Below are 144,179 nucleotides of genomic sequence, written 5' to 3' on the forward strand. Positions count from 1 at the left end.
ATGAACACTCAAAAAAAAGATAAAATAAAAAACACTAAAAAAGAAACCTGTTTTTTTTTTTTTTGCGGTGGAGGGGGCTGAAGAGGAAGAGGAAGGGGCGTTGGCTCCAGCGGTGGAGGCGGCTGAAGGGCTTCTTACCACTAGCAGGTGTTTCTGCTTTGTCCTTTTGGAGGACTCTGCTGCGGGGGGCTGCGACTGCGGCTGCGACTGCGACGGCTGCTGCTCTCCTAGATAGAAATAACAATTACTCATAGTAGAGTTGTCATCACCATGGTGAATGAAATTAAAGATTAAATACATTAAAACAAATCAGGTAATGCAGCAACCAGCCACCGAACTGGTGTCCATCATAGACTGTAAAAAGAATGGACGTAGCACCCGTGACGTCACCCATTGGTCTTGGGGAGTCGTTTTTGTGACTCCAATATGGCGGCCTGAACAGCGCCATGTTGGATTGGCCGGCCGAGAACCCGCCCACTGGCCTCGAAGCAGCTGTCCACGGAGCTGCTCGGACCTGTCACTCAACGTTTCCGTGCCCTAATTGGCCAGAGTTTTAACCTAATAACAGTAAAACGGTAGAGTTAAAAAAAAATTCACCCCCCTAAACCCAAAAAACGTTCTGACACCAGGCTTTGATCATGTTTATTGAGGATGTAAAGTCGGTGATTTTAACATGGGGGTCTATGGAGAATGCTGCTTTCTGACACCAGCCCCCAGAGGAAGCCGGGGGGATTGCAGTTTGTTGAACGCGGAAGTGAGCTTCACTTCTCAGACCGACAACTGCCCCCTTGGTGTCCATCTGCAGAATGAATAGAAACAATATTGTAGAATGCTGTAATCAATGGAAACCACTTCTCACCACAGGGCGACTCTGTCTAGGTGTCTCCTCCTCCGACGAGCTCAAGCACAGCTGGGGCGGCGATGGTGTGGGCGCCTCTGAGGAGGAGGAGGAGGAAGTGGAGAAGGAGATGGAGGAGGAGGAGGAGGAAGTGGAGAAGGAGATGGAGGAGGAGGAGGAGGAGGAAGTGGAGAAGGAGATGGAGGAGGAGGAGGAGGAGGAGGAGGAACTCTCCTCCTCTGAGGAGCTCGTGGCCTGCGGCTGGGGTGGCGCCTGCTCCTCCTCCAATGAGCTGTTGCTGTCCTAGATTGTTGGAAATGACAATTACATGTAGCAGAGTTAATTAGAATTGGAATTAGAATGAAGGTAAATCAGGTAATACTCACCAAAACAGCAACAGTGCTGGGCCTGGGCCTGGGCCTGGGCCTGGGCCTGGGCCTGGGCATTTGGGTCCCAGACCCTCCAGCCTGGGGCTTTGCTCCTGTTGCCTGGGCCAGCCTCTGCTGCTTAGTCAGAAGGCAAGGCAAGGCAATTTTATTTGTATAGCCCGTTTTTACAAACAGTTTGTCTCAAAGGGCTTTACATGGCATCGTAACAACATCCTCTGTCCTTAAACCCTCACATCGACTGAGGAAAAACTCCATGGAAACCCTTTTAACAGGGAAAAACAGGAGAAACCTCAGGGTGAGCAACAGAGGAGGGATCCCTCACCCAGGACGGACAGACGTGCAATAGATGTTGTTACAGACAAGAAAACAGTTTACAGTTTATGTCACAGAAGGAGAAAAGACAACAGCAACAACCAGCAAGAGGAAACAGGACTGCAAAGTGATGATGAATTAATAATTTCGTAATAACTCACAGAGAGATCTTGGACTTGGTGCCGAACCTCCGCCAGCTCCCTCTCCAGCTTACAGACTTTTGTCCTGCTGGCCTTACACGAGGTACGCTGGCAGAGGTTCGGGCCTTTCTCTGCCTGCTCCTCCTCCTCGCTGCTGTTTTCCAGGTCCAGTCTGCTGACCATCGGGGGCACAGGGTTACTGGCCCTCAGTGTGGCCAGCAGACGGACAGCAGCGGCCCTTTTGAGGGCTGCGATCTCCTTCTCTGCCCTCTTTGTGGTGATGTCTTTGTGGCCCCTCACATGCTTCTCAATGCGAAGCAGGTGAGGGGCACACAAAGGGATGGGGCAGGGGCCTGGGGGGATGGCCGTGCGACCTGTGACAAGCTGATTTAGGATGGTCCGCTCCCGGACATTCATTAAATTGTGGATCTCCCGCAGGTGCTTAGAAAGCAGCTGCAGGAGTTTACCACAAATAGGGCAGAAGCCCGGTGCCTTGGACTTGGTCATCTATAAAAGTAAAGAAAGAAAAAGAAATTCAGTTATGAGGGAACTTTCGGTAACACTTTACAGCGTGATTAAGCATTTAAAAAGATAAAGAAAAGAAAAAGAATCATTATTAGCATTAGGAAACTAATTAATTAATTTAGCCTATTAGTAAGCAGATCGTTAATTCTTACTACTCAGTCAGTTAATAAATTATTAAGCATTAATGACAGTTGAATAATAAGTTATCATTAAGGAAGGAAAAGTAGGAACATTTAAAAAATTAAAAAAAAAAACACTGTTTTTATAATGTTATTAAATTTATAAACATGGCATTATATTCATTAATGGGCTTTATGCACAGCTCCACTACTTCCGGAACTTAAGGCAGCTCTTTTATTTCCTGTCTTACATTATTGGACAAACTGATTAATCCAGGTGTGTCTGAGTAGTCACAATGGTCAGACACACCTGGATTAATCAGTTTGTCCAATAATGTAAGACAGGAAATAAAAGTGCAGCCTTAAGTTCAGGAGGTAGTGGAGCTGTGCATAGAGCCCACTGAGGGAGGGGAGCTTTAAATTGCCGACAGGACCGGAGCCACTGAAGCCAAATGACGCACTTTTTTTTTCCAAAACTCGACAAAAACACATTTAAATTCATAAAAAAAAACATCCCGTTTTAATCTAATAATGTTATTAAATGTATAAAATGGCATTATATTCATTAATTGAGGGAGAGGAGCTTTAAACTGCCGACGTGCACGTGCTAATTAAAGGGACAACGAGGAGTTTTGGAAAAGCGAAGCGTTTTCACACTACATTCATGACTCGTTGCGAAACCGAAAGTAAAGAAACGCTGGTCGGCTCGACCAGCATTTCCGCCACCACTAATAATAACAAAATAACGATAGAGACAGAACGATATATTGATCGAAAATGGGCCCATTAACAAGTGTGGGTAGCGGAGATTCATCCACATTAACGTGAGACTTTTTTATAACCGAATAGAAACTCCTCGTTGTCCCTTTAAGCCAAATGGGGCACGTGCCACGTTGTCAGGTAAAGCCGAGTAAAACACGTTGTTTCGGTCGTTTCGGGAGCGTGCCTATGTTCCCTCAGCCCTATGTTCCCTCTGGACTCTCTCTACCTATCTGGACTCTATCTATCTGGCCTGTCTAGCCTCTACCTGGTCTTTTTACTAAACTTAACCAACTCCTTTCTTCATTGCCTAAACCCAACCAATGGTGGGACCGAAAGGCTGAGGGAACATAGGGCCTAATTTTCAGTGACAACAAAAGTTAGAAATGAGGGAACATAGGGCTGTGGGAACATAGGAATGACCCCGTTTCCTGTCCGCCAGCGCGGGAGTGTCGCTCCAAAGCGGCGTTCACACCGGACGCTATAGACGCGAATACAATCGCGCCAGACGCTTCATTCGCACCGCTTGGTCATTTTGGATCATTCGTGTCCGCCCGTTCATTTGAAAACCGGTGATCTCTCCCTGCTCTCTTTCCATGTCGATCGTGGCTGATATCACCACCGTTGCTGCACTGTAGCCTACTTGCTGTACAAGTCTCAGAAACATTGGAAAACCACCCGCCGTCGTGTCTGGGTTCACTGTGTGTGTGTGTGTGTGTGTGTGTGTGTGTGTGTGTGTGTGTGTGTGTGTGTGTGTTTTTTGTTGTTCACTCTGTGTAGAAGACGGCAGCGGTGCCCACACACAGCTCATATACAATTAGCTTCTCCTTCATGTTGTTCTGAGTGTAAACAACCGTACAGAGAAGTGACGTCGTCGGCTTGAACTCGTCGCTGATTGGATGTCACGGCGCGATGCCGCCTGAAAAGTTCAATATTTTCAACTTCATTCGCGCCGCTCCAGACGCTTCATTCGCGCCGCCTCCGCCTGCATCGCATGTCATCGCGCCATTTACCTAGATTTTCAATGTAGAGCTGCCGCTCCATTCGCGTCTATCGCGTCCGGTGTGAACGCCGCTCAAGACAGTAAATACAAAAAGAACAAATACTGAAAAAGACAGAGAGGCGTTGGAGGAGCCGAACGGCTTAATCAGCGTTGTATCATCTCCTCTTGTTGTGGCTTGGGTGAAACGGATATTTACAGACACGTAGAAGTTACGCACTATAGCTTTAAAGTTTTTTATTTATTTATTTATTGATTTGGCGTCGAAAGATCGAGAAAAAAGTTTAATTGGATGAAGTCCGACTTTTAATTGGATGAAATCTGACTTTAAATTCACGTTGGATTAAATAAAAGAGTTTAACTAAATATCAGAATTAATACTCACCTTCGCCAAATGAAAAATCCCAGGTTTTTTTCTATTTTATTTCTTCTCCGTTTGTCCGTCTGCTCTCACCTTGCTCTGTTGAGCACCGCTCCTTTAGTAGTGTGACGTAAAGACAGAAGTTACGTGAGACACGGCAGACAGGTGTGAGCAAAAAAAAAAAAAAAAAAGATCAATAAGAATTTTTAATAACTTTGCTCAGTTTTAATAAAAGGCAAAAAAGAAGAAGAAGAAGAAGAAAAAATAATGTAGGCTACCATATTGAAATCATAATCCAGCCAGCATGTTTCAAGAGTTTTGAACACAGAAAATAAACTTTTGAAATATTTAAAATCTTAATAATCTCTGAATGCAGGATGCCCACAGACCCCTGGCACCTTCAGAAGGGCCACGGGTCAAATTTCACACTCTTTAGGCGACATGTTTCACACGTTTTAGGCCTGAATTTGAGTCCACTCACTGTGACACCAAAAGCAATTAGGCTATCATTCCACTGTGATCACAGGTGAATTATCTGTGACATCACAAGTGACTGTGGTCAGCCCTTTGATAAAGGATAAATTGTAAGACAGTCTGACCCCCACCCTGAAACATTGTTTTTCCTCAAGTCCCCAGACTGGATGTAACCACTTTGTGTATTATACCCTTTGCTTGATCAATCATATGTTAGAGTTCCACCATTTGATGACTGCCTCTAATCACTCTCAAGTCCCCCTGGCTTCCCCCTGAAATGTTGCATGTCTGATGGTCTCAGTGCAAGAAGTACAAAGGTGTAGGTGATTCATTGTCATATGAAGAGACCCCCCGATGATCAAAGGTCTCCAGATGCGAATGGTGTCTCCATGCAAAGTCCCATGTAGTTTAGAAGTGTCCTTATTCTGGTTGGATATTTAAGGACCTCACCTTTGAGTTGATCTGCTTACCAGAGCTCCCACACATTGAGTGTGTTGCAACATGTGTTTCTTAAGTAGCCTACTGTTATTATTGGCTATACGGAAGCCGAGAACGGCCACGTCCATAATATTTTTTTTATTATCGTTTTCTCGTGATAACGACTTATTATTTTGTTATCTCGAGATAACAAAGTCCGTTTTCTCGTGATAACGAATTAATTTATTTCGTTATCTCGAGATAACAAAGACCGTTTTCTCGAGATAACGAAATAATCATAGAATGTGTCGTTGACATGGTTGCCTAGCAACATGTTTCCCCGGTGCAATCGCTTCTGCTTACGGGGTTAATCAAAGACGGTTTATATAATACATCAATGGTAGCAGCTGGTTAGCCGCTGTATGTTCGTAGCAGGAGGCTACTAAAGCGAGTCTGTTGGAAACACTACACATGTACAGATCTAACGTAACAGAAGAGATGTTTTCGTGGGATAATTACCCAGAACCATGTGTAGAACTCAAATCAGTGAGCTGATTAATGTGATCACATCATCCTGATTTCAGCCTTCAAGAGCTGCCACTAACGTTAGTCTGCTCTGAGGAGCTGTCAACAATGAAGTACCGGTAAGTTACACTTAACGTTAGTTTGTTTACTGAGCTGGGTTTATTTAAGGGGCTACAGGTTAGCATAAACACATGAGAGTTGACTACGTTATGGCAGCTTCAGCTAAGGTAATGTTAGCTAGTTGCTGCTCAGATAAAGCTCATGAACACCATATGAACACTGCTGTCTTGCCAAATGAACATTAGCCTACATGTCAGTGGTCGCAGGCAACAGGTGTCTGATGGTTGGAGATAAGGTTGTGATTTCTGACAGCAGCAGCCAGTAGCTAACGTTAGCTTAGCTGAAACAGGATAGATGGGACCACCGGCCGGTAGCCCCTTAAATAAACCCAGCACAGTGACGTTATTCAATCTAACGTTAAGTGTAACTTACTGGTAAGTTACTGTTGACAGCTGGTGTGGACAATAATCACACCAGTGAGTAGAGTAGACTAAAGTTAACTGCCCCATGCTCGAGCTGAACAGTAGCCTCCTGTTGCTAGGCAACCATGTCAACACATTTTACCATAAATTAATTAGTTATCACGAGAAAACGGTCTTTGTTATCTCGAGATAACGAAATAATAAGTCGTTATCACGAGAAAACGGACTTTGTTATCTCGAGATAACGAAATAATAAGTCGTTATCACGAGAAAACGGTCTTTGTTATCTCGAGATAACGAAATAATAAGTCCTTATCACGGTCCTTATCACGGTAATAAAAAAAATGTATACGGACCTGGCCGTTCTCGGCTTCCGTAGCTATAGTTTGTTCACGTTGTGCATCACAATATAGGCTACAGTTAGCCACTCATATTGTCTTGTTGAGATTCTTATTCAGTGAAGGATCTATTATCAGATGCCTTATTCAATTCAATTCAATTCAATTTATTTTTAAAATGGGACAATGCGAGTTCATGGACGAAAACAATCGTAAACACGCCGGATTGTAGCCACAGGCTAATTTACATCCGCTGTCCCATACATAGATGTTCCCTGGTACAAGAGAAATTACAATAAATAAAAACAAAAGCATGTTATTAAATAGCAGCAGTCAGTTTACAGTACAAAAGATAAATAATACAGATTCAGATAGTACAAAAGTGCAACCGTGTCATGATAAAGTGCTTATAATCATCAAAGTGCGTAGAAGGTCCTGGGGGTAATATCTAGTTGAGCTGTGTTACAATGATAGGTCTAAGGGTATAATTTAATCACTTTCACTGCTATGAATAACTAAAGGTTATGTAATAATAATGTAAGTAATAATACTATTTAAATATATGTGCATACACATTCACATATATACACACACACACACGCATATATATATATATATATGTATACATACGTACATATATACATACATATATATATACATATACATATACATCCATACACACATATACATATCGACCTATAACTAGTGCTGGCATTATTCATATTGCTATTTTGTCTATGTTAGTTATTATAATAATAGTAATAATAATAATAATAATAATAGTACTGGTAGTAGTAGTAATGGTAGCAACACAGCAAAATTACAGTAATGGCAACATCAACACAGTCATAACAGTAATACAACAGTCAGAAATAGGTATACACTTCTAATAGTGGGTGCAGGTCTGGGTTGATAGCAACCAGTTTTTTAGATGTTTTTTGAAAGTAATATGTGTGGTGCATTCTCTGACTGTGAGCGGCAGGCTATTCCATATCCTGCAACCCATGACGGACAGAGCAGCCTGACCGAAGGTGGTCCGTCTGTAGGGGATAGCACAGTCCCCTCTAGCTACTGATCTTGTGACCTTTGTAGTTGGTTGGCTATCAGTCCGTTTTATAAAATCTTTCAGGGGTGGGGGGGCCAGGTTGTGCAGGGTTTTGTGTACCAGGCAGGCTCGTTTAAAATCAACTAGGTTGTTGAAACTCAGTAATTCGTGTCTGTTAAGGACGTTGCAAATGTGGTGTCTTGTTTGTTTTTTATCGAATACCTTTAGAGCTTTGTTGTAGAGAGACTCAGCTGACTTGAGGGTGGTTACACCTGTAAGGGACCAGCTTGTAAGACAGTATTCGATACGGGAAAGGATTACAGAAAATAAAAACATTCGGGCTGCTGTATCCGTCAGGTTGTGTCTGATCTGCTTGAAGTTCTGCAGGTGAAATTTGGTGGTTTTAGATAGTATACTGACATGTTTTTTGAATGTTAGGGTCGAATCTAGGGTAACACCCAGGTATTTAAAATGCTCGACCATGTCAAGTTCCACACCATTTACAAACACGTTAGAGTTGGTTATTTTCGTTTGTCGTTTGCTGAACATCATACAAGCAGATTTCTTGGTGTTAAGCAAGAGACAAGATGCAGTAAGCCATTTCTCAATACATGATAAAGCTGATGTGAGAGAGGATGAGGCCTCTGTGATGGATTTTGCTTCCTTGAGGATCACTACATCGTCTGCATACATTAAAGTGTGGACATTCTGATCAAGGCTAGGCAGGTTGTTAATAAATAGTGAGAACAAAATTGGTCCAAGGACCGATCCCTGAGGGACCCCGATACTGCACTCGAGACTGGCTGAGTTAACCCCATTTACCACCACATGAGTTATATGGTAAGTTTCACTGGTTAACCCTCACACCCTTAACCTCTGAGTGGAATAGAAAAGATTGAGTATCATGTTCTTTAACTATTGAGCCTAACCTCGGAATATCTCAACCCAGGCGTCAGGACTTAAAAAACCAAAGTCCCTGATGGTTTTCACACGGCCCAAACACTACTCAAACAAACAACTAAACATCAAACTTCATGATGCACCTCTGTGTGGACCCAGTCGCCACATTTCTGGCTCGTTTACTAAAACACATCAGTTACCACTCATCTGAAAGAGCCGGCTACAAAGATTGAAATGTTATAGCACCCGCGGCTAACACAGAAGCTACACAGCAGCACGGCAGAGAGAGAAGACAACAACGAGCAAAGTCCAGCAAACACAGACGCTGCTTGGCCAAAACGTGGTTGTACATTTCCTCTTACCTTTGCTGTTTTGCTGTGAAAAGTTTGTTTTATACAGTCTATGGTTGGCCTGCGCGTGGATTCTGCTGATTCTGATTGGCTGCCAGTGCTGTCAATCACATCCACGTGGGTGTAGCTTCATTCTATTGGCTCTAACGGTTCGAATGAGCCATGTCAATCACTCGAATCGACCAATCTGCTGCAGAGATAGAGGCTGATAGCCAAACCCACCCAAATAAGCTGCTCTCAGTGCAGATTTACGCAGAGAGACAGGGAGGGCCTGGAATGGCGTTCTTATTTAGTCCTGGTTGATTCTTTTTCAGTTAGTTTATGCAAATTGTGTGAAAATAAAGACCGAACAATGGTTTATAGTGGCAGGTGGTTCCAAGCTGTGCAAAAAATCTACATTTTGGAAAGTTCGCCTGAATATTTTGTAGTAAAATCTCAATAATTTTGTCCTGCTTCAATTAATCAGAATCAACCACTGCAGAGACAATGTTCATATGTTGCACAATGATTTTATAGAGGGTTTGAGCTTCATTAGCATTATTCTAAAGGACACTCATCAAAAATATGTTTTTTTTTTCAGGCGAATATTAATTGTATTTATTATTATTGTGTCATCTTCATTTACTCTTCACCAGTAACACATATACTGAAATTTACACATCTCAGCAATTTCTCAATTTTTTCCCTTTACTATGACACCAAAAGTATACAAATAGACCTTGTGGTTGCAGAGATAGGCTATACTCATTTTATTATGGATATGCAATTTTCGAGAAAAGGCCTAAAAAATAGTTTTTTTTTTTTTTTAAGAAGGTCACTGAATAGTTTAAGTCTATATCTGCCATCCATGAACTAAGATAGGGATTTGTTTCATACTGTATCCCCAAATATCTTAGCTATATTGTAAGTTTCACTGGGCACTATTCACACCCTTAACCTCTAAGTTGGACAGACAAGATTGAGTGTCATGTTCTCTAGTCTGAATACATCAGGGCTATTCTTCCACGTTAAAAAGGTCACTGATAGTTCTTAACCTATATCTGCCATCTCTGAACTAAGACTGATGTCAGATCTCTAAACAGCAAAGTTGAATTCTTAAAATGACAATATTTCTAATTACTGGTTAACTATTAACTCTCACCAGTATTTAATAGTAAAGTTATTTTTAAATGGAGTCAGATTTAATAATTATATAATAATTTTTTTACTTTACTTTGAAAACCTCATCCCAACAGCAGAATGACAGAATACATATTGGGGAGATACTGTTACATGTCTCTAGATATTTCCATTCACCACAACAGGGCTGTGCTGTGAGGTCCTTTCAGTATGGCCTGGCCAGCTTTTCCATGGTCTGCATAGGTTATGCTGACCTTGTCCTCATGTAGGCTGATGTCTGCAGAAGTGGGCTGTTGGACAGCTAAAGGGTTTTTACATTTTTCATTTGTATGAGCAGATTGTGTTTTTGTCTTAAATATACAGACATCCTCACTGCAAAAATTCAAAATCTTACCAAGAATATTTGTCTTATTTCTAGGCAAAATAATCTCTTTCTACTTAAAATAAGACTCATCACATTAAAAAGTAGCTTGTTTTCAGACACTTTTTTACTTATTTCAAGCATATTTTCACTCAAAATAATCTGATAGTGGAGGAAGTTTTTCTTTCTTATTACAAGCACAAAAAACTTGCTTTCACTGGCAGATTTTTCTACTTATTTCAAGTGAAAATTTGTTTGAAACAAGTTAAAATGGTCTGAAAACAAGTACATTTTTAGGTGATGAGTCTTATTTTAAGTGGAAAGAGATTAGTTTTGACAAGAAATTAGACATTTTGACAAGAAATAAGACACATATTCTTGGAAGGATCTTGAGTTTTTGCAGTGCTCTTAACTATATTTCAGGTTTTTAACCATGTTGGTGTAGAAAGCTCATGATTCTGCTTGTACTTGTAAAGTATAAAGTCTACAGTTCAATTTGATGTTAAATGTTTAGACACTGGACCTTTGTTGCGTGACAGAGTAGGTTAAATGGAACTCCACCATGTTGTCAGTCTCAGTCTTGGAAGGGATGTTAGATTAAGCTTCTTTAACTTCATGAGTTCTGTTAGTTTGAACACAAATCAAAAAGCAAAATAGAAAATAATATTTACACTTCTCAGTTTGGCTGTGAAGGACTCATTGTTTGCTTTTATTGCACTGTATTCAAATTATGTGGAATTTAAACAAAATGTCTGTGGCTTTGATGCTCATTCTGCACAGTAAAGTGAGGGAGGGGCTTCTACTTCTTGTGTGAGTTCACGTGAGTTGCAGTGCACTACAGGTTGTTCGGTTAAGCAGTGTATAGTTGCAGTGCCTCCAGTAGAGGGTGATATTGTGCTGTGTTTGTAGTGTAGTTTGCCATAAGCTTGATTTGTAGTGGCCTTTTCCAGACCCCTGGCAGAGCAGAATCCCCCTTGATTGTAATTCGCCCCTCAGTTCTTTTTTATGATCTGTACTTTATGACTTTTGTATGTTGTAACCACCATTCTCTGGGTGATTATTGGATGGCTCTGACCTGTACTGGTGACTTTAAGCTCACCATTTTGGTTGAACCAACATTTATTACACATACAATTAGTGACAACTCATTTATTGACCAAAATATGACATACTGTAAACTGCTACAACACATTGGAGCATGACAAAGTGCAGAATGCATTCTCCCAATACTGTTTTTAAGTTTTTAGCTGTGTACACACCAAAAGCGACTTTTATTTATGGCACAACAGAGTTACATACAAAGTCAATAGCATAACAGACATCTTGTTTCATGCTGCCACAGACCTGTAGCTAGATAAGAGTGGGCGCGACTTGTCTCTCCAGGAGGTGACAACTCGCTTGTTGCACAATTGCGAAATACTCAATTTAAGCGCCAAGCCTGTTCCGCAAAAAGCCGATCAGTGTTGAAGAAAAGCGTTGTCAAATTGGGCACTACAAAAATTTTAAGATAAATACTGTGTTGCATAACTTAAAATTCTATATCCATATAATATATGATTTATAATATCATATTATAACATTCAACGTTTAAGGGACAACGAGGAGTTTCTCCAGCGGCAGAACGAAAAATTCCGCAACAATAAAAAAGTCTCATATTAATGTGGATGAATCTACGTTACCACTTGTTAATGGGCCCATTTTCGATAAATATATCGTTCTGTCTCTATCGTTATTTTGTTATTATTAGTGGTGGTGGAAATGCTGGGCGAGCCGACCAGCGTTTCCTTACTTTCGGTTTCGCGGTGAGTCATGAGAATAACGACGCCGAATCTCCGTTTATGGTGGGAACTACGACGGTATGTGATCGTCTTCCAACCTCTGACTTTAATTCTTGATGAATGAAAACATGAGTCTGTCTTGCGCCGGTCAAAGAATTTCACGGTGAGCGGAGGCTCATAAATGTAGTGTGAAAACACTTCACTTTTCCAAAACTCCTCGTTGTCCCTTTAATCAGTATTGGTTTGTGAATTTTTTATGTTATTGTAAATGTAATGCAGTGAAAGCCGTGCCCAAAAAAACAAATCAAAACAAAAAATAACAAAGAATCATATTTATGAGTAGTGATCAGGCAAGAGTTATTCTGTAAATATATATACTTCCTCTGATAAAACTTAGGTTTGAAAGTTGCGGTGCATGGAACCCTCCTACCCTCCTACCCCACTATGCAGAGGACACTCACATTTATGTCAGTGTTGGCTTAATTTCCAGCAGGTGTCCAAAATAATATTTTGGGCAAAAAAAATAACTAGATAATAATGATAATTTGACAATATTCATGAATGAGTGGGTTAAAGTGCATTAAGCTGCAGTTCCTGTAATGTCCTCTAATTATAAATACTTTTTTTTTTTCATAAGATTGGCACGTAGGGTTTAGAGTCTTGCCCATACTTAGACATGCAGACTGGAGGAGTCGGGAATCAAACCACAACCTCTGTTTAGTGAACAAAAGTGAAACAACACAAAACTCTGTCATCAGGACAGAAAATACATGTTGAATGAATAGTAGGTGATTAATGAAAACCATAATGAAGTGAAAACTTGCACAATGTTTGTCCCTTTGTCTTGATCTGTTTAGTGTTGTGCTCCAACTCATTCTATCATCAACATATGTAGTGGAGAATGTGAAACCAATCTGCTGCTGGACTAGATCGTTCTAATCACATTCCTCCGGACATTGACCACTAAGACAATGGATTTTTAATGATGATCCATTTAATAATGACCTTTCCTCCATCATCATCCTCAGACTAAACTTACTTAAAAACCTTCACTGCTTGTAAGGTAGATGGAGATGAACTTGTACGGTGGAATATTTCAGTCATCATATTGTTTTGGTTATAATGAAGATCTCTCCTAAACCTTTCCTCAGCACCACCATGAGTTAACATTTTTGCTTTTTATGGGAAGATAAAATATCAACAACTATCGGGGGACGGCATGGTCATTTCCAATAGCCAAATACCTAAAAAGCAAATGACGTCCTCATCAGTTTTAAAGGGATAATTCACCTAAAATTGAAATTTCACTCATTATCTCCTCCCCCTCATGTGGACTAAGGGCTGGGAGAAGTTTCAGAGTCCTCCGTGGCTTCTCTGAGTTACAGGGGGTCTCGGCGTAGCAGTGCATGTCCATATAACGGTTGCAAATGGATACCAACTGTCTTCGTATCAAAAATACACACCAAAAAACATCCAAATACCTCCATGCTGCTCGTATGTAATGTCCGTCTTGTATTGAAGCCCCAACATGAGAAATTGTCCTGAAAAAAATTAAATAAGTCTATATTTCAAGCTTGTTTGTAGCGAAAGCTTCTCGAAGCTCCTCTTCCCGGTTCGTCCAATTTGGCTTAGACTTATTTAATTTTTTTTGGGACAATTTCTCATTTCGGGGCTTCAATACAAGACGGACATTACATATGAGCAGCATGGAGGTATTTGGATGTTTTTTGGTGTGTCTTTTTGTTACGAAGACAGTTGGTATCCATTTGCAACCGTTATATGGACATGCACTGCTACGCCGAGACCCCCTGTAACTCAGAGAAGCCACGGAGGACTCTGAAACTTCTCCCAGCCCTTAAGTCCACATGAGGGTGAGTAATGAGTGAAATTTCAATTTTGGGTGAACTATCCCTTTAACTCTTTCGCGACCATTGACGAGTTAACTCGTCACAGCCTGCCGAACGTTCACGACCACTGACGAGCAAACTCGTCAAAACCGTTTTTTTACAGATTAAGATAATAGACACTCTGAGGTACCCTGTGTGTGAATATGGTAGTCCTCTGATATGTAAAACTGTTTTAAACTAAAATCAAAACATAATGTTTTTTTATAAACTGTGTGATCTTGGTTTTGTTTGAGTAATCGTTCTCCTTGAATGCTGCTCTGGGGACAGCGTGCAGCGCTGTGCGGCCGTCGGCTACAGTGTTGCAACTTTCTCGCTGAATCTGGCGACTTTCCAAACCCTCTTTTGACAAAAGCGACCGACGACAAATCTGGCGAGTTTTTCCGGTGTTGTTTACAAACGTTTCTGGTTTGGAGACTCGGATCTGAAAGCCCGTTATCACAGCTGTTTTCACGGTGCAGCAGAGCGGGCGCTCTGCAGCGGGGGCTGCGACCGGCCGCCCCCGCCCCGAAGCACCCACCGCCGGCCAGTCACACAGCAGTGTCCCGGAGCTGCTGCGCTGCGGCCAGAGACCCGCACCGCTGCACCGCTGCTCTCCACGCTGCTCTCCACGCTGCTCTCCACGCTGCCACACCCCCCAGATTTACCTACAAATATATTTATTTAGCCGTAGAAATGATTTGGGAGACATGCCACACTGCAGAGTACCGGTAAAATGAGCAGATTGCCACTTGACACAAAAGTGCGTTTTTCTCTGAAACTAGAGCGGGAGCTCCGTTTTTGGAGAAACCCAGCTCTCTTCTCCTCCTTCGTACTCACGAACGAAACGGCGGAAAAACTCGCCGTTTTTTCGAGAAGCACGTTGTAAAGTCAATCTGCAACCAAGTGAAGACCGTTTGTTTCTAGGTGACGTACATAGTTCGGTTCGACGTGAGATAAAAGGTAAACAAATAGCCAAAAACATGTGGTCCTGAGCGGATGTGCTGAAGAATTAGTGTGGTCGCGAAAGAGTTAAGTGAACTTGTGGTACCAGTAAGTGAAGTAAATTAGAAAACATTAGGAAGCTAATTACTGGATAAAATACACTGCAGTAGATTGCCTTAAACATTATAGCTGCTGCTAGTGTTACAGTTGGGATGACTTCAGCATGCTGGGAGGAGGCAGCTCTCTGAAGATAACAACACTTTGGGCCACATGTATCTGCTGATCTCCGTCACCATGGCTACGCTGCACTGTTGAAGACTTTCTGTGGGTCTTTGACGGTGGTGGTGATGAGTCCTGTCTGGGAGTTTGTGCTGTTCTGGCTGTGCAGCCTCATGAGAGCCACCTCCTTACTGTCCACTTCCCCCTCCTCCCTGCTGCCGACCCTCCTCACAGGTAGCTCCACCCGCAGCCTCTTCCAGAAGCGCGACGTCAGCTCTTTGGACTTGTCCCCCTGCCATCGGACCAGCGCCAGGGCCACGCGGGTTCTCTTCAGCTCCCTGACCCAGCCCTGCCTCTGGACCGGCTTGTACTGGACCAGGATCACCCGCAGGTGGCCGTCCAGCGCCATGCCGTCGATGCCGGCCTTCAGCTCCAGCAGAGCCTGGGAGCCCTTAGAGGCGTAGCCCGGGCTAACGACCACCAGGAGGCGCCGGCTACGAGCCACAAAACTCAGAGTCTCATCGGTGATGGCTGCAGGGAGAGAGGACGGTTAAAGGGATAGTTCACTCAAAATTCAAATTTCACTCATTATCTCCTCCCCCTCATGTGGACTAAGGGCTGGGAGAAGTTTCAGAGTCCTCCGTGGCTTCTCTGAGTTACAGGGGGTCTCGGCGTAGCAGTGCATGTCCATATAACGGTTGCAAATGGATACCAACTGTCTTCGTAACAAAAAGACACACCAAAAAACATTTTGTTTGTCCAAATCTCACGCGATTTGGACAAACAAGCTTGAAATATAAACTTATTTAATTTTCTCTGAACAATTTCGCATTTCGGGGCTTCAATACAAGAGGGACATTACATACGAGCAGCATGGAGGTATTTGGATGTTTTTTGGTGTGTCTTTTTGTTACGAAGACAGTTGGTATCCATTTGCAACCGTCATATGGACATGCACTGCTACGCCGAGACCCCCTGTAACTCAGAGAAGCCACGGAGGACTCTGAAACTTCTCCCAGCCCTTAGTCCACATGAGGGGGGGGAGATAATGAGTGAAATTTGAATTTTGGGTGAACTTTCCTTTTAATGGATGGACGGATAGATAGATGGATGGATAGAAATATCCACCCAGGCATGTGTGTTGTAGCATCAGATTGTGTACTGCTGAATCACTGTTCAAGGAGCGTGTAACAAAGCACTATACTGCAGTCCCTCCAGGAATTCGCGATGTCGCGATCGCAACACTTAAAACGCAAATTCAACCAATCCCCGTGAATTTGTGCGATCTTGCAATCTTGTACAATCACCGCAAATTGGACCAATCGTCGGTGCTTTCCACGAGTTACACAGCAGAGAGTGCGAGTCTGGACGGAGCGGTGGTTGAAAGTGAGTCCACGGAGGAACGGCGTGGCTGGGCTGACGGCAAGAAACTTGATACAACGTGCACAAAGTGATAAGTAAAGGAACACGAGCTGAGTCGAACGTGTTGAGTGTGTGAGTTGTCCTGGTTGAACGCCCGAGGCTGTGTCCCCCCCGCTGCACTCGCCGAGGGGGAATCCAGTGAGTGCGCCACCACAGGGCCGGAGCGGAGCAGCCGGCGGCCAGGTGCCCCTTCCCCCATCCTGAGGCCCTGGTCCTGGACTTGAGTAGCCACCCTCCCCTTTTTATTCAAAGACTGGACTGTTTTAACGGCATTTTAAAACAGTTGTTTTACTACGATTTTTAAACGGACATTTTAATTAAAAGTGAAACAACTTTCAACTCTATGTAATTTTCCTGTGCCTTTCTTAACAAGTGGAAAATTGCTGGTATAACAGGACCTCACATTAATTTGTGACATTTCAAAATTTTCAATTTTCCTTTAATTTTTTATTATTCAGAACAAAACTGCAACTTTTTTTTTGCAACTTTCGTTGTCTCCCGCAATTTAATCGCAACAAAAGCACTTAAAACATCGCAACATGCACCGCAATTTTTTCAAAATGTGGCCGCAAAATCAGGCATTTTAGGCCGCAACAATCACAAAAAAAGCCTGCGAAATCCTGGAGGGACTGATACTGGGTGTGTGCTGCACTGTCACTATGAATTGTACGGCCATAAGCAGTGTGTGCTGCCGCATGTGTGCGCTGTGCTGTAGTATGTGTGTGTACTCACTCCCTCCCGGCAGACTGTCTCTGTCAAAGATACACACTGAGTATCCCAGCTCGTTCTCCAGGACTCTGCGCAGCGTCATCAGAACAAACTGCTCCTCCTCGCTGCTCCTCTCATACGAGATGTACACGTCGTACTCTTTATCATCTAAACACAACACAGACCATCAACAGAGTGAATAAATCTGCCAACAGGGCTCAATAAATTACACTTTCTAAATCTAAATCTAAATCTAAATGCTGTGACTGCAGCCAGGCAGGATGTCTAAAACAGTTTCAGTTTTTCCACAGGATGCTCCCCCTCTACAAAAATCTGATAAATAAATCAAATCCAATAAAATGTGCACCTGCTGCTTAAAGGGATAGTTCACCCTAGAATGATATTTCGCTCATTATCTACTCACCCTCATGTTGACTAAGGGCTGGAAGAGTCCACCGTCCCTTCTCTGAGTTACAGGGGGTCTCGGCGTAGCAGTGCATTTCAATGCAACGGTTGCAAAGGGACACCAGAGCTCTTCGTAAAAAAACACACACAAAAAAACATCCAAATACCTCCATGATGCTCGTATGTAATGTCCGTCTTGTGCTGAAGCCCCAAATTGCGTAATTGTCCCGAAAAAAATTGAATAAGTCTATATTTTAAGCTTGTTTGTAGCGGAAGCTTCTCGAAGCTCCTCTTCCTGGTCCGTCCAAATCTCGCGTGATTTGCGCCGGCGTCAGTGCGGTTACTGCGAATCACGCGATATATGGACGGACCAGGAAGAGGAGCTTCGAGAAGCTTCCGCTACAAACAAGCTTAAAATATAGACTTATTTAATTTTTTTCGGGACAATTACGCAATTTGGGGCTTCAGCACAAGACGGACATTACATACGAGCATCATGGAGGTATTTGGATGTTTTTTTGTGTGTGTTTTTTTACGAAGAGCTCTGGTGTCCCTTTGCAACCGTTGCATTGAAATGCACTGCTACGCCAAGACCCCCTGTAACTCAGAGAAGGGACGGTGGACTCTGATAATTCTTCCAGCCCTTAGTCAACACGAGGGTGAGTAGACAATGAGCGAAATATCATTCTAGGGTGAACTATCCCTTTAACCTGACTCTGACAGCAGGAAATAACAATACAAATACACACAAAATATAAATAAATATAAAGTGCAATGAAAAAACCTTGCATTATAAAAAAAAATATATACAGTACAGGCCAAAAGTTTGGACACACCTTCTCATTCAATGTGTTTCCTTTATTCTCACTGAAGGCACCAAAACTATGAATGAACACATGTGGAATTAACAAAAAAGTGTGAAATAACTGAAAACATGTCTTTTCTTCTTTGTCTTCTCTTTCTTCTTTTCTTCTTCCTCTCCTTCTTCCTCCTCCTCCTCTATCTCTGCCCCCACCAGTTCTAGTTTCTTCAAAGTAGCCCCCCTTTGCTCTGATTACTGCTTTGCACACTCTTGGCATTCTCTTGATGAGCTTCAAGAGGTGAACCTAACCTGAAAATGGTTTTCACTTCACAGGTTGACAGCCTTGTCAGGGTTCATTAGTGGAATTTCAGTCAGAATCTACAATGTAAATAGTCATGAAAATAAAGGAAATGCATTGAGTGTGTCCAAACTTTTGGTCTGTACTGTATATAGTATATAATTTATTTATATTGTTTTTTCCCCATCCCTGTAGGTGAATGGATGATAAATAGACCTGGTGCAGGTGTAGAGGTCGGAGTGCGACCTGCTGCTCACCTGTGTGTCTCTCGTCGGTGCCGAACCAGGAGCGATAGAGCAGCAGCAGCTCCAGCCAGAAGACGTGATACACCACGAAGACGATCAGCATGAGGACCAGAGCTGCACCGAGGCCACAGCCCAGCTGCACCGACGGCAGCGACACTGGCACAGTCACACACACGTCAGGTTCAACAGATGTTTCATCATGGCAACGATGATGATGAGGAGCATGTACACAGATTTTGCTTAAAGGGATAGTTCAACATTTTGGCAAATTGGCCCATTGCCATAATAATCCCTATAGTCACAGCAGTAGGTATGTTACCTTTATTTGTCGGTGCAAGCTATTTTTAGAACAGCAGAGCAGAGCCGTGAGCTGCTCAGAGCTACGCTACGGAGGCTCATTATGGGATTTCTTGGTTTCCCTCATCAAACTCATCAAATACACAATCCAACAACTCCAAAACGCTCTGGTGGACAAGTTGTGACCTGCACATTCACCACGCTATGAAATAATAACACAACGTTACCACACAGAGTTGTTTTAGAGGGAAATGCAGAGACTGATGATGAAAAACTGTCCCTGAAGGCATGAATTTACCTCTAAAACAGCTCCATCTCGTAACGTTGTGTTATTATCTCATAGCGTGGTGAATGTGCAGGTCACAACTTGTCCACCAGAGCGTTGTGTTGTGGAGTTGTTGGATTGTGTATTTGATGAGTCTGATGGGGGAAACCAAGAAATTCCTTTAGCCTCCGTAGCTCTGAGCAGCTCACGGCTCTGCTCCGCCGTTCTAAAAACAACGTGCACCGACAATTAAAGGTAACAAACCTACTGCTATGACTATAGCGAGTATGGCAATGGGCCAATTTGCCAAAATATTGAACTATCCCTTTAACATCTGCTGTATTTCTGTTGTATTTTGTCAACTACTGATGGATACTTCTGTGGGGAGACGGGTTTATTAAGATGAAGAGCTTCTTTCATTGAAAACAGAGCAGGTCTGGAGCAAGCCACTGTGTGTGGAGGTGAACAGTAGGCCCTTTCTGCTGTCAGTCATCATGGGAAATGTCAACTCTCTGCCCGACCAGAGTGATGAGCTGGAGATATTGGTGAAGACTCCAATTTTCTACATGAAGTCATTGCTAGGATACAGACTTCAATCATGTGGACAATCTAATGGACTCAGTGGGGGATGTGGTGGAGAGATGGTAGAAGCCGTTCTGAACAACTCAGATCATCCACTTCATAACACCGTGATGGACCAAGATGGACGGAGAGATATAGAAGATCCTTCATACCTTCAGCCATCAGGATTTTTAATGCAAATGGTATATGAGCTGCCAGACAAATGAATTTCCCTTTGGGGATTCATGAAGTCATTGTATCTTATCTTATCTTATCTTATCTTATCTTATCTTATCTTATCTTATCTTAGCTTATCTTATATCAGCAGAAGGTGCAGTGGTCTTACTGGAAGTGAATCTGTCACAACGAACATGGATTTACCAAACTGTCTGATTATCATGTGGCACTGCAGCAGAGAGGGTCAGCTTCATCAGAGTCTGACGTGTGTGTGTGTGTGTGTGTGTGTGTGTGTGTGTGTGTGTGTGTGTGTGTGTGTGTGTGTGTGTGTGTGTGTGTGTGTGTGTGTGTGTGTGTGTGTGTCTCACCCTCCTCCTCCAGCCAAACTCTGTGTGTATCGTGGCCTCGCTCGTTCCTCACAGAGCAGTTATACTCTCTGTCCAGGTCCTCAGACTGGACGTCCTGGATCACCAGCACGCTCTCCTCTGTCCGGTCTCCGAGAATGTCCTCGATGGTTCTGCAAACACACACATCTCGTATAGCTATTTCAAAATAAAACACACAGGGTCAGAGTCGCTCAGGACCTTCAGGAAGATTTATGCCCCAACTGACTTGACAGTCACATGCATGTACTTACATATACAGTATGATATTTTACCAATAGAAAGTAATTGTGACCTGTTCTATCAAAATGAGTCGGATGTCGTAACGTTCTATTTTTAGATAATCAGCTGATAACGTGGAAAACCCATAGAAAATCAAAAATAATTTAGCCTAATTTCAAAGCAATGACATTCAAAAACAATCTCCTAAAGTTTCACAGTCCAGATAATTGAGAAAAGGCAGGTAAATGATGATTAAAGTTGACTTGCAACTTTAACCCTCTGAAAATGAGTGTTGCTTCGGTGCAAAACATGAAATATCTCCTGAACCGTTCATGATAGAGACGAGCTGTTAACTGCATCTGAATCACGGGATTCTCCGCTTTCCGACGGTCATTGAATGGTGCCTCTATGACAGAAGGGACGGGTACAGAAACAGATGCTAAACCAAACGTAGCAACGATGCTAAACCAAACGTAGCAACGACACAACGCTTGCACATGTTTTACAAAACCTCAACAAAACACGACAACTTCTGAACCGTTTATGATAGAGACGAGCTGTAAACAGCATCTGAATTGTGAGATTCTCTGCTTTCCGAGGGTCATTGAATGGTGCCTCTATTACAAGAAGGGACCTTACAGGATGCGTGTAATCACGTGGTACAGGAACAGATGCCAGAGTCACTGGCAAAAACTTAAATGCAATTTTCTCAGGTTTTAGAACGGAATAAGTGAAAGATCGTAATTCAAATGGCCACATCTCGAAAACCATCAAGTGTATGACTTTGACTAGGGTATCATTTTAAAGCTTATTTTCTAATCTTTCCATTGATACCAAGATCTCAACTTTGAAATTTGGGTCACTGTGACTCATTTTGATGGATCAGGTCACAATTGGTAGTGTTGGTAGTATGGTAGTGTAACTACAGTTTACTGATACTGCTTATGTACTTTTACAGAAGATATTTAATGCAGGACATTTATTGAGTCATGTCACAGCTAAAGGTAATCAAACCTGTCTAATTCTTTCAGTACTACTGTTTAGACGTATACGAATTAGTATTAGTGTATACGATGTATTAGTAAAGTCACATCAGAGTTTGTTCATCCATTGTTCCATCAGGTCAAGGAGAAGACAAACAGCAGTGAAATGTAGTAACTACTCCTCTGTCTGCTCGTCCATCACAAGGTTTAACATCTCAAAGTGCAGATACATTTTTTTCCTTCTACCTGTTGCTCATGTTGAAGCGCTGGTTGGCGAGCTCATCCAGCGTCTTCCCATCAACCGTCCACCAGATCTTCCAGGGGGAGTCCCCCAGGTAGGGGAACACGGCTCTGCACATCAGGCGCACCTCTGTGTCTGAGGGGGGAGGGAGAAATAAACCCAGTTGGACCTGTGCACCATGTCCCTCAATGTGATTCATTCAAACTACAGCGTTCTGGAAATTTAAAAAACAACAAAAAAAAACAAGCTATCTAGATGTTTTATGAATACTTCTTCAGCAGGAACCTTTGAGCTCGGTGATCAAATGCCGCGTTCATAACAACTCGGAGGTCGGAATTCCCAACTCGGAAATCTCCGACTTCCGACATCATTGCGTTCACGCTGCAGGAACTCGGAAGAAAAAAAACATGGATACCTGAAGGAAGTTTGGCATATTGTGGCTCATAGCTGAAAACGAAAAATAAATGCAGCAGGTCTTACTTGCTCTCTGAGGAAAAAAATAAAAATCTCTGGAGACAGCAGGAAGTTGTTTTTAGTAGTGCAGACAGTTGATAATATGTATCTAAATAGTCTTTTTATTATCTATTTATTTTTGTTGTTGGTTGAACAGCATTCCAAGAGTGCAATCTGTAAGACCTGGTGTTACATAAATGTATTATAATAACACATGATAATGATAATATTTTCACATTTCCAGTCAACTTTTAACATTGATCTTCGTTTATTTTGGAGGAGAGGAGACGCTGCAGATGAGTGCACATATAATATCACAGCTTAATATAAACGTATTTCATATCGGCTACTGCAATAATACACAAAAATATGCATTCAAACCTCAACAAATAACTTAAAATGTCTAAATTCTAACCGTTTAAGACGAGGGCCGCCATGTGTTGATGTTGTCATGACGTCAAGTTGGAAAGTCGGAGCTCTGATATGATACCCGAGTTTCCGACCTGTAATGTCCGAGTTTGACGCCGTTCAATTCATTTTTTACAGCTGGGAGCTCGTTTTTTTCCGACTTACGAGTTGTCTTGAACGCAGCATTACCCCACCCGAGCAGATGATGCAATGTTGTCCTGGAAACACATGGAGTGTAGCTACACCTGGACAGATGACATTACAGGTACAACAGTACTTCTAGCGCTCATATATCTTTCTAACAATTTTCAATTCGTTATCAAGGTCCACCTCTCTGGAATCAGCTACCTGACTATCTGAAAAAAAATACTCATTTAACATAATTTAAAAAGGCTCTCAAAAAGTACCTCATCAGTCAAACCATGTACCATCAAACATAAGACATTTATGATCATGTTTATCTTTTTTTTCTCTCTCTCTCTCTCTCTCTCTCTCTCTTCGTCTTCTTTTTCTCATTATCTCATTCATTATTATTGTTTTGTATTATTCATTCATGTATGCATTTTTTATTTCCTATTATTCACTGTTTAATCACTTACTTTTTTACTTATTTTTCGTTATTGTTTAATTATTTCCTATGTTATTGTTTTTAACCTGTAACAAATTTGTTTTTTGAATATGTGGGTGAGGTTTTTATATAAGCCCTTTTGGTACCTCCCCTTTGCACATCCCAGTCATGATGATTATCCATGTTATTTTAAAGGTACAATATGTAAGAATCTAAAGCAACTGGCCGTAAAATCCTCCTAATATGTCACAGAGATTCAGAAATAATGTTCATATAACATGATGAACTCACCAACAACAATAGCACAGCCAGAGTATTCGCATTAAAAATCTTTTTTTGCAGACTGCAAATCATGTTTATGTTTTGAATTTACGTGTTGGCATGTTGCGCCACCTAGCCCTCTCTCCCAGTCACGGCGGCGTCAGTGGCATTTCAGCCTCCGGTCTGGTCCACTGAGCTGCCGCTACGACTGGGAGAAAAAACGAGATCGCTGTGTTTTGAATTTGACTGCAGTAACCGTTTTTGGCCACATTCTTACATATGGCTAGCCTCGTAAACCAGCCTCTCGCGGAAATGCATTTCATTTCATTCCGAGGGAGAGTCTGGCCTCATCCCCGTTGTAAGCGTTTGGCCTGAAACCCTCAGAAGGCCGAGCCAATCAGCGTCGCCCGCTGTGATTGACACAACACGTTGGCCAATCAGGGACCGACTGGTGCAAAGCCCCGTCACTACACCAACTTGCTGATTGGCTGAATGGGGTTGTCTGTCAACGCTACTACCAAAGATATTAAACCGTCTTTGCTACTACTCCCGCCCAGCTCCCGCCCACCCCAAACACTTAGAGGGGAGATGAGGCCAGACTCTCTGAGAAATGAAATGAAATGCATTTCCGCGAGAGGCTGGTTTACGAGGCTAACATATGGCACCTTTAAATGATATTGTTCGTGCTAAATAAATAAAAAAGGAAAAGAAAAAAAAGTGCTGCACATGGCTAGATTGTACAGGACGTGGAGGGTTATTATTCTCCCATCCATTCAGTGATCAGTATCGAAATCAGACTTATGATTCCTGTGATCAGTAATCTGATCGGCCCCCAAAAGTGCTGACTGGAGCATCGCTACTGGTAACGGAGCTGTTCTGCTGTTGACCTACCCAGTTTGACAGGGATGACCCGGTCTGCAGTCGGGTGGAGGATGGTGGGCTCTTTGGGCAGCGAGGACGAACCTGATGGAGCACAGAACAGCACAGTCATCAGTGTTGGGCAGTAGCGACGTTACAAGTAGCAGCGTTAGTAACTTAACTACATTTCCCAGTAGCGTGGTCGTAGCGTCGCTGTTTTCTACATCAAATAGCTTTTCAGTAGTTAAGCTATTTTATTGATCAGTAGCGCAGTAGCGTCCACAGAAGCTACATTTCCCCAGACATCTCTAGACCTTAAATGCACCGCTTCCATGTGACGTCATGTACGTATCTGCTGATGCCCATCTGCTGCAGCGGGGTCGCCTGAAATTCAAATGAGGTCGCCTGAAATGTCTAGTAGCCTAATTAATGAATTAAAAAAAAATCTGACCAAGAAAGGTTAGGAACCACTGTTTTAATAACCCTTTTTTTGGGAATGTACTTGCATAAATCTTTCAGCACTCACAATGGGCCGATATAAATGAAAAACTGTATCTAACTTGTTGTGCTTTTTTGATGAGCAACGGCAACTGGAATATTCAAAAACTGTCAAAATAGTCAATAAACATTTACTTTCTTTGAAAATTAAGTCTAAAAAAATATTTTATTTATCCAATAGGCCCTATTAAAAAAAAAAAAACTTTAAAACCACTTTCGGTATTCGGTATTATTCGGTTATTCGGCCAAGCGTTTTGATTTTATTCGGTATTCGGCTTTGGCCAAAAAAATGCCATTCGGTGCACCCCTACTTGGAATTAAGTTGGTTTGATGTAAAAAAAAAAAAAAAAAAGCTTTGATGTAACTAAGCTACTTTTCTCATTTTATTGTAGCGTAGCTTGCTACATTTTTCTGGTGGGTAGCTTCAGTGTAGTGAAGCTTGATTTCATGTAGAGTAACTTGTAGCTTAGCTCACTACATTTTCCAAGTAGCTTGCCCAACACTGACAGTCATATCCTCCTAGTGCAGTGGTAGCTGTGTTAGCTGTGGTAGCTGTGGTAGCTGTGTTAGCTGTGGTAGAGTGGTAGCTGTGGTAGCTGTGGTAGCTGTGGTAGCTGTGGTAGCTGTGACTGTGGTAGCAGTGGTAGCTGTGTTAGCTGTGGTAGCAGTGGTAGCTGTGGTAGCTGTGGTAGCTGTGGTAGCTGTGGTAGCAGTGGTAGCTGTGTTAGCTGTGGTAGCTGTGGTAGCTGTGGTAGCAGTGGTAGCTGTGGTAGCTGTGGTAGCAGTGGTAGCTGTGGTAGCAGTGGTAGCTGTGGTAGCTGTGGTAGCTGTGGTAGCAGTGGTAGCTGTGTTAGCAGTGGTAGCTGTGGTAGCTGTGGTAGCTGTGGTAGCTGTGGTAGCAGTGGTAGCTGTGTTAGCTGTGGTAGCAGTGGTAGCAGTGGTAGCTGTGTTAGCTGTGGTAGCTGTGGTAGCTGTGGTAGCAGTGGTAGCTGTGTTAGCAGTGGTAGCAGTGGTAGCTGTGTTAGCTGTGGTAGCAGTGGTAGCTGTGTTAGCTGTGGTAGCAGTGGTAGCTGTGGTAGCTGTGGTAGCTGTGGTAGCTGTGTTAGCTGTGGTAGCAGTGGTAGCTGTGTTAGCAGTGGTAGCTGTGGTAGCTGTGGTAGCTGTGGTAGCAGTGGTAGCTGTGTTAGCTGTGGTAGCAGTGGTAGCTGTGGTAGCTGTGGTAGCTGTGGTAGCTGTGGTAGCTGTGGTAGCAGTGGTAGCTGTGGTAGCTGTGGTAGCTGTGGTAGCTGTGGTAGCAGTGGTAGCTGTGGTAGCTGTGGTAGCTGTGTTAGCTGTGGTAGCTGTGTTAGCTGTGGTAGCTGTGGTAGCTGTGTTAGCTGTGGTAGCTGTGGTAGCTGTGTTAGCTGTGGTAGCTGTGTTAGCTGTGTTAGCTGTGGTAGCGGTGGTAGCAGTGGTAGCTGTGGTAGCTGTGGTAGCTGTGTTAGCTGTGGTAGCTGTGGTAGCGGTGGTAGCTGTGGTAGCTGTGGTAGCTGTGGTAGCTGGTAGCTGCGGTAGCTGTGGTAGCTGCGGTAGCAGTGGTAGCTGTGGTAGGGGAGCGTGCCTATGTTCCCACAGCCCTATGTTCCCTCTGGACTCTCTGTACCTATCTGGACTCTACCTATCTGGCCTGTCTAGCCTCTACCTGGTCTTTTTACTAAACTTAACCAACTCCTTTCTTCATTGCCTAAACCCAACCAATGGTGGGACCAAAGGGTGAGGGAACATAGGGCCTAATTTTCAGTGACAACAAAAGTTAGAAATGAGGGAACATAGGGCTGTGGGAACATAGGCATGACCCCCTGTGGTAGTTGTGGTAGTTGTGGTAGCTGTGGTAGTGACGGTGGCGGTGGACGGTGTGGTGAGCGGCAGTGCGGCTGTCTTACTGACTGCGGTGACGTTGACGCCCCTGGTGAAGTTGAGTTGTCGGCCTCTCCGCAGGTAGCTGACTGCACACACATATAAACCCTGGTACACCTTTGTCATGATGTAGAACTGGAGACTGGTTCCTCTCTGCTGCCGGTCCGAGTTCCACTTCTGAGACACAAAGGACGGGGGGACAGGAGAGACAGGTCAGACAGACAAAGGCCGAATTCCGATTCTCCCCTTAGCCCTAGCCCTTGGCCCTAACCCTTCGTTTTGCGCGTTCACGTGAAGTGGTAGGGGTGTCCCAATTCTGGTTCAGACGAGGGTTAGGGGGAAGTGGTAGGGCTATCTTTTTTCAGGGGCACACTACGGACCGAGGGCTACGGCAAGTTTCCCAGAATGCATCTTGCGGCAACCGGCAGCTGTTTTATTTCTCACTGTAACGCTGTTATTACGTCATTTTGTTAAGTTTTAATAGTTTTTCATGCGAGAAAGTAGCTGTTTAGATCCCCAATGTGCGGTCGGTTTATCCACATGAGGCTGTTTAGACGTTTGCTCCGATGTTTTTGGGAGAAGTGAAGCTCCACAGTGGAGCCTCCACCTGTGGAGCAGATCAGCGGCTCGTCACGGAGACACCACCCCGTCCGGAGAGCTGGTCAGCCGGCCAACCTCCCGACCTCGTCCCGGTAGAAAAGACGACCGCTAATTAACTTACCCGCAGGGTTTTAAAGGTTTACCGCCGCGTAGTTACATTCTTTTTAGGAGATAAATGCTCGTCTCATTGATGAAATGTAACAATTGTCGCATTAATTTGTTTAAATTAAAAGTGAAGCTTCATGTGTTTTGGACACAGCAGCAGCACTGCCTGGGGGATCTGTAGCCTACATACAGAAATCACCACATTTACATCAATAAATAAATGTTTTACAATGAACCGATCAGTCTTCATTAAATTTTATTTTATTTTACGTGGTTCTGAATAGAGGATTTATGGCAAAAGCTTGTCACGTCTGCTTATGCGAAAGCCAGCAGAGACGACTGATGACGTATGTGATTGTTGAAGTGGTGTCCCAATTCGTAGGGGTTGACTTTCAACCCTACTCCTTGTAGCTCCGTTTCAAGGGCAAGGGTTAAGGGCTAGGTGTAGGGGTAGGGGTAGGGGTAGGGGTAGGGGTAGGGATGAAAAATAGAATTGGAATTGGGCCAAACAGACAGATGGATGGATGGACAGACAGACACACACACACACACACACACACACACACACACACACACACACACACACACACACACACACACACACACACACACACACACACACACACACACACACACATACACACAGTATTACCGTGCGGTTTGTTCTCACATGGTACCATGTGACACTTGGCGGACTGTCGGCCATCTTTGTTGCATCTTGTATGTCGGGACACTCCAGGGTCTTCCCCTCCTGCAGTGGGATGGTCGTATAAGTGGTCACCACGGCAACTGGAGCCTGCCACGTGGGCTCCCAGGCCACTTCGTCAGGCTTCATCACATTCAGATGCACGGTGGTCTGAATGCAGGACGATCTGTTGCTGTGAGACAGAGGGAGGAGGCGACTGATCAGACCAAACACAACTGAACCTCTGTCCTCTTCTGATTGGAAGAGTCAACAAGGCTCCATCTTCTTTTTTTGATTTTCCAAAGAATATTTTACTGTCAAGATTTCCAGTTTCTGATGACTTGACAACAGCATGCTGCTCAACATGTTAAATATGAAATAATCACAGTCAGTTACCAGTTGCATTAGGAATGCTTGAGCAAAACTATAATAACATTCAGTTTGTGTGAAGTCTTTTTAGAGGAGAGTGAATTGGACTCTATGATCATTAAATGTAATGCATTTTGTCCACCTCATTCATATCAGTGATATTTTAGATTTCCACATGAAAAAGGTTCAGGGTTTACCCCAGTCTATTATAAGCCTGGTGGGCCGCCAGGTCTTACTTGCTCTCTGAGGAAAAAAATAAAAATCTCTGGAGACACCAGGCAGTTGTTTTTAGTAGTGCAGACAGTTGATATAATTGATCTAAATAGTATTTTTTAATTATATATTTATTTTTGTGGTTGGTTGAACAGCATTCCAAGAGTGCAATCTGTTACATAAATGTATTATAATAACACATGATAATGATAATATTTTCACATTTCCAGGCAACTTTTAACATTGATCTTCGTTTCGTTTCGTTTATTTCGGTCAATACATGTCATTAAAAGAGAAGTAACAAACCAGAGAGAAAAAAAATAAAAATAACATCGATCAGAGTAAACAATAGGTAAACAGAAAAAGAAAATTTGGACCGAAAAGGCATAGGCTGAAGCATAGCTTATTACGCCTACCCTGTTACAACTCAAGTTAATTAAAAAAATGTTAAATGTACAAAGCCTTATGGAATCACTTCTAAACTCTACTACTCCATTAATTCATCTGTTACCTATAGGGCCCTGCCGTCAGTCAATGGTCAGGGTCAGGCCCCTGCTGGGCCACCCTACCACCGGGCTTAACAAGTTTTCTGGGGGAAACACTGAAGTTCATGACTGTACATTATGCAACAGAAACATTTTCTCACTCTGTATTTGCTCTGTACAGGGACAACAATAGAAAATGCTCCAGAGATGACCAGCATCACTCCGACATGTCCTGGAGGATCAAATGATACAACATGGAGAAGAGAAATTGCTGGAAGACCAAGAAAAATCAGAGGTTCTGTCTCCTGTGTGGACAAGACGTTGTCTATACCACATGTGCAGATAAAAAAAGCAAGGCTCCATCCTATCTGAAAGACCTCATCATTCCTTACTGTCCTACCAGAGCACTCCGCTCCCAGAACGCAGGTCTGTTAGTGACTCCCAGTATCTCTAAAAACAGACTGGGAGGTAGAGCCTTCAGTTACCGGGCTCCTTTACTGTGGAACCAGCTCTCTCCCTGGGTCAAAGAGGCAGACACTCTAACTACATTTAACTTTAGACTTAAGACCTTCCTTTATGACAGAGCTTTTAGTTAGCAATTTTATAGCTACGCTGCTATAGGCTAAGACTCTGTTCTCCTGAGGTGAACAGCAACAGATCTTTAAGACGCTCTCAGAGCCACGTCAGCTGATTCAGAGTCAGGGGATTGAAACCGAGAGAGCAGCAGGTTTTATTCTGGAGGATAATGCATCGCAGTCGCGCATAGGGAGCAGTGAATGAGAGAGTGATTTCGACACAGCGAGAGAGTGTGGTGATTTGAAGAAGAGCAGTTTCTCACCGTAGCATACAGATGTACTGTCCAGTGTCCTCGGCCACGGCCGGCTGCAGCCACAGCCTCTCTCTGTCCTTACTGAGCCGCGAGCTGTAGGGGAGAGTCATCAGCATTCATTAGAGCCTGAACAAGAGCTAATCAGATACAATTCAGTTACAACGACATTAGAACAAACTCCAATGCCCTCAGTGACGCAAATCACGGCTGCTCACCTCCAAAACACATGAATCCTCTCTGGAAGGGACATTGTATCCTTCAGATACTCTCAAAGTGTCACACACACAGTGTGTATTGTTTTCTCTTTTTTATGCACTTTGAGGTGTGCTTAGGTGACCAAAGTGTTTATTTTAATTCATAAGGGAAGCAAGTTATTGCAAATTCTGGACACTTTTTATTTATTTATTTTATGCACTTTTAGATATGATCAAGATGTTTATACTTTATTTAAAAAATTGAGTAAAGTACCTCAGTGTCTGTTCAGTTAAAGCTCTTTTTATTGTTTTAATGCACCTGTGTCAAATGTGACCTACTTTTAAATGGAAATGATGATTAAACCTCACTTGTTTTCCGTTAGGTTAGTTTAAAACCACAAACCACTGCACACAGCAAGTAGGCCACCCTTCACTGGTATAAAAACAAAAGCTCCCAAAGCAGCAGGTCAAACTCTGTGCAGCTGTACCTGTACGTGACTGGCTGCAGCAGGTCGTGACCCTCGGGGAGGTGGAACCAGGAGAGGTTGTGTCCGGCGCTCTGAGCGGAGGTGTAGTTGTAGACAGAGGGATGAGAGAAAAGAGGACAGGAGAGCCAACCAGCCTGCCCCTCCAGCACTGAGACCGCTGAGACCGCCCCTTCACTGGAATTCCCCTTGTCATCACACACGGGCTCTAAGAGAGAAGACAGAGACAGATAAGGAAAGACAGAGCTTAGATGTCAGGATTTTTCGTGAAACAAATGATGCCATCACACTTCCATCCCATTAAAAGGAAGTAAGCAGAGAGAAGCTGTTCCATTCCCACACTGAGACTCACCAAACACGTTACAGATGACACTCACTGCAAAAACTCAAAATCTTTCCAAGAATATTTGTCATGTTTCTTGTGAAAATGTCTCATTTCTAGTGAAAACTAAACTCTTTCCACTTAAAATAAGACTCATCACCTAAAAATGAACTTGTTTTTAGATCATTTAACTGGTTTCAAACAAATTTTCACTTGAAATAAGTAGAAAAATCTGCCAGTGAAAGCAAGTTTTTTGTGCTTGTAATAAGGAAGAAAAACTTGCTCCACTATCCGATTTTTCTACTTATTTCAAGTAAAAAATATGCTCAAAAGAGTGTTTTTTATGTGATTTTACGTATAATAAGATTTGTTTTGACTAGAAATGACATTTTGACTAGAAATAAGACAGATATTCTTGGTAAGATTTTGAGTTTTTGCAGTGTTGTTTGTACTCCTGTAATTTGTTAAGTGTACCGCAGTACAAAAAGAGACACATTGGACAGCAGTGAGACAGATTTGAATCGAGAAGCTCTGAAACATCAGATTGAGCATTTCTCATGATGGTCTTTGCTGCATTAATCTAAGAAGATAAACATCAGACCTCCTGTTTTAAACGGCCTCTAAAATGTTATAGGATTAAGGGCAACAAGACATAAAATACTGACCGGTTATGACAGTAACGAATAAATTAAAGTTAAGTTTGTTGGATGTCTACTCTGGAGCTAGAAACAACCTGATCCATCCAGTTTTTATTCTAGACATTTGTGTAACTTTGCAACTTTTCCCAGATACGACTTCCTGCCATCTGCACAACAGTGATATGATTTACCGCAATGTCTCCAGTGATACTAGTATGGCTTCTAATATTTGTGGTCACATTGCACAATAAGTGTCCAGCAGAAAAGGTTTAAGGAAACATTTCCAACTGTCCACCATATTAAAAAAAGGAAGCTGTGAGTCAAAAACTGTTTTGCAAACTGCTCTGACTAATGATCTCAGCATTGACTCAAGTCCTCGTGCTTCACTCAATCAGTCAGTCGCTCACCGACACTCCTCCAGGTCCTCTGTCATTATTAATAGATGAGTTAATTAAATGAGGGAGTCCATTAAAATAGTGACGACTAATGACTTCTTCACAGACAGCCTCTTCTATTGTTTCAGATGAGGTGACAGAACCTAAAAGGTTGATATACTGTATTTATTTATTGAAGTGAGTTATGCTGCGTTCAAGACAACTCGGAAGTCGGAAAAATACGAGCTCCGAGTTGTAAAAAATGAATTAAACGGCGTCGAACTCGGAAATTACAGGTCGGAAACTCGGGTATCATATCAGAGCTCTGACTTTCCGACTTGATGTCACGACAACATCAAAACATGGCAGCCCTCGTCTTAAACGGTTATAATTTTGACATTTTAAGTTATTTGTTGAGGTTTTAATGCATTTTTTGTGTATTATTGCAGTAGCCTACATGAAATACGTTTATATTAAGCTAATGAATTAATAAGTAAATAAATAAATAAAGCGGATCATCACAACGGCACAGTGCGTATCTCAACACGGCAGCAAAATGCAGTCATCCACCCTCAGTCCTGCTCTTGGGACATCCACAGCTGCTTTTCAGTGCCAGTTCGTCCCTGCTGTGTTAATTCAGGTGGAGTTTCCTTTACGCACCGACAGCCTTTGATCTCTGCTTTGATCTGACGTCAGATGTGACGGGACAATCTATATAGATATAAATTCACTTGTTGATTCCATTAGTTGCATTAAATAGTGGTTATTGTGGATATTTATTGCATTGAAATGTGCCTGGAACTGTGGAGATCTGCCTGTGAGGTCTTGGTGACGTGTGTGCACTGCAGGTCAGTCAGCCAAACTTCCACTGCACCTGCTGCGCTCCGCTCTGCGCTGAGACTAGACCTGGTTGGAGGTGGCGAGCTTTCAGCGCAACCTCGGCGGGACATTTTCGCACAAAACTTCCACTGCACCAAGCAGAATCTGTGACGCCTCCCCCTGCTGCGCGGCCACGCCTATCTCAGCGCAGCGCGATCTGCCAATCTTCCAATCTGACTTTGCACTAGGCTGCGCTGGTCGAAACTTGCATTAGACCGGCTGCGCTACCTTGCGCCACCTGCGCTGCGCCAGCAAACTAGGGCCCATATGTTCACTCGTCTGCAGCGTCTCCTCTCCTCTTCATTTGCCTCCAAAATAAACATAATTTGCTGCTGCATTTATTTTTTGTATTCAGCTATGAGCCACAATAATACGCCAAACTTCTTTCGGGTATCCATGTTTTTTCTCTTCCGAGTTCCTGCAGCGTGAACGCAATGATGTCGGAAGTCGGAAATTTCCGAGTTGGGAATTCCAACCTCTGAGTTGTAATGAACGCGCCATTACTCCTCTACAATAACCCTTAAACATTCTTTAGGCAGCAAGAGAAACATATTATTAGAAATCTAAAAAAAAAGTTTAAATGCCGATCTTTACACGCACATCTTTATGTATGTTATTGTCAAAAGTCCCAGCCCCTCTCCTTAGACTAGACATGAAGGCATCTGATTGTTTTTTTTCCTTTTTCTGAATACATTCTGTATTGAATGACTACTCTCAGGGGGGTCATTCCTATGTTGCCACATCTCTGTGTTGTTTTTTCCACTGAAGATTAGGCCCTGTGTTCCCACCAAATTCCTAAATATGTTTACATGTTGTAACAATAAAAGACTTCTGACTTCATATTTCATTTACTTCGCATACCACACATATTACTCGGTGACCATAACAATATGTAGATCGTACTGGAACCTTAGGAGGTATAAGTTACATCGTGGATATTAGGGGTAGGAGAAAAAATCGATTCACATAAATATCGCGATATCTTCTTTGACGATTTTTAAATCGATTTTCTTTTTCAAAAGTTGATTTTTGTTTGGAATTATTATTATTATTATTATTATTTTTATATATTGTGCAATGTGCATTTGTTAGCCTTTTTACATACAGAGAGTACAGGTTTTGAAAAGGGTTTAAGTTCACTTTATAATGGAGTATGTTAATTTATAGGCTCCTACAGTGTTTGTGTGCAAATAAATGTTAAAAATGCTAAAGACTAAAAATCGAGAGAATCTGCAATATCGTAGAATCGCAATTTAAATCGAATCGCCATCCAAAAAATCGTAGAAGAATCGAATCGGGAGAAAAGCGCATCGTCCCAGCCCTATTGCAGGGGTTCTCAACTAGTCTCACTCTGGGCTCCACATTGTCCCATGGTCATTAAGTCGTGACCCACTTCTATAGAATTCAAACCAAGATTATTTTTTTTAAAGCCTTTAAAAACTAATTTTGCTCTTTATTGAGCAAAGTGCATTTCAGAGCACATGAATGAAACTGAGGAGTTACCATGACAACTGCATGTACGGAAGTGAATAAATAAATATCAAACTGCACAAAATGGAGACCAACAAAACGATATATTTGACTTCTAATGCATCTCTGCATTCAGAGCATATTCACAAAAGTGAATAAATAACAAATTGCACAAAACAAAACAAGATTCACTGCATTCAGGCCACATTAATAAGAAACTGATATCTTTGCATTCAGAGCAAATAATAAGAAACTGAGGAGGAGCATTACAACTGCATGTGTTCACGTGTCTCCTGTGCCTTTCAAAATAAGTTATTTTTCAAAATAAAAGACATGTCCAACATCAGATGTGCATTAAATATTATTTACTTTTCTGACCAGCTGTCCGCGACCCATCCAGAACGGGTCCAAGACCCACTTTTGGGTCCCGACCCACCAGTTGAGAACCACTGCCCTAGTGGATATATTAGATTAGACTTTAGATTTTTATTGTAATTTACAAGGATAATTGTTTCCACCTACATACATTCACCATTTTGTACACATAACATCACACCCATAGACATCTTTCCACACAAATTCACACAGAGGTGTCGATGCAGCAGAGGATGCGCCGTGTGATAAATCTCAAATGTGGGAACATAGGCATGGACCCCTCTCAGGATAGAGGACCATTTCACCCAGTATAACAAAACGTGTTTCTGAACAGGATTACCAACCATAACTTTAATTTGAGTCCTGTGCTGTCACAGCTTTCACCCACCTGTCTGGCTGAATATTGGCGTGATCCCGACTGCCACGACTGAGAGGAGGAGAGTGGAGGTGAAGACCGCCCTGCAAACAGATGGAGAGACTGTTTAGCTAGACACTCTTCAATCAGTTGTTTGTTTTCCTGTCAGCAGATGGAGTTAGCAGTCCCCGCCCTCGTCCCTACGCGCATCCCTTGGCTACACACACAGAGAGGACCGCCCCTTTATGCTGTTCTCTCTCCTCATTGGATAAAGGTTGTAGGATACAAGGAAAGTTTTCTCCTCGGCTTACAGCAGAGCAGAGGGACTGACAGACCCGTGTTTCAGACCAAACACTCTATAGAAGTGATTGCTGTCTGAAGATACAACTATTTAAGACTTATATTAACACACATACGGTATTCTACTTACTTCTGCTTTAACAGAGTGGACAATGACACCGGGGACAAACATAAAACCTTAATTCTTTCATTAAAAAAATATATTTTGATTAAAAAACAGCACATGCTTAAAGGGATAGTAGCATTTTTTTTAAAGTGGGGTTGTATGATCTACAAATAGCCCCTAAGTACTTTAATTGCAGTAGAAGACTCTCTGCACTCCTCCCGTTAGCAACGCCAGCCCATAATAGCCCTGACCAGAGATTTACAACATACAGTGTTGTGAATGGACCCAAAGAAACAGCCTATTTTCACGGCCTAAAAGAGGTTTTACCTTTAAAAAAATACACAGTTCCATTGTTCACTATAATATAACTTTTTCCAGCCCTTCAAAGTGCAGGAAAAACACAGTTTTTATTTATATTTTATATAAATCTGATCGTGGAACAAGTTTTTCTTCCTTATTACAAGCACAAAAAACTTACTTTCACTGGCAGATTTTTCTCCTTATTTCAAGTAACAATTTGTTTGAAACAAGTGGAAATGATCTAAAAACAAGTTCATTTTTAGGTGATGAGTCTTATTTTAAGTGGAAAGAGATTAGTTTTGACTAGAAATGAGACATTTGGACAAGAAATAAGACAAATATTATTGGAAAGATGTTGAGTTTTTACAGTGTAGGCTACCTATCAGTCAGGGTCTTACGCAGAATAAATCAGTCATACAAATAGCTACTGGGGTTTTTTGTGGGCCCCACTGGGCGCTGGGCCCCTAGAATCATCATCACCTTTCTCCCCTATACAACGGCCCTGCTCAGTAGTGCAACAACAACCAGACTTCGCAGAGGAGTCTAAACATTATTTAGCAGGAGCTGGCGGACTTACATTACATTCCCAGCAGCGACCTCGGCGTCTGTCCAGGGGGGTCAACCGACCGGGAAGGGGTGGGATGGATCCAGGACTAGCCCGGACTGGACTGAGAGGGTCTCCCGAGTCTTTACTGTTTACTGTGTGTGTAGAGATGACAGCTAGCGTCCTGCTGCTGACTCTCTCCTACACACACACAGACACACAAACACAGCCGAGCAGTGAGGCTCGATCGCGGCTGCCAATCAGCGCCCTGCCGCTGGTCCCAGATGTTCCGGGTTTCTTCCAGCTGTGGAGTCACAGCGACTTTAACTCATCATGATCCGGACTAACGAGACCTGCAGGACGCACTGGTCCCTGAAGAGGCTGTAAGAGTCCGCTGAAGTGTCGGTCAGATCAGCTGTTGACAGCTAAAGGTCGAGTTTAGTTTACACAGTTAGAAAAGTTAGAGCAGCGGTGTGTGTGTGTAGGCGGTGTGTGCGCGTATGGGAAGTAAAAGTTGAGCCCACGCTGTTCCGATCGACGCTCCTCCTCCTCCTCCTCCTCCTCCCTCCTTCTTCTTTGGTGTTTTTTGGCAACTTTTGCAACCAACTTAAAGGAGCATTACCACCACCAACTGAACTGGAGTGTGGAATGTGGATCAGTTACAGACTATAATTTATAAACAATTCAAATAAAAAATAAATAAATAAACCCTTTCCATCAGCTCTGTGTTACTAGTAGGCTACTCAGGTTTCCTAGATTGAACCACTTTCCACTGCTGCCTTCAGTAGCCTGGGTTACTAATTAGAGTTATGGGTGGTAATCATGTTCAGAAACACTTTTTGTTATACTGGGTGAAACTGTCCTTCTATCCTGAGAGTAATCAATACATTATGTATTCAGAAAAAGGAACGAAAATAATCAGAGCTCTGTGGCAGCGGCAGACTGATAGCCTAAAACACGCTATTTCATAGATGTCATGTCATAGATATTCACTACAACTTGATGTAGCCTAACACTATGGTTCATTGAAACAATCTGACACAACTCAAGTGTCATGTGCTTAAATTCTGAACTGACTTGAATATTTCAATATTGATTTATATTTAAAAGAAGAAAATAAAGAAATGCATTTGTGTAGCTGCTGTAGAATTTGTTTGAGCTTTAAGGGGTTAACACTACTGAACACACTACGGTGCGTAGCTCTCTCCTTCACATTGACTGTCAACGCTCCTCCTCCTCTTCATTGCAGTTATTGCAACATGGCTCAGGAAAAAAAAAACAGTGAGTCTGGAAGACTTCTAAATCCTGTCACACCTAAGCAGAAAACTACAATTAGGCCTATATGCCATTACTAACTGATCCGAGCACATGGTAGTGATGAAGCTGAGTTTTTACCCAGTTTTGATACAGAAAATCACTCATAACTCTTACGTCTTGATGGACAACTTGTCAAATATAACAGTAAAAACAGTTAAAATTGTATTTATTTAATTTTCATGTTTTGGTATGATTTTGTTGATACATGTCTCTTGTAAATGTTATGACGGTTTGTTTAATCATAAACATAGGCTATTTAATTAGGCTACTAGTATTGCAATGAAGTCGTGGACCACAACATCCAACCTTGTTACCAAACCTATTTAGCAGAGTAGAGAAGATGAACTGTGAGAATATAACACAGAAGAAAGCCTCAAGCTGTTTGCTGATGGGTAGACCTAAGTCCTCTCTATTTCTTCAGCCTTGATTGAGTTTGTCACTCAAACCAATGCAATGCTGTTACTCACCAGAATCTACATACTTTTAAAGACATAACAAAGCATGTTGATTAGTCATCATGCCTCTGGGTAGATTAAGCTTTTTGGTAGGCTACTTTCCAGTGATTGGTGGTGTTAAGTTTTGTTTTTTATGTGTTCTTGTCTTCATTGTGTTTCACTTGTTTTGTCAGGCTATGTTTTTTAGTGTGGATGCAAATGGCTGTAATCATTTATGTCCATTGTAGGGGTGGGCGATATGGCGATATTAGATCGTGAAGGATTAGAGTAGACGATCTGCCAAAGTGCAGAGATCGTAGGATCGTCTGGGGCACATTCTATAAATTGCAGTTCTATGCTGCAAAGCGCAAACAAAGGACATTTGCAAAGTTTGCTAAAAGAGATAACAACAGTTACTTTATTTGACCCTTTTCATCAGCTATTTAGTGTTTTGATATACTAAAATCCTGTTAAAATGACTGTGTTGAATAAAACAAACAGTAATGTCTTCATTGATATTTTACTTTCATGTTTATTGAAAGCTACCTTTTATGTTCCAAGAGTCCACTTTATCAGAGTGTTGTTGTTTACCTTTACTATGTTTACGTTGTTTGCACATGTTGGCAAAACTGCAACTATTTAGATTAAAATCTATTCAGCCTAAATCGAAATCGTGACTTCATTTAAAAAAAAATGTGATATGATATTTTTTCCATATCGCCCACCCTGCTACTAGGCTACTGCTGCTGTCTTGGCCACTTTTGGACAATACATCTTTCTCTCAATGAGTTTTTTGGTTTTTCCCCTGGTTTAGTTTTAAAAAGTTTTTTTTTCTGACAATGAACTGGGGGAGAGTCTGTTGTGTCTGCGCTACACCCTCTACACTCCAGAGCAGAAGGGGGCGGTGATGCTGCTAATGCTGGATGCCGCCCGCCGAACAACAACAAGAAGAAGAAGCTGCAGCAGCTGCAGCGAATCACACGGTAGGAGGCGCGGCGCGCGGCAGCGGTTGTTTTGCTGTACTGCTGCGTCCATACTATAATATAATACATCCATGGTCCATACAGTCTATTTATATGACCGCGTCGTTCATTTCCAGCGAGTCTCTCTAACAACAACAACAACAACAACAACAACAGGATGAGCACACAGGTTCGAGAGAGACGTGTGGCGGCTGCAGAAGCTCTGAAGCTGCTGCAGAGCGACGCCGACTGCTCCGTCTTCGTCCACGAGTCTTCATCAGAGGACGAAGACCTCCTGTGTCCCGACAACACACTAGACAAAGACTACCGTCTTCCATCATCGGAAAGGTATGGAGTGTCCTATAAATGTTGTATTTATTTATCCTAACTAACTAACTACCGCAGTAAAGTGAGTCATTGTTTGATTTTCTTTGCGCCCGAACTAGAGTAACTACGGTAGGCACGGTCCTACCACCCCCATGATTAACTCTTTGACCTTACGTAAAATAAATTCCTTCAAACATGTGCTCCTCATTTCTTTTGCATATTGTTCCTTGGGTCTTACTCTACTTGTGGTATCATTTTGGTGAGTTTTTACTGGAGCAATGTGGAGAAAAATTATTTAAAAAATCCACCCATAATGACTGAACTCCATTTACAGTATGCTGAATTTTGACCTTATGTAAAATACATTCCTTCATACATGATGTGCTCCTCATTTCTTTTGCATATTGTTCCTGGGGTCTTACTCTACTTCTGGAATCATTTTGGTGGCATTTTACTGGACGCAATGTAGAGAAAAATCTGATTAAAACCACAACTCATGATTAACTCCATTTACAGTATGCTGAACTTTGACCTTATGTAAAATAAATTCCTTCATACATGTGCTCCTCATTTCTTTTGCATATTGTTCCCGGGGTCTTACTCTACTTCTGGAATCATTTTGGTGAGATTTTACTGTAGGAACGTGGAGAAAAATCTGATTTAAAATGGTCAACATACTGTAAATGGAATTAATCATGAGGCTAGTTTTAATCAGATTTTTCTCTACATTGCTACGGTAAAATGCCACCAAAATGATACCAGAAGTAGAGTAAGACCCCAGAAACAATATTCAAAAGAAATGAGGAGCACATGTATGAAGGAATTTATTTTACGTAAGGTCAAAGTTCAGCATACTGTAAATGGAGTTGAGTCATTATGGTTGGGATTTTTTAAATGATTTTTCTCCACGTTGCTACAGTAAAATGCCACCAAAATGATACCAGAAATAGAGTAAGACCCCAGAAACAATATGCAAAAGAAATGAGGAGTTAATCATGAGGGTGGTTTTAATCTGATTTTTCTCTCCACATTCAGTCAGTGAAATATAACCTATAAAATAATATATAAAATATAACATCATCATTTTGGATGTGATTTTTCTCCACATTCCTCCAGTAAAAGTATGTATCTTTTAGGACCTTCACTTTGCTCAAGGATCATGCCTATTGTTGTTACTCTAGTTCGGGCGCAACGAAAATCAAACAACGGCTGACTTCACCACTCACTCGCAAACAGCGGCTCACTTTAACGCGGTAACTAACTAACTTTTCACTTACCCTTTCGTTCGTTTTTCTTGTCTTCTTTTTATTTCTCTCTCTTGGTCTTCTTCTTCTCGCATATAAAAAACAACCGGTGCATCAGCAATAATAGTCCCCGGTAATTATTTGTATTTGCTGCGTTTTTTTGTTTGCACTGGCGTTTCTTTTTATTTGCATGTTTGTTTTTGGTTTTGCATCATTCCTGTGTTTTCAGCGCATTTGCCCATGTCAGCCACCGCAAATTTGACATATTTAATTTTAAATAACACAATGGTAACTTTTCCTGGTAATTAGTTACCTTTATAATGGCGCGTTTCCACTAGCGCGCTTCGGCTCGGCTCGGCTCGGCGCGCTATTTGCGTGTTTCCACTAGCACGCAGTACCTGCAACCAGGTACACTTTTGGTATCACCTCAGCCCTGGTTCCAAGCGAGCCGAAGCATTACTAAAACGTGACGTCAGCCGACTGCCTTCCACTGATTGGCCGATGAGTGTCGTCACTGGAAGCGTCATAACCGCGCGACGACCGACAACAGAAATGTTCCTGCTGAAGCCTGTTATTACCTAATACATCCATGGTTATTACCTACGTGACTTTATTAAGTTTTAATATTTTTTCATGCGAGAAAGTAACTGTTTAGATCCCCAGTGTGCGGTTAGTTTATCCAAACGACGGCTGTTTAGAAGTTTGCCCCGATGTTTTTGGGAGAAGTGAAGCTCCAGGTCCGAGCAGCGACCGCAGCAGCCCGGCTCCTGACGTGCTCCGCCGGCCAGCCTACCACCGTCACCCCGAGGAGAACAGACCGCTAATTAACTTTCCCGATGGCTTTTAGAGGTTTACCACCGGCTGGTTAAACTCTTTTTAGGGGATAAATGTTGGTCTCATTGATGAAATCTAACAATTGTGGCTGTAGCAGCAGTTTGTTTGTGGTTAGACAGAAGAGCAGCACTGCCTTGGGGTCTGTACGCACAGAAAACACCACATTTACATCAATAAATAAATGTTTTACAATGAACCAGGCCGATCTCAGAGCTGGCAAGACTCTCCGGTAAGGCATATTGAACGGTTAAATGCCGTGGGTATTTCAGATTCAGCTTGCATCAGCTCTCACTGCTTTACAGGCAGCTGTGCCGTGTATGTGTGTGCCTGGCCGTTTAACGTGTTGACGTGTTCAATACTTATTTTCCCCGTTGTATATATCTCATCGTATGTGTGTGTGTTGACTTCCCCAGCACAGTTATGTATTTATTTTCTTTTTACCATGTTTCTTTCACAGTGATGATGATGATGATGATGATGAGCCAGGACCTGCAGCACCTAAAAAAAAAAAACCTGATAGACAGCCAGTTCCAGTAGTTTTCCAGAACAGATACCGAAACCGTACCGAGAACCGTGGCCAAAAACCGAGGTACGTATCGAACTGTGGGCTACCTGTACCGTTGCACCCCTAGTGCTCACTGGAGCTTTCAGGAGTTTAGAAATGCGCCTGTAACCTTTTACCCATCATGCAATGCTTCTTGTCTGACACCTTGGTGGTGAGAAACCTTTTTAAAGGCATCATTCAGGACTAAACACGGCTGATATTACTCTGCACTGATAGGGGACAGGATGACTTTCTAAATACTGACAGACTCCAGCTGCTTCCTTGGCTTTCCAAACCTTTTTGCCCCTCCTTTTCTTCATGTGTTCCATACTTCTTCCCTGTGTCATTTCACTTTATTACACATAACTTAATTTATGGACATTAAAGGAGAATTCCGGTCATTTTTGACCCCTAAATCATTGTCCTGATGGTCACCCAGTGTTGGGGGGAGCAAAAAACGCGACTAAAATTGATGCAGGCGAACCGGAGTTACACCATGGTGAGACGGCGCTAGGGATAGCCACAACGCTTAAGTATGAGGGCAATTTTTTCAACCACAACAAACACTCAAAAAACAATCAAATATCTATGGTACATGACTGGAATCCTTATGACACACAACTGAACTCGTAAACTGTACAGTTATACACAAATTCGCCGAAATAACCGTTATCAATCAGAGACCTGTAATTGATGTTTTTTCTGATCATCGGAGGCCAACTGATCAATAAAATATTCTTGAATATCTAAAACAAAGCACAAGTTGTTGTTTTTATTCATGTAGCCTGTCCACATGATTAAATATCCCGCTGCTGGCTTGCTAACGTCAGCACGCATAACGTACCGGAATGTTATATTGTTTATGATACAGTCTCTTATCTCTCTGTTACTCTAATCTTTCCTGCTAATCGCTCAAACAAATGATTAATTACTAAATTAATATTGGTATTCATGTAAGATACCTTAATCAGTTACTGGGGGGCACTAAACATCACAAATGCAGCCTATTTATGATGCTGTCATAGAGAATCAGTTTACTATGACTGACACATGTCACCGCAGCAATGGCGCCGCTGCAAGATGGCGGCATACACAAATCGCTCACCGAATTCGTGTATGCCGAGTATAAACTTTGTGTTTTTGCATGTAATCACTCACCTCAGACAGCCGAACTCTGAAACGTCCTGGAAAGACATTACCAGGGGCGGAGTGGCCATTGGGACAACCGGGAGATTTCCCGGTCGGGTTGGGCCGATGGTGGGCCGGTGCGGTCAGAATTTTCCCGGTAGATTTTGGTGCCCCACTCCGCCCCTGGACATTACAATCCGATCACGGAGCGCCTTCTCCCCGCCACAGAAACAAACACTTTTATCCTTGTTGTGATGATTTCTTTACTAAAATAAACGGTCGGAGATATTTTGGATATTACCACTGCACTGCTCCACCGTTTATTTTAGTAAAGAAATCATCACAACAAGGAAAAGTGTTAGTTTCTGTGGCGGGGAGAGCAGGCGCTCTGTGATGGGATAGTAATGTCTTTCCAGGATGTTTCAGAGTTCAGCTATCTGAGGTGAGTGGCTACATGCAAAAACACACAGTTTATACTGTTTATACTCAGTATAACCGTACAGTTTATGAGTTCAGTGGTGTCTCTAAGGATTCCAGTCATGTACCAGAGATATTTGAGTTTTTTTTTTGAGTGTTTGTTGTGGTTGAAAGAATTGCCCTCATACTTTAGCGTTGTCGCTAGCGCCGGGTAGCCATGGTGTAACTCTGGTTTGCCTGCATCAATTTTAGTTGCGTCGTTTTTTGCTCCCCCCAACACCGGGTGACCATCAGGACAACGATTTAGGGGTCAAAAATGACCGGAATTCTCCTTTAATGTTTGGACTTCTTTGTATGTGTGCGACTGTGCGTTACTTGGGTAGATGCCTTATTTTCCCCGCTGTATATATCTCATTGTGTGTGTGTGTGTGTAATTTGACTTCCCCAGCACAGTTATGTATTTATTTTATTTTTACCATGTTTCTTTCACAGTGATGATGATGATGATGATGATGATGATGATGATGATGATGATGAGCCAGGACCTGCAGCATCAACATCTAAAAAGAAACAAACTGATAGACAGCCAGATCCAGTAGTTTTCACACCCCCCAAGTTACCACGTCAACCAGGCCCAGCGGCACCTCCCCTTACCCCTACCCAGAAGAAAATACGCTCCACTCAGGGAACTTCTTCCCCAGCTAAGAAAAAGCCTAGAAATGGGTTGATAACACCTGCAGAGGGGGCGGACAGATGGCATGACAAGGAGAAGGAGGACATCCAACCCGACCCCCCCAGATTCAGACCCCTCAGGACCCCTGGACCCACATTTGATACCACCAGACCATGGTCTCCCACGGACCTCTTCCGGCTTTTCTTCTCCGCTTCCGTTGTCAAGAGAATAATAGAGAACACCAATGCCAACGCTGCCAGAAGAAAGCTAGCTGGGTTGGCTTTCAAGTGGGACGTGCTCACGGATACGGAGTTTAACACATTTTTAGCCATTATCATTTTCACCGGCCTCGTGTCAGTCCACCACAGGTCCGATTACTGGAGGACGAGCTGGCCGTACAACTTCCGTTTCCCCAGGGAGAAGATGACACGGTCCCGCTTTGAGTCAATTCTGTGGTCCCTTCACATGAGCAATCCGAAAGAAGATGAAGAAAATGAAAAGAAAAGGAACACTCCCGAGTTCGACAGACTTTTCAAGATAAAGCCCCTCTACACGGAGATGGTGAACACCTGCAAGGCCTTGTTCCAGCCGCACCAGAATCTGTCCATCGATGAGCGGATGGTCGCCAGCAGAGCTCGCATCAGTTTCAGACAGTATATCAAGAACAAGCCCAAAAAGTGGGGATACAAACTCTTTGTGCTGGCCGATTCGTCGACAGGCTACACGTGGAATTTCTCTGTGTACTCGGGCAAAAAGTATTTCGCCACAGCGGACTCGGAGAGCCTGAGCTACTCCGCTGTGATGGACCTTCTGACGGTTCCTCTCATCGGCAGCGGCTACAAGTTGTTCACAGACAACTGGTACACGAGCCCCACTCTCTTCAACGATTTGGTCCAGAAGAACATCGGCTGTTGTGGGACCATGAGGAAAAATCACTCCGGCCTCCCACAGACCGAGATCAACGCGCTGCCCAAAAGGCCCGAGAGGGGGGACCTCCGTTGGATCAGAAGCGGCGACCTCCTCTTCGTGAAGTGGATGGACACGAAGGAGGTTCCGATGTGCTCGTCGCTGCACCAGGCCTACAGCGGACAAACGGTGGACAGGAGAGTAAAGGAGGGTGGCGTGTGGATCAACAAGCCCATTCCCGTTCCCGACTGCATCCTGGACTACAATAAGAACATGGGGGGTGTGGATTTGTCCAACGCACTGATTGAAAATTACACCGTCCGACACAAGACAACCAAGTGGTACAAGACTTTTTTTTACCACTTCTTGGACATCGCTGTAGTCAACAGTTACCTCTTACACAAGGAGCTGTTCAAGATCAGGCAGGACCCCGGCCGGACGAGGCCCCTCACCCACAAGACCTTCAGAGAGCAGCTGGCCAAGGAGCTGCTGGAGCTGGCTGAAGACGACCCGGACACCACACCGGCCGCGCCCCCATCCACCTGCATGCCCGCATTCTTTAAAGGCGAGGACTCGAGGACGAGGAAGCACTGCAGGAGGTGCATCGAAACTGGAAAACCCAGGGTGAAAACAGCAGCGTTCTGCAGCAAGTGTAATGTTCCTCTCTGCCTCTCCTCAAAAAAGAACTGCTTCCAGCTGTGGCATGACGGACTGTGACTTCCACAACAGTGTAAATAGTTGCTTTCATTTTTTGTGCCTTTTTTTTGGTTAGTTGTATGTGCATTTATATAGAAATATACTCCGTTAACACTACAGAAACTTTTTTATTGTATTGTTCCAGAATTATATAAGTAAATCTTCATTTGGATTTAACTTCCAGTTGCGTTGTGTGGTCATTTTTGGAGTATGTTTCTTTTTTTTTTCTTTTTTTAGGAAAACCTAAAAAAAAATTCATTTGTGCTTTGTGCCATCTTCATGTATTCTTCATCAATAACACATACACTGATATTTTATTTACACATCTTAACAAATCTCACCAGTGTACCCTTTTCTATGACACCAAAACTATTCAAATAGACCTTGTGGTTGCAGAGATATTCTCATTTCATTATAGGTGTGCAATTTTTCGAGCTGAGGGCTGTAAAATAGGTTGAGTTGGTCCTATACCTGACCACCACCTTCTGCAGAGGTAGTTGGCTGCTACTGCTTGAGATTGTTAGTAACCACAATACTTTAGGCATATTGTAACAGCACTTTGAAACGTGAAGTCCCTGTGTCTCACTGGAGGTGTTACAGTTGTGCTGTCTCTAACCTTACATACAGGTAATACTCAGAAAATTAGAATATCGTGAAAAAGTTCATTCACTTCCCCATGATTGCGAACTGTACTGAACCAGACAGAGAGCTTTTAAAGGCTCAGGAACCCTTTGCAGGTGTTTTGGATTAATTGGCTGACAATTTGAGCTACAACATTGAACTTTTTCACGATATTCAAATTTTTTGGGGTTTTCATAAGCTGTAAGCCATAATAATCAAAATTCTAACAAATAAAAGCTTGAAATATCTTGCAATGCCTGTTATGAGTCTAAATAATATATTCATTTCACCTTTTAAGTTGAATTACTTAAATGAATGAACGTTTTCACGATATTCTAATTTTCTGAGTATTACCTGTAGACCATGTGCACGTTCTCCTAGAGGGATAGCCTAAATGGCTGTCTCTCCTTAGTTGAGGGTAGTAAAATGCCTCTCAGTGCACAGTCTGCCGGAAATACATCAGAAAAAGAAGAAGATGTGACATGGCAAGAATATTGGGATTTTCAAGACAGAGGCAGGCAGACACCTAGCCTATAATATCCAGAAATGTGTTAGAGGAGGCTGGGATGTATAGCCTGAGAGAGGAGGCAGTACTGTCACGGCTTAGGACTGGACAAATGAAACATTGCATGAAATTGGTAAGCATTCATCTTCTGCAGCCTACCGTTAATCCTCACTAGCCTATCTACGGTAAGCTGATTTAGGGCGAAAGAAGGGGCACACCCTGGACAGGTCGCTAGTCTATCGCAGGACTGACATACACACAGACAGACAACCATTCACACCTATGGACAATTTAGAGTCGCCAGTTAACCCAACCTGCAAGTCCTTGGTCTGTGGGAGGAAGCCAGAGTGCCCAGAGAGAATCCAGTAATCCACACATGCAAGGGGAGAACATGCAAACTCTAAAATGGGCTCTATGCACAGCTCCACTACTTCCTGAACTTAATGCTGCTCCTTTATTTCCTGTCTTACAATATTGGATAAACTGATTGTCTGAGTGGTCACAATGGTCAGACACACCTGGATTAATCAGGTTGTCCAATAATGTAAGACAGGAAATAAAGGAGCAGCATTAAATTCAGGAAGTAGTGGAGCTGTGCAAAGAGCCCATTGGTAAGCATTCAGATGAAAAGTGTGTAATAACGCAGGGTTGATAGAAAATATTTCATTTTCTTATATGTGTGTGTGTGTGTGTGTGTGTGTGTGTGTGTGTGTGTGTGTGTGTGTGTGTGTGTGTGTGTGTGTGTGTGTGTGTGTGTGTGTGTGTGTGTGTGTGTATATATATCTCAAGTCTTTTCAGACCTTGAATAATAATAATGCAAAGAAAACATGTTCATATTTTTTCCTAAACAACACAACAAGAATATTTTAACTCAGGAAGAGTTTATAATTAGTTTTTGTGGGATAATGATAATGTCAATGTTTAATCCCAGCAGTGGTTTTTATAATCTTCCTATAAAATCAGATGTAGTAGAATGAGTTGTGTTAGTGTGTTGGTATTTAAAAAAGAAAAGAAAATAATGACTGTCATACATATAGAGATGTTTTTAAGAAACATTTGTGAAAGTGGTCTCTTATTTTTTCTGAATATTCCGGAATTTTTTTGTTTTACAAACAAAATAAACCACATAACTTCCAATCTCTCGATCCATACTCCAGCTCGGTAGGTGGCGGTACTGCTTCTGTAGTGTGTTGCCAACTGCAAAAAAAAAAAAAAAAACCCAGCAGAAGAAGAAGAAGATGTGACGTCTGTTATGCGCGACACAGCGTCCACAGGAACCACGCGTGTCAGGGTTTGGAAGTGGAAACACGCTTGGTCCAGGCTGTAAGCACCGAGCTGTGGGTCCAGTAGAAGCAGCAGTGATGGGGGACCGCAGCCGGCAGTGCTCCGTGTGGCTGGGCTCGGAGACCGGCATCCTGAAGGGGGTCAGCGTGGCCCGGAAACAGGCCTTCAACTTCTGCAACACGAGCCACCTGAGCCGCGACCAGGAGGTCCGCGCGCTGTGCTGGGCCGACCCGACCGAGAGCGAGCTGCTGGTGGGCTCCGTGGACGGGACCGTGAAGACCTTCAGCACCGAGAAGGGGGTCTTCACCGAGGCTCGGCGCTGCGGGGGGCCGGGGGAGGGCTGCTTCACCGGCCTGGCCCCGCTAGGAGGCTCCGCGCTGCTCACATGCACCGAGACCGGGGCGGTGCGGGTCTGGAGGGAGGACAGCAGCAGCAGCAGCAGCAGCAGCGAGGAGCCCGGAGCAGAGCTGCTGAACGCCGGGAGGAGCGTGTGCAGGATGCGGCAGAGCCCCGTGCAGGAGCAGAGGGTGGCCACCGGGGGGAAGGAGAACGGGCTGAAGATCTGGGACCTGGAGAGACCCGAGCAGCCGCTGTTCACCGCCAAGAACCTGCGGGACGACTGGCTGGACCTGCGGCGGCCGCACTGGGTCCGGGACATGGCCTTCATCCCGGACTCAGACAAGGTGGTCACCTGTACAGGCTATCACCAGGTGAGTCAAAAATGTGTCTAGAAAGCTTTTTTTGCTTTTTTAATTTTTTTTTATTGTTGTCAAATCAAACTTAAAAGAATAGTTCACTCAAAATGATACCATCAGTTTGATAGGACAGATCTACATGGTTGTGTCAGTTTGATCTGACACTACTGCTGATCTGTAGTTAGTAGCCTAATATTTTGTCTGTCAGCTTTATTAAAGGTATAGTTCACCCAAAATTAAAATTTCACTCATTATCTCCTCCCCCTCATGTGGACTAAGGGCTGGGAGAAGTGTCAGAGTTGTGACCTGCACATTGTGAGCTGCACATTCACCACGCTATGAGATAATAACACAACGTTATGAGACAGAGTTGTTTTAGAGGGAAATGCAGAGACTTTTTGCTGAAAAACTGCCCCTGAAGGCAACGTGCATCAGTGATTTTGCATGAATTTCCCTCTAAAACAACTCTGTCTGGTAACGTTGTGTTATTATCTCATAGCGTGGTGAATGTGCAGCTCACAACTTGTCCACCAGAGCGTTGTGGAGTTGTTGGATTGTGTATTTGATGAGTTTGATGAGGGAAACCAAGAAATCCCATAATGAGCCTCCGTAGCGTAGCTCTGAGCAGCTCACGGCTCTGCTCCGCCGTTCTAAAAACAGCTTGCACCGACAATTAAAGGTAACGAATCTACTGCTATGACTATAGGGATTATGGCAATGGGCCAATCTGCCAAAATGTTGAACTACCCCTTTAATTTAAAGGGATAGTTCAACATTTTTAAATTAAAGCAAAGGCTGAGTCCTTCATCACTCTGTTGTGTGTCCGTGTCTCCCCTCAGGTCCACGTGTTCGACCCGTCCTCCCCTCAGCGGCGCCCCGTCCTGGAGGCGGAGTACGGCGAGTACCCGCTCACCGCTCTGTCGCTGCCGGCCGCCGGCGACGCGGTGGTGGTGGGGAACACCCACGGCCAGATCGCCACGCTGGACCTGAGGAAGGGGCTGCTGGTGCGGGGCTGCCTGAAGGGGCTGGCCGGGGGCGTGCGCTGGCTGCAGTGTCACGCCACCCGGCCGCTGGTGGCGTCCTGCGGCCTCGACCGCTTCCTCCGCATCCACAGCCTGGACGACCGCTCGCTGCTGCACAAGGTTTACCTCAAGTCCAGACTCAACTGCCTGCTGCTGGCCAGCCGCGATCTGGAGGCCGCGGGGGCCGAGGGGGAGGGGGCCGGGCGGCAGGAGGTGAAGGAGGAGGAGGAGGAGGACGAGGTGTGGGACGCAATGGAGCGAGTCGGGGGAGAGAAGCCCAAGAGGAAGACAACAACGACAGAGGAGGAGGAGGAGGAGGAGGAGGAGGAAGAGGAGGAGGAAGAGCCACAGAAGAAAAGCAAAAAGAAGAGAAAGAAAGGACAAGACTGAGGAGAGATGAGATGAGTAGTGGGACATTTGAATACCAGGACAGATCTACATGGTTGTGTCGGTTTGATCTAACTGACACTACTGCTGATCTGTAGTTATTAGTAATATTTTGTCTGTCAGCTTTTATTAAAGGGATAGTTCACCCAAAATTCAAAATTACACTCATTATCTACTACTCACCCTTATGTGGACTAAAGGGCTAGGAGAAGTTTCAGAGTCCTCCGTGGCTTCTCTGAGTTACAGCGGGGCTCGGCACAGCACTGCATGTCCATATGACGGTTGCGAACGGAGCTCACTTTTCTTCGTAACAAAAAGACACACCAAAAAACATCCAAATACCTCCATGCTGCTCGTATGTAATGTCCCTCTTGTATTGAAGCCCCAACATGAGAAACTGTTCCGAATAAAAAATAAATAAGTCTATGTTTCAAGCTTGTTTGTCAGTAATCGCACTGACGCCAGGAAGAGGAGCTTCCGCTACAAACAAGCTTAAAATATAGACTTATTAAAAAAAAATTCGGAACAATTTCTCATTTTGGGGCTTCAATACAAGAGGGACATTACAGACGAGCTGTGTGGAGGTATTTGGATGTTTTTTGGTGTGTCTTTTTGGACAAAGAAAAGTGAGCTCCGTTCTCAACCGTTATATGGACATGCAGTGCTGCACGGAGCCCCGCTGTAACTCAGAGAAGACACGGAGGACTCTGAAACTGAGTGAAAATGAGTTAAATTTGAATTTTGGGTGAACTATCCCTTTAAAACAGAGACGTGCCTCCTGTTATATGAGTGATGATCATTTAAACTGTTTTAAACATCAGTCATAGAATGTTTGAACACAACATTTTTTCTCATCCAACCAGATAATCAGAGACTGAACTCAGATCTGCTGGAAACTAAAGTTAATGTTGTCCACAGGTTCTGTTCAGTCAGTCACCACAAAGTCCACTGGACTTTTTTAGATGACTTCAGTCTGATAAAAACTTGTACTTTTGTATATTTTCTACATGTGAAAATACAACTATTGAACTCTGTGAAGTTTGTCAGTCATTTAGCATGAAGTTTACGCCAGAGACTCTGAGGGTCCATGGTTCTGATCACCACCGCTCCGTTACCACAGGTCAGAATACTATCACGTCATCACGGTGGACAGCTGTCTTCAGGAATAAACAACTGGATGGTTTTCACAACAATCTGCTGTGAAGTAAAGAGATTTGTCACTCGTGCTGTTTTCCAATTAATGATTCAGCTTCATTTGAATTAATTTAGTAGTTTTCCAGTGTGAGCCAGTGTTTATTAATTCATTCATTCATTCATTAACCTTTATACAACCAGGCAAAAACTGCTAAGAAAAGATTCTTATTTGGGCAATGGCCTGGTAGGAGGTGAAGCTCCTAGGGGGGAAAAGGGAGAGGGGGGGCACAAAAGGACAACATTAAAATCTAGACAGTGAAAGCACATATGGCAACAGTGACACGTAAAACATAGTGACAGATGATTTGACAAACAACAGTGACTTTTTTCCAACTGGGAGCAGAAAACCCTGTTTGACCACTTTGTTATTTCTTTCTCAGAATGGGTGACAGATGCTCAAGACTTCAGAACTAAAATGTTAACAAAAAGAAAAGCCACAGTGTGGAAGCTGAAGTCTGGTGTCTAATTTGTTCACATTCATGACACCAGAGAACAGCTCGTTTAAGTTCATAATATGTAACTTTTCCACATAAAACATTCTGAAACAACTGGATTTCCTTATGTACATTGAGTTAAATGTATGGATCATTATTCAAACCAGAGAGACTGGTGATTTTTAACATGGTGATGTTTCCCTGGTCTGTCAGGTCAGTTACTGACATCACATCATCTGATCATGGTCCACGGTCCGGGCCAGAGGGAAGAAATGATACATTGCTGCAATTAATATGGTGTAAGACCACTTCCAAAAAAAGGTGTCCATGATTCTAACCATTCGTATTCGTAATGATAAACATTTGTACATCAATAAAAAAGTTGTACCCAAAATTCTGCTGTCATACACATGAGTCTGAGAAATTGTTAGGGTTAGGATTGTTTTTATGCGAGTATGAATCTAAAAGCTCTGAGTGCAAAGTCTTGTGAATACAACTCTAATTTCTACGACTACGAAGTTTTCACTGTGAACACGAATTCAAGTTTGTGGGTACGAGTAGAAAAAATGTTGAAATGACGTCACATGCAGGTCGACAGGGGAAAGTAATCGAACCCCGATACAGGTCTTTCTATGAAAATGGTAGCTTTTTTAACAGCGATTTCATCTTTCATTTGTATTATTTTAACAACTTAAATGTGGTCACATAACAGTTAACCACTTACCATTATAAATCAACATAAATTACAGCTTAATGTATTAATATTTATTATATTATATTAAAAAATGCTTATGATGGTTGGTGTTAATGATCATCATTGGTGTTACCCACTGGCCACTGGTCACCATGGTCCGCTTGTTTGGTCCGACAAAGTCCGAACCGTGGTCCGGGGGAGTGTTCACACCTGAAATTTTGGTTCGGACCAAACTGAAAAGTCCTAAAGTCCAGACCAAACGAGGCTAGTGTGAAAGCGACCTAAGACACCTGGGGGGAACTATTGTAATTTGTGGAAAAAGGATCATAATATGTCTCCTTTAAAGTATCAAAGCCTCAGTCCACGGAGAAATACACAGCTGTATTCAGAAACTGGGCCTTCAAACCAGTAGTCAGGACTCAACACACACACACACACACACACACACACACACACACACACACACACACACACACACACACACACACACACACACACACACAGACTCATCAGCATGTACTGAGACATTTTATTAAGCAGTAGCATCACATTAGTAACAGTGTGGAATGAAATGTTTTCCTGAAGAGACTGCGTGTGATGTAACAGTGTAACTACAGTCTCTACAGTCGGCTGGTCCACTTCAGTCCTAATTCAGACAACGTTTAGATTCAGTCTCAGACGTCTGGGAGCGTTAAAACAAACCGTTTGATAAAATCCTGGAGCGACATCAACACTTCAGACGTGTAACAGCAGCTACATTTAAAATCCCTTTGTGAACCACAGGTTAGAGAACAAACATCAAACCAAATTAAGACCTTCTGCTCCATCAGTGGGAGGATGTGGTGAAGCTTTGAAGGCACTTCACTCATTACAGGTGATGGTCCATATTTTTTTTTTTCCCACCGACATCCATTTATAGTCGACTTGCCAGCCCATAGGGCCCCATTGTGAACCCGGAAATGTTGAGTACCCCAAAGTTTTATGTTAGAAATATATAGTATGGGTCCCCAGTATTCAGAAACTGTCGGATGCTAACTTATATATATTGGGCAATTAGCATAACATACATAATTAGCATAAATTAGCATAATTTCCTATATGGGCAATATTTCAACAAAATTGACTTGGCTGATCTGGGCAATATTGGAGTGGTTTTAGTGGTTATTGATGATGCTGAATCCATTTCTGACATTTTCAAAATTCAAAATGGCTGTCTAAACCGGAAGTGACCAGATTTTAACCGCCAGTGGGCCGATTTTGATGGATTTCAAAATCTGGTCGCTTCCGGTTTAGACAGCCATTTTGAATTTTTAAAATGTCAGAAATGGATTCAGCATCATCAATAACCCCTAAAACCACTCCAATATTGCCCAGATCAGCCAAGCAGTTGTTGAAATATTGCCCATAGCAATTATGCTAATGTAGGCTAATTATGTCAATTGTGCTAATTGTTCACTATATACAAGTTAGCATCCGGCAGTTTCTGAATGCTGGGGACCCATACTATATATTACTTAAAATACATGAGTTATATGTCCAACCAGCATCCTCTAAAACTTAAGATTTGGCTTCAAATCCATCAAAATTGGCCCACTGGTAGTTAAAATCTGGTCACTTCCGGTTTAGACAGCCATTTTGAATTTTGAAAATGTCAGAAATGGATTCAGCATCATCAATAACCCCTAAAACCACTCCAATATTGCCCAGATCAGCCAAGTCAATTTTGTTGAAATATTGCCCATATAGGCAATTATGCTAATATACTGTATGCTAATTCTGTCAATTATGCTAATTGCCCAATATATATAAGTTAGCATCCGGCAGTTTCTGAATACTGGGGACCCATACTATCTATGTCTAACATAAAACTTTGGGGTACTCCACATTTCCGGGTACTCATTGTTGGCAAGTAGACTATTAGTCTATTTACACTATAATTTCCTCTCTATGCAGCAAAACTAATTTAAACATTGACCTGATGATGGTGTCACAGTTGTTAGAGGTCATGAGGGGAAACATGTCATTAGAGTCCAGCCAGTGGGATTCATCAGTCTGCTTCCATGGGGCGAACCTCGAAGAGTCGTTGGAAACTGAGCTGGGGAAAAAAGACGCCGCCACTAAAATGACACAGAAGGTTCGAATATCTTCTAATACGACTCAACGTTAAGCTTCTGGACAAAAATAAGCATTTTAAAGGTCCACACAGGTAGATGTCCATGTGTACTAGTGTGACTGTAAAGCAGGTCTACGCTTTCTATGTTAACACTGTGACAGTATCAAAGCCTCAGTCCACAGAGAAATGCACACAGCCTGGATTCAGAAGCTGAGCCTTCAAACCAGCCGTCAGGACTTCCTGTGACTTTGTGATGTCACAGTAACAAAACGGTCGCTGCTCTCAAGCCCCGCCCACTTGGACACCACCTTCCAACCTTGTAGGATTCGGTTTCTTTCAGTGTTTTTACCTGAAATCTACTTGATTTTTATTGGACAAACAGTCGGCCAATCAGCGGAGAGGCACAGAGCCTCCTCTCTTCTTATAAAACACTGGAGAAGAGCTTAAAGGGACAGTTCACCCAAAATTTCACTCATTATCTCCTCCCCCTCATGTGGACTAAGGGCTGGGAGAAGTTTCAGAGTCCTCCGTGGCTTCTCTGAGTTACAGGGGGTCTCGGCGTAGCAGTGCATGTCCATATAACGGTTGCAAATGGATACCAACTGTCTTCGTAACAAAAAGACACACCAAAAAACATCCAAATACCTCCATGCTGCTCGTATGTAATGTCCGTCTTGTATTGAAGCCCCGAAATGCGAAATTGTCCCAAAAAAAATTTAATACGTCTATTTTTCAAGCTTGTTTGTAGCGGAAGCTAACAAGCGGCATGGAGGTATTTGGATGTTTTTTGGTGTGTCTTTTTGTTACAAAGACAGTTGGTATCCATTTGTAACCGTCATATGGACATGCACTGCTACACCGAGACCCCCTGTAACTCAGAGAAGCCACGGAGGACTCTGAAACTTCTCCCAGCCTTTAGTCCACATGAGGGGGAGGAGATAATGAGATAGTGAAATTTCAATTTTGGGTCAACTATCCCTTTAAACTGAAACTGTGGTTAATTTCCTGAAGTTTTAAGGAATAATAAACAATTCACTTTGTAAATAATGTGCACATGAATATTACATGAATATTAGCTGCAGTCGTAGCTCCTCCCCCTCCTCTCCCTGAACACTGGTAACACTTACCCCCCCACAGTAACTGTACATGAAGTAAAACTATGTAACTATGTGTACTTACAGTGTCTTTATAAAGAGTATACTACATTATATTATATCTTATTATGAGTTGAGCACAGTGAGAGACTCCAGCTGTCAGTCGGCCTGGTGATGGAGAAGGAGAAGGACTCCACAGTGGGTCTGAGGTCCCATGGCCCGGTGTCAATCTGGCATCTTTTCAACACTGTTCTGGCTGTTCTCCGCCCCTCCTCCTCCTCCTCCTCCTCTTTTCCCCCTCCTCCCCTCGTCTTCCTCTGCCTCCTCTCCCCCTCGGCCGAACTGCCTCCTGCTGAGTTTCTCCGGGTCGTGTGAGGCCATGTCGCTGAAGTCACGGAAGATGTCTTGAAACGTCTCGTCGTCTCCTGAGGAATTATACAGGGTTTGTGATCAGCGTTTTACGTGCTGTAGGGTTACTGTCTTCTATATAGAAGTTCTGTATGTGGTGTGAGTCCACTTACCCACTGCTCCGAAGACTCCCTCTGAATCTCTCATCTCTTCATTCATCCTGGCCATCCGCAGTCTGAAACAACCACCAACAATCAATAGTCAACTAATATCTTTATCAATAAAAACACACACACCCTTCATTCACCCTACATTGTCACTACATTTAGGCTGGATTGCACCAACAAGGTTTAATTTTAAAGCCAGATTAAATTATGGTTTAAATTTAAATTATGTTGCACTAAACTTTAAACCTAGTTCAAAATTAAGACAGATTCATTTTAAACCTCAGTTTAATTTTCACTCTCAACTAAGTTTAAATTTAATTCTGTTGCACTAGAACTTTAAATTCCAGTTTAAACTGCGATCTAGGGTTAATTTAAACTGACAGTTGCGAAGGTTTAATTTTTTCAATGGCTGCATTTTTGAGGTGGAGTGAGCAAACTGAGTTTTACTAAACTGAGATTAATTTTAAACGGTGCAACAGAGCTCTGCTTAATTTCAAATCTGGATTAACTCATTTTAAACTGTGTTTTACTAATCTCTGATTAGAGTTAATCTTAGATTAACCTGACTAACATGACCTTGTTGGTGCAATCCAGCCTCAGACAGTGCAGATCTAAACAGCAGCCACTTTCTACCAATGGGACAGAAACTAGTGTTGTGACGTTCACGAACGAACCGATTCTATTGAACGGCTTGTTAACATGAATGATGGGAACCGAGTCACAGCTGGGAACTGTTCCTTTTTTTTTAACATCACTGTGTGTTCATAACAGTCAATTGAAATTACGAAAATTACGTAAGTGGCGTGCACCCACGCGGGCGTCGTTGTTTTGCACAGCTGGTCTATTTTTTTTTATGAACAACTGTTTTTATTGACATCATTTTCATATATCAAGGTCAAATATTATCACAGCTGGTCTATTTTATTTCCTCAAGGCGCAGCTACACGGCCCTCCAACAGGTAAAAGCTACATACAATTGTCACGTCTGGTGTAGCAGGTAAAAGACTGTTCCCAGTGTACTTCCCCTGTTACATGGGAGTTTATTAGATATGCAAATGTAGCATGATGCCTTCACTGAGTGCTCCAGTAAAAAAAACAAAAAAACATGTGAGGACCCTGCCATCGAGAGCAGATCAGCTGTAGCTGTCTTAATATTTACAATGAAGCCATTTCAGACTCAGAAAATCTAGTCCACACATATCAAATGAGGTTATAATCAATATTTCAAAAATATTTCAAACTCAGATATTGGTGGGATATCTAATTTTGTATTATTTTGTTCCAAATCTCACCCCATCATACCTCCCGGTGATTATTTCCAAGATAGAATGAGTTATAAATATAAATAAATAAATATAAAAATCAGTCAAATGAGCCAGTTTTTTGAACGGCTCTTTGAAAGGAACGGCTCACCAAGATCCGGCTCCCCTCAAAGAGCCATAAATCCCATCTCCAACAGAAACTCTGCTTTGTCCAAGTGTGTCATTAACAAGGTGTGATGTCAGTGGGCAACTCACAGTGTGACGATGTCAGCGTGGGCTGTTTCCACGGCGATGGCCAGCGGGTCCTGTCCTCTCTCGTCCACGGCGTACTGATTGGCTCCTCTCTTCAGCAACAGGCACACCTGTCTGCAGCGTCGAGAGGAAACCAGCTGTTTAGTCCGGTCGAAGCAGGACTCTGTGTGTGTGTGTGTGTGTGAGTGTGTGGTTGTGTGTGTGTGTGTCTGTGTGTGTGTGTGTGTGTGTGGTTGTGTGTGTGTGTGTGTGAGTGATTACCCGGTGTGTCCGGCGGTGGCGGCGGCGTGCAGCGCTCCCTGGCCCCTCAGGTCTCGGTAGTTGACGTTGGCTCCGTTCAGCAGCAGGAACTCGCAGGCCGACAGCGAGCCCTGCAGCAGCGAGGAGAGGACGGTGAGGACGACTGTGGACCGCCGCCGTGTGAGGCTGCGTCACCTAGGTTACAGCCAGCCTCTCATACCTGGCACTTTAGAGAATTCACGCTGACATCACTGCACTTTATGTCTACGTATGAATGTGTATAGACCGAATCTCCTTGTTGTTTACATTCTACTTCCAGGTAGAAAACCAGCACGTAATTTGAATGAAATCAATAGTAACATTAAAGCCGCAAGCGGCGATGGCGGGCCCTCGCTCGCCCATGCCACCGCGGGGCCTGAGGCACGCCGGGGCCGTGGCGTGGAGCAGAAATGGAGAAAAAACCTGGAAGGAGGCAAAAAATGCAATGTTTCGTTCATCCACCAGGGGGCAGTCACCGCATGCGGTGTGGTGCGTTCAGGGGCCGCCCCTCATCACTCGTGTGAAGTTTGGAGTGAATCGGACAAAGCATGAGGGAGTTATGAGCAGTTAAAGGTTCGTCCACTAGTGGGCAGTAATGGGATGCGTGCAGGTGTGTTCAGGGTCAGTCCCTCATCACACATGTGAAGTTTCGTGTAAATCGGACAAAGCATGAGGGAGTTATGAGCAGTTAAAAGTTTGTCCACTAGGGGGCAGTAATGGGATGCATGTAGGTGTGTTCAGGGTCAGTCCCTCATCACACATGTGAAGTTTCTTGGAAATCGGACAAAGCATGAGGGAGTTATGAGCTGTTAAAGGTTCGTCCACTAGGGGGCAGTAATGGGATGCGTGCAGGTGTGTTCAGGGTCAGTCCCTCATCACACATGTGAAGTTTCGTGGAAATCGGACAAAGCATGAGGGAGTTATGAGCAGTTAAAGGTTCGTCCACTAGGGGGCAGTAATGGGATGCGTGCAGGTGTGTTCAGGGTCAGCCCCTCATCACACATGTGAAGTTTCGTGGAAATCGGACAATGTTGATGTAAAATATGGCACTTCCTGTTTCCACTAGGGGGCGAAAGGAGTGAGATCGCCTACGACCATATAGAAACGTTGAGGTCGTGACCCTTGACCTGTGTACCAATTTTCATGTTGATACGAGTTCAATAAAGCCATCCAAAGGGCAAACGTATTGTCATGGCGAGGAATTGTCGCCACGCCCCCACACGGACGCCATTACTCGTAGCTTCATAGCGTTCATAATGTAGCTTCACCAACTGGTTCTGCATGTTGTAGAAGTGGAATGAAGTTGATGGGGTCAACTATGTGGAATCAGTACACGTAATGTAAAAACTGGTCACTTCCTGTTACCACCGGGGGGCGCTATGAGTGACGTAGGAAATTAATATATCGGGACGTTCAGGGCGGAGCCATCGTCATGTCCAGCAAGTTTGAAGTAGCTACGATAATGTATGTGGGCGTGAGAGCCATTCGTATTTACATGGCGAGCACCGAAACAGTCACCAATGTGAATTGAGCCATAGCAGCCACGCCCTATGACCTACACACCTGCGGAGCACAAGATAAGGTCACCATGGGGTTTCGATGCTGGAAAACAAATTTGAAGCCGATCGAGTGAAATCCCTAGGACGAGTTAGATCAAACGTAAGTAGTGGAAATGTCAAAAAATGGCCAAAAAATGGCAAAAATTGAAAATTAAAATCAAAATGGCCGACTTCCTGTTGAGATTTTACCATGACGTTAAGAGACTTTTTTGTGCGTCTGGGGATGATGAATGTGTGTACCAAATTTCGTCTGCCTACGACAAACTAACCCAATAGGCGAGGGCAAATTTAAAGTTTGTAGGGGGCGCTATTGCGCCATTTTGCGTCGACCATGTGCGACGACCCAAAAATATCGAATTTCGGATGAGGCCGGAGGGACATGCAAAGTTAGACAACTTTTCCAGTTTGGGAAAGGGGCGAAATTGGGGCATGAAAAGTCGCGTGAATAATAAGAATAATAAACATTACAATTTCAATATAGCATTTTTCCCCCTGGGTCTTCCATACCACATGATTACTTCACTACTTGATTACTTTGGGGTCACTTGCACATTGGGGTCACGTGCACGTTGGGGCATGAACGAATTACAATAGGGCTTTCGCTGTGCGACTTGCAGTCGCCGCTCGGGCCCTAAAAAGAGAGTTTAGCTATATATCATATTTTTCACGCCCTATCACCGTTTAGACAAATCTGAAATGAAACATTACTATTTCTGTGTGTGTGTTTTGTGTTGCTATGTGTTGTATTTATTCAGTTTGGGGGAATCACGGTGTCTAGAAAGCATCAGTGGCTCAGCTGACAGGGACAGCTAACAGTAGCTAAGCTAACGGTAGCTAAGCTAACAGCAGTAGCTAAGCTAACAGCAGGACGTCAGCTGTTAAAACCCTCCCGTTGTGGGACACGACATGAAACTACTCCAGTTAGCTCAGTCATGTTGGAACTCAGATATCCGCTGGAGAAAATATTTTTTCATGGAGCGTTTATTGAGTCACTGAGTTATTAAAGTTAAACAGGTAGCTAACCGTTAGCCCAGCTAATCTATGATAACCATGACTAATTACAAAAATCTGCACACATAAATAGTAATGTTTGTCCAATCATTGGTTTTATAGACTTAACAAACATCAGATTAGTCTAAACGGCGATATAGTAACGTGAAAAATTTGATATATATAGTGAAACTCTCGTCCGTCACTATTGTTCTCATGCTGGTTTTCTACCCGGAAGTAGTTGTAAACAACAAGGAGATTCGTCCTATTTGATGTGAATTACTGTTTAACTCTTTATGTATTTTTTTTCCTTTTCTTTTTAATTCTAACTCTTATTCTTCTGTCTGTCTATTACCTGCCAAGGGACTGCAGATGTAAATTAGCAGCTTGCCAACTCCGACACATTTACATTGGTATTTACATACTGATGTCCATTAATGTGTATTGTCCCTTTCAAATCTGTATACTATAGATATATATATTTTTATATTTCAATGAATCATGTCAATTGCAACTTACTGTATGGATGTATATATATTTTTTTATAATTCAATGAATCATGTCAAGCACAACTGTATAGATTTATATTTTTATATTTAAAATGAATCATGTCAATCGCAACTGTATAGATATATATATTTATATTTCAATGAATCATGTTAATTCCAGCTATATAGATTATATATTTTTTACAATTCAAAGAATCATGTCTAACCCTGTAACTATGTAAATGTACTTTTCCTGTTATCTACTGGTCGTCCATCTTTATGGACTTTTTTATGTTAATTGTTGTATTGTTTTGGGGACTACAGATGTAATTTAGCACATGTGCTAAATCCGGTGTATTTACTGTGGGTACTCTAGCACTCACTGTCCATTAATATGCATTGTCCCGACCAAATAAACAAATAAAGTAAGTAAAGTAAATAAATAAATAAATAAATAAATAAATAAAATTAAGAGAAGTCCGTGAGAGCCTGAGTGCGTCCATCCAGGTGTTCTCAAGAGTCCAAACACATCGGGTCAGATTACTTGCAGAGTCTATGCTGCCAATCCAGTGAATATTTATGGACGCTGCCTCTAACAGAAAAGTGAAATAAATTAAGTGCTGCTATGCCAATCTACTGTCGTCCTAACAGGAAGTGATGCTGTTGAGTAGGTCTGAGACCTGACACTCCTCTGACCTGTGCACATCAGTCACCAGGGCCGGAACTGAGCAGAGAGAGAGATCATGTGACGTGAAACCGTAGAGCTCGTCAGGCTGTGGAGAGCACAGATCTCACGGCCCTTTTCCACTAGCGCTTCACTCGGCTTGACTCCACTCGTTTTGTTTTGCTTTTCCGAGCCGAGCCAATACTATAACATGGCGTCAACCGACTGCCGGCCACCGATTGGCCAGAGCGTCGTCACTGGAGGAGTGTGCGAGTCCGAAGTCCAACACAAGAATCAAACCTGCTGAAAAGCAGCTGAGACTGTGTGGTGGAAAAGGGCCAATAAACTGACTGCAGGTCAGATGTAGGATCAGGTTTTCACTCTTTAGTTCTTGTGCTCACTGCCTTCTCATTGCACATGTTTGACTGGCTTAAAGGGATAGTTCAACATTTTGGCAAATTGGCCCATTGCCATAATCCCTATAGTCATAGCAGCAGTAGGTTCGTTACCTTTAATTGTCGGTGCAAGCTATTTTTAGAACGGCGGAGCAGAGCCGTGAGCTGCTCAGAGCTACGCTACGAAGGCTGAGGGAATTTCTTGGTTTCCCTCATCAAACTCATCAAATACACAATCCAACAACTCCACAACGCTCTGGTGGACAAGTTGTGACCTGCACATTCACCACGCTATGAGATAATAACACAACGTTACCACACAGAGTTGTTTTAGAGGGAAATTCATGCAAAACTGCTGATGCACGTTGCCTTCAGGGACAGTTTTTCAGCAAGAAGTCTCTGTATTTACCTCGAAAACGGCTCAGTTTCGTAACGTTCCATTATTATCTCATAGCGTGGTGAATGTGCAGCTCACAACTTGTCCACCAGAGCGTTGTGGAGTTGTTGGATTGTGTATTTGATGAGTTTGATGAGGGAAACCAAGAAATTCCTTTAGCCTCCATAGCGTAGCTCTGAGCAGCTCACGGCTCTGCTCCGCCGTTCTAAAAATAGCTTGCACCGACAACTAAAGGTAATGAACCTGCTGCTATGACTGTAGGGATTATGGCAATGGGCCAATTTGCCAAAATGTTGAACTATCCCTTTAAGTGTTGCCATTTAGACAATTAGAGGCCTATGTCGGACTGATGGGATGTCAGAATGGCGATTCCTCCCCCAGTTTTCAGCCTGTGTGTTCTGCCTCCTCACCCCGACAGCAGCTCCGATCAGCGCCGTGCGTCCCTCCTCCTTGGCGACGCTGCTGTTGACCCCCGCCCCCGCGGCCAGCGCTGCCGCCATGGAAACCAGGTCTCCGGCCACCGCTGCCTGATAGAGACGCAGCCCTGCCTCCTCCTTACGATGTCCTGAAACAGAACAAAACGCTTCACACATCTGAGGCCACGACAGCGTCTTTGTGTTCTTCACCCGGTCAGAAAAACAAATATAAACCTTCAGTCACACAGAAGTTATATTCTACACATCCCTGCTTTTGATTTGTCAGACCAACAGAACAACAAGTTTACACAGAGGAGCAACAACTAGTGAATGTTTGACTTGGAAAATGAAAATGATCCGTTTTCAAAGTAATTAATAATCATTCTTTTCTAATAATCAATCAACAATAATTGTTTCAGCTCCAGATAAACAGATCCAGGATCCAGGAGGGCGTGTTAACATGGCAGACCAGGGTTTAAAGGGATAGTAGCATTTTTTTTTTAAAGTGGGGTTGTATGATCTACAAATAGCCCCTAAATACTTTAATTGCAGTAGAAGACTCTCTGCACTCCTCCCGTTAGCAACGCCAGCCCATAATAGCCCTGCCCAGAGATTTACAACATACAGTGTTGTGAACAGACCCAAAGAAACGGCCTATTTTCGCGGCCTAAAAGAGGTTTTACCTGAAAAAAAAATACACAGTTCCATTGTTCGCTATAATATAATTTTTTATGGGCTGGCGTTGCTAACGGGAGGAGTGCAGAGAGTCTTCTACTGCAATTAAAGTACTTAGGGGCTATTTGTAGATCATACAACCCCACTTTAAAAAAAATGCTACTATCCCTTTAATGATATTAATGCATTAAATTAGCGTGTTTTTTTTCTGTGTGTGTGGAGCATTAGAACATGGACTCTCTCTGTCATCAGTGTTGGCTCTGCTCTGAAGGTGACTCCGAGAAAAACTCTGGGGTAAAGATCTCAGCGTCCTCCTGCAGAAACCAGGTTCACTGAGATGTTTAAGTTTGGACACGAGAAGCAAAACGACTTTCCTCCTCCTCTTCTTCACACCGGAGGCTCCAGGTGTGTGTTTGACTTACGAGCGTCATCTGAGCCGCTGCTCTGCACGAATCTCTTCTCCACGTATTTCTCTTTGATCCACATCTCCTTCTCTGCTCTGAGGAGGAGAAACAGCTACATCAGTTAAACAGCACAGACCCCGACCATTCATATAAATCGGTTATAAAACAGACTATTCATTCATTAGGTCTTATTTGATGAGAGATTAACTTAATTAAAGGGATAGTTCACCCAAAATTGAAATTTCGGTTGCAAATGGATACCAACTGTCTTCGTAACAAAAAGACACACCAAAAAACATCCAAACACCTCCATGCTGCTCGTATGTAATGTCCGTCTTGTATTGAAGCCCCGACATGAGAAATTGTCCCGAAAAAAATTAAATAAGTCTATATTTCAAGTTTGTTTTGTAGCGGAAGCTTCTCAAAGCTCCTCTTCCCGGTTCGTCAAATTTGGACGAACTGGGAAGAGAAGCTTCCGCTACAAACAAGCTTTAAACATAGACTTATTTAATTTTTTCCGGGACAATTTCGCATTTCGGGGCTTCAATACAAGACGGACATTACATACGAGCAGCATGGAGGTATTTGGATGTTTTTTGGTGTGTCTTTTTGTTACGAAGACAGTTGGTATCCATTTGCAACCGTTATATGGACATGCACTGCTACGCCGAGACCCCCTGTAACTCAGAGAAGCCACGGAGGACTCTGAAACTTCTCCCAGCCCTTAGTCCACATGAGGGGGAGGAGATAATGAGTGCAATTTTAATTTTGGGTGAACTATCCCTTTAATGCCTCAGGAAAGACACAGATAGAGGTGGTGTGATGGAGAAGAGATTGGTGATGAGGTTTTACCGTGGGCTGCCGGCCGTGGGTTTAACTCGTCCCTCCTGCGAACACCGAGCCTCGTAAATCTGGTTCACTACATTATTTCCCAAAACACAAAGAAGCTAAAAGAAGAAGAAGAAGAAACGGAGGTTGGTGCCACAAATTCTTATTCCTGAGCCTGAATCAGCTCTAAGGTCATTGGCTCCTCCACTTTGGAAGTCTCAGTCATTTCCTAAAACAACAAGTTTTTTTTATTTCATTTTATACCTATTAACTGATTAATCCACATTTAATTCTCCAGTACAGACGTTGGAAGAGAAGTGTCTGTTACACACTTGTGTTTATTTGTTTGTTTTACTTCTTTAAGTGTATAATTTGAGAGGCTTATATCTTAAAACATCCCATAGTGTGTGTGTGCGTGTGTGTGTTACCTTCAGCTGTTCGGCCTCCCATGAGTCCAGAGTGAGAGATCTCACCTTTGACAGGTGAACACCCAGGCTCCTACAAACGTAACGACATCATAAAACACATTTTGAAGCATATCAACAAATACAGATAAACATTGAACACACACACACACACGCACACCCTCTTTAAAGGGACAGTTCAACATTTTGGCAAATTGGCCCATTGCCATAATCCCTATAGTCATAGCAGTAGGTTTGTTACCTTTAAATGTCGGTGCAAGCTGTTTTTAGAACGGTGGAGCAGAGCCGTGAGCTGCTCAGAGCTACGCAACGGAGGCTCATTATGGGATTTCTTGGTTTCCCTCATCAAACTCATCAAATACACAATCCAACAACTCCACAACGCTCTGGTGGACAAGTTGTGAGCTGCACATTCACCACGCTATGAGATAATAACACAACGTTACCAGACAGAGTTGTTTTGGAGGGAAATTCATGCAAAACTGCTGATGCACGTTGCCTTCAGGGATGTTGTGACCAGCACATTCACAACGCTGTAGTAGTGGAGTTGTTTTTCCAGGTAAATTCATGCAAAACCTCTGATGCACCTTCCTGTCAAGGGCAGTTTTTCATCAACAGTCTCTGTATTTCCCTCTAAAACAACTCTGTCTCGTAACGTTGTGTTATTATCTCATAGCGTGGTGAATGTGCAGGTCACAACTTGTCCACCAGAGCGTTTTGAAGTTGTTGGATTGTGTATTTGATGAGTTTGAGGAGGGAAACCAAGAAATTCCATGAGCCTCCGTAGCGTAGCTCTGAGCAGCTCACAGCTCTGCTCCGCCGTTCTATAAATAGCTTGCACCGACAATTAAAGGTAACGAACCTACTGCTATGACTATAGGGATTATGGCAATGGGCCAGTTTGCCAAAATGTTGAACTATGTTGAACACTGACACACCTGTGATGTTAGGCCCCGCCCCCTGCCGTGGTTACCTGTGTATGCCGGAGCACTCGATGCACATGGTCACCCCCAGGTTGATGGAGGCCCAGCGCGGCTCCTCCTCCCCACATTCACAGCACTGCTGGTTCCCGGGGCCGGTCAGGGCCACGCCCAGGACCGCCTGCTTCTGGGCGGGGGGGCCCGGCGGGGTCTCCCCGACACACAGCGGGGAGGGGGGCTCTTTAGGCTGCACACAGGAGAAGGAGCACAGATTCAGAAGCTGCAGAGTGTGCGTTTATCTTGGAGGTAATATTCCATCATAACCGTGGTGACTAGGGCTGGGACGATATGCTTTTCTCCCGATTCGATTCTTATTTTTTTTGTTTTTTTAATTTAACCTTTATTTAACCAGGCAGAATCAATTAAGAACAAGTTCTTATTTACAGTGATGGCCTGACAAGAGGTATAAGCTTCTACAATTTTTTGGATGGCGATTCGATTTAAATTGCGATTCTACGATATTGCCGATTCTCTCGATTTTTAGTCTTTAGCATTTTTAACATTTATCTGCACACAAATACTGTAGGAGCCTATAAATTAATATAATCCATTATAAAGTGAACTTAAACCCTTTTCAAAACCTGTACTCCCTGTATGTAAAAAAAGGCGAACAAATGCACATTGCACAATATTTTAAAATTCAAAAAAATTCCCAATTTTTTTTTTATCTATTTAAAAATCGTCAAAAAAGATATTGCGATATTTATGTGAATCGATTTTTTCTCCCAGCCCTAGTGGTGATTGGTGGAACGTGCCTGTGTGAGTGGCGTTCCCGATCGCTCCCGGTAGGCCAGGTCGATGCTGCCCTGCACGGCGCTGAGCCAGGCCTGCTTCAGCTGCTCCGAGTCGGCCTGCAGGGCGCAGCACCTGGCACAGACATCCAACCACAGGTTAGTCAGCGCTCACAGAGCAGGAGAAGGAGTTCACTGATGATGCTGTTACTGTTACTGTACTGTATTTAAATGTGAGAGTCTCACTTCTGGACGGAGAGCAGCTCGAAGCAGAAGCGGCGGTCGATGTGCTCCAGGGCTTTGACAGCGCACAGTCTGAGGTCCTCGAACAAAACCATGGAGTCCTCCTGCAACACAGCAGGCAAGGCAAGGCAATGTTATATTGTTTTTACCAACAGTTTGTCTCAAAGGGCTTTACATGGCATCGTAACAACATCCTCTGTCCTTAGACCCTCACATCCACTGAGCAAAAACTCCACAGAAAACCCTTTTAACAGGGAAAAATCAGAGAAACCTCAGGGTGAGCAACAGAGGGATCATCACCCAGGGAGCAGGGACAGCAGCTCTTCACTTGCTACTGCTGCTATAGTGACAACACACCGGCTGCTGATGCTCTGAGTGCCATTGAGGGCGCTACTTTTTTCAGTAATGACTCAGAGTAATCAAAAAAGTTACTGTTTCCCCTGTTATAACAACGTTACTGTTACTGACAATAAAATGCGCCGTTACTTGACTCAAGAAGTCCCGTCACAAAATAATGCACTCGTTCAAGTCTACGTTATATACACTTTTTTTCAGTCCATCAACTAGTCGGAAAAAAAAGGGGTTAGGGTTATGGTAAGTCGGCAAGTCCAGTAATTTGACATATTTTATTTAAAAAAAGTAAAGCAATAGTTCCTTTTCCTGGTAATTAGTTACTTTTATAATGTATTTTTCCTTTTAGAGAACTCATTTATCTCATCTCTTCAGTTAGGAAACAGGCATGAACTTTGTTATTATTTATCGGTAAAAATCTGGAAAAAGATGGAAACACTCACCTTGTGCGACTTCCTGTAAATGAGCTGGTTGTCTCTGATGGAAAACCAGCACCTGAAAGCATTCATCATCAAATCATCATATGATACGATTATGGATGATATTATAGATTGTAAAGGACACACACACACACACACACACACACACACTCACACACACACACACACAGCTACATCAGTACAACATTTACCTCTTCCAGGTCTTGGATTTTCTCCTGGAGCGCTTAAACAGGTAACCCTGGATGATGTCGTTGCTCCCGGGACACGGGCTGACCATGGGCTCACCTGAAGCATCCTGAACACACACACACACAAACACACACACAAAGGGTCACAACATCATCATGCTGTGGTCCAGTCATTAGAAGGCCTCTAGTGGTTTCTACTGTCAAGTTAAACTTTCCGTGACTTTACAAAGCTCTGGTGTTGCATCATCGTGTTGTGTCATTTCCTGTTGATACAGATGTTCTTTTTGTCTGTGCATGACGTCAGGAAGGAAATGTGAGGGGGTCACTGAGTAAGATCTATCCTCTGACAACCATGAACGTCTGAACCTCATCTTTTACCAGTTTAGTCCAGACTATATTGAGTTTTAATCGATTTGCAAACAGAAAAAATTATAGTTGCTGCGCCGCAATGGTCGGGGCCGGGCACATGTTTTTATAGACAAAATTGGGCAATTTGAAAGTGAAAGTTGCAAAGCCGTAGCAAATATGGTTGATCTGTTATGAATTTATTTTCAAAGTTCTGAAATTTAGATAGAAGCTGTAACGCCACCATCACCACCATCAAACACTGTCCGATGACAGCTGAATATTTGAAAATCAAGCAATGATGTGTCATGTCTGAGGCAGGAATCGAACCCATGACCTCATGATCAGTAAACCTGTACTCTGCCACTAGGCCACCGAGAGCCAAGAATCACATCAGTTCTATACTGTCATGAATGAAAGCTGTTTGAATGCTAGCTGGAAGTCTTGTGAACATTTTACAGGAAACATGTTAACATAAACCGAGAGAGAAAGACAAAGACAAAGAGGTAAAGAGACAGATCAGTTGGAAAATGCACCAACAAGGTTATTGAAGCGAGATATGAGCTGGGGCAAGTTTTTTTCTTTTTGTGTGGATCGTTTATGGAGGACGGTCTGAAGATGCTCTCTAGCAAGTTTGGTGTCAATTGAGCAAACATTGTGGGAGGAGATTTATAAGTTTTACAGATTTTGAAAATAACAGAGTGATGGACTTCATAATTTGTAATGAGTTTAAGTGGACAAAGGTTTCAGCAGTATTGGGGCGACATTTTGGTGAAGTTTCAAAACTGTAGCATGTAACGTTGTTTTGGAAGAAATGTTCAATGTTTTTAAATTTAAACGCAGCTGATGCTACTACCCGCCCGGCCCCTAACTATTTGAATCATCTGCTTTAGCTTCTCCTCATGTGAGCTCTTCTACAGAAGGACACATCTGAAGCGCTCGGGGCCCTGACAGGTGATGAGGGGAACAAACAGCTGATCCTTACTCTCTGCTGCACCAGCAGGTGTTTGTTCTCCAGGTCTTTTCTCTTGGCTGCGCAGTCTGTGGACAGCTGGGACAGCTGAGGAGACACAGAGCAGCTCATTAGCCATGACGTGGTGAGTGGGGGCAGAGTGGGGGCAGAGGTCAATGTACCTGTGCTGCCATGGTCTTCATGGTGGGCTCCAGGTCTCTGAGCAGGTCGAAGCCTTGGTGGAAGAAGGTGAACTGAGCGTGAACGAAGGAGAAAACCTGACGGACAGACACACACACACACACACACACACACACACTTATCATGTGGGCTGGGCATATGATGTATGCATGACACAACAATAACATTTCATTCAATTACTCACTCATTTAAAAAACACTAGTCACTAGTTGCTTTGGTCAAGTTTACACTCACATTACACTAGAAGCTGCACATCTAATCTGTTTTTTTATTACTCTTGGCTAGGTTGTTGTTAAAGGGATAGTTCAACATTTTGGCAAATTGGCCCATTGCCATAACACCTATAGTCATAGCAGTAGGTTCGTTACCTTTATTTGTCGGTGCAAGCTATTTTTAGAACGGCGGAGCAGAGCCGTGAGCTGCTCAGAGCTACGCTACGGAGGCTCATGGGATTTCTTGGTTTCCCTCATCAAACTCATCAAATACACAATCCAACAACTCCACAACGCTCTGGTGGACAAGTTGTGAGCTGCACATTCACCACACTATGAGATAATAACACAACGTTACCACACAGAGTTGTTTTAGAGGGAAATGCAAAGACTGTTGATGAAAAACTGTCCCTGAAGGCAACGCACATCAGCGGTTTTGCATGAATTTACCTCTAAAACAACTCTGTGTGGTAACGTTGTGTTATTATCTCATAGCGTGGTGAATGTGCAGGTCACAACTTGTCCACCAGAGCGTTGTGGAGTTGTTGGATTGTGTATTTGATGAGTCTGATGGGGGAAACCAAGAAATCCCATTAGTCTCCGTAGCGTAGCTCTGAGCAGCTCACGAACCTACTCCTAAAACTATAGAGATTATGGCAATGGGCCAATTTGCCAAAATGTTGAACTATCCCTTTAAAGCATCTACAAAGAACTTTCATTTTGTGTTGCATTTGCTTTTGTAGGTCAAACGGCGACATCAGCAGAAACAAGAGACTTTTGCATATCCAAATAAAAGCTCTTTGTAGTTTTGGTGGTATCTATTTTTCAGGTGTTATCAGGTCTCGTTTGTTTTCAGCTAACTAAACATCACACAAAGGGTCAGGAAATGTGTGTTTGGTGGATTATTTCCTTGTTGCAGAGGAGATTTGGCAGATTTAAAGGGAAATAAACAGTCTTTCCAACAGTATGAGATTCATTGCCAAGAAGTATTGTTACAACAAAAGAGAAATCCACCAAACATGTCGATTCAGTTTGTATAAAAATGAAACCGTTCAACTCACTGAGTTTAAGATGTCCACCTTCTGTTGAGTCTTGAAGGTGTTGAGCTGAAAAAGGGAAACGTGTGTCAGTGTCTGATCTGAACCCTAACGCCTCAGAGCTGTGCCACTGAGCAGTAGATCTCTGTGTGGTACCTGCAGACAGTAGTCCAGGGCAAAGTGCTGGTAGCATTTGCGTGTGGCGAGCAGCAGGTGGCTCGCCCTCTCGGCGTCGCCGGCTTTGTGGCGGGACACCTGAGCGTTTTTTACAGCCGCCGTGTCCAGGTCCTCTCCGATTCGAACAAACTCCTTCCTGGTCTCTGCCAGCTGGGGGAGGAACCTCACACACACACACACACACACGCACACACACCATCGTCAGCAGGTTCATTAGAGCTCTCAGCTCATATTCACAAAGCAGTTAAAAATACATCTCAACTTCTCTTGAATTTCCCGCTCTTTCCGCTTTCTCTTTCGCTCTCCCATATCCCACATCCTTACTTTGTCTCTTTATGAGTTTAATTAACTTAATTTTTTGTACCTTATCTCTATTGTCTCTACTTGTTACCGAATCACTTTTCACTTTATCTCTTTATTTTTTCTCATTTCTGTTCATTTTGCTCATATAACATTGTTTATCTATGCACTTTATCTCTTTTTTTTTCTATGTTTATTTTGTCTTGCTGTAATTTGTTATAGGGGTGGAACCTATGTACAAGCCAACCGGCTTCGTTCCCTCCTTGCACCATTGAAATTTGTGTGCTAAATAAATAAACTCTAAACTCTAAACTCATCTTAAAGCAGATATCAGCTTCACGGCCGTTTCGGCTAATGCTGCGTTCAAGGCAGGCTTTTGAAACCGTAAGTTACAGCTTCAAGTCACAACTACGACTTGGTAGCGTTCCAGGTAACCCGTAGCTCGTGTTTTTACCATCCTGTTGTCTGTGAAAGTTCCCTATAACGGCCACTCGTAACTTCCGACCCGTGAACTCGTACCAGATCCAACTGGTATGACTTCACAGGAAGGAAAAACACAAAGTGCGAGTTTCTTTGAACGCACCATGAGTTAGCAGCCCCCGCCCTTGTCAGGCATCAATTGGTCCTCGTGCTACGTCACCACATTCACGCGCATCCCTTGGCTGCACACACAGCCCTTCATGCCGTTCTCTCTCCTCATTGGATAACACTTGTATCCCACAAGGAAAATTTTCTCCTCGGGTTACAGCAGAGCAGAGTGACGGAGAGACTCGTGTTTAGGCTGAAATACTTCATGTAAGTGATTGCTGACGGAAAATAGGACTATTTAGGACTTATATTAACAAAAACATTCCACTGATATCTGCTTTAAAGCTACAGTTGGTAAGTTGGACGGAAGTGAAAGTAAAGTCTGCAACTTTGTCGGACATTTCAAGACGATACACCGTCAGATCTCTCTATGAACCTCTTCCAAGTGCCACCACCACCACACACACACACAGAGCGCGTGTAGGAGCTGTGATTGGCTGCTCCTCCTGCTCCCTCTACCTGACTGGCGGAAAATCTCCGGTCGCGATGGATTTGGGCAAATACGATCACAGGCTGTAGGTGGAGCCAGAGGAGCTGGATTTGGTCCTAAATTACCCGTTTAATGTCCAACTATCAGAATATAGTGACAGTTCCAGCAAATATGACTGAATAATTGTTACCAACTGAAGCTTTAAGGCTCCTAAGTTACATCTGATTCAGGAGAAACACACAGGCTGTGTTCAACGCTGCTGCACAGTTGCAGAGTGTCCAGGATCTACGCACACAACCTATGGATGTTACTGGAGAGTCCTGAGACAGCTGATTGAAAGGATCTTGGTCTATATATATATATAATGTAAACAGTCAGGTTTGAGCAAATAAAAGTCGGTCTCAGTTAGAAGCTGGGTCTATTTCAGTATTCTGTAACTTCTTGTGAATGTACAAAACCTCTCAAAGCCCATGGTCGCCCGTTTGAGCAGTTTCTTAGCTGCTTACTTTGTGCTAAGAGTTCTCATACTCTCGACCCGAACTCGGTGCGTCCGGTCCTGTCGATCGGCCCGGCCCATTGAGAACTTCTACAGCCTTTATACAGTCCATGGCTCGTACACGCATTCACTTACAAGAAGTTTAATCAGTGCCGATGTGCTCCGGATCCATCTGTCTCCTTCTGTCTCCAATGATTTATTATATTTTCCATCTTTGCTGAACATAACATTTGCACAAAATTCAATAAAAGCCTGTCCTATATAGACATCTGTCTCTATTATAAGCCGGGTCAGTTTGGCAGTTGAAGCAAATAAAAGCCTGGGCTTCTACTGGAGAATTTAAGGTCAGTTAGTTTTTGATTTTATATTTCTTTCACTGAACTGAATGTAATTATTTACAGTAACATTAAATCCTTTTCATTAAAAGGCGATACAGATTCATGTTGGAGGATGCTCTGCTCTTAACATCACATTTACATTTGTTTATTATTTCTGTGGGATGTTGCACATGTGTTTACAATGGCGACACAGATCAGTCTGTTATTAACCAGTCTTTGTGAAGAGGATGCAGGGGAAAACTCTGAGTTAGTGAGTGGGAGACTAACTTACTGTGAACAGAGGTTGGTCAGCTGCTGGCTGATGGCTCTCTGAGTCTGATCAAATAACATCTGAGGACAAGAGACAGAGTTTAAACCATTACGGTTACCACTGTGACTGCTGCTACTGCTGTGACTGCTACTACCACTAACTACAACTACTCCAACCAGCTCTGCTGCTGGGAGGGAATCTGAAATATATACAATAAACTCACAAAACATGAATTAAATCAGAAGCTTAGGAAACACTAGCAAGGACACAACTACAAATAAATATGTATAGAGACTATATTGTCTCAACTATTACTAATATATTATATGGTCTAAAAAATAAAATGCAAGAGGTCATGACTGATGATTTATAACTGCACAAAATATTCAACAGTGTTTGGCTTATTTTTCCAAATTAAAGGGATAGTAGCATTTTTTTAAGTGGGGTTGTATGACCTACAAATAGCCCCTAAGTACTTTAATTGCAGTAGAAGACTCTCTTCACTCCTCCCGTTAGCAACGCCAGCCCATAATAGCCCTGCCCAGAGATTTACAACATGCAGTGTTGTGAACAGACCCAAAGAAACGGCCTATTTTCACGGCCTAAAAGAGGTTTTACCTGAAAAAAATACACAGTTCCATTGTTCACTATAATGTAATTTTTTCCAGCCCCTCAAAGTGCAGGAAAAACACAGTTTTTATTTGGACCTAACCAACTCACGTATCCCTCCGCCCAGGGTTAGCGCCCGCCGATCAGCAGTTGGTTAGGTCCAAATAAAAACTGTTTTTCCTGCACTTTGAAGGGCTGGAAAAAATTATATTATAGCGAACAATGGAACTGTGTATTTTTTTCCAGGTAAAACCCCTTTTAGGCCGCGAAAATAGGCCGTTTCTTTGGGTCTGTTCACAACACTGTATGTTGTAAATCTCTGGGCAGGGCTATTATGGGCTGGCGTTGCTAACGGGAGGAGTGCAGAGAGTCTTCTACTGCAATTAAAGTACTTAGGGGCTATTTGTAGATCATACAACCCCACTTTAAAAAAAAATGCTACTATCCCTTTAAATACAGCAGGTGGTTATGTTTTTATTTCCAGTTATCATCAGAACATCTCAGTGTGTTATTCTAAACTGCAGACATGAAATCACACGGTAACAGCTCAACAGCCATATTAGTATAAAGTGTCTGACAAGTCACTGCTGAGCTGAAGCATCTCACTCACAACAGCTTCAAGCCAGTGCAGAGGGCACAACATGAAGAAGTTGGTGTGTGTGTGTGTGTGTGTGTGTGTGTGTGTGTGTGTGTGTGTGTGTGTGTGTGTGTGTGTGTGTACTCACAGTGTGGAAGTTAACCATCTCCTGCAGTCCCTGGCTAAACTGGTTCAGACATGTCTGAGGGGAAGGAAGCAGGAAGTCAGTGAGAACTATGAAAACAAAAAGCTCCAACACCAACTACAGCGAGTGAGTGCAGAGCCTCGACAGTTCTGGGTACGAGGTCCCTCTGAACCTAAACCTGGACTCTGCTCACCATCACAGCAACAAAATAGAAGATGTGCTAATATGGTCATTCTGATTGTTACAGCTTGGTTAAAGGAATAGTTCACCCAAAATTGAAATTTCACTCATTATCTCCTCCCCCTCATGTGGACTAAGGGCTGGGAGAAGTTTCAGAGTCCTCCGTGGCTTCTCTGAGTTACAGGGGGTCTCGGCGTAGCAGTGCATGTCCATATGACGGTTGCAAATGGATACCAACTAACAAAAAGACACACCAAAAAACATCCAAATACCTCCATGCTGCTCGTATGTAATGTCCGTCTTGTATTGAAGCCCCGAAATGCGAAACTGTCCCGAAAAAAATGAAATAAGTCTATATTTCAAGCTTGTTTTGTAGCGGAAGCTTCTCGAAGCTCCTCTTCCCGGTTCGTCCAAATGGTATCCATTTGGAACCGTCATATGGACATGCACTGCTACGCCGAGACCCCCTGTAACTCAGAGAAGCCACGGAGGACTCTGAAACTTCTCCCAGCCCTTAGTCCACATGAGGGGGAGGAGATAATGAGTGAAATTTCAATTTTGGGTGAACTATTCCTTTAAGTGCCGAGGAAAAAATAATGTATTATTGATAAGGAATCGGATCACCGATTGAGAGATGTCATAACCACGAGGTCAACATTTATTTACTTACAGTGACGACGCTGTCCTTCTTCTGGTACATGGAGAGCTCAGCCAGGCCACTCAGGAACAGCTGATTGGCCGAACTGTACGCTTGTCCCGCCTCCACCATCTTATTGCACAACTTCATCACCTGAAAGTAGACACAGATTTAGCACAATAAAACTAATACAATACCAATACTAATAGTAATACTAATGCTGCGTTCAACACAACCCGGAACTGGGATTTTTCTGACCTCCTAAAATGCATTTTTAACAACTATACAGTATTTACTTTTTGTTACAGATTACCTACTGATGTTGTGCAACACAGTAAATTCATGTTAATATTTCCTTTCGTTTTTAAATGATCCGATTCTTTTTTTTTATAGTTGTTTTTGTGCCCTTTGTAATGTTTTAAAGCCTCAGCTACATGAAGCACTTTCAATGCAAAGTTTATCCTAGTCCGCCATGTTTTGTGTTATTCTGGCGTGGTGCGTCTCGAACGCTTTGAAGTCGGAAATCTGAGCTTTCAACTGGGAGATTCAAGGTTCTGTCTTGTCTCGAACGCAGAATAATAATAGTAACTGTAACTGTACCACCATTACCATGAACAGAGGGAGTTGCAGTGGTAATGGCAGCAATAGAAACAGCAGTGTGTGTAACATTTAAATCATTATTAAAGCAGAACTATGCAGGATTTGGGCTGTAATTATTGTGGCTCAGAGTCACTGTGATGGTAGAGTGACCTATTATGAGGTGAATGGGGTCTAGGCCAATGCGCTCACCCCCCCCACTGGCTGAAAACCGCACTTGCAAGATCAGTCCTCCGTCTCGGTGTAAATCTCATCAATGGATAGAACTATCGCGAGAAACTGCCTTACGGCAGTACGAGATAAGAACGCAGATGACGTCATGCATGTCATGAATCGTGATTGGTTTGAGTTCGGAAAGTCGGAGGAAACCATGGAAACATGTTTGTACTGATGAAGTTTGGCTTGTGGCTAACACGGAGCTAATGCTAACAGACACACACACACCATGGATCTTTTATAAGATAATGTAATACATCATGACACACACACACACATGCCTTCGCGTTTTGGAACCTTTATTCATGTGTGTGTGTATGTCTGTGTCTTTGTGTCTTTGTCTGTGTGTGGCCGTATTAGCGTTAGCTCCGTGTTAGCATTAGCTCCCTGTTAGCGTTAGCTCCGTGTTAGCATTAGCTCCGTGCTTAGCAAACACCGCTCTCTACCTTCAGCAGTAAACACAAGCACGTGTAGGGAGGGGGTGGAGGAGGTGGCGGCGGCGAGTTTTTTTTCACGACAGTGACATGTGCCTCCTAGAACTGTGGGGGAGCCCCGGAGAGGGAAAAAAAGAGAAACCAACGAAGGAGCGAGCTATTTCCGGCCAAGTTGCATAGTTCTGCTTTAACAATAGAAATGTTAGCTGTTCCAGTTACAGTTGTATCAAAATGAGTGGCAGCATTATTACAGGTGTCACAATCAGTAATATTACTGGCAGTGTTGCTGGTAGCAGCAGTAGTAATCCTAGTGTTGTAAATATTATATAGTAGTATTAGTAGTAGTACATCAGTACAGTTACTACATAATAAAAGTAACTATTTATTTTTTTCTGACATGCAGAACTGAAAGATTTAAGAGGTTATTTGTTCCTGCTGCAATCGTGTGGCATTGTTGTGTGAGCTACTGGACTAATTTGAATTTCCCTGCTAGGGATGAATAAAGTATTCTCTATTCTATTCTATTCTCTAACTAATCTCCAGAAAAGTAACTATTGCGTTTGTTGTTTTTTTAAAATAAAAAGGCACAAAATAGATAAAATTACTTGGACTCGCCCACCTAACCCCCAAACCATCACCCTCACCTCCCGTTTATCTGGAACTAACCAACTCGGAGGACGCGGAGGAATATATACTGAGTGAGTTGGTTAGTTCCAGAGAAACAGGGGGTTATGGGGCGAGTTCAAGTAAATTGACATATTTGAGCATTTTATTTAAAAAAGTAACGCAACAGATACTTTTTGTGGTAATTAGTTACTTTTATTACCAGTTACTTTTTGGGGGAACGTAACTAGTAACGTGCCCAACACTGTGTGTGTGTGTGTGTGGACAGACTGTGTTTCTTTGTTTATCTGTCTATTAATTATTGGACTTGGAGTAAAGCTTTTGGGGGAACGTAACTAGTAGGGTAACTATAAATCCTTACTAGTAACGTGCCCATCACTGTACAACACTTTAGGCAGTCTGATAATACACACGTTACTAGTGGTAATATAGTAACGTTACGTTACCTTGCTCAGGTGCGACTCCAGCAGGGAAACCTCGGACTCAGACTGATCCAGGTTCAGTCTGAACAAAACAATTAAAAACACCATGAGTAACTGTAACTGTAACTGTAACGGTGTCATCGCGCTGCACATGCGCAGAGCGGAGAGTGTATTTGTGTGTTTACCTGAACTCAGGTGAGTCTTTGACGCAGTCCTCGAAGTCCAGCAGCGACTCCACCATGTCGGCGGCTGCTGCGGTCACAGTGTCCGTGTTCAGAGCTCAGAGGAGCGGGGTCATGGTGGCCGTCAGCCCGCTAACTCAGCACCGCGGCAGCAGCAGCAGCAGCAGAGGAGGAGGAGGAGGAGGAGGAGGAGCTGCTCTCCCTCTCTGATGATTCATCTCTATCCTCCTCTCTAAACTTTAAACACCGGTGCAGCTCGGATGAACGTGTCGGTTCGCCGCGGTGAGGCAGTTTCAGCCTGACAGCTGCTGTCCGAGCATCCTGGTCCTGCTGCTGGTGTTGTTGCTAACCGACCGCTAAGTTCCGCCAGAGATCCGGCTCCACTGGAACAGAGCCAACAGCTCCGGTGCCGACAGCGCCGCCGGGCGGAGCGGGGCGGTACTACAACCTGCAGCATCACCACCAGCTTTCATTTGCAGCGACACTTTTTTTTAAATTTTGTATATATATTATACGCCAGGGGGAATTTATAAGTTTACAAAACATTTTTCAAGTTTTCACATATATTGATAGTCTTAATCGCTTTCTGGTTGTTTGAAAATTTGATGGAGGTTATGTATTGCTTGAGCTCACCTTAAAAGCAGTAAAGGAAGTTTTTTTTTAATGAACTTACATTTGTGAATATGAAATTTTGCCATTAAAATAATAAGGTTGATAATAAAAGTTATGTTAGCTTTTTCCTTCCTTTCCTATTTTCATGTCTAGTTCTGCCTACTCCCAATCAAGCTGCCTTCTCTCTCCCTCCTCCCGCTTGCGCGACCAGTGTCCTCACCCACGTCCGCGGAAAACACCAGTTTGGTGGATGGAAGTGTAACCCCGGCAAATGCGCGTTGTGTGTCTTCACCCACGTCCGCGGAAAGGTGAAGGCGTGGCTTCAGAGAGAAGTCTGAGGAAAGGGGCTGGGACTTTTTACTTTTGACAAAATGTGGCCTGCTCGAACAATTTTTCCAGAATCTCCAACCCTCTACCTTTGACGTTGTTTTATGTAAAAAAAAAAAAAAAAGAAAGAAGAGAGAGAGAGAGAGAGAGAGAGAGAGAAAAAAGAAAAAGGATAAAAAGATTTAATTTGATCAGAATCCTTCTCCACCCTCATATCTCTCACACTATTACCCAGGGGGCAAAATCCCAGTTTTTTTTAAAAAACGGACACGGAGCGTTGTAAAAGGTCTGACACCAGAAATGATATCTAGTAACTTCAAGGATTAAAACCTGGGTGGACAACCCCGTCAACTAGCTGCTGGAAAGCTACAGGGGACAAAACCCCTTTCTGGGGTCATTTTGCTGGCAAAATCATGTAAATGCAAATATTTAGGTACTACAATGGCATAAATAGTCATACAACTATAACATTTGGCAGAGAGTATCTTGACACATAGGGGGAGGCATGAAAAAAAGATTCTGGGGTTTGTTGCAACTCAATTTTAAGATATCACCCTCAACATCCCAAAAAAGACCAAAAAAAGTACTGTTCGCCTGACAAATTCTCATGAAAATTATTATTTTTCAGCACTTTATGGAGAATATCTATATGCTTAACATGTATATAGAAAATTTCCTTAATTCATAAGCTTCCATTTGAGTCCAAGATAGCCTTTCTACTAGCTACTGGAAAGCTACAGGCTAATGCAACACCTATTGTGAAAAACTACATGTTAACTGGCATGATCAGAAACCATTCTATTTCTGGTCTCCCCAAAGTGAACAGATAGATAGAGAAGACCGTTGGCCACAGCAAGTGGAGCTTTTGAGATAGAAAGGCTATCTTGGTTTCAAATGGAAGCTTATGAATTAAAGCAGAAGTGAGTGATAGGCCTATATTTGTGTTAATATAAGTCTTAAATAGTTATATCTTCCGACAGCAATCACTTACATAGAGTGTTTGGACTGAAACACGGGTCTCTCAGTCCCTCTGCTCTGCTCTGAGCCGAAGAGAAAACATGTATCGTATCCTACAGTTTTTATCCAATGAGGAGAGAGAACGGCATGCAGGGCTGTGTGTGCAGCCAAGGAACGCCGTGAATGTGGTGACGTAGCGACGAGGACTGTTATGGTGCGTTCAAGGAAACTCGTATTTTTCCGACCGTGAAGTCGTACCAGTTCGATCTGGTACGACTTCACCGGTCGGAAGTTACGAGTGGCCGTTATAGTGACTTTCACCGGTAAAACAGGTCGGAAAAACACGAGTGGGTTGCCTGGAACGCTACAAAGTCGTAAGTTGTGACTTGAAGCTGTAATTTACGATTTCAAAAGCCTGCCTGGAACGCAGCATTAGCGAAAACGACCGGACCACTCACTTCTGCTTTAAGGAAATTTTCTATATACATGTTAAGCATAGATATTCTCCATAAAGTGCTGAAAAATAATAATTTTCATGAGAATTTGTCAGTCGAACAGTAATTTTTTTTGTCTTTTTTGGGATGTTGAGGGAGATATCTTAAAATTGAGTTGCAACAAACCCCAGATTCTTTTTTTCATGCCTCCCCCTATGTGTCAAGATACTCTCTGCCACATTTTATAGTTGTATGACTATTTATGCCATTGTAGTACCTAAATATTTGCATTTACATGATTTCGCCAGCAAAATGACCCCAGAAAGGGGTTTTGGCCCCTGTAGCTTTCCAGCAGCTAGTTGACCGGGTTGTCCACCCAGGTTTTAATCCTTCAAGTTACTAGATATCATTTCTGGTGTCAAACCTTTTACAACGCTCCGTGTCCGTTTTTTTGCTTTGCCCCCTGAGTATATATAATATGTTTGTATATTTAAAACTTAAAGGGCAACTTCGGTTTTTTTCAACCTGGGTCCTATTTTCATATGTTTTTATGTATATGTGAGTGATGGATAACATTTTTATTGAGGTCGCTCCAGTATTGAGCCCGGCCGGCAGCCGGCAGCCTAACTAACGCTCTTATATGGGGCAAGTGGCTCCCGTCAAAGTTCGCCGTATAAACGGTCATTTCTTTCAAACTGGCGGGCTCAGATAGTCACAATAAGTGTCCAGCAACATACTAGAGAGGAGAAGTGAATGAAATTGCCTTTACCTGTTGCTGGAGGTCGCTGTCACATTACCTCCACTCTGCCTGCAGCTGGTGTCTCCCATCTCGGGACTGCACTTTTCTTCAGATAAAGGTGCTTCGGATTTGGTCTCTTCTTTGACTGGCAGTAGTCATCTTGGTCAAAGTGGGCACTGCAGACCCTGTGATCGGCACGGCGCAGTGCATCGACAGGAGTGTTAGCATCCATTTGTAGCACAGCTAGCCATAACTTTAGCGTGTCCGTGTCGGAATAAGGGAGTCTGTGAAAGCTGCGCGAAGAGTAGCCCCTTTTGTTGGCACAATTCGGAAATGCGCACAGACGAACCATTGCTTCACAGTGTCTAACAGAAAAATCACTCGTGGCTTCACCAGGTCTTCACCTCAGGTCAATACGGTAGGCTACTGTTGCCAGGCAGACTAACTACTACGTACTAATCCCAACCGGTGTCTTATCGCGAGTTATAGCGAGATTTCAGAATGAGATTTCTCGCCTGTTGACAGACTCAGATCACAATAAACAGCGACCTCCAGCAACAGGTAAAGGCAATTTCATTCACTTCTCCTCTCTAGTATGTTGCTGGACACTTATTGTGACTATCTGAGCCCGCCAGTTTGAAAGAAATGACCGTTTATACGGCGAACTTTGACGGGAGCCACTTGCCCCATATAAGAGCGTTAGTTAGGCTGCAGGCTGTCTGCCGGCTGCCGGCCGGGCTCAATACTGGAGCGACCTCAATAAAAATGTTATCCATCACTCACATATACATAAAAACATATGAAAATAGGACCCAGGTTGAAAAAAACCGAAGTTGCCCTTTAAGTTTATGAGAGGTTATTATGCACCTGTAAATCACAGAGGCCCCTTACCTCTGCAGAATCATACTTTGAGCTTTTCCTCTGTATCACTAATCCAGTGGTCTGAAACAGTCGCTTCTTTTTTTTTTTTTTTTTTTTTTTAGTATATTTTTTGTCTTTTTTGCCTTTATTTGATAGCACAGTGAGATAGACAGGAAAGGGGGAGGCAGAGAGAGGGGGAATGACATGCAGGAAACAGTCGCTGCTGATGGCACAGTGGAATTACATTATTCATAGGCTACATGTTTTTGTCCAAGAATTGTCTACAGTCACATTATGATATATCACAGTGGACTGATTACATCTTGTTTTAACCAACTGGCTCACTACAGTCACTTGTGATGTCACTTTTTTCAAGGGGCTGACTGCAATCACTGACTACATCATCTACTTTTTTCATTCATTGTTATTATTACTAGTTTTGCCCTCTGCCATGTGGCCTGTACTGTCCAGAACTGACTGCACTAAATTTGTGATTTTAACAAGACAGTTATTGCCACACTTATGAAACGGTATGAAACTTATGGTTCCTGAAAAGCCTAGACTTTGAGCTTTCATTTGATGTCAATTTTGAACAAAGTAAAGTAGTTTTCAGAGGAAGGAGGCCGAGAAATCTGAATTCAGTCTGGGATCACATGCCACTGAACATGGCTGGAAAAAGTACAAATTTGGCCTCTTGCTGTTAACCCCAGTAAATGGTAAATGGTCTGTATTTATATAGCGCATTACTATACCTGAAACGATACCCAAAGCGCTTTACAGTACATCACATTCACCCATTCACACACACATTCACACACTCCAGTAGCCTATCATCTGACCATAATGGTTTTGGCCTGTTTGGAATCCGTAGAATCTGAGCTTTATTCAGATGCGTTAAAATTTAAAATCTGATGTTCCTCTCCTGAGAAAATGCCCTTATTACACAGACTAATTTTTGCGATCAATTCACTCATTTTGGTTAAAAAGCAACACATGTGGTGAAATTTCCCAAATGAATAAACGCTCTACTTCAAATGTTGTCTCTGAAACAATAGGAGGTTTTCTCCAGATTGAATGGCACCATTCTATGTATATTCTGCCTTTTGATTATCTGTAAATGAATCAACCATCTAGGTTCAAACCTTTGGGGTATGTAACACCTTCTGTCTACCTGACTTTCCCTTGAAATGTTGTAGGTCTGATGGTGCGAGAAATGAAAAGGTCTAAATGGCTCATTGTCATGTTAAAAGACCCATTGATGGTCAAAAGTTCCCCCGACGGGAATAGCATTATCTCTTGTAAATTTTGATCGAGTGTTGTTGCATTATCTGTTTTTTAAGTATTGTTACTATTGGCTATAGTTTGGTCATTTTGTACATCACAATAAACTGGAATGTTAACCCTTCATTTCTAATATTGCCTTGTTGAGACTTCTGTTCTAAATAGTGAAAAATCTGTTATTGGATATGTATTTGGTCTTTAGTTATATGGTAAGTTTCATTTAGTAACATTCATACCCTTAACCTCTGAGTGGAACAGAAAAGATTGAGTATCATGTCCTTATGACCTCTGAATATCTCAACCCAGGCATCAGGGCTTCTTCTATGTTAAGAAGGTCACTGAGTGGTTTTAATAATATTTACCATCCCTGAACTGAGACTGAGTCCAGATTCCTTAACAATATAATTAATTCTTAAAGCGTTTACGTTTTAAATGATTGATTAACTTTTAATTCCATCAATACTTAAGAGTAACGTTATTTTTAAATGGAGTCAGATTAAATGAGTATTTACTTTACTTTATTTTGAAAACCTCATCTTAACACCAGAAAGACAAGATATGTATTGGGGAGATATTGTTATATGTCTCTAGATATTTCCTCCCCTAGACTAAGTATTTTGTGAGCAGGTCAGGGTTAGGTGAGGGTTCACCTAAAAAGTAACTTGATTTTATACAATTTGATGTTGTTTCACTTCAATTAAATCTAAAAAAATAAATCTTTCTGTACGTTTTCTGCAACCACCTTGTCTCCCCCCATCACATGCATTGATGCAAATACAAATGCTTATTGCTGTGGGTGGGTGTGGCTGTTGGTGCAAACACATGGTAATGACTGTGGGTCATCAACAGCCCTTAGCCAATGGCTGTTGATGACCCACCCACAGTCATTACCATGTGTTTACCTGCTGATGAGGATATAAGCTGAGCAGAAGCTCACAATCACTACTCTGTTTTCTTCAGACAGACTTCCAGATCTTCTGCTGTTGGTAAGTTTCTTTTTGCTTGTTTTTCCTTAAATTTGCACCGGGGTCCTGCAGTGTCCACTCATTTCTGTTGCTTTCTTCGCTCTTTCCTGCCTTCTTCTCTCCTGTTTTTCTCTTTGTCCAGATCTCTTTTTCTCATTCTCATCTTTTTACTCATTCATTTGTCATAATTTTCTCTGCTTTATTTCCACTTTGTGCCATTAAAGTTCCACTCTCTTCCACTCTTTTCCAGGAAAAAGAAGTTTCTTCTTTTCTTCAGTGATAGCATCACGTCGAGACCTTCTGCAGTTGTTTCTCCTGACCTGATTCTGCTGCTTCCAGACAACCAAAAGGCAATTTTCATTGCCAAATAAGTATTCCTTCTTTTGCCATTCCTCAAAGTTAAAGTTCCTTAGAATTCCACTGGGCATAGTGGACCTTCTTTCCCGAGCTACTAAAAATCTGGATACATTTGGCTGTTTGGATAACCTTAAAGAAAAGTAAATATGGCAGACACACTGGCAGCCACTAAAACACTAGCAAAAGACAAATCATTGTTTAAAAGACACGAGCATTTCAATGACAAATTTAACAACTGGAACTTAAGCATTCACAGACCGATCTTGCTTATCGGTGACTCTAATCTTTCACGGTTACCAAAATGGAATGACAACAGAGTCCAGGTCGACTCGTTTCCAGGAGGAAAGTTGTGCCATCTCCTTCACATATTGGAGAAAACTAACAAAGCAGACCAAGTCCAGAAAGTCATACTCTCATTCGGAATCAATGACAAAAACAGTCGCAATAGAGAGCGGGTCGAATGGCAGCTGGACACCATCTTCAAAGTAGCCAGAGAAAAATTTCCACAAGCTTTGATCGTTATGCCACTGATCAACTTCTCCAAATATTTACCAACCACGGACAAAAACACACTCTCTGATATAAACACAACACTAAGAAACTACCCACACCTTCCAAAATTACCAGAAGCAAATTTTCAAACCGTACGTGACAATGTACACTGGACTCCAAGAACTGCGGAGAAAATGCTGCTTTTCTGGAGAATTACTTTTTTTGATGAAACAACGAGAGAGAGCAGCTAGATATCCAGTAGCTAAATGATGCTCAATTATGAAGTCAAGAGGAAGAAATCACATTATCGTATCATATGCAGTCACTAGTGATGCAAATGCTAATTGCTGTGGGTCATCAAGTGAGTGGGAATGATGGTATGGGAGGTTCTTCATGAGACTGAATTAAAAGCCAAAGAGAATAGATGAGTTTCTAGCTGAGTTTTAAAGATGTCTATGGACTGAAAGGGCCCTGTCACCTCTTGTTTTGAGTGTTTTATGTAGGTAACTACAGTGGCTGACTCGGGAGGAAATGAAAGCGTGAACCAAAGTTTCTAAATCTTTTGGCTGGAACACTGGAGAGCATTTTGATTTTTGATTTTTCTATTTCAAATAAACAGCTGTTTGCACTTTTCATGTATACAACAATGTTGTAATTTTGAAATAAACTTGTTTAAACTGATTTAAACTTTGTTGATGTCTTTGTGGTCAATGGTGTCTTTTTGTGTCATATAGTAAGATAGACTCATTGTGCTTATATGGGGACATTCATTTCATACTATTATTTTATTATTACTACTATATGTGACCCGTTCCATCAAAATGAGTCGGAAGTCGCAACGTTCTATTTTTAGATAATCAGCTGATAACATGGAAAACCCATAGAAAAACCCAAAATTTTTTTACCCTAATTTCAAAGCAATGACATTCAAAAACAATCTCCCAAAGTTTCACAGTCCAGATAATTGAGAAAAGGCAGATTACTTTTACTAGTTTTGCCCTCTGTCATGTGGCCTGTGCTGTCCAGAACGACAGCTGTTGCCACACCTATGAAACCCTACTTCCTGAAAAGCCTAGACTTTGAGCTTTCATTTGATGTCAATTCTGAGCAAAGAAAAACAGTTTTCAGAGAAAGGATGCCGACAAATCTGAATTCAGTCTGGGATCGCAGGCCACTGAACATGGCTGGAAATAGCACAAAGCTGGCCTCTTGCTGTTAACCCCAGTATTATCTGACCATAACGGTTTTGGCCTGTTTGGAATCCTTAGAATCTGAGCTTTATTCTTGATCACAGTTGCAGCCAATCACTCATTTGGTTAAAAAGCAACACATGTGGTGAAATTTCCCAAATGAGTAAAAGCTCTAATTCATTGTTACTCTCACTTTCATGAGTAATTCAGACAAGGAGACACTTGTTGCAATACTTGCTGAAAAAGTAAGACTGAAAGGTTTGATTTGATGTAGTTTGCCTAATTTTCAGAGAACAGAGGAAATTTCCTGCCTGCAAACCAGGTGCCAGGTTGCTGAAACTCGGTTGAAAATAGCAGAAACTCGGTGGGTGTGGCTGTTGGTGTTGGTGCAAATGTTAACGACAGTCATTAGCATTTGTTTACCTACAGGGCTGTTGTATAGGGGAGAAAGGTGATAATTCTAGGGGCCCAGTGCCCAGTGGGGCCCATAAAAAACCCCAGTAGTCTAATCTTTGTATGACTGTCTGATTTATTCTGCGTAAGACCATGACTAATACACATAGTACAACATCTTTCCAAGAATATTTGTCTTATTTCTTGTCCAAATGTCTCATTTCTAGTCAAAACTAATCTCTTTCCACTTAAAATAAGACTCATTACCTAAAAATTAACTTGTTTTTAGATAATTTTCACTTAAATTCACAATAAATAGAAAAATCTGCCAGTGAAAGTAAGTTTTTTGTGCTTGTAATATGGAAGAAAAACTTGCTCCACTATCAGATTTTTTCTATTTATTCCAAGTGAAAATATGCTTGAAAGAAGTAAAAAGTGTCTAAAAACAAGCTACTTTTAATATGATGAGTCTTATTTTAAGTATAATGAGATTTGTTTTGACTAGAAATTACATTTTGACTAGAAATAAGACAAATATTCTTGCTAAGATACTTGAGTTTTTGCAGTGTAATGCTGCATTAGCATCAAAACAAAGTAGGCTAATTAAAAAACGATAATACATTACGTAGTCTAAGAAAAAAAAGGAAAAGTTAGGGGGAGGGGCCCACTTTAGTATTCTTTAAGGGGGCCCAGAATTCCTAGCAACGGCCCTGCTTGGTTATGAGCATATAAGGTGAGCAGAAGCTTCAGTACTCTGTTTTCCTTATTTCCTTTTTTTCATTATCTCACGGACATTCAGCCTGGAGAGGAACTTCTCTTCAACTGAGGAAGGCCTTGAGTTGACTGGCTCTGAAATGTTTCCTCTCTCATTTCAGAGAAAATCCATTGTGACAGAATCAAAACTAAAAGAAAAACACTGCCTTTCAACCACATGTGACCAACCCCACTGTGAGGGTCTCTATATAAACCCACAAACAAATTTATCCCCAGGTACAAGGAGAGCCAGAGACGTGCATTCAAATCCAAATTCTATTTATTGTACAAACTAAAGCAACTGATGATGATTGACCTGATAATGGAAGGAGGGAAGAACAACGATTAGCTTGAAAAATTATCTTTAATGTTACAAAGTTAATAAATATTTAAAAGCTACAAATAGCTGAGTTATTTTGATTAATTTGTTACAACAAATAAGATCAAGCAGGGGTATACTGCAAATATACACTACCTGCTAATAAAAAGACGTCAGACAGGGTACTCACCACGGGGAGATACTATCGCAAGACCCAGTAGCAACCACCACGTGCACACCGTGATCACAGCAAATCACTGCAACAGACACTGCAACAATTTAAGTAAATCTAAACTACTTTTGGGTGCCAATCACTCTTCAAACCAATCACACTGCATGCAAAGAAGGGTGCATATACCACGGATACTCCCCGCAGATCCTCCCTCTGCCTGACAAACAAACAAAAGAAAATACAAAGTTAATGCTCGGTTGGTTCACAATTATAAATTGATACAATCAGGGACAGTAAAGGACAGTAGACAGGTTAAGATGAGCTGTTTACAGTCATAGCAATGGGAAACTCTCCGCAAACTTCAACCAAGCCGCATGGCACATCGGCCCAGGCAAAGCAGCAGTCTGGCACTAAATCTGAAACAAAGCAAAACAGCCATTAAATTGACTGACAAATATACCTCAGAGGGGATAACCCTCCTACATTACCATGTCAGTTGAGGTTACCTTTTCAGTCTGGGGCCCTGTCAGACACTGGTACTGGTGGAGCTGACTGGCTCTATACTGTGACTCGGGGAAAAGGCTGACTCATGTCCTAAAGAATTAAATGGATACATCACTACTAATTTCTGTATTCTGATGAAGTTAAACACTGGGTAATCAGCAGCCTACCTCCCCAGCATGGGTCCACAGCACATTCAACTGGATCAAGATGACACGGCTGCACCACGATTCTGTGTGGGGATACTAGTCAAAATTCCCCAGAACACAAAATAAAATGTGCAATCAAATAATCTTTTCTATCTGCACAGTTCTCTTTACCTGCACAGACAAGACAGTCCCACCACACATCTACCAGGCCTCAGACAAAGAGGCACTAATGGCTCACACCTGTCCTTATGAGAGGGGAGCTTTCTCTACAGCCCTGCCTACAAGGGGCAGTGCTCCTAATGCCAGCCCTCACCCTCATGAACAATAGGAGTGTGTGTAGGTGTGGTCTGTCTCTAAGGTGCCTTCTCTCACATCTACCCCCTGGTTTTTGCATTGGTGTCCCAACAATGGATATTTAAACCCAGGGTCTATGAAAAACTGAGATGGAGTTAGTGCAAGGCGACATTACAGCGGCTGACTGTGGCAGGCGATGAATATTGGTATGATGTCCTGCGGAAGAGCGTGTTGTTCTTCTAAGAGCAGTATTTGGGAGTGGGGGAGAAGGGACACGAACCTGTACTCTTAGAGAGTCTGATTGAGGTCCAGCCCTGGGCCGTGGACCCGATGAGGTGGTGGGCTGGTCTGATGCTCTTTGTGGTTGAGGCTCCGCAGGCATTGATGGAGGAGGAGACGTGTTACCCGTCGGAGGCTCATTTTGTCGTAACACATAGAGATGTCCATCCTCCTCGTCCAATTGTGGCTCCAGCTGGTTCCTGGGTCCCTCAGTTATCTGTAAGTTCCTGTTGATTTTTTCACAAAGGTTACTGGGTATTGGTCTGATGAGTTGTCTGTGAACGTGCTTTACCTTTTCTGGGTGATGGATAGGCGCCACTGTATACACTGGGCCAGCGCCGTCAGGGACCTTGAGAATACAGTAGGGGACCGGACTCCAATGATCTTGAATTTTGTTTCTGCCCCTGATGTTGTGGTCTCGAACATACACCAGCTGATGTAATTGCAGTGGATCAGAAGCTGGTGCATGTTGACGATCTGCACGTTTATGCGCAGCTGCTTGTGTTCGTTTCTGAGCTCCGTGAAAAGCAACTTTAAGGCGCTTGTGATGGTCCTGTACCCAGCTGTGAACTGGGCCCTGCACCGGCTCTCCCACCCTTCCCAATAAGAAGTCAATGGGCAGCTGGGATTCTTGGCCAAACATCAGGAAGTATGGTTGTTCGCCCGTGGTTTGATGTACAGTGGTATTATAAGCAAAGGTAAGTTGCTGCAGGTACATGGGCCAATTCCTTTTCTGCTCAGGTGATAGTGTCCTTAATAGGTCATGCAATGTCCTATTAAAGCGCTCACATTGTCCATTACCTTGTGGGTGATATGGGGTGGTGCGAGTTTTTTTCACCCCATACATCTGGCACAGCTGTTGGATCACAGCGCCTTCAAAACTCCTTCCCTGGTCCGAGTGGATTCTGGCAGGGACCCCGAAACGATAAAACCACTCATGGACGAGTACTTGGGCCACCGTAGTTGCCTTCTGGTCCCTTGTAACAATGGCCTGAGTGTATTTAGAAAAGACATCAGTTAGAATCAACACATTTTCACGGCCATCTATGGAGGGTTCAAGACATGTGAAATCCATAGCCAAGATTTGATTTGGCCTAGAGGCCAAGAGGTGGCCCATCAGTGTCCTTGGTTTAGGATGGACTGCTTTGGCCAGTGCACACCGTTCGCATTGTTGGCAATGGTTCTGGATCTCTTTCAGCATGCCGGGCCAATAACACCTTTGCCGCACCAGATCCACTGTTCTGTCCATCCCTTGGTGGCCATGTTCATTGTGTAACTGGTGTAAGACCTCACCTTTTAGGTTTTGTGGCAAAACTAGCTGGTGTATGCTCTCTCCGCCCTCAGGCTGAAACACTTGACGGTAGAGGACTCCGTCTTTTTCCACCAGCTTTTTCCATTGACGAAGCATTTCCAGTACTGGGAAAGGCAAGCTGGCCCGTTCTTGTGGGTCTGGCCCTGCACGTCTCCGCCAAAACGTCAGGAACGTACTGATTGTTGGATCATCTCCCTGTAAGGCAGCAAGATCAGCAGAGGAATGAGATGGAAAAACAGAGACAGCAGCTTGTGTTACCTGCTGGTAAGGTGGGGCTTTGGTCTGAAGTAGCGTGGTGGGAAGAGGGGTGCCAGGCAGCTGAGCTTCAATGGATGCCATTAGCTCTGACGGTTGATACTGGCGGGAAAGTGCATCTGCATTGCCATTGGTGCGACCTGGGCGATACTTGATGGAAAAGTCGAAGGAAGAGAGTTGTGATGCCCAGCGTTGTTCCAGCGCCCCAAGCTTTGCAGTGGACAGATGACTCAAGGGATTATTGTCTGTGTAGACAACACACTTCTGGCCCAACAGGTATTCTCTAAATTTTTCTGTTATAGCCCATTTCAAGGCCAGAAATAATTTGACATGTTCCGTTCTGTGGGCTTTAAGCCCCTGCTGGCATATGCAATAGGCCGTACTTTACCATCCTGTTGCTGTGAAAGCACTGCACCGAGCCCCCAATGGCTGGCATCAATTTCCAGGATGAAAGGGAGTGAAAAATTTGCATATGCCAAAACAGGGGATTCCACTAACCTGGTTTTGAGACCTTGAAAGCTCTGTTCACATTGTTCCGTCCAAACTTCCAGTAGCGGCCGCTTCGAGGGTTTTTTTGTCTTGGGGCCGACCAAGTCAGCCACAAGTCGATGTAAAGGTGCAGCCAGTCTGGCGAAGCCTGGGACAAAGCGACGGTAGTAGCCTGCAAAGCCGAGGAATGACCTCAGCTCAGCAACAGTCTTGGGGATCTGCCAAGTGGACACTACAGAGATTTTATCAGGGTCAGTTGCTACACCGTCTTTGGAAATAACATGGCCAAGGTACTTTACCTCCGTCTTCAGGAAGTGGCACTTCTCCAGTTTAGCCTTCAAATTCTGCACACGCAGGGTCTCCAACACAGCTGACAGACGTTGGATATGTTCTTCTGTGGTGGCAGAAAAAATAATGACATCGTCCAGATATAACAATAAAGACTGATGATTTTGTGATCCAAATATTCTTTCCATTAGCCTTTGAAAAGTGCTAGGCGCATTACATAGGCCAAAAGGCATTCTGTTAAATTCAAACAGCCCAAAAGGCGTACAAAACGCTGTTTTCGTCTTGTCAGATTCAGCAACTGGGACTTGGTTATACCCACTAGCTAGATCTAATGTTGAAAACCAGCGGGCACCAGACAGAACATCAAGGGACTCCTCAATTCTGGGTAACGGGAAGGCATCTTTTCTAGTTTTAGAGTTCAGAAGCCGGTAGTCCACACAAAGCCTTATTGTAGAATCCTTCTTTTTCACTACCACAATTGGGGAAGCAAAGGGACTACAGCTCTCACGGATCACTTCACTCTCTAAGAGCTGCTGAATATGTGCCTTGACAGCATCATATTCGGAAGGTGGAATGCGCCTGTACCGCTGGCGAACTGGGGTCTCATCTAGGAGAGGGATTTCATGTGCAATTAAATTTGTACACCCCAAATCACTGTCATGTGAAGAAAAAACAGACTGATAATTGCACAAAAGGGACCTCAGTCTCACCTGGTCTTCAGCTGTGAGGGAGGACAGGTCAAGGGATTCAATTGCCGCCAACACTGAGTTCTCTTCCACATGCTGGGTTGTTATGGTAACCACATTTTCTCTGGTCTCAGCCTCTTCCTCCAAGGTCACATTAGTGCCATTAGATTTGCTGAGGATATCAGCCTGGCAGAGGGTACCAATCTGGAAGCGGGGAAATAAGGTTGCGCCCATAGCTCCAACATTAGTGACAGGGATAAATGCAACACCATTGACTACTTTAACCAGGGCTGGGGAGGCCAGAAGACCATGTGGCAAATTTGCATCCAATGGTTCGAAGAGGGCTGACCCAGTGTGGACTGTAGATGTCTTTCTGCAGGTGGTGGGCACCAATTTCACTGTCCCTGCAGGTATATAGATCTTCTTTTTGCCCTTAACTTTAACAGGACCACTCACTTGAGGTTCAGTCTGAAATTGGGCCCTGTGACAGAACTGCAACGCCCCCTGCCAGGGATCCTGTTTGACTGGGGGGAGATCAAAAAGTGCATTTCCATGTTCCAAAAACAGTTCACTGTAGCACTCCCGCACCACATTCATACCCAGAACGCCGCAAGTTTCTGAGTTGGGGCTGGTACCTGGTGGGTCTCGGACAACCAAAACACCACGCTTGGGGATTTGTTTCCCCAATACTTGAAAATCAAGTTCCATGTATCCGATGTAGGGGATTTCTAGCCCATTTGCTGCACGTAACTTTAGCCAATGGCATGCTTTCAGTCCCTCAGGGCCCCATTTTTCAAAATGTTTGGCAAACAAACTCTCTGTGATGGTAGTAACCATAGAGCCAGTGTCCAATAGACAAGGGATATCCACCCCCCCCATAGTAATGGTAACCTTTGGGCAGGGGCCTACCAAATTGAACGTGGGGTCAGGGGTTTGAGAGTCATTAGAGGAGCCAGTATTGTCCCCATCTGAAATGTGGCTCAACATAACAGAGGGAGCTAGTTTTCCGCCTGGTGGGATAGAGAGTGTGGGGTGGGCAAAAAATGTCGAGCGGCTGAATTTTGACTCCAATGAGTAGGCGGGGGGGCAACTACCCTTTCGTTGTCACAGTCTTTTGCATAATGGCCAGGTTTTTGACATCGGTTACAGATGATTGGTCCCCTCCTCTGAGTGTTCCTGGTCTTAAATGAAGTGTGAGTTGACCTCAATTCCTGTGTGAGCTGATTAATTTGAGCCTGTTGCTGTCTTAATATATCCTTAAGTTCGGCTAATTCTGACCCTACAGTATCTTTCTGTGCTCTGACCTGTCCTGTATGTTGCATGCTATACACTGAGGGGACAGAATAACTCCGGGGTCTGCCCAGTTCCCCCCCAGATCTGCCCTCCCGCTCCCATCTAATAGCTTCATCTCTAATAGTATGGAGGTCATAATCAGGGTGGTCACGAACAATTCTCTTAAGTTCCCGGCTCAAATTCCCATCCCAAACACACTCTATAAACTGGTCCCGCAGTAAACTAGTGGCGTCAGGAACACGTTTCTCTGGACAGCTCTGGGTCATCTTGTCCATCAGTACAAACAATGCGTGAGAGAACTCCCTCAAAGACTCACCTTCCTGTTGTTTTCTAGCATAAAATGCTTCTTTAAGTGAAATAAAAGACATGGGACAACTATACTGAGCCAGGAGGATATCAAAGATCTGATCAGGGTCCTCCCTCACTTGAGTAGGCCGATATTTAAGTTCCTCTCGAGCATCACCAATCAAATGGTCATAAATAAAATGGGCCCTGTCAATGGGGGCAAGCCTGCGAGTACGCATAATGGATTTTATTTCTTCAATCCAGCTCTGGATTCCCATTTCTCCAGTACCACTAAAAAGCGGGCAAGACCGTTCCCTAGGTATATACACCAACCTCTCTTGGGGTAGAGACTGGGCAGGGGGACCAGAGGGACCTGCCTGTGGTTGAGAGACATTTTGTTGGTCCATCCTGGGGAAGATAGGCGAAGGGACAAGCAACTCCTATCACTAAATGGGGGGGACGCTCCAAAATTATACAGACTGCCAGCTGCTGCTTTGCCTTGAGAAAAGAAAAAAAAGAGAAAAACAACAAACTGTTAAAATACAGTCCAAATAAAACTCTTGAATTCACTCCAGTGAACCAACCGAGTTGAATGCACGTTTGGGGCTCAATCCTGTCAACAACGCCAGTTTGTGACCAACCCCACTGTGAGGGTCTCTATATAAACCCACAAACAAATTTATCCCCAGGTACAAGGAGAGCCAGAGACGTGCATTCAAATCCAAATTCTATTTATTGTACAAACTAAAGCAACTGATGATTGACCTGATAATGGAAGGAGGGAAGAACAACGATTAGCTTGAAAAATTATCTTTAATGTTACAAAGTTAATAAATATTTAAAAGCTACAAATAGCTGAGTTATTTTGATTAATTTGTTACAACAAATAAGATCAAGCAGGGGTATACTGCAAATATACACTACCTGCTAATAAAAAGACGTCAGACAGGGTACTCACCACGGGGAGATACTATCGCAAGACCCAGTAGCAACCACCACGTGCACACCGTGATCACAGCAAATCACTGCAACAGACACTGCAACAATTTAAGTAAATCTAAACTACTTTTGGGTGCCAATCACTCTTCAAACCAATCACACTGCATGCAAAGAAGGGTGCATATACCACGGATACTCCCCGCAGATCCTCCCTCTGCCTGACAAACAAACAAAAGAAAATACAAAGTTAATGCTCGGTTGGTTCACAATTATAAATTGATACAATCAGGGACAGTAAAGGACAGTAGACAGGTTAAGATGAGCTGTTTACAGTCATAGCAATGGGAAACTCTCCGCAAACTTCAACCAAGCCGCATGGCACATCGGCCCAGGCAAAGCAGCAGTCTGGCACTAAATCTGAAACAAAGCAAAACAGCCATTAAATTGACTGACAAATATACCTCAGAGGGGATAACCCTCCTACATTACCATGTCAGTTGAGGTTACCTTTTCAGTCTGGGGCCCTGTCAGACACTGGTACTGGTGGAGCTGACTGGCTCTATACTGTGACTCGGGGAAAAGGCTGACTCATGTCCTAAAGAATTAAATGGATACATCACTACTAATTTCTGTATTCTGATGAAGTTAAACACTGGGTAATCAGCAGCCTACCTCCCCAGCATGGGTCCACAGCACATTCAACTGGATCAAGATGACACGGCTGCACCACGATTCTGTGTGGGGATACTAGTCAAAATTCCCCAGAACACAAAATAAAATGTGCAATCAAATAATCTTTTCTATCTGCACAGTTCTCTTTACCTGCACAGACAAGACAGTCCCACCACACATCTACCAGGCCTCAGACAAAGAGGCACTAATGGCTCACACCTGTCCTTATGAGAGGGGAGCTTTCTCTACAGCCCTGCCTACAAGGGGCAGTGCTCCTAATGCCAGCCCTCACCCTCATGAACAATAGGAGTGTGTGTAGGTGTGGTCTGTCTCTAAGGTGCCTTCTCTCACACACATATAGCTGAGAACTATTTTATCATGTTATCTTTACAGGGAAACTTCAACAGTGTGTTGAGAATGGTGGTGAGCTAGAACCCAAGTCTCGTGATTTTACTCTGTAGCACTGAAATTGGTTTCAAAATGTTGAGTGCATTACAAATAAAATGTATTGTGTTTTTATTATTAGAAAAGGGGCGAGGATGAGCTGTGAGCTGTGGTTAGTTTGGATGTCACCATGGACTGACCACATCATTTACGTTATGTTTTATGTTTATATTCAGGTATTACTTATGATGTCATAGTGGACTCATTACATCCCTGGCAACAGTCAGTTATGATGTCACAGTGGACTGATTACATCATTTATTTTGCCACCAAAGGGCTGACTACAGTTACTTGTGTTGTCAAAGTGGACTCACTACATCACTGGCCATATTCACTAGTGATGTCACCATGGACCGACTACATCATTATGTTTTTTGCCAAGTATTGTCTACAGTCACTTATGATGTAACAGTGGACTGACTCTATGATCTACTTTTTCTTCCAAGGGGCTGACTGAAATCACTTGTGATGTCACAGTGGAATGAGATAATTCAGTTATGTCATTTTTTTTTTACCAAAGGGCCGACTACAGTCAGTAACGGTGTCTTTACAGGTCTCACTAAAAAGTCCATTAGACAGCTGCAGCTGATTCAAAACGCTGCCGCTCGAGTCCTCACTAACACCAAAAAAGTGGACCACATCACCCCAGTCCTCAGATCTCTGCACTGGCTCCCAGTTTCTCACAGAATAGATTTCAAAAATACTGCTCATGGTTTACAAAGCATTAAATGGTTTAGGGCCAAAATACATCTCTGACCTTCTACTCAACTATGAGCCGCCCAGACCTCTGAGATCATCTGGTGCTGGTCTTCTATCTACAACTAGAGTCAGAGGTAAACAAGGTGAGGCCGCATTTAGTTTCTATGCTCCACTATCTGGAACAAACTCCCAGAAACCTGCAGGTCTGCCAGAACCCTCAGTGCCTTTAAATCAACATTGAAGACTTGTTTGCTGACGCCTTTCATTAACTGCATCTTTTTTTTTTTTTTACTATGTTTTAGTTGTTCTGTCCACCTTTCTGTTTTACTTCTTTTATACCTGTTTTAATTCTTTCTCTTGTCTGTTTTTAAATAATGTTTGCTTTTTATGTTCTCATTTTGCTAATATGTAAATGTTGAGTTAACTCGTCTTGTTGCGGAAATGTGCTATACAAATAAACTTGCCTTGTGATGTCACAATGATAACATTTACTTATGATGTCAGTGTGGACTGACTACATTATTTTTTTATGAATTGGTTGACTACAGTCATTTGTGACATCACAGAAGAATCAGATTATTCACTTACGTCACAGTACTACATAATTGTTTTTTTATTAAAGGGCTGACAACAGTGACAGTGGATTTATAATATTCAATTATGATGTCACAGTGGACTGACATGAGCTGTCATCATGTAATTTAGAGCAGCATGAAGGCTGCCAGTTTTTTTTGTAACAAAGTCTATACTGTCATGGTAGTGTTCCTGGTGTTATTTGAAGCTGAAAGAGCTTTGTGATGCTTAGAAGGAAGACAAACAGAGACTCTTGTCATTAAACCATTTCCACAGTGAACTGTAAATAAAAAGCTTTTTATTGGAACATAGACAAAACAAAGAGGAGACGTTCAGCTGCATCTTGGAGTAAAACCAAAGCTGTGTGCATATGTTATAATGATGATGATGATGATGATGATGATGATGATGATGATGATGACAGTAATGTGCACGTTTTCAGGAGCCAATAGAAACCAGGATCACAGTGACGTTGTCGGCACAGCCTCGTCTCACCGCCTCACTGGCCAGTTGCTGGCAGGCCGCTTCAAACCGCACCTCCTCCTCCGCCAGCCGCTGCTCCACACTCCCCTCCTGCATGGGGGGGAGGGGGGGGGGGGGTTGGTACATATAAGTACACACTGACAATAATGACACAAACATACAATCACAACTCCACCTTCAGTCTTTATCTAATCTAATCTAATGTTTATTTTACTTCTATGTAAGGCATAATCATTCTCTACATTCATGGAACTTTAATTCCCTTAAAGGGATAGTTCACCCAAAATTGAAATTTCACTCATTATCTCCTCCCCCTCATGTGGACTAAGGGCTGGGAGAAGTTTCAGAGTCCTCCGTGGCTTCTCTGAGTTACAGGGGGTCTCGGCGTAGCAGTGCATGTCCATATAACGGTTGCAAATGGATACCAACTGTCTTCGTAACAAAAAGACACACCAAAAAACATCCAAATACCTCCATAGTGCTCGTATGTAATGTCCGTCTTGTATTGAAGCCCGAATTATCCCGAAAAAAATTAAATAAGTCTATATTTCAAGCTTGTTTGTAGCGGAAGCTCCTCTTCCCGGTTCGTAAAATTTGACGAACCGGGAAGAGGAGCTTCGAGAAGCTTCCGCTACAAAACAAGCTTGAAATATAGACTTATTTAATTTTTTTCGGGACAATTTCGAATTTCGGGGCTTCAATACAAGACGGACATTACATACGAGCAGCATGGAGGTGTTTGGATGTTTTTTGGTGTGTCTTTTTGTTACGAAGACAGTTGGTATCCATTTACAACCGTTATATGCACTGCTACGCCGAGACCCCCTGTAACTCAGAGAAGCCACGGAGGACTCTGAAACTTCTCCCAGCCCTTAGTCCACATGAGGGGGAGTAGATAATGAGTGAAATTTCAATTTTGGGTGAACTATCCCTTTAATGTTTTGTGGGATGTTGAATCCCAAATACAATACATGTACGGTAATTCTTAGGTTGGCAGCAGATAACAGGTCATTCTGCATCCATCACTTTCCTTATCTCACTCATTAGGCCTGCGCACACGATGTGCACCACTGTGTTTTTGGGGACGGTGTAGCGATGAGTGTATGAATTTGTGTTGTGCCTTAATGAGTGTGTATGGTAGGCCTGCACCATATCAGCAAAATGTGCAATCACATACTGTGCAATATCGTAATGACTTTTTTTTCATTTAATTACCTGGTTGTTTCAAGTTTTGTAAAAAAAAAAATGCTCCAGAATAAGACCTTCAACCCTACCTTTACATTAACTGACCACATTTTTTTGACTTAATCCATATGTTTTCTTCTAATGCTACATTCAGGTATGGTGACAAAACAAACAATCCGTTGATAGGGATAAGACCGCTCCCATCATCTAAAAGTGGACCTGACAGCACAATGCTACAGTAACACAGCTGAATTAAAATTCAAGCAGGCGGCTGTGATAAAGCGAAATCTAAGGTGGAAGAAAGCGAGAGAGAGAGAGAGACACACCTGCAGGATGTTTAGGACAAATTTAACAGCTTCGTCTGCAGAAAACACTTTGAACAGACCGTCACAGGCCAGAATGATGAACCTGTGCAGAGAAAGAGAGAGCACACGTCAGCTGGAAGTCACCACACGGTTTCACTGGGTCTCATCGTGGTCCTGTTCTTGCCTGTCATTGGCTGTGAGCTGACACCTCCTCAGGTCCGGGGTGGAGATCACTCCACAGCGTTTGTACTGACCGTCTCCAAAAGACCGGGACACCTCCAGGACACCCAGAACCCTGCCGTCCCTGCAGCACACAGATGATCCAGGATAAGTCAAGTTTTAAAGGGATAGTTCAACATTTTGGCAAATTGGCCCATTGCCATAATCGCTATAGTCATAGCAGTAGGTTCGTTACCTTTAATTGTAGGTGTAAGCTATTTTCAGTACGGCGGAGCGCAGCAGCAGGCTGCTCAGAGCTACGCTATGGAGGCTAATGGAATTTCTTGGTTTCCCTCATTAAACTCATCAAATTCAACATCCCAAAACTCCACAGCGCTTTTGTAGACAAGTTGTGACCTGCACAACCACCACGCTATGAGATAATGACGGAACGATACGAAACGGAGCCGTTTTCGAGGTAAATACAGGGTAAATACGGAGACTGCTTGCTGAAAAACTGTCCCTGAACGCAACGCGCATCAGCGGTTTTGTATGAATTTACCTCGAAAACAACTCTGTCTCGTAATGTTCCATTATTATCTCATAGCGTGGTGGTTGTGCAGCTCACAACTTGTCTACAAAAGCGCTGTGGAGTTTTGGGATTTTGTATTTGATGAGTTTGATGAGGGAAACCAAGAAATTCCTTTAGCCTCCATAGTGTAGCTCTGAGCAGCCTGCTGCTGCGCTCCGCTGTACTAAAAATAGCTTACACCTACAATTAAAGGTAACGAACTTACTGCTATGACTATAGCAATTATGGCAATGGGCCAATTTGCCAAAATGTTGAACTATCCCTTTAAAGGGATAGTTCACCCAAAATTGAAATCACTCATTATCTACTCACCCTCACTCTACGACGAGCAGAACTGAAATAGATGACTAAGGACTAAGGGCTGGGAGAAGTTTCAGAGTCCTCCGTGGCTTCTCTGAGTTACAGGGGGTCTCGGCGTAGCAGTGCATGTCCATATAACGGTTGCAAATGGATACCAATTTTCTTCATAACAAAAAGACACACCAAAAAACATCCAAATACCTCCATGCTGCTCGTATGTAATGTCTGTCTTGTATTGAAGCCCCGAAATACGAAATTGTCCCGAAAATAAATTAAATAAGTCTATATTTCAAGCTTGTTTGTAGCGGAAGCTTCTCGAAAATTTGGACGAACCGGGAAGAGGAGCTTCGAGAAGCTTCCGCTACAAACAAGCTTGAAATATAGACTTATTTAATTTTTTTCGGGACAATTTCGCATTTCGGGGCTTCAATACAAGACGGACATTACATACGAGCACTATGGAGGTATTTGGATGTTTTTTGGTGTGTCTTTTTGTTACGAAGACAGTTGGTATCCATTTGCAACCGTTATATGGACATGCACTGCTACGCCGAGACCCCCTGTAACTCAGAGAAGCCACGGAGGACTCTGAAACTTCTCCCAGCCCTTAGTCCACATGAGGGTGAGTAGATAGAGTGAAATTTCAATTTTGGGTGAACTATCCCTTTAAGAGATAAGATAAGAGATACTTTATCATTCAATATAGTGCAAATAGTCCAAATGAATTGATAATATTTACAGTGAATAGGAATAACATTTACAGATGCTACATCTGGGTTGCTGCAGTGTTGTGTGGGTCTGTGTGGTGGTGTACCAACCTGACCGTCCCTCCTGCTCTCTGGATCCTCATCCTCTCCTCGTACATGGTCGGGTTGTGTTCTTTGCTCAGAGCGAGAGTCAACGACCTCCTCTGTCCGTCTGCCGCCGCCGCCGCCTCCATCCGGCACAGCACCGCCTGGAGAGGAGCACAGGGACACGTGACCACCGCAGCCTGATGTGGTTCAGACCGTCACCACATCCTCTGTCCCCACCGCCAACACCTCAGCCAGGAGGAGGCTCGTGATGGATGCACTGAATTACTATTATTATTACTACTACTAGGGATGTCACGATTATAGATTTTCTTGGTACGATTATTGTCAGAGAAATAATCACGGTGTTACGATTATCACGATTATTATGCATTCATTAATTTCACGACACTATTAATGTGTAAAATCAAATATAAATTACTAATTATAAAATATTTTAAATATCTATTAAAATATAACCAATTATTAATCCACCAGGGGAAGTGTTTGAAATATTCAAGTCATTAATTGTCATCGATACCAAATGTTTAAGTTCATTTTAATCTTTTTTTTTTATTACAAATGACACTCTAGCATTTAAATTCCTACCAATTCAATGCTATGTTAGGTAAATGGACCAGTATCTGTGCATTTACCTTTACTTTGGCGCCACATCTGCCGACACGGTTCATACATAATCTTTTTTTGGAAAGTGACGGTATTTAGGAATCTTTGCGATCAATTAATTGTTGCGTTTAATACCGCGATTAATTGTGAAAACAAGTAATTGTGACATCCCTAACTACTACTACTAATGAGGTGCTGGTCATATGACCTCCTGTCTGTCTATCTTGTCAATACTGCAGACTGAAAGGCCGTCTCATATAAAATATTTGTGCCAAATCCTCACACAAAGACCACTGAGGACGCTCCAAATCCAACGCATCATTCAACCCCATCAGTCAGACAAAGTACCCCAGCTCACCCTGCTGTCTCCCAGATTGGCCACGTACACCGTGTCGTCCACCACCAGCAGACAGGTTGCCGTGGAGCCGTCCTTCCACGCCGGTTTCCTGTTCACAACAGATGAAGCTGACTTCACTGCACACACACCCACACAACACGTCCAATAGAGCCCACTGCCTTAAAACCCTCCTGTCGTCCTTCTGGGTCAAATTGACCCAATCTGTTTCCTTCCTCCATCCTTCCTTCTTTCTTTCCACAATCCTTTTTCCTTCCCTTCTTTCCTTCCTTCCATTTGTCCTCATTTTTTCTTCCTTCCTCTTTTGATCCAATTGACCTGATCTGTTCCCTCCTTCCATCTTTCTTTCCATCCTCTTCCCCTTCCCTTCTTTCCCTTCGTCCTTCCTTTTTGACCCAATCTGTTCCCTCCCTCCTTCTATCTTTCCTTCCTTTTCCCCCTCCTCTTTCCTCCCATCTTTCCCTTCGTCCTTCCTTCCTTCCCTTCGTCCTCCCTTCCTCTTTCCTCTCATCTTTCCCTTTGTCCTTCCTTCCTCCTTCTTTCTTTCCCTTCCTTCGTCCTTCCTTCCTTCTTTCTTTTCTTACTTCTTTCCCTTCGTCCTTCCTTCCCTCTTTCTTTCCTTCTTCCTTCCCTTCGTCCTCCCTTCCTCTTTTCTCCCATCTTTCCCTTTGTCCTTCCTTCCTTCTTTCCCTTCATCCTTCCTTCCTTCTTTCTTTGCTTCCTTCCTACCCTCTCTCTTTCCTTCCTTCCTCCTTTCCCATCGTCCTTTCTTCCTTCTTCCTTCCTTCCTTCCTTGACCCAGGAGGACAACAGGAGGGTTAAAGGTGTTCAAAAATGGCCGTTTGTCCTGTTTGTCCCGCCTCCTTCCACGAGTAAGGAAAACTAACTCTACTGGGCGTTATCGAGTGGGCGGGATAATCAATGTTTGGCGCAGAACAGTGTTTTGAAAAATCTGATTTATATATTTATAGCACTGGAATAGAGAGTAAGGACAGCATTGGTTCAATGGAAGCGCCTCCTGATGGAGGAATGTGGGTTTTGCAAAAGCGCCCAAGAACTGACATCTCTGCATTGTTGGTGAATGAGCAAGTGTGGTATTTTCAATAATTTAAGGACATTTATAGATCACCCACGTTAATAGCATCATTGAGGATCCTTTACAGATAAACATTAACACATAGGCTAGTGAAAAAAACAAAAACAAAAAAAATAGTTGTCTACATTAAAGGTGTACAGAAATGGCCGTTTGTCCTGTTTGTCGCACCGAGTTGTCACGAGCTGCAACACGAGTTTACCCGAGTGAGGAAAACGAATTTGATTGGTCGCTATCGAGCGGGCGGGATATTCAAAGCTTGGGGCGAGACCGAGCTCCGTGTGTGTGTGTTGTCTCAGACGTTTGAATGACGGATGACGGATCCAATACCAGTGGCTGGTGAATCGTGTACAGGCTGACGTATAATCCATGCGCCTGCATTATCCAATGCAAAAAAAAAAATACACACTTTCATCCCGGATTTACTCAAAAATAGAATTTTGCACAAAGTTTGGCCTACAACGTCTGATAGATGAGTTATTACATTAATTTTATGACCCAAAGTGGGCTCAAATTCAATTTTCTTTTCTGTACACCTTTAATGTTTCAATCTACATTTTGTAATAAACAAATTATAAGTATAGTTTGATATGACCAAGACACCTAAAAACAAAAACACGGTCGTTTTCATCAATTTACAAGTTTTCTGGGCGCTTTTGCAATACCCATATCCTGCCACTTGGGGCGCAAAACCCTTAAACCCTTACCACGGGAGTCAATGGTGGTGTCGTTACTCTCTTTTCCAGTGCTCTAGCTACGTTATAGCTTGCTAACTTAGCTAGCGGGGCTAAGTGATGGACCACAGGGATCTGCCACCGACTCACTGTCAAAGCTTCCTGGTTTTTCTCAGACGTTTGATTGACGGATGACAGATCCTGATATCAGTGGCTGATGAATCGTGAGCAACGTGATGCATAATTTGCGCGCCTGCATTATCCAATGTGGAAAAAAAAACAATCCCACTTTCATCCCAGGTTTACTGGAAAATAGAATTATACACAAAGTTTGGGCTACATCGTCTGATAGATGAGTGATTACACTAAGACTCATAGTGGGATCAAATTCAATTTTCTTTCCTGAACACCTTTCAGATTATAACATCTGTTTCCAGGAACACAAGGCAGTGTATATGGAGGCATTCTCAACTTCTGTATTAGGAAGTGGATTTATGGACATTTACTCATAACGATAGTCAGACATGATGATATAAAACTCATACTTCTCCCAAAGAAAGAGACTTACAGATACCAGTCCATATCAGTGTGGCTCTGTGAGCCTGGTATTCCAACTATACAGTTTTGTTTTCTTACTGGCTGGAGGCTTTCTTCAGGAAGTCCTCGTCCGTCTGTTTGAACGTGTCTAGGAGACATTTCCTAAACAGTTTGTCCACGTTCTCAGCATCTCCTTAAAGAAACCAGACATTTTACACATTACTGAGACAGCATGAGACCACATCTTCAATTTCGTTCTTTATGCTTTTTTTTGTTTTGTTTTACATATAAAAGAAATTTAAAAAGGTAAATAGGGTTACCAAACATATAATTTCAAAAGAAAAATTACTCATTATGAGAAACATTCACTCACACGTATTAAAGCCCTATCTATAGTTCAGCACAGACATTAACTAAGAGCATATACTGGTGACATAGTTTGGAGTTAAGGTTCATGTATAAGATAACTGAATATTGGTATGACTATTGAGTAGTCCCAATTCATACAGGTAGTCCATTATGGAAAATGTTGGTTGGTTAGAAGGAGTGACTTCAGGGCTCTCTATCGAAAAAATGTATAGACCTCAACCAATCTCTGTAAAGCTGTGAACCTGTGAACTCACCGCTGGGGAATTTCTTGGCCAGATTGTGATGGAGGTGCTCGGCGGCGTAGCGAGAGGCTCGGGCTCCACCGTGACCGTCGAACACGGCGAAGTACGAAACACGAGACCTGCAGGAGGCAAAGGGACGCACGCATCAGAGAGACAGCAGCTGACAACACAGGCAGCTGGTCGGGTCCACTAACACAGCCTTGTTCATGTTGTTTTGACCAGTGCATTTCCACACAACCAATCACAGTGTGTGTCTTCGGAGCTCCTGGCAGCACTGCAGCTCCAACATTAAAGGGATAGTAGCATTTTTTTTTAAAGTGGGGTTGTATGATCTACAAATAGCCCCTAAGTACTTTAATTGCAGTAGAAGACTCTCTGCACTCCTCCCGTTAGCAACGCCAGCCCATAATAGCCCTGCCCAGAGATTTACAACATACATTGTTGTTAATGGACCCAAAGAAACGGCCTATTTTTGCGGCCTAAAAGAGGTTTTACCTGAATAAAAAAAAACACAGTTCCATTGTTCACTATAATATAATTTTTTCCAGCCCTTCAAAGTGCAGGAAAAACACTGTTTTTATTTGGACCTAACCAACTGCTGATCGGCGGGCGCTAACCCTGGGCGGAGGGATACGTGAGTTGGTTAGGTCCAAATAAAAACTGTGTTTTTCCTGCACTTTGAAGGGCTGGAAAAAATTATATTATAGTGAACAATGGAACTGTGTTTTTTTTTCCAGGTAAAACCTCTTTTAGGCCGTGAAAATAGGCCGTTTCTTTGGGTCTGTTCACAACACTGTATGTTGTAAATCTCTGGGCAGGGCTATTATGGGCTGGCGTTGCTAACGGGAGGAGTGCAGAGAGTCTTCTACTGCAATTAAAGTACTTAGGGGCTATTTGTAGATCATACAACCCCACTTTAAAAAATTGCTACTATCCCTTTAACTCATCATTTGTGCAGAATAAGAAAAATGATGGCTGGTGTTTGTGGTTACAGACTGATGCCATCTCCACTGTTTATCACAAACAAACTGACTCAACAACTGATGGATGACTCAGCAGAAAGAAAGGAAGTCAAGTCTTCCTGCCCTTGTCCCTGGTGACAACATGCCTGTCCAACAAAAAGTCAGTGTTGATGCATATAAGGTAATGAAGTCATTTCACTGTATTTCAGATAGGGGTGTCCTCAATTAAGGATTTTCATTGTTGAATCTGACTAATTGTTGAATCATGATGTTTTTTCCCCCATAGACATACAGTACATGTGAAAACGCAGCATTTTAAACCTTTGTCTAAAGCTTGTCCGCTGTCATGTCTTAGTTTGAATCACTTGTATCTGCTGACAAAGAGCTAGATATTAAAAAACTCATCACGATCCGGGTCGATTGTTGTCCGTACATTTTAAAATATTGGGTCTTCAGGTCGTCAGTCAGTCACATCTCACCGACACCAAGTCGGCAAACAAGGAAACCTCACTTCCGGTCACGGTTGGGTAAGATATAAAAGTTCAGGTTGTGGTTTTTCAATTTATTTGCGGTGCAAAATGGTTCACAACAACAACTCTTAGGCATCGTCTCTGAGTGTCTAGAGCCGGCGGCCGGCGGTGACCAAGGGGACGCCACCTAAACGTCAGAGCCGTGGGGGAAGACAAACAGTTCCTCCATATGTCAGTGTGTTTACATGCAGAGCTTAATCCAGCTATGCTCAAAATTCGATTTTGGTGTCAAGTCGGACTTCTGTTCCTTGTCTCAATTTACATGCAACTGAGAAAATCGAATAACTGACGGGGTCCATCGCCCCCTCATGCGGCGTCACCCGTCGTTTCAGCGGTGTCACTTCGTAAATAACTGAATAAACTTATAAGCTTAATAATAAATTCTGCAACTGCAGTTCCCGACCAGACGCGCCAGTCTGGGCCGGATTCACGCTGAGAATAGGGTACAGGCTTCCTTTTTCATCTCTCTCTCTCTCTCTCTCTCTGCTGGTTGCGCTGTGTGAAATGCATTGAATCGGCGCTGACGTTGGTTTTTTTCTTTACTTTGCCGGGTTCGAGCATGCGCACATGCATTGTCCAGTTATACTCCGACTAAGGTGTATACATGACGGAGAAAATCGAATTCCAATCGCATTATCTGGGTGTCTTAATCGGAGTTCTCCAACTCCGATTTCAGTCGGACTAAGGTGTTTACATGCACTTCAGTTGTCCAGTTATAGTCGGATTAAGGCAATAATTCGTTTTTTTCAAGTGCCATGTAAACGTACTGTGTGACTGACTGTGAAAGAGCCAATATTTTAAATTGTACGGACAACAATCGACCCGGATCGTGATGAGTTTTTTAATATATAGCTCTTTGTCAGCAGATACAAGTGATTCCAACTAAGACATGACAGCGGACAAGCGTTAGACAAAGCTTTAAAATGCCACGTTTTCACACGTATGTCTACGGGCGAATCGGTTTGTTTTCCCCCACGGTGACGGCTCTGACCGGAAGTGACGTTTCCTTGGTTGCCGACTCGGTGTATTAAAATAAGCCAGCCTATATTATAAATAAACGGAAAGGTGAAATCCGGCAATCTGATTGGTTGTTAGCCGTGGTATAATGAGCATATACCACGGCTACTATTCTAAAGCCTTATCACAGCGTAGGCTATCACTCCGCCTCAGGCACGTATGACTGGTATGAATGGAAGTTGTTGTCGTGTATCCATGACAACGGACTGTTGCAGTCCGTAGTAAAAGACAGCTGATGTTTTTACGATGTTAAAAAATGGACAAAAGTAGTTGAATTGACATGTTTAAGGTGAACTTTCACCTCCAGAGGGTTAACAATGGTAGAGGGGGTTGAGCAGTGACTTTCACCTGAAAAAAAAGACGAGGAAAAGACGAGATGCAGAGCTACTTGGAGCTAACGTCTGGAGAGGTGGGACTATTTTTTCCACAGTGAGGCTATTTTATTGAATAATATCAGGGTCCGACGTTAAGGTTTTTTCGTACTTGCCCTGTCGGGCAAGTACTTTTCAAATCTACTTGCCCCATCTAAATTCTTACTTGCCCTGCCTAGGTTTTTTTTTTCTGGTTGTGTGGTGCATACTTTCGCTCATGACTTATATCTTACTAAAATCCTTCCTGTTGACTATACACAACACTACACAACACTTCTTTCTTCAGAAAGCAGTATTTATTATTATCTATAATTGCATTTAAATGGCAATCATTGCAGACATGTAAAATTAACTGCTATTTCACATTATTTGACCAGTAGCAGTTACACCCTCCATGCCCTATCTGAACAGGTGAGCCACCTGTTTAATGCCCGATCACAGTTGAAATCTTGAACTGAAGGGCCTTTTAATGGCTAAAACATTAACCTGGACAACATTTTAACAGATAGCTGGCTCCTCCAATCAGATTTTATTATTTTCATTGCATTCACATGCTGCAGTGGACAATTTAGCTTCAGTATTAATGCAGTATCTAAAAATATATATATATATTAGAAAAGACCAATTTAAAAAATAATTTTGAATATGAAAATGTTCATGTCCATCTATATGCTCTCAATACTTGGTTGGGGCCATTTGACTTGAACTACTGGAAATAGCCTAGACTTTTCCATGTTACTCTAGTTTATTGAGTTGCCCCTGTAAAACTCAAGGATGTGGGACATTGAAACAACAGTGACAGGCAAACAGCCAATCATGTGTGTCAAACTCAATTTAGTTCAGGGGTAACAAACAGCACAATTTGATCTCAAGTAGGCCTAACCAGTAAAACAATATCATGATAGCCTATACATAGGCTATATTTTAAAATTTCTATTTTTCCTCTGTTTTAGTACATTATTAAGATGTTTACAGTTAATGAACTATCCTTTTACAAAACATATTATGAACCACCTGAAATTTCTTGATAAAAATATGTGCAATTTAAAATTTTCACACTTGCTGAGGGCCGGATTGGACCCACTGTTGTGCCGGTTTTGGCCCGCGGGCCGCATGTTTCACACCCCTGGTTGTAGCGCCGTCTCCACGTGTGTTTATTGACAACAGGATTATAACCTAAAAAGGGCACGTTAGCTCGTCGGTATGGTAACTAAACGGTGCGTCTGCCCCGAGTCTGAAACAGCGGCGGCGTTAATGAAGCAGCGTCAGGCCGCTCACCGTCAGTGAAATGCTCGGTGAAATCGCCGATTACGGCGAGCCGCGAGCGACGTACCTATCTCACCTGGTAGAGCACCCGCTGCAGCGACCCAGTTCGATCCCACCTGACAGTGCCTTTGCTCTGCGTCAACCCCCCCTCTCCCCCCGTCTCTCTCCAGCTGTCCTTTCAAAATAAATGCATAAAAAGTCCGAAAATAAAAAATAATAAAATCTGAGTCGGTGCTTGCCCGACCGGGCAAGTCCGCGCAGGTTCTCCCTGCCCGCCGGTAATTTTTACTTGCCCCGGGCAATCGGGCAACCGTTATTGTCGAACCCTGAATATGTATTTCTGGTTAAATAAAACTACATGAAATTGATTGCGTATCCCTCTTTCATATTGTCATTATTGGTAACCGTTTTATAAAAGCGATATATCACTCCAGTCCGTGGTATATGCTCATTATACCACTCTTATACCACGCTTCGCGTCGGGCCGAACAACGGCCCTTAGCCGTGGTATAATGAGCATATACCACGGCCTGTCGTGATATATTGCTTAAATATTCAGAACGGTATGATCTTTTTTTCAGAACCACATTTTGCGACGATTCAACGACAAGGTTGATAGTTGGATCAGACCTCCCCTAATGTCAGGAAAACGTATTGATCCCATGATGACACAGGTAACTGGGTTGGACTAGATGATGCGCTGCAGTGTGAAGGTGTGGAGGTCTTACACTTGTCCCGGTAGAGCCGACGACAGACAGCTGCTCATGTCCGCTAGCAGAACGTGAGCGTCCTGCATCTCCTCCCGCTCACCGCGCCTCGCTGCCACGAAGCCTTTCAATACAGGCAGGCCTGAAGCAACACAACAACACAACACAACACACACAACACACACACACACACACACACACACACACACACACACAGTAAGTTCTGCTGTAATTCTTCACACCAACACTCATCATCATCTCTACTTGTCATATTTGGCTCCACTCGGGGTCTGAGGCTGTAATTAGAGGAAGAGAAGCAAACAAACATTGTGCTGGAACAGCTGAAAACCTTCTTTACAAACTTTCTTGATCTCCCTCCGCTCCTCATCCTCCTCCTCCTCCTCCTCTTCCTCCTCCTCCTCCTCCTCCTCCTCCTCTCTTTTGTCAGGGCAAGACTCGACATCTTCTCGTTTTCGCTTTACACTTTTCTCCTCCTTCTCTTCTTCTTCTTTGGTGCTCTGTGGCTGAGCTGTGACCGGCGAAGATAAGACCGGACCTGAGGGAAATCAGACGGACACAAAGTGACAGGCAGAGTTCAGGCGTAGCAGTTCTTGTTTTTAAGTAGTTTTAAGTGCAATGTTTGTTTTTCTTTTGTTCAATTTGTGTACAAGACTACTATACTATTCTATTCTATGTACAAAATAGGCTAATTTCCCACTCTTAAAGGGACAGTTCAACATTTTGGCAAATTGGCCCATTGCCATAATCCCTATCGTCATAGCAGTAGGTTTGTTACCTTTAATTGTCGGTGCAAGATACTTTTAGAACGGCGGAGCAGAGCCGTGAGCTGCTCAGAGCTACGCTACGGAGGCTCATTATGGGATTTCTTGGTTTCCCTCATCAAACTCATCAATTACACAATCCAACAACTCCACAACGCTCTGGTGGACAAGTTGTGAGCTGCACATTCACCACGCTATGAGATAATAACACAACGTTACCACACAGAGTTGTTTTAGAGGGAAATTCATGCAAAACAGCTGTTATGCGTTTCCGTCGGGGGCAGTTTTCCGGCAAGCAGTCTCTGAATTTTCCTTGAAAACAACTCCCGTTATTATCTCATAGTGTGGTGACCGACAATTAAAGGTTATGAACGTACCGCTATGACTATAGGGATTATGCCAATGGGCCAATTTGCCAAAATGTTGAACTATCCCTTTGAAACTCTTGGCGTAGTAACATGTAGGTGAAGCTAGTCTACAATGACATGGATCTAGACACCCAGTCCCCGACCCAACCTGCCATCCGGCTCCCATCATCATCATCATCATCATCATCATCATCATCATCATCATCATCATCATCATCATCATCATCATCACCTCCTCTGTGAAGGTCACTACACTCAGCAGTGAGTTTCCCTGCCAGGTCGGGCTCCAGCAGAGGGCCCCACAGCTCCTCTGGTCTGGCCAGTGGCCATGATGATATTGGAATTGTTAAATCCTACACATAATGCAGCAGACTAGCAGGCTGCAGGCCCAGCCGCCCCGCTTCCTCAGGACAGGGGGCTCGAGTCTGACTTACTGCAGTGAAATACTGATGCTGCTGCTGAAATGTCATGAAGCTATATACAATTACACCTGACTCCTCTGTAACAACATCTATTGCACGTCTGTCCGTCCTGGGTGAGGGATCCCTCCTCTGTTGCTCACCCTGAGGTTAAAAGGGTTTCCATGGAGTTTTTCCTCAGTCGATGTGAGGGTCTAAGGACAGAGGATGTTGCTACGATGCCATGTAAAGCCCTTTGAGACAAACTGTTTGTAAAAACGGGCTATACAAATGAAATTGCCTTGCCTTGCCTGACAGCTACAGCATCAAAATAAAAATAAAAATAAAAACTATTTGACTTCAAAGTTAGACTTTAGACTTGGAGTTTTGATTATTTTTCACAGCCCCATTCCTCAAAAACCCTATTAAATCACAACTTTAACAGCAGTCACATCATGTTTTAATGTTGCAGCATGGAGAAACAGACAGAGCAGATGTCACAGACACAGCTTCATCATCAGACCAAGACCACTGAACCCTTCAGTGGTGATAACTCTCATAATAACACGACTAAAGGGTTTCCATGGAGTTTTTCCTCAGTGGATGTGAGGGTCTAAGGACAGAGGATGTTGTTACGATGCCATGTAAAGCCCTTTGAGACAAACTGTTTGTAAAAACTGTTTGTAAAAACGGGCTATACAAATAAAATTGCCTTGCCTTGCCTATTACATATTCACTGAGAGAAGTCATGCAACCGCTGCTGTCCTTTTTATATTCAAATAAATAATAAATAACTGAATCATTAAGCTTATATCCCCATGCATATCTTCATAGTGTTAATGGGAGTCTGTGTGTTTTATTTAGCCCATTCAAACACCTCTGTCTTCCTTATTAGCATCGCAGCAGCTGATTCACCAGCTGTTTGATTCTGCTCTGCTGCTGCTGCTGCTCTGTCATCATTAAAACAACTCACCAGAGGTGTGTGTGGGCTCCGGCAGGTCGTCAAACAGATCCATCCCGTCAGTTCAGGTTGGAGTTCAGTGAGTTAGTTAGTTATTTGGTTAGTTAGTTAGTTAGTTAGCCCAGAAGCTAACAACAACAACAACCAGGCGCACGAGCTGCAGCTGCCTGTCTGTCTGTCTGCGCTCGTGCACCTCAATGTCGGTGCATGAGCTCACAGAGGTTCAGACCAGACCAGACCAGACCAGAGCTCCTTCACCCGCTTCACTAACCCGGGTCAGAGTGGCCCAGTCCCAGTAGTATCTGTGTGAACACGTTAGATCAGTCCAGCTGCACACACGCTCACAGTTAGCTGCTTCACAGTGGAGGTTTGGCGTTTAGATGCTGTCAACGGCCACTTCCGGTAATGCCCTTCAAAACAAAAGCCTCTGCAGCCAGAGGTCTCATTCAATTTCACAAGCTTTATTGGCATGACTGTCATATTGCCAAAGCGTTACAAAAATGGTAAAATAACACATACAACATAAATAAATAAACAGATAATATAGCCTAATAATAAAGATGATATGAACAAACAGAGTAGATATCATTAAGCAGGTAAAACTCAACAGGAATAAAAATAAAAATAAAGGAAATAAAGGAGCTGGCTTATTTCAGGAAGTTGGAGCTGTGCATAAAGCCCATTATTGTTTTAAATAGCCCTTTGATTTGTTGAATTATAGCCTATATATATATATATATATATATATATATATATATATATATATATATATATATATATATATACACACACATATATATATATATATATATATATATATATATATATATATATATATATATATATATATATATATATATATATATATATATATATATATATATATATGTGTGTGTATATATATAAAAAATGGTCCATTTCTTTTCTGAAAACAACAAAACAAGGGGTTTTCTTATCTACTTTTATGAATAAAGAATTTTACCAAAAATCAAAATCAAAAAGTAACATTTTCCTTCTCTCTTTAGAATAATAAATGTAAACCAAAGACCACAGCTTTACTCCTATTGGCTGCGGAGCTGCTCTGCTCCTATTGGCCGACGGCGGTATAAACCCAGAGGCCGGGCGGCCTGGGGGGTTAGATTGGCTGGAAAGTTTCCAACAGGCGAAAGTCCGTCACCTCAGGTCTCTCCGGGGCGCACCATGCATTTTGCGGTGTTTTAACTGCACCACACACACATACACAAACAAACAAACAAACAACTTGCAGACTTTCTTCTTTCTTTCTTTCTTTTTTTTTTTGAAGATGGGCTCAGACATGCGGCTGTGTCTGCTCTGCCTGTGGACGGGCTGGATGTTAACGCTTCACGCCGCGGCTCAGCAGCAGCAGCAGCAGCATCCTCTCCGGGGGGACAGCCCGGGCGAGCCGCCCCAGCACCGGGAGGCTGAGGAGAAGCGGCAGGGCACCGGCACCGGCAGACCGACCCCCCCGAGGCTGGAGCACAGCAAGCCGGCGGCAGCGAGGGGTCCCGGCGGGGGGCATGAGGCCGGGGGCCGCAGGAGAGCGGTGCTGACCGGGTGAGCAGGATTATTATTATTTGTTTTGTTTTGTTTCTCCGCCTCCACAGCTGTTGCAGTGTTTTGAGGTGACACCGGGGTTCATACCTCAGTCACTCCTCTTGCTCAAGCCAAACAAACACGCTGTTAACATGTTTGTTCATCTAAAGAAGTGTGGGAACAACTCAAAAGCTCAACCATGTTTTAATAAAATGCTCCAGCTCCTCTCATCAACACACTGCTCTTATAGCCTATAGCCTACTGCTGATCATAAATCAGTTTGCTCTCAAACCCAAACACTTTGTGTGCTCCTATAACAGTGACATTATATAGCCTATTATATATATTAAAATCATTAATTATAGTGCAAACAAATAAACATAGGCTACACTGAAACTGGATGAATGAATGAATGAATGTCAGGTTGTAAGGACCAAGTGGTCTTTATAAATGATTTATTTTTAGTCTATGATGGCTTGTTTTGTTTGACCAAGAGTCTACACACACACACACACACACACACACACACACACACACACACACACACACACACACACACACACACACACACACACACACACACACTGGAAATGAAATGGGGGGGGAAAGCTTAATTTGTAATCCAAACACATGGTTACTGGATTTATCAAAAAAAAAAAAAAAAGTATTGCAGGAGTTAAAACCAAATGATCTGAAGGAGTTCACTGTTCGTGTGAATTCGGAGCTTTGTGACTGGCTGAAGTGCACCCTGGGACTTTTTATTAGAGAAGCAGATGTTGCTTGACAGCTGTTTGTCTGTTCTGATGGATGGATGATGGATGGATGGATGGATGGTCTCACTGTAGAGCTGAGGCCGATGGGTAGGCTATATGTTATCAGTTAGTAGCCCAACACAAATACAGAGCATTAGCTTTTGAAGAAGGACACATTTAAATATTTACCTTCTTTCCTTTTCCTTTCCATGATTTAAAAAGTGTAGAGAGTAATAGAGAGCAACTTCAACTCCCAGTGTTACATTTACTCAGATTAGCTATATTAACAGTTTATGACTGAATCTAGAGTGTGTAAGTTTAAAATCCTCCAAAAATCCCTCAATGCAATTAGGCACATTTTATAGATGAGAAAATAAGTCAATCAATCAACTCATCTTTTTTTGTTGTTGTGTTGTGTCGTTAAAAAAATTTAATAAAATAAAAAGGGATTGGTTTAATAAAAAAAGAAAAAAAAAGAGAGAAACCAGACTGAGAGAGAGCAGCATCTCTCTCTTCACAGCTGTACAGATGTTTCAGATAAAACCGAGTTCAGCTGAAGATGATTTGGCGTGTGGGACATTTCACCTGATGTAGGTGATGAAGGCCGAGTGTGTGTGTGTGTGTGTGTGTGTGTGTGTGTGTGTGTGTGTGACCATAAAACATCCGAACCATCATCTCCTCCAGGTGTGTTGGGCTGCAGACGCTCTAGGAATGTGTGAAATTCTGTGTGTGTATGTGTGTGTCTCTCTGTGTGTGTGTGTTGACTTTGTATCCATCACTTGACCGTCAGTCAGACTTGCACTTGAGGCCAGTTCTATAACCCCCCCCCCCAAACAAACACACACAGTTTATAAGGCCAGTCAGTTCACAGGCTTTAGGATTAGATCTGGGTATTGTGTGTGTGTGTGTGTGTGTGTGTGTGTGTGTGTGTGTGTGTGTGTGTGTGTGTGTGTGTGTGTGTGTGTGTGTGTGTGTGTGTGTGTGTGTGTGTGTGTGTGTGTGTGTGTGTGTGTGTGTGTGTGTGAAAGAGGTTACAAACAGGCATGTTTGTATAAGTGTGTGAAAAGGGCAAGGAGTTCCTCTTGACTTCAGAACGTCTGTCAGACTGTTAACACACACACACACACACACCGACACACAAAAGAAAAAACAACCCCCGATGCTGACTTACTCAGTGTGATGGTCTTTTAACCCTCTACACGTATTTGAACCCTCTGAGTCGAATGTGTGAGTAACATTTAATTTTTAATTTATTTTAAATTTCTATTCTGTTGCAGACAGTTAGGATTATAGGTTAATGAAAAAGTTAAAGGTACATTGTGCAGGAATTCCTCCCATCTAGCGTTGCAGTTGTATGTCGCAAGCAACTCAATCGTATTTTTCATGCTGCATTCACGTGAAATTGGGCAGACGGCAGACGGACGACAGCCGCTGCACGTAACGGCATAAACAAGCCTCTATGTAAACAAGTGGTCCGTCAGCACGAGGCAAAACAATACACGTGACAATATGTTGTCATGGCGATGTGGTATTGTTTTACCGGCTTTCTCTGGACTTCTGTGACTAAAATGACATCTGGTTTGTTACCGACGGCCGTCTGCCCGACTGCAGGTGAATGCAGCATCAGTGTAACGCTCCATTCCTCCTCACTACGTTACCACATGGCAGCAGCACCGAGCTTACCCGCTCCATGGAGATATGAGCGATATGAACGGCTCATTCAGAGCTGAAAGGAACACTTCACTTTGTTGATGGGGGGATTACTGGTTAATGAAAAACAGACTTTTGAACGAAATAATCGATTTCCGTGAATAGATAACAGGAGAAGTTACACAATGTCCCTTTAAAAATAAGCATCAAACATTTCATTTATACGTGTGTTTCTTATCATGGATGCCTCACAATACAGTATAGATACATAAAACATGAAATAATCAAGTACAAGATATAAAATGCAGAACAGTTGTGAATGTAATAACATAAAAATCTGAACCAGCGGAAGGTCACAGAGGACAGAGTTGCAGTGATGTTCCACCTCCAAATCTGTTATTAATGGCTCAAGAATGATCTATAAATCATTAGTTACTGTTAAAAACTCATTGATATTTATGAGAAAGTGTCGCTGTGTGGTCGTTGACTAAACAGGAAGGTTGCATTGGACTCGCTTGTGTTCTAAAAGCTGTGAGAAGATGAAGTGTTTTCCACTGCTCAGATGTTCACTAGTGAGGAAGCTCCTCACTTTGATCAAACAGTTGAAGTTCTTCACCATCTTCTTCACAGAGTGGCTGGGGTCAAGTCCCCCCCCCTCAGTGTGGAGACAAAGTGGGACAGAAAACAGCAGATGAAAAGAGGAAAGAGGGAGCTAACAGACGGCTCAGTGTCCTCTCAGGGAGATAAAGGGAGAATATTTGCAGCGGTTGAGGGTGTAGGTCGGAGCTGTGGTGGGCGAGCACAGACTACGACTTCAGTCGCTGAATCTTTTTTGCTGATGCTTGTATTTCTTCATAACATTGACAAGAGGGTGAACTTAAAGGACAATTCCAGGCGAATTCAACTCTGGGGTGTATTTTCCTATCATTTTAGGTCTAAAAGAAGGAATCTGAAGATTTTCAGTTTAATTGCTCCTGTTTTGCGGTAGTTGCATCTGTCCCCGTGTCGCCACGGCAGCAATGAATGGGAGTGGATGTAAGTTCTGCTGTTTAGGCTGTTTCCAGCCCTCAAAGCCGCATTTTTTTTCCACAGACAGCATCAGATGGCGACTCAAACATGCACCGAGAAGTTTATTTACTTCAAGCAAGCCGACATGTTTGTAAAACTAGATCTAATTCAAAGTCTCCTGGAGTCTCGCGCGAGACCCAAGTTGACGTGCTTGGTGTGTTCAGGTGCAGTGGGAGCTACCGTATGTGTCATAAACACAGGAATATCAACTCTTTACTTGCTTCAAGTGTACATTTTTTTCCACAGACAGCGTCAGATGGAGACTCAAACATGCGCCGAGAAGTTTTTTTTACTTGAAGCAAGTAAAGAGTTGATATTTCTGTGTTTATGACACAAACGGTAGCTTTTCCCACTGCACCTGAACACACCGCGCACGGCAACTGGGTCTCGCGCGAGACTCTGGGAGACTTTGAATTAGATCTAGTTTTACAAACATGTCGGCTTGCTTCAAGTAAATAAACTTCTCGGTGCATGTTTGAGTCACCACCTGACGCTGTCTGTGGCTTTGAGGGATGTAAACAGCCTAAACAGCAGAACTTACATCCACTCCCATTCAGTGCTGCCGTGGCGATGCGGGGACAGACACAACTACCGCAAAACAGGAGCAATTAAACTGAAAATCTTCTGATTCCTTCTTTTAGACATAAAATTATATGAAAATACACCCCCGAGTTGAATTCGCCTGGAATTGTCCTTTAAAATCTGATATGAAGTGACTGTGCTCCATTTAAAGAAGTACACACCACATGTTTCTCCACGTATCCACATCATGTCAGTCAGATCCTCTGCTTCATATCTTCCACCGCCTTCACTCTCAGTCCATCATCCTGCAAACTATAGAAACGTGATGCAGATGTTTGCTGATGCTGATGTTTGACATCACGTTGAGTTCAAGATGTGAATCTTCTGGCCATAAACCTGGGTCCTCTGCCCAAGTCTGACCCATCTGGAAGCTGCAATAGTTTCTGTGTGTGCCAGAACTGGTCCAGATGTGGAAGCAGCATCAAACACTAGATCCAGGCAGACCTGGGTGTACTGTGAACTGGCTCAAGCCTCCTCAGGGCCCTAAGCAAAATTTTATTTTGGGGCTGCAAATAATATTGATTATTGATTATTTCCACATCTACTTTGAATTTATTTCATTTTCTAATCTGTGATTACGAATCACCATTTTAGCCTGGCTTGTTTTTTTGTTTTTTATCCCATCAATGGTTTTTAATCTGAAATGGTACCAAATTCTGCTAAATGTGCAGCCTGGGGCCTAATTAAAGTCACAAAATAAACCAATAGACAATGCATAAATTGTAAACGCATCATCTGCTTTTATATTTTTGGTTTTAAAGCAGAAGTAAGCGATCCGGTGGTTTTGGCTAACTCCTTGTCAGCAGATGGAGTTAGCAGTCCCCGGCCGCCCTCGTTAAGACAGAGCTAATCAGACAGACACAATCATTTCCTATGAGCATGGAGCTGTTAACCTGTGTGTGTGGTTGTGTTTGACAGAGACTTCACATTAGTATGGGAGATAGGGGTCAATAGTAGATTAACTGCAGACATATGAGAGGAGTCCCTGATTAATGTATTGGTCTCAGCTGTGGCTCTGGCCCGAGGCTCAGAAGTTGCCACGGCAATTTGAGGTAGTTGCCACAACGATAGACGCACCCACAGCTGACAGAAAAGGAGAGAAATGGGGGGATTTTCTGCCTCAGCGCCGGTCTCACATTTGGACTTATTGTGACAAAACGGTAGTGGACCACAGACCAGAAGCAGACCGTGAGTGTCCAGAGGACTTCCTGAACGCTTTGATATGATTTGGTGTTTTTAGAGTAAATACTTTGGAAGCCATGCAAGTTAAAGGTTAGAGCTGCAACTTTTTCATCAAAGCAATACATTTTCCAAACATAATACATCCACAGAACATCTAGAGGGGTGCAGAACATAAGTATTAATTTTACTGAATTTCAAGCAAGTGTATAGGTCAGTGCCTCGGAGTGTTAGCCCCGTGGATTCTTATTCATCCACCATCACACCAACACGTCATGCTGCATGTGTGTGGTGTTCATCAACTGTTGGATGTGTTGTGTTGAAATGTGGTTCAGATGTTCAAACTTTCCTCCAGATGAACTGTGATAACTCTATTTTGAAAAAAACAACATTTTACATTACATGAAGTCTTTAATAATTTGGTTTATAACCAAATACCCGTGACGTTCTCATCAGCCCAGTTGACTGTCAAGTCTGGTCATAGTAGGGAGGTTAAGCCCAAACAATAGGCCTTTGACTTCAAGTCATGATGCAAAGCTCCCCTTTGGCATGGAAGTACCTTAGGGTCATACAAATAAATATATCCTAAAACACAAGTGAGATCACACTTTGTATCCGAAATAAACACGTTTTTTTTTTTTTAATTGGCCGCCGACCATACTTGAAAGGCCCATATCTTTGCTTCCGTTGTAGCTATAATAACTGATTTGGTGTCAAAGTGTACATTTTTGGGGTCAAGGAATCCAATAAAAAAGGTTCCAAGACTAAAAAAAACAATGATGTTCTCCTTACCATGACAATTTGAGCTATTTTTAAAAAACGTGTTTATTTCGGCTACAAAGTGTGATCTCACTTGTGTCTTAGAATAGATTTATTTGTACGACTACGACCCTAAGGTAGCCTACTTCCATGCCAAAGAGGACCTTTGCATCATGACTTGAAGTCAAAAGTGGCTTAACCTCCCCACTATAATAAAACTATACAGTAACAAGTGCAAGGGGGGGTGACGTCGGACACAGTCTGTGAGATCTGCCCAGACTGTCTGTGTGTGTACAGGTTCAGTGCTGAGTGTGTGTTTGTAGATGAGTGTGTCTAAACAGAGCTTTACCACTAACTCACACACCAGGACCCTGTGTGTGTGTGTGTGGGAGAGAGCGTTATAGGGGGGCCTCCTCCTGTGGCCACAATACAGCCAGTACACTGTGAGTAATGATTAAATCCTCTGCTGAGAGGCCGTGTCCACACTGAGCCGGCAACATTTAAAGGACATCTCTTTCTCTCCACCATCCTGTTTCCATAGCCGCCGTTCATCAAACATGAATCCAGCCCCCAGTCTGTTTAATGAGTCCTTTCAAATTTGTTGTGTTAATGTTGTTATTTTATTAAAAACCAAAGCGCATGAAAAAGCGATTGAAATCTGAGCGCTGAGACCGCTGAGGGGGGGGTTACTTCAGCGTTAAACCTGGATTAGTCCGCGGCTTTGTTACGTGTATACAGTGTGTACTCCTGTCTTCACCCGCAGGATTTTCACTGCTGAGGCAAAGTAACCAGGAAGAATCCCCCACTCTGTGTACTCTCTTCCTTCTTAAATAAAGTCCAGTGATTAGCTCCCACACACACACACACAAACTTCCTGTTACACATGGCTGTGAAGTTGCGTTGGCCTGTCACTTTGATGAGGGTGAGGGTGAGGGTGAGGGTGAGGGTGAGGGTTGGGGCTGGGGGGTGGGGCGACCCAGTGTTGGTCTGTTAATTGACTCCTTTTCCCAGAAGGCCAATGGGCTATTTTTTTTTTTTTTTAACAATATTTTTTTAATTGAAATTTCAAATGCATTTCAAATTCAACATTGAATGTACAAACATTTTCACCCATATCCCCTCGAACAGACAAAAAAAAAAAAAAAGCGAATGAATAGTGACATCAGACATCAGACTAATGGAGTAAAATAAATAAATAAGAATAAAATAAAATAAAAGGCAGGATCATTTCATAACCTGTTATTCAGTGTTATCTGTTTCATTGGTCAGGAATGACATAAGTGATTCCCAAATACAAGCAAACTCCTCCTGTTTACCTTTAACAATGTATGTCAATCTCTCCAGTCCAAGACAAGTTATCAACTCCTTCCATATTGCCAGTGATGGTGGTTGCCAATGGGCTATTTAATGCTCCGACGTCAGAGCTATATTACCGCTGAGTTATAAAATGAAAAATCTCCCTCTCTCTGTCTGTGCAGCCCTCATGTCTGTGGAGGTCAGTGCTGCGTCGGATGGACTCTGTCGCCTCGAACCAAGAGATGCACCAAGCGTGAGTACAGGCTGCTGTCGCCGTTTGTTCTCCCTTTGAATCAAACCACAATCACAGTGTTAGGAATGGCTGATCGGTTGATGTTAAAGAATAAACCTAGTGATATTCAGCTTTTGTTCTTCTCCGTAAAACCCCATGTGCAGAGCAAACACAAAACTACTACAGTACAATGTCACAAAATATTACAAAACAATGAAAACCAGAAATGATGAAGATCAAATTCCCACTGATTTCATCAATGAGTTGGATATATTAACACACCTTTGTACCTTTTGAACTGTGTTTGAATTTCAGCACATCTGTGTTTTGATAATTTATTGTCATGTCATGGTAAATGTTAAAGGAGAAGACCGCTGTAGCTCCTCACTAAAAGTCATCTGGACCACAGGAACATCTGGTTCCTGCAGCCAGAACCACAGAGCCTCAATCTACCTTATAATGTCTGTGTCCTGATAGGATTTTTACTTTTTAAATCTGAATCTAACAAGATGCACAAAAGACAGGACCAGCAATGTGCTTCAGTGCTAATTAGTTGTAATGTGTGCATATGTGCATCCTATCAACCTAAGTTGAGTCAAGTACCAATCTAACCAACCTACCGTCACTGTGAAGGCGACTCTCTTGTAAACCATAGAATGTATAAAGATGGACGTAGCCTCTGTGATGCCACCCACAGAGTTAGTGGTGTGAAGTGTAAAGTGTAAAGAGTGCTTTTGAAGCTTAGGCTAATGCTGTCACCACCTCACAATGCCTCCCAGATAATTTAAAGGTATATTGTGTAAGAATTACTCCCATCTAGCGGTGTGGTTGTATATCGCAAGCAACTCAGTCGTATTTTTCATGCTGCATTCACGTGAAATTGGGCAGATGGCAGACGGACAACAGCCGCTGCAGGTAATGGCTTAAACAAGCCTCTATGTAAACAAGTGGTCAAATCTCAAAATAATTGGTAACATTCTGACATAGAGAAGTTAGTGGCGGCCGTCACCGCTAAATCTCTCACCGCCACCAGCTCCCGAGTCAGTTTTTTTTTCTTTTTCGGACTTTTTATGCATTTATTTTGAAAGGACAGCTGTGGAAAACTCGTGCAAGTTTGTAGATTTCACCAAAGTCCGTACTTTTAATGGAAACACACAGAACTCAAATTTCTTTTAATGCGCATTTCCCAGTTATTTGAATCACTTTGGATAGAAACATACGAACGAGCAAACGTGTCCTTTTTAGTTTATCACCTCCTCTCCACAACTACACAGCTGTTAAATGATGTCACTCCCCCCCAATTATTCATGTAGCAGTCACTTTACCTTGGACCACATAGGAAAGTGGGTAAAACTGTCCCTAACCCTATGTATGTGGTGATGTTTTTTTTTTTTTGCATTTGTGTTTAATGTGAAGTCTGTCTTAAATTTAATTTCAAGTGGCATTAAAAACGTCTTAAAAAGTCTTAAATTTAACTTGGCTTAAGCTGTAGGAACCCTGACTTACACAATGTACCTTTAAAGATGGGTAAAGAAGTGGGAATGTGTTTGTGGAGCCAAGACTTTGGTGTTTGTGGCAACCATATGATCACATACCTGTCACTCAAAGTGGCCAACCCCCCCTATCCTACATGACTTTGAGCCTTGATCAAATGTAAACATCATCATGAAAGAGGACCAAAACTGTAAACACGTTTATTTCTGTTGTAAAGTTGGACATTTTGAAAAGGATCAGCTGTGATTGAATCACTAAGACTTTCATAGTGGAATCTGATTCGTCAGATTTTGCCTGTAATCATAAATCTCACTTGCGTCTTTTTCAGAGAGCTAAAACACCCAAATAAACACATTTAATTCTTCAGTTTTCATAAGATAACAATAACAGGATACTCTCCCACAGTTTTGAAGATTTTTTTACTGTACATTATTAGCCAATAAGTTGCTAAAGAGCCAATAGAAATCACAGTAGATGTTGCTCCAATTGTCCTGTAGCAGCTCATAGTGCATGTACCAACATTGAAAGGACACACAGCTGCTGAAGAAACAGTGTAGTAACAGTGCGTTCAATAATGGTTTATGGTCCGCCACACAGTAGGACCTGTGTTGATGTTAAGATTCTCAAATTAAAGCTGCGGTTCAGCCACTTCACTGGGATGTGTTTTTTTTATTTCAGTGGCAATGTGCTGCAGGTATGTAACTGTCCAAATGTGGACTACACAGCTTAGCCTTTATATATATAACGGCAGACTGATTCTGAGTCACCACTCAGTGCTTTATGACTTAGATCAAAGTTGTGAATTCACCAGGATCCATGTGTGAAGCTGGATTCATGAGAGGTTCAGTGTCGCCTTGGGATTTACAGTGATTCAGGACTGTATGGTTACCACATCTAAAGTGGTTATTATTCAGTCCACATGCTTTTGAATGATGCACTGGCCACAAGTGGGAGTAAGTCCTTTATTTTTTATGTTGGAGATGGTGATGTACATTTAGGGAACAACTCCCTTCACATTGTACCAAGAACATCACACACACACACACACACACACACACACACACACACACACACACACACACACACACACACACACACACACACACACACACACACACACACACACACACACACACACACACACACAGACAAGGCCAATGGTTTCTTTCAGGACGGGATTATGCGGCTGTGAATGTCCTGCAGAAACTCGTGAATGAATAGAAACAGATTTACCCTTTCTGTGTGTAGGCTTAACACACACACACACACACCGGACACACACACACACACACACACACATGCACACACGCCTTGCAAGTCCCAGGGGCTCAGAGTCGGCAGAGTAAAGCCGTTCTGTTTGGTCACATTGTCCTGAAAGAACGGAAACTCACAAACACATAAAACACACAAACAACAGACAGATTGATGCAGAGACAAGAGAGACAGACATGTCTTGTCCAAATATTACAAGTCTGAAAGTTGTGTACACACAGAAAAAGCAGGTCAGTTTGTTTTTCCATTGGCTCCGTCTTTTTCTTTAAAGGGATAGTTCACCCAAAATTTTAATTGCACTCATTATGTACTCACCCTCATGTCGACTAAGTGCTGGGAGAAGTTTCAGAGTCCTCCGTGGCTTCTCTGAGTTACAGCGGGGGGTCTCTGACGAACCAGGAAGAGGAGCTTCCGCTGCAAACAAGCTTGAAATATAGACCTATTTACGGACATTACATACGAGCAGCATGGAGGTATTTGGATGTTTTTTGGTGTGTCTTTTTGTTACGAAGACAGTTGGTATCCATTTGCAACCGTTATATGGACATGCACTGCTACGCCGAGACCCCCTGTAACTCAGAGAAGCCACGGAGGACTCTGAAACTTCTCCCAGCCCTTAGTCCACATGACGGGGAGGAGATAATGATGAATAATCAGGGATGCAAACAGCGCGCCGAAAAGCGAAACTCGCTTTTTTCATGACCAATTAGGTGACTTGTGTGAATCGTTCAGATCCGAAGAGTTTTTGTTTTGAGGAGGAGGGGGGGGGGTCTCAGCGTCTCAGCTGGGGTCAGTAAAATGTTTTTCTAACAGTGACAATCACGTGAAACTGAGGCGAACTCATTCATGGTTGTCTCTGGTTAGACTGGTAACAGCCTTCCTATTCACCTCCAATGTAGACGCGACGTGCGCGCTCGTTACCCAAAGCGGCGCGTATCCACGTGCATTCGGTGCGACGGCGCCGCCGTTTTCCCCCCCCGTGCATGTCCGTTGCTGTGTCAGGTGTCTCCCACGGAGCTCTGCCCCGTTTCAGAGGTGAAGGAGAGACGTCGCCTCCGCGATGTAGAATGTGTTCAATTAAAGTCAAACTAACACATTATATATACGTATGTCCATTACACACTTTTAGGCCTTAAAATGTCTTAAATTTGTTGAATTATTGTGTTCAAGTCTTAAATAATTTTAGACAGGTCTTAAATTTTCTTATGCCCACCATGGGCGAGCATTTCACTCGCATTTGCCCCTAAAAAAAAAAAAATACATGTGTGAACCGGGAGAATCACAAAAAAGAAAGAGCACAACCTGCGATTGGTCAAAAACTACAAATCCCACAATTCTCTGCTCTCAACAATAACAGTAGTTGTGTAAGTAAGGGAGAGTGGAGCTGTCGGTGAAAAGAGGAAACAACGCCACGTCTGGTCCTGTTCTATGTTGTTGGTTCACACCGTCACCGTTTATTCGTTACGTCCGCGGTGTAAAAGGCCGTGACGCAAAGACGCGATTAGGCGCGAGACGCGATTAGGCGCGAGACGCGGTATACGCGACTTTTTTTTTTTGCGACGCAATACACCCGATTCTTTTATGGCGACGGGACCCTCGCGTCTTCGTCTATTTCATCGTGTTTGGTGGGAAGACCCAAAGGGGCTTCCCACTCAAACACGAGGAACGCTTTTTTTTCGCGCGAGCTTTTACGCGCAACCAAACGCGAGATACGCGAATTAGCGAATTAGCGCTCGTTTTGACTCGTGTCAAAAAAAAAATTCACGAGCCCGCCAACAACTTTTTTTTTTTTTTTCAAAGGAGGTTCAACTGGACTTAGTTATTTGTCTAGGAAGACGTTTCACCTTCATCCAAGAGGCTTCATCAGTTCATGTAGCATCTGACCAGGCTGGGACTGGACCAACTATCTGGTGTGGAGACTCAGTATAAGTCCAGTTGCTTTCGATTTAACCTCCTTTGAAATACTATGACCTGGACAAAGGAGAATATGCACAGGCCTACAACAACATTTCTGCTCTCACCAACCATGGTTGAGGTCACAACGCTGCTGTAGCTGCTCTGGAAGTCCGAGACACTGAGGCCAAACGCCGCCGTCGCTTCTGGTCCATGAGGCGAGTTCCGGGCTGATGAGCTACAGAGACTGAGCAGCGCGTCGCTGTGTCGGACTGTTTGGATGTAATGAAGAAGCTGCACAGAGTCAGGTGAGCAGAAGCTGCCCCCCCCCCCCCTCACCGTGGAGCCGCTGCTGTCTCACAGCCGCCACCGACCCCTAGAATAAAACACCACCGACCCCTAGAATAAAACACCACTAAGCCGTGGACGGCTAAAACAGCCGCCACCAGGTCAGTGACTGGAGAGTTTTAAAGTCGGCACATGAACGCAGCTCAGACCGGCCGGTGCCTCAGCGCGGTGATCAGCAGGACGCTATACCTAGTACCGGCCAGCTCAGTACAGAAGGGGGGGCGGCTGAAAACCGAGGCGATAACGTGACGCACAGTATACTGTTATGAGACACATTATGCATCCCAACTGTCTTTTTTTTTTAAAGGATTTTTTTTTTTTTTTTTTTTTTTACCAAGAATGCGCCCAAAAAAATCATGATCCAGGGGCCAAAATTCGAAACAAATATATATATATATTTTTTATCATAATTCTCATTATTCTCCTGATGTCGGTTTAATGTAAACAGATTGCGCTGATATGCGTCATGTGACAGCGGGGCAGAGCTGCAGCTGCTGTGCTGTGATGGACCTGATCAGACTGGTGGTGGTCCACAGTCAATCAGTCCCAGATCCTCCACCGTCAGCAGATCCCCCGAAAGCCCCCGCAAATAATACATCGACAAGAAGTTAAGTGGCAAGTTGCACCTTTTCGTCGGCTTATTATTTGCGGATTTTTTTTTATAGCCTATATAACGTCACTGCAACATGCGGCTCTCAGTGCTTGTCGGTGTTGTGTCTATAAATTGTGAAATAACTTTTCCTCGATAGAAATATGAGACGTGGTCGACAGGTTTCATTCATCCATGTTTTGGCAGACAATACAAATAACCAATGATAATGAGATTTCCACCGCGCCGAACCAATCATGTGGCTGGAATAGAGCCAGTCAACAGTAACACGTGCATTTGTTTGGGTTGCTGCAGATGTGCACATCAACTGACACCGCCGGTAAAAGAGAGAGAGAGAGAGAGAGAGAGAGAGAGAGAGAGAGAGAGAGAGAGAGAGAGAGATGTCTCGGTGCGCCGTCTTATAATGTTACAGAAAACCCTGCATTATGTTTTTTACAACTCGTGTTCCTACACTATAGAGACAACTTGCTGTTGGCTCTATATTTCAAGAAACTTGTTTTCTGTTTAAAAGGCACAATTCACCCATATTTTAACCGGGTAGTTACGTCTCCAGTCTGTCGAGCGGGCGAGCGCACAGCTGAGGTGCTTCCACTCCAACAGACGCACGGATTCAGTGTGGACAGAGAGCGTCAGATGTGACGCGATTGTCGGACGCTCGCTCGCGTCGCATCCAGTCAGGACACGGTGTGAGCAGCCACATCCACTGCGCTCTGGATCAGCTGATCGGTGCTCAGGTGACGTTAGATCAGGACCAGCAGCAGCAGCAGCTCTGACAGCTCCTCTGTGGCGCTGCAGAGTCAGACAGGCTGCAGGTCAGCTGGTGAGAGCAGAGTGCCGTCTTTTTTTCTTTTCTTTTTTTTAGCAGCCTTTGTTACAGGTGATAGGCTACAAGTCCATGTGCATGTGCATGAGAACTGATTTTGAATCGAAGAGACACCCAAATATTCACATCCTTCAGTCCAGGCTTTTGAAAAGAGAGTAGCCTATAAAATCAGCTTCATGTAGCAGTTTACTTTAAAATGGTTCAAATATATTGCTGCTGAATAGATCTGAAACATGTGATGTGCATTTTTTTGGGGGAAATATGGCTTCTGATATAATAGTCTGTAGACATCATCATCATTCAACTTTTTCACATGGTCTGGTGTTAATAAAGCAAACTAAAAATCGCAAAAAGAAAATCAAGAATCGGTTGAATCGAAAATCGATTTTGAATCGAATCGTGAGCCACCCAAAGATTGACATCCCTAGTACAGAGACCTGCCACAGTGTCATGGTGCATTAATATAAACTTCAACCTCAGAGCTGTCTGTCCTCAGACTGTCCTGACTGTCCCTGAACATCATGAAATTTAAATTTTGGGTGAACTATCCCTTTAATACAGAGGGCATTGAAACAGAAAGTGAAATTCATCCTCCACAATATCGAGGTCACACAAAGCCCATGCTGCTCTTCAGGGAAGCCCCTTATACCTGCCTGCTTCAATCGCCAGAGGCAAGGTGCACACAGCTTTGTGATGAAATGTTATTGCTACTTTTTTTTGTCTTCTGTCTCTCCTCATTTGCTTTCCTTGTCTCCTCTCCTTGTCTCCTCTCCTTGTGTCCTCCCACAGCCAGATGTTTTCCCCGTTGCCGTAACGGAGGGCTGTGCCGGCAGTCCAATCGCTGCGTTTGCCGGCAAGGATTCCACGGCACTCGCTGCGAGTTTTCCACCGTAACGTTTCCTCTGCCGGGGGAACAGCCTGACCTGACCTCAGTCCACCCCACCATCGTCCCCCACCGGCCTCTCGTCGAGTTCAGCCCCACCCACCACCACCACCCTCCTCCTCCGGGACCAACCGCTGCCCTCAGGAGAAGCACCAAACCTGCTCAACGCCACGGCACCGAAGCACGCCTGGGCCCCGCTGCCTTTCTGTCTCCGTTTGTCTCCACCAGAACTGCCACAATAAGTGAAGGAGTGAAGGTGAAGACCACAGCTGAGGGACTGTTGTTAACTGAACCTAGATCTAAACCGGGAATCCCAAACTGGACCAAAGACGCTGCTGCAGCCAAAGAGGACGGAGCACAGATGATGGAAAAAAGCCCAAACCTCAAGTCTGATCCGGGGTCTGAAGACGAGGAGGCCGAGACCCGACCCAACCAGGCCACTGAGATACAGAACAGAGTAGGCCTACATCCAGAGTCTGAGACTGTGAACCAGAACCTAGAGGCCGGGACCGGGTCTGAGACTGTAGAAAGCTCAATGACAGAACCATCTGCATCCCCCACAGGCCCAAACCCCGAGTCCAGCCTGAGGCCCGAAGCAGAGAAAGGAGGAGCAGCTCTGGAGTCAAAGTCTTGGGTTAAAGTTGGAGACAGAGCGAAAGTAAAACCCAGTCCAAGGTCTAAGTCAGAGGAAAGTGAAGGCGGGGTCCTGAAAATCTCACACATGGAGTTTTATTCATCTGAGAACCAGAGAGCAGGCCAGACCAGGTCTAAGGTCCCAGACCACGACCCCGACCCGGGTCTGAGGGGGGACGGAGCCGAAACGAAGACGAAGGAGGTGAAGAGAGTGAAGGCCGGAGGAGCAAAGAAGCAGCTGCTGAGGTGAGAGAACTGCTGAGTGCTGGTTGTTGCTGTCAGGCTTCATGTTCAGTACCCCAAAGTTTTATGTTAGAAATAGATAGTATGGGTCCCCAGTATTCAGAAACTGCCGGATGCTAACTTATATATATTGGGCAATAATTAGCATAAATTAGCATAATTTCCTATATGGGCAATATTTCAACAAAATTGACTTGGCTGATCTGGGCAATATTGGAGTGGTTTTGGGGGTTATTGATGATGCTGAATCCATTTCTGACATTTTCAAAATTCAAAATGGCTGTCTAAACCGGAAGTGACCAGATTTTAACCGCCAGTGGGCCGATTTTGATGGATTTCAATCTGGTCACTTTCGGTTTAGACAGCCATTTTGAATTTTGAAAATGTCAGAAATGGATTCAGCATCATCAATAACCCCTAAAACCACTCCAATATTGCCCAGATCAGCCAAGTCAATTTTGCTGAAATATTGCCCATATAGGAAATGATGCTAATTTATGCTAATTATGCCACTTGTGCTAATTGCCCAATATATATAAATTAGCATCCGGCAGTTTCTGAATACTGGGGACCCATACTATATATTTCTAACATAAAACTTTGGGGTACTCAACATTTCCGGGTACTCATTGTTGGCAAGTAGACTATCAGGTCAGCAAACACCACAGGTTTACTCCGTCTGTACTAGGGATGTCACGATTACTTGTTTTCACAATTAATCGTGGTATTAAACGCCACAATTAATTGATCGTAAAGATTCCTAAATACCGTCACTTTCACAAAAATTTGATGTTGGAACCTTATTGGCAGATGTGGCGCAAAAATAAAGGTAAATGCACAGATACTGGTCCATTTATCTAATGTAACATTGAATTGGTAGGAATTTAAATGTTAGCGTGTCATTTATAATAAAAACATAAAGCAAAACAAAACAAAAAACGATTAAAATAAACGCAAACATTTGGTATAGATGACAATTTATGACCTGAATATTTCAAATGTTTCCCCTGGGGATTAAGAATTGGTCATACATTAATAGATACTTGAAATATTTTGTGTAAACAGTGAGTAATGTATTTATATTTTGACTATATTTGATTTTACACATTCATAGTGTTGTGAAATTAATTAGTGCATAATAATCGTGATAATCGTAACACCGTGATTATTTCTCTGACAATAATCGTACCAAGAAAATTTATAATCGTGACATCCCTAGTCTGTACCAATGAAGCTGCATCTTTACACTCCTCTCTCCTTCAACTTCAACTTGAAACTTTATTGTCCCCAAAGGGAAACACAGAACATATAGAGCACATCCACACAAACTCTACACAACATTGAACAACATTGAATGGCAGTACCCCAGAGGGCAAACTGGGAGCTGTTCCATACAAGAGTGTATCATAATTGTTTAGTATTTGAATTAAGTTGGATAATGGCTTGTGTTATGAATGAGTTTTTCAGTCTATTTGATTCGGCTTTTGGCAATCTAAGTCTAAGGCAGTTTGAGACTGCCAAACCAAGAGATGATGGCAAAGGTCAGGACCGATTCGACCACAGAATGATAAAAAATTGTCATCAATTTACTGCACTCCTGCTTTTATCCTTCCTCCTTCTCCTCCTCCTCCTCCTCCTCTCCCACCCTTTGTTTTTGCTGCGGAGTTGATGCAGTTCTCTGTTCAGACAGCAGGTGGAGCTCTTCACCTGGTATTACTCACTGAACACTGGACCACATGTGTTTCTGCCAATTCATACAACAGTGTTGATGATAACCTTTTTTTATTAAACACATCACCACTGAATCCTGTCATCGGTGGGACAGGAAGTGTTTGACATTCTCGTAGGTAGTTAATTCTGGAAAACAACAGTATTGTTAATTGTTTCTGCCAATTTTAGAATAAAAGCAAATTAAAACAAATGTAAGCAATACGATTAAAGGAAAGTAAAAGCTGATTATTAATAAAAGAAACTGATTCTGTAGCCTCAGGTCTTCAAGTACCATTTCCTGTGGTTCTGAGGCTTCACTGAGAGCTTAAAGGGATAGTTCACCCAAAATTCAAATTGCACTCATTATCTTCTCACCCTCGTGTCGACTATGAGCTGGGCTCATGTCGGGGCTTCAATACAAGAGGGACATTACAGACGTGCAGCATGGAGGTATTTGGATGTTTTTTGGTGTGTCTTTTTGGACGAAGAAAGTTGGTATCCATTGACAACCGTTATATGGACAAATACTGCTGTGCGGACCCCCCCGTAACTCAGAGAAGCCACGGAGGACTCTGAAAATTCTCCCAGCCCTTAGTCCACATGAGGGGGAGTAGATAATGAGTGCAATTTCAATTTTGGGTGAACTATCCCTTTAACCATAAGGAGCTTTGACTGTGGTCAGTTCAACCTTCATCATTGAAAAAAACGATGAGGAAGCATCACGGTTCAGTCTCCCTGTGTTGGTTAAAAGGCGAGCAGCTGAAGGCCGGGGTCAGAGGAGATGAAAGCAGCTCTGACCTGCAGGTCAACACATCTCCTCCTGCTCTCTGAGGCGCAGTGTGAGAAACCCTCAGTGTTGACAATCAACACTCACCCCTGAGTCACAGGCCAGAGGTCATGGAGGTCATGGAGGTCATGGAGGTCAAGGGTCAAAGCCAGGGTCAGGACCAGTCAGTTAGTCTTTATCTCTCCATTTTTTTTTCTCATTTTTGTTCATTTTGCTCATATAACGTTGATTATCTCTGCACTTTATCTCCTTTTTTTTCTCTATGTTTATTTGTTAGCCATAGAAATTTGTCTTGTTGTAATTTGTTATAGGGGTGGAACTTATGTACAAGCCAACCGGCTTCGTTCCCTCCGTGCACCATTGAATTTAAATGTGTGCTAAATAAATAAACTCAAATAAACTCAAACAGCAATGCAACAGGCTGAATATCCAATCACAGGCAGGCGGTGCTTTAACACCACCTGCTGACTCCTCCAACCATCTGTAGTGCTGCACCTCACACCTTTAACATGTCTTCCAAGTTGTGACTTTAGTTGTCTTTCTAAGTCAAATTAAGTTAAGATGGTTGATGGACACATCTTCAGTCGTGTTGCCAGGGATACAAAGACACTAAAATGAACAGAAGGACAATGGAGCCACTGACAGAGAACGAGTTGTTTTAAAAGGTGCAATCTGGATCAAAATTATCCAGATTTTGAAATCCATTGTTTTGCCATCAGGTTCACGTAATCCATTTGTTTATTTGAATTGAATTTAAAACTGCTGGGATCAGAACAATCCAGATATTTTGGATCAAAGTTTTCCCCGATCCTACTGAAACGTTTTGAACAACACAAACTGAAGGTGTTGATCCAGATTAAAACCAAGATTATTTTACAGTAGGTGGTCTAATCCGATCTCAGAATCCATTTTTAGTTTTGAACAACCCATTTTCAAGATTTGATCCAACCCATTATCCAAAATCCTATCAGATGACCTTTGAACAACTGGGCCCAGAGGTTGAAGAAACGATCTTAATGGAGAAAACTGATGCACATCTTGACTATTATAAGAAGAAGAAGAATGGAAGAAAAATGGAGGGACACGCTCTGCTGTAAATGTGATGGAAAGATGTGAGGAGATTTGCCAAACTATGATTATTGAACACTCAACATTTTCCTCTTCTCCTGTGTTTTGAGAAGATATATCTGTGGTTTTAAGAGCCATAAAGCAGCTCAGTGCTTCAGACCCAGGCCTGTAGTTAGAGCCGCAGCTGCAGCTCAGAGTGTTGTCCTGACCTGACAGTGTGCTACAGCTCGACCGAACCAACAAACTGTGTTTCCAGCTAATTCAGTTTAAAACAACACAAGGAGGCTTCACTGTTTCCTAAAGACCCCTCACATCACGTCACAATGTGTTCACATCACGTATCTCTGTGTGTGTGCCACAGTCTGCGAGAGGCCCAGGCCGTGCTGATGAGGAAGACTCTGTCGCAGGGAGGAAGAGGGGACAAGATGGCCGCCCTGCTGATGAAGCACATTGAGAAGGAGAGGAGGAAACTTCGCGCCGTGATCTCTTCTTCTTCTTCCTCTTCATCTTCCTCTTCCAACTCATCGTTATCCTCAACGTCCTCCTCCTCCTCCTCCAGTGTGAAGAGTTTCCACACTCAGAGGGGCCGGTACACCGTCCACGTCACTGCTCCTACAGGTTAGTAGCTCGAACTTCACATGTCTACTAGAAACCTCCTCAGTTTCTTATTATTTGCTCCATTTGCTCTGAATGCAAAGATATCAGTTTCTTATTAATGTGGCCTGAATGCAGTGAATCTTGTTTTGTTTTGTGGGTCTTTATTTTGTGCAATTTGATATTTATTCACTTTTGTGAACATGCTCTGAATGCAGAGATGCATTAGAAGTCAAATATATGGTTTTGTTGGTCTCCATTTTGTGCAGTTTGATATTTTTTTATTCACTTCCATACATGCAGTTGTCATGGTAACTCCTCAGTTTCATTCATGTGCTCTGAAATGCACTTTGCTCAATAAAGAGCAAAATGAGTTTTTAAAGGCTTTAAAAAAAATTCTTGGTTTGAATTCTATAAAAGTGGGTCGCGACTTAATGACCATGATGGGAAAATGTGGAGCCCAGAGTGAGACTAGTTGAGAACCCCTGGTATAGACAATATCAGGGTGCTTTCAGACAGACCTTGGTGCTTTCTGGTGAACCCGCCCACGTTCACATCAGTTTAAGTGGAACCAAAGTGGGCGTATGTTTCTCTGCATCACTCAGGAGGAAGTAAACACAACAGTGGCAATATTTTTGTGTTTTAGCTGTCTCTGTAATCATGCTTCAGTTTTTTTTTTAAAGTTTATTATAAATGATTAGGTGTGGCGTTGGAGTGAACCCAGCCTTGGCCGTCTCTTCCAAGAGTTCACAGAGAAGAATTACTTTTCTTGTCCAAATCGCCACCAAACATTTTGTTTCTTGAGCAGACCACTGCAAAAGTCGCTGCCCTCTCCTCCTCGTCCTCCTCTTTCCTGCTCATCTTCACAACCTAGAATACGACACGCCCACTGGTGATGTCGCGGTTCGCAGGAAAGAACCAACTATTTCTTGGTTTCCTTGAGAACCAACTTTTCAGGTTCCAAACATCTTATTTTTTTCAGTCTGAACTAGGGCTGTCAGAACGAACTTCGCTATTCGAATACAATTCGAATGTTAGTCAAAATGAGAACATTCGATGGTGGAAACTGACGTTCGAATGTTTTTAATGAGGCAAATTAACGTGGTGCGTCGCGACGTTCAGAGTAGTACACATGTTGATAAAACAACATGCAGTTATTGTTGTGCACAAAGTAAAGCTGCAGCTTCAAATATACAAGCAGAGTTTTTTTTAAATTGCCCGTTCATTCGGCCGCCACGGTGCGCGTATGCGTCCCCACACTACACACACACCTTTTTTTTTTTTTAATTGATCGATCCGCGGACCACTTGTGTGCTGATCACGGATCAGCTGTGATCTGTTGCACCACAAGTTACTCTGTGCCCTAACCCCGCAGCCCCCGCGAGGCGGGGGGGCGCCGCCCCCGCCTGTGAAGCCGGGTTTCCACCGAATCAACGATCCTTCTTTTTTTTTTTTTTTTACCGCAACATATGGTTCACGTCAAGATAAGTTATTTTTCCATAGTTCTCTTTGTTTAACTCTTAGAGACTTTTGGTTAAGTAACCATGGACAGCTCCTATGCAGGTTCGTTCTGCTGCAGGTTCGTCCCCCCCCCCCCCCCCATAATGAGATTAAAAAAATAAATAAAAAAAACATAAAAAATTCGAATATTAGTCGAATATTTAACATAAGATGGGTTAGAAATTCGAACTTGATTTCGGGGGAAGATTGACAGCCCTAGTCTGAACGAGGCCGACTGGTTCTGAACTGGGTTTGGGAACCAGAACCAGCATGGAGCCCTGCCAGTGTGAAACCCCTATCAGTGGCTTTATTATTGATTATAGCTATAAACTATTAATAAAAGCACCACTTTTTCATTTAATTAATTAATTTAGTCTGCAATGAATTCACTTAAAGCTTAAAGCAGATATCAGTGGAATGTTTTTGTTAATATAAGTCCTAAATAGTCCTATTTTCCGTCAGCAATCACTTACATGAAGTATTTCAGCCTAAACACGAGTCTCTCCGTCACTCTGCTCTGCTGTAACCCGAGGAGAAAATTTTCCTTGTGGGATACAAGTGTTATCCAATGAGGAGAGAGAACGGCATGAAGGGCTGTGTGTGCAGCCAAGGGATGCGCGTGAATGTGGTGACGTAGCACGAGGACCAATTGATGCCTGACAAGGGCGGGGGCTGCTAACTCATGGTGCGTTCAAAGAAACTCGTACTTTGTGTTTTTCCTTCCTGTGAAGTCATACCAGTTCGATCTGGTACGAGTTCACGGGTCGGAAGTTACGAGTGGCCGTTATAGGGAACTTTCACAGACAACAGGATGGTAAAAACACGAGCTACGGGTTACCTGGAACGCTACCAAGTCGTAGTTGTGACTTGAAGCTGTAACTTACGGTTTCAAAAGCCTGCCTTGAACGCAGCATTAGCCGAAACGGCCGTGAAGCTGATATCTGCTTTAATACCAGACAGCTCACTGTGTGACATTTTGCAGTATGAGAATAAAATGGCTAGTGAAACACATAACGTTGAAATGGTGGTATAGTAGGTTGACTGATGGATGTTATCATCATGAGTAATTAGATTTTTGTCATGCCTGTCTTTTTTTTCTTTCTTTAATCTTAATTTGAATTCCTCCATGACCAGATGTGTATTTTTAGCCTCCAGGTCGTAATGTGTTTATCTGGCAGCGGAGGGCTGAAGATATGAGAGCAAACATTATAATCAAGCCGTGTTGTTAAGACATGTTAACACAAGCTGACAGACGGTGTATTTAACACACATACCACAACACACGGGTCATTATTGTGTGTAGTAACACCGTGTGCAGGCGGCACGGTGGTGCTGAGAGATAAACTGAACACACAGGTCACGCAGGTCAGACATACAGTACATTGTTAGAATCTGGGTTTTTTTTTCCATCTTGGTTTAAAAACAAACCCACTCTGATTTAATGGAACAGGAATGCCTTGTTTTAGTGTGTGTGCATGCATGTGTGTGTGTGTGTGTATGATAAGGCGGGTGTTAATACAGTCTCTCCATAGTTCAGCCCTGATCACTGTGATTACACCAATAAACAGTTCCTGTTATTGTGCTGCTATGCAGAGAAGTGCCTGGAGAACTTCAATGTCAAACTGATGGAAGAATGAATGGATGAAGTTTCAGACGGAGCGATTCATAAATCATTCCTGAGATGACCCGAAGCTGTGAAATGTGCAGTTTAGGTTCAGCTCTCACAGAAAGCTGCAGCTGGAGCCTCATTTGGGGAAAAGTGAGTAGAACTGAGCTGCTTAGTTTAGGCCTGACTGACATCCCAGTGAATCACACTGACCTTTTAAACATGTCCATGATGAACCCAGAGGAGAGAAACTGACCTGAATGTGTAAGCATTAAAAGGATATTTCAACATTTTGGCAAATTGGCCCATTGCCAAAATCCCTATAGTCATAGCAGTAGGTTTGTTACCTTTAATTGTCGGTGCAAGCTATTTTTAGAACGGCGGAGCAGAGCCGTGAGCTGCTCAGAGCTACGCTACGGAGGCTCATTATGGGATTTCTTGGTTTCCCTCATCAAACTCATCAAATACACAATCCAACAACTCCACAACGCTCTGGTGGACAAGTTGTGACCTGCACATTCACCACGCTATGAGATAATAACACAACGTTACCAGACAGAGTTGTTTTAGAGGGAAATTCATGCAAAACCGCTGATGTGCGTTGCCTTCAGGGACAGTTTTTCAGCAAGCAGTCTCTGTATTTACCCTGTATTTACCTCGAAAACGGCTCCGTCTCGTAACGTTGTGTTATTATCTCATAGCGTGGTGAATGTGCAGGTCACAACTTGTCCACCAGAGCGTTGTGGAGTTGTTGGATTGTGTATTTGATGAGTTTGATGAGGGAAACCAAGAAATCCCATGAGCCTCCGTAGCGTAGCTCTGAGCAGCTCACGGCTCTGCTCCGCCGTTCTAAAAACAGCTTGCACCGACAATTAAAGGTAACGAACCTACTGCTTTGACTATAGGGATTATGGCAATGGGCCAGTTTGCCAAAATGTTGAAATATCCCTTTCAGCTTGTGGATGATGCTGTCCATCAATAACTCCCAGAGCCACGCCAGTCAAAGGAATGGACTCACTCAAAGATTATTAATTATGATGTATTAATTGTCAATAACTTTTATTATAATTAAGTGCAACTCAGTAAGTGAGTTTTCCCTCGGGGATAAAGGGAGTATTTACATCCACCGTACAGAGCTGTAAGAGTGTCTCTGCTGTTTTGACTGGGAGCTGTGGTCATAAATCCGTCCGAGTGCACGAACACCTGGAGCTTCTGGAAGCTTCTGTTGTTCAGGATTTCATCGTCTTTTCTCTGAGCCCAGTGGAGGTGATGCTGGAGGATTCAGTGGTAAAACAATGTGAAAGCTGGCAGTGAAGCCGTGTGCTGGAGGGGTGGATATGCAACAGTGGTTATGCATCTTCACTGGCCTCACGATTCGATTTGATTATACGATACATTTTGATGCATCACATGCTCAATTTTCTATGTTGCCACACAGGACATGTCTGTATGATGATACAAGTCAGCAGTGTAAAACTCAAGGATGTGCGACATTGAAACATCCTGAATGCTATGAGTGACGGGCAAACAGCCAACCATTTAACAGCTTGTAGTTTGGTATCCAGGTGTGTTTATTGACAACAGGAGAGGAGATGTTAAACTAAAAAGGACACGTTAGCTCGCCGGTATGGTAACAGCGGACTCCACGGACGGCGCACAGTACGCCCGACTCTCTCTCCAGCTGTCCTTTCAAAAATAAATGCGTAAAAATCTCGGAAAAAAGTGATTTGTGGCGGTGAGAAATTTAGCGGTGGCGGTCGCCACCAAATTCTCTATGCAGGAATTAATTGTTTGCATTTAAAAATCGATTATGTGACTCTGAAACTTCTCACAGCTCTTAGTCGACATGAGGGTGAGTAGATAATGAGTGAAATTTGAATTTTGGGTGAACTATCCCTTTAATGCTATCCAGTGTCCACATTGAGATCTGACTGAGATCCGATCACATATTTGCGCGGGTAAATTAAAAAAGAAAAAAGAAAATAAATAGCAGAAGAAGGAGAGAAGCTGATAGCCCTCCATGAAGTTTTGTACGCACTTTTTTTTTGGAGCTTTTCGAAGTGGTGGAAGAAGCTGTCTTCAATATCTTGAACACTGACCGCTGCTATCCATCTGGCTTGTTTGTTCTGGAAACCATAGCGCACTGCGATGTGTACCCGCATAGTTGTATGCAGATACAGGACGCATTACCGTTTCTTGTGTTCAATGTGGTCACAATGCGTCCCTGACCACCTTCGGAGGTGGTTTGGCCGATCGGATCACAATCCGTCCTCAATGTGTCTTGGGTGCGTTTACACCTGTACCTTCATGTGGTTAAAGCAGAAGTAAGCGATCCGGTCGTTTTGGCTAATGCTGCGTTCCAGGCAGGCTTTTGAAACCGTAAATTACAGCTTCAAGTCACGACTTACGACTTTGTAGCGTTCCAGGCAACCCACTCGTGTTTTTCCGACCTGTTTTACCGGTGAAAGTCACTATAACGGCCACTCGTAACTTCCGACCCGTGAAGTCGTACCAGATCGAACTGGTACCACTTCACAGGTCGGAAAAACACGAGTTACGGGTTGCCTTGAACGCACCATAACGTCTTGTCAGCCGATGGAGTTAGCAGCCCCCGCCCTCGTCATGGATCTATTGGTCCTCGTCCCTACGTCACCACATTCACGCGCATCCCTTGGCTGCACACACAGAGAGGACCGCCCCTTTATGCCGTTCTCTCTCCTCATTGGATAAAACTTGCGGGATACGAGAAAAGTTTTCTCCTCGGCTCAGAGCAGAGCAGAGTGACTGACAGACCCGTGTTTCGGTCCAAACACTCTATAGAAGTGATTGCTGTCGGAAGATATAACTATTTAAGACTTATATTAACACAAAAATATTGCTTACTTCTGCTTTAAGCTCTATCTGACTGCAATCTGATCACTGAAAACACATGTGAATGGTGTAAACAGACAACCAGAATACCCATGAGCCTCGGCTGCTGCTGCTGCTGCTGCTACTGCTGCTATAATGAGGTGTGAATCAGAGCAGAATTTGAAATCATAATGAATATAATGTGCTCAGAGTGTTTCTACTGTGTTCCACTGCTCATGTTTATTGTTGTTCTACTTCACTGGCTCCCTATACTGGTATGTGTGTTTGTGTGTGTGTGTGTGTGTGTGTGTGTGTGTGTGTGTGTGTGTGTGTGTGTGTGTGTGTGTGTGTGTGTGTGTCCGGACATGAGCTCATAGACAAACAGCAGCAGAAACAACCGGCCTCTGTGCACCGCTGAGGCCCCTGAGGAGGGTCTGGGGTCCCACAGGGAAACCAAACGGTCCCACTGTTAGATTTCAGTTTCTCTTGTTAAGCTCCAGTTTGTGTCGTTCGTTATCACTGAGCACAACATTACTCACCTGAACAATAAATATAACTGGCATCCTCAGATAAACCCCAACCGGCTGTTTAACTTGATGCATTGCTGTTTTGCATTCGCTCTGCTTTTCTGTTCATCTGGATCAAAAATATTCCACTTTAAGAAAAAAAAACAGGCACTCAATCTCTGAGGCGGAGGAGTGGGAGAGCTGAAGGAGGAAGATTTAACACACTTCAACCAAGACTGCTGCAAAAACAGAGATGAAACACACACTTTTAGAAAGAAAATTAGACTTCCAAAAGACTTCTTGTCTTTGAAGTTCAACCTTTAACAAACATCCTCCTGTTTTTTTTGTGTTTTTTTTTTTAGGTTTCTCCACAGTCAGTGATCCCGTGAGATCAGTCTGTATATCCATGACAGAGCTGATCATAGATGATTCAGCATTCTTCAGTTTACTAAAATATAAACAAACAAACATGGGCTAAAAATGCGGCACTAATTGTTGAGCAAAGCCTAACTTTAACGACAACATGAAGCTTCCTCTTTCTTGTAAAGTTCATATTTCTACATAATTAAAAACACTTATGTGACATTTTCCAAATGTAGCTGAAAAAGAAAATCAGTTCATTCCACTAGAACTGGCCTTCATCATGTTTTCCTCTTTATAAATGGACCCAATGATCTTAAATTGAAGTCAGGACTTTGTGTTTGACTGAAGGTTTGGACTGTTTGTGATTTTCCATTGCGTTTATTCTTTATAATTAATCAGTTGGTCTATAATAATCACTACACAAGCCAGAGTGGCATCTTATAACGACTTATTATCATTCAGTTTTTTGCATCGACAGCCCCAAATCCCCCAAGATTGTGAGAGTGTAACTCAAATACAGACACAGATTGTCACATTGGAGAAACTCCAGTGATCGTAACGATAACTAGATCCTCAAAACAGCAGATTGATGATAATCCCCGAGAATAATGTACAAAGGTTACTGTTCTTCAACTCTCAGGTTTTAGTATTTAATGTGTTGTTCTGACTGTGCTGAAGCGTGTGTCTTATCTTCCATCTTGCAGCTCCATATTTTCCTTCTGACCCTCTGTTCAACAGCAGAATCCCACAGAGAACGGTCTCTGTCATCCAGTTTGAATAAATTATACTAGATTCAGAAAGGGATCATACGTTTCTGTTCGGCTCCACGCTGCTGCTGATTATTATTGAGCCGTACTGTTGCAGGCTCCGGCTGATTATTACATGAATTTATGAATTTATATTTATTTAAGTGTCATGCACCAATTACGTAAGGCGCCCAGCCTATAAGGGCTTACAAGATACATTATCATCATATTTAGACACCAAACAAAATCATCAGAGCACAGACAAAACCAAACAAAAACAAAAACTACATGGAATTCACATAAATAAATAATTCACTTTTTCTTTTTGACCAGGCACTTTTTATGAAAGTAGCTATAATAAAGACTTCTTTTCTGAAGAACTATTCCAACTTTACCTCATCAATCATCAACCCAAAACAACTCAGGTTTCACATTTTGCATTTTCTGAAACAATAACTCCCTGTTCTGGCTTCGTCATATAACGGACAATGAAACACAAAATGCAGTTCATCCTCAATTACATTTAGATTACATCATGTGCATAGTCTTTCATCCTCAGGTACTGAGTTAAACCGACCTACTTCTACTGCCAGAGGGAGAATCCCAGCCCTCAACTGGGCACATAAAGATCTCTTGGATCTATCCAATGGCAAAGTCACATCGGGTTCTGAACAATATACATTTTTCAACTGGCAATAGGACGAATCGCCTTGTTGTTTACAACTACTTCCGGGTAGAAAACCAGCATTCGAACAATAGTGACAGACGAGAGTTTCGCTATATATATCTAATTTTTCATGTTACTATATCACCGTGTAGACTAATCTGATGTTTGTAAAGTCTATAAAACCAATGATTGGACAAACATTACTATTTACGTGTGCATGACTGAGCTAACTGGAGTAGTTTCATGTCGTGTCCCACAACGGGAGGGTTTCAACAGCTGACGTCCTGGTGTTAGCTTAGCTACTGCCGTTAGCTTAGCTACCGTTAGCTGTCCCTGTCAGCTGAGCCACTGATGCTTTCTAGACACCGTGATTCCCCCAAACTGAATAAATACCACACATAGCAACACAAAACACACACACAGAAATAGTAATGTTTCTTCAATCATTTCAGATTTGTCTAAACGGTGATAGGGCGTGAAAAATATGATATATAGCTAAACTCTCGTTTGCTACTATTGATCTCATTCAAATTACCTGCTGGTTTTCTACCTGGAAGTAGAATGTAAACAACAAGGAGATTCGGTCAATAGGTTCTGAGCTTTGGTTTAAACCAGATATCATTAGCCCATTTTTCTTTATACTCAAGAAATAACTTATGCTTCAAAAATTAACATTACAACGCAAACCATTAGTGAAAATATGTTGTTGATCACTGATCAGCCTTGCTAAAAATAGCTTTCATGTCACGATACCAAGGATAGTTATGTGTTTTATCCCAGTTAAAGACTTTTTTGGCTATTCTATCCTCGAAGATAAGCGATTCCAAAGCCTACGCATTTCCCCTTTCTGTTAAATCAAACAGGTTTCCCAATCCCAGCCCATGTCACCCTGGAGAGCCAGCGCAGGAGTTTTATTTATGCACACCTAGAAAACAACGAATAGCTCGACTTTGAATAGCATTATATGTGGTGGTGTTGACACATCATACTTCTATCCATGAAGGAGAAATAGCCCCTGTTGTCTGCTCGGCTCCTCTGCAGCCAGGCAGCGACTCACTCACTCTAAACTAAACTTGAACATATTTTCGTATAGAGTCGGACCCTCTGAAACCCAAACCGGGGGTTGCATCATCGGCCTGACATCCTCTAATGTCCTGAAGTGTGTTCTGAGACTGTGAGCTGCACACGGAGAGATCGTCTCTGCTGCTCGCACCAGAAAAACACTCTCATGCGCTCCCTCTCTCCCTCTCTCCCTCTCTCCCTCTCTCTCTCCGTGTGGACTGATGGACCGGGTCCCTGCTAAACATTTAGTTTGGAGCCGAGCCCAGTCCTGCACACTGCTTTCAATTATCTCTCCCTCTCTCTCTCTCTTTCCCTCTTTCCCCCTCTCTCTGTTGTTCTCTCGCTCACACTCCGGACTGTTTAGTGCAGAGAGAAGGAAGCGTCTGGTCGTTTTCTTCCTTCCTTCCTTCCTTCCCTCCTTTTTTCCCCCTTCGACACTCATTTTCACTCCACCTCGGAGTAAAACAGAGAGAGAGAGATACAGGAGGAGGAGGAGGAGGGTGGTGGTGGTTATGGGGGGGGGGGGGGGCAGGGGGAGAGTGACGTAGAGG

The 144,179-nt window shown here is 43.0% G+C and overlaps 7 protein-coding genes across 10 annotated transcripts in view; 3 read left to right on the forward strand and 4 right to left on the reverse strand.

Moving 5' to 3' along the window:
* The window catches only part of LOC310996385 (uncharacterized protein), a gene marked incomplete at its 5' end in the record, with an annotated part of 13,963 nt that extends 11,777 nt beyond the window's left edge, over positions 1–2,186 (reverse strand). The window contains 3 exons of the mRNA XM_083985761.1: positions 139–227; positions 1,225–1,344; positions 1,754–2,186. Coding sequence (XP_083841887.1) covers positions 139–227; positions 1,225–1,344; positions 1,754–2,186 — 642 coding nt within the window. The remainder of the gene's footprint in view (positions 1–138; positions 228–1,224; positions 1,345–1,753) is intronic.
* A 12,967-nt stretch (positions 2,187–15,153) lies between these two features.
* On the reverse strand, positions 15,154–37,201 carry LOC310996200 (interleukin-1 receptor accessory protein-like). Its single transcript, XM_083985582.1, has 12 exons — positions 36,892–37,201; positions 35,642–35,712; positions 31,199–31,403; positions 30,526–30,609; positions 28,588–28,813; positions 27,257–27,407; positions 24,870–24,941; positions 22,294–22,423; positions 20,828–20,976; positions 19,172–19,315; positions 17,434–17,577; positions 15,154–15,810 (listed from the first exon to the last, which is right to left on the reverse strand). Coding segments are annotated over exons 1-12 (1,830 nt in total). The 5' UTR covers positions 36,894–37,201; the 3' UTR covers positions 15,154–15,358.
* A 2,548-nt stretch (positions 37,202–39,749) lies between these two features.
* Positions 39,750–46,361, forward strand: LOC310996387 (piggyBac transposable element-derived protein 4-like; the record flags this gene model as incomplete). The annotated part of the gene is made up of 2 exons (XM_083985763.1): positions 39,750–39,919; positions 44,909–46,361. 2 exons carry the CDS (start codon positions 39,750–39,752, stop codon positions 46,359–46,361), a joined length of 1,623 nt encoding a protein of 540 aa, XP_083841889.1.
* A 2,391-nt stretch (positions 46,362–48,752) lies between these two features.
* wdr74 (WD repeat domain 74) lies at positions 48,753–100,930 on the forward strand. Its single transcript, XM_083985145.1, has 3 exons — positions 48,753–49,460; positions 50,285–51,043; positions 100,901–100,930. Exons 1-2 carry the CDS (start codon positions 48,828–48,830, stop codon positions 50,855–50,857), a joined length of 1,206 nt encoding a protein of 401 aa, XP_083841271.1. The 5' UTR covers positions 48,753–48,827; the 3' UTR covers positions 50,858–51,043; positions 100,901–100,930.
* LOC310995949 (arf-GAP with coiled-coil, ANK repeat and PH domain-containing protein 2) lies at positions 56,215–79,053 on the reverse strand. The gene is made up of 22 exons (XM_083985170.1): positions 78,818–79,053; positions 78,657–78,714; positions 76,373–76,492; positions 75,526–75,579; positions 74,213–74,271; positions 71,769–71,952; positions 71,637–71,681; positions 70,345–70,440; positions 70,196–70,270; positions 68,869–68,972; positions 68,681–68,732; positions 67,890–67,990; positions 67,668–67,779; positions 66,906–67,099; positions 65,936–66,005; positions 65,532–65,626; positions 64,698–64,774; positions 63,595–63,749; positions 58,674–58,783; positions 58,416–58,526; positions 56,905–56,966; positions 56,215–56,808 (listed from the first exon to the last, which is right to left on the reverse strand). Exons 1-22 carry the CDS (start codon positions 78,871–78,873, stop codon positions 56,609–56,611), a joined length of 2,190 nt encoding a protein of 729 aa, XP_083841296.1. The 5' UTR covers positions 78,874–79,053; the 3' UTR covers positions 56,215–56,608.
* On the reverse strand, positions 98,113–113,119 carry ilkap (integrin-linked kinase-associated serine/threonine phosphatase). Its single transcript, XM_083985173.1, has 10 exons — positions 112,911–113,119; positions 110,739–110,945; positions 110,411–110,531; positions 105,549–105,655; positions 105,025–105,118; positions 102,625–102,712; positions 101,667–101,803; positions 99,982–100,101; positions 99,819–99,900; positions 98,113–98,397 (listed from the first exon to the last, which is right to left on the reverse strand). The coding sequence occupies exons 1-10, from the start codon at positions 112,951–112,953 to the stop codon at positions 98,263–98,265; spliced, it is 1,134 nt and encodes a 377-aa protein (XP_083841299.1). The 5' UTR covers positions 112,954–113,119; the 3' UTR covers positions 98,113–98,262.
* A 30,727-nt stretch (positions 113,120–143,846) lies between these two features.
* The window catches only part of ltbp4 (latent transforming growth factor beta binding protein 4), an 82,406-nt gene continuing 82,073 nt past the window's right edge, over positions 143,847–144,179 (forward strand). For 2 of the 4 annotated variants that reach the window (XM_083985118.1, XM_083985120.1), the window contains exon 1: positions 143,847–144,179. This exon is cut by the window's right edge and continues 411 nt beyond it. The gene's annotated coding sequence lies outside the window, so the exon portion shown is untranslated. The other 2 variants (XM_083985119.1, XM_083985121.1) reach the window with 1 other exon arrangement.

Source organism: Trachurus trachurus (assembly GCF_905171665.1).
Source record: "Trachurus trachurus genome assembly, chromosome: 13".
Taxonomy (NCBI): domain Eukaryota; kingdom Metazoa; phylum Chordata; class Actinopteri; order Carangiformes; family Carangidae; genus Trachurus; species Trachurus trachurus.

Bases quoted from the DNA above. Each gene is read 5' to 3' on its own strand.
- LOC310996200 (XM_083985582.1), bottom strand. The intron at 28,814-30,525 runs GTGAGAAACTGC...TCTGTCTCACAG, and splicing joins CAGTACATCTGTATGCTACG to CAACAGATCGTCCTGCATTC. The intron at 24,942-27,256 runs GTAAGACAGCCG...GTGCTCCATCAG, and splicing joins CGTCAACGTCACCGCAGTCA to GTTCGTCCTCGCTGCCCAAA.
- ilkap (XM_083985173.1), bottom strand. From the start codon at position 112,953: ATGGATCTGTTTGACGACCTGCCGGAGCCCACACACACCTCTG. The intron at 110,946-112,910 runs GTGAGTTGTTTT...GATTTCCCTCAG, and splicing joins GGAGCCCACACACACCTCTG to GTCCGGTCTTATCTTCGCCG. The intron at 105,119-105,548 runs GTGAGTTCACAG...GGTTTCTTTAAG, and splicing joins GGCCAAGAAATTCCCCAGCG to GAGATGCTGAGAACGTGGAC.
- LOC310995949 (XM_083985170.1), bottom strand. From the start codon at position 78,873: ATGGTGGAGTCGCTGCTGGACTTCGAGGACTGCGTCAAAGACTCACCT. The intron at 76,493-78,656 runs GTAACGTAACGT...GTCTACTTTCAG, and splicing joins TGGAGTCGCACCTGAGCAAG to GTGATGAAGTTGTGCAATAA. The intron at 71,682-71,768 runs GTACCACACAGA...TCCCTTTTTCAG, and splicing joins CCCTGGACTACTGTCTGCAG to CTCAACACCTTCAAGACTCA.
- wdr74 (XM_083985145.1), top strand. From the start codon at position 48,828: ATGGGGGACCGCAGCCGGCAGTGCTCCGTGTGGCTGGGCTCGGAGACC. The intron at 49,461-50,284 runs GTGAGTCAAAAA...GTCTCCCCTCAG, and splicing joins CCTGTACAGGCTATCACCAG to GTCCACGTGTTCGACCCGTC.